Consider the following 144,179-nt stretch of genomic DNA (forward strand, 5'->3'; position numbering starts at 1 on the left):
AAGAGTAGAATCCTCATGAGAAACAAGATTTTGCTTCTTCTAGCTGAGTTCAATATTTATTTTCAACTTTTTGGTTGTACTCTATAGGTTGGCTGTACTCTCAAGATACCTTTAGTATTAGTTAAGTTTTATGAAACCAGTGAGTTGCCTTTGGAGACCAATGGTACAAAGTAGTTTCACACCACCAATACCTCATTTAACAAGCATCTTCAAGTTTTGGACTTCAAAGTTTAGGACTAAACTAACTGCATAAATGCTAATCAAATTGACCAGCTTTCTTCTCACCATTCCCTCCTACCCTTTCTATTGCTCAGGGTGTGGAGTCATCAGCAGCCAATCCCATGCCATGTTCAAAACATTGTGATATTTTGATCAATGTCAAAACCATTTAGCAATATGGTCTCAACCACCAATAAGCTGAAATAAAACAATATTGCAGTACCCCACCTCAGATAATTTTGTCCCTTGAATCATTTTTTATTTTTATTTTTTATACTTCTCAATAGTATAAAGGAATTATCCAAGCCAAAATAATTTTTAAAATAAACATGAAAAATTTATTTATTTATTATTTTTCGAAACTAATTAATTCAACTGGGCAGTTATCTTTTATGAATATCTTTAAATGAGATCCATTTAATTGGACGATGAGTATGACAACTAAACTTATCTATGATTCTATATTGTGTAGAACAAGTGTCTACTTCTATTACCAAACAATACAATGCTTTTGCTTTCATGCAACGTAGTGATAGCTATCCATTTGAAAACCATAGATTTCAGTCCATTATGTTCAAAATATAAAATGGATAAAATAATGATGTATAAAACTTATCTTGTGTTGGGAGGTTCCCCAAAATTCCATATAGAGTCTCTTGGTGGGACGTTCTTTGTAGGAACCCGCACTTTAAAAAAAACTTTCCTTCCCCTTGGTGTTTCCTAGCCTTGGAGCCATGCTTGTGAAGGGACTGCTTCTTCCCTCTCCTTTTCCCAGTCCCCAGTGGAGTCGCCAAAATGTGAGAGTGCCTTTTTCTTTAGCACACAGGCCCAAGGATCCTGGGCCAAATAGTTGTAGTTTGGTGGACTGGGCTTGGTTCACCGCAGCTAAAGGGGCTGTTTAAGAACCAAATGGTGCATAAGGCAAGCTTCCTACAATACACATAAACTAGCAAACGAGAATATTTGTATTGAATAACAATGAAAACAGCAAAAGGAATGCAAAGTAATTAGGAAATACACAAAAAAAATGTTAGGGATCCTCAAACTAATAAGAAATACTTCATTAGTTTTTCTTAATTGTGGATTACAAATGTGCTCGCTAAGACGTGATACAAAGTTTAAATAAGCTCAAAAATTACAGACTTTGATGGCTATCCAAGCCTCTAAGACTTGCAAAGTTTGAATTCTTTTGAATCCAAGTATGTGCTATAGTGGCTGTTTCTAGGATACCGGGAGATATTTCACTGTTTTCCCTTGAATTTGAGAGAGTTTTCTCAAAAATTCTGTTGTGATTTTCTATTACTCCCCTCCTTCTTCAATTTTGGCTGCCTTCCCCTTTTATAGTGTCATTTTAGGGTTCAGGATACCGTTGATTCCCCCCCTTTGGCTCCCTGGGTACCAGAGCCACTGTTATGTCAGCCACTTTAATGGCTGGTTCTTTCCCTGTTTCCGATAGTTTTCATCTTTTAGTGTTGTTTCTCTAAAAGACACTTGCTGACTTTCCATTTCGGGGCGTCCTTGGGCAGCTAACCTTTAATCCCTCTTCTTTCAAGGTTTCTTACTTTTCAGACTCAGCTTTTGGTTGTCTTTCCTTGCTGTCATTTTTCCCAGGTGAGTGGAATCCATTTCTGCTAGGTTGAAGGTTTTCCCAGCTACTTCCCTTTATAGTTCTTCATTCTAGGTTCCCCGAGGAACCAACCTTTTGTTCATGAATTGTCACTCTCCAAGCTCTCTGGTTCTTTGCTGCACAACTGGGTGCTTGAGAAGGACATATTTGTTCTTCTTTTCTTGTATTTTGTGGTACCCCTCTTGAGCTGTCTCAATCCCACGCTGTGCTGCACGTCCCGAGGATCCCGAGCCTCTGGGTATCCCGGCCCAGTTCTTTCACTGGATTTTGCTGGATTTTTTAATGGCCTTTTTGCTGGAAATCTGAACATATATAGGGCCTTAATGTTGATTCTTCTTGCTACTTGAATTGGGTCTTCTTTACTTTTCATGGAATGGGCTTTCTTGTGAAATTTTGGACCTCAACAACACTTATTCTCTAGTAACAATTATCCTCACCCATCAAATACCCATCCTTTTGTTGTCCATGATACTTTCCATTTGAGGCTTGAAGAAAAGAAAGAATATGAATATGACTACTCCAACTTATTGAGGATTTAGCAGGCTATGGTGGGAGTAAGAGAAGGGCAAAAACAGAATGGAATGAAGGAATGATGGAGGAAGAGATGAGAAATATTTATTTGGGTTCTTTGTTCAAGTTTGATGCGGGTATTTGTGGTAAATTGTACTTTAAAAAATGCATTTTGCAACACTTCAGAATGGTGTTTTCAAATTCGCTGGAGATACTTTCAATTTGAAATTGCAAAATTTAGAACACACATAGCCAAACGAGTTGAAACTGGTGTTTTGAGTCCAAAATGTGCGTTTTTATTAAAAAAAACACGGGGCCAAACGGACCCGAATTAAGAAAATAACATCAATATCATATAAAATTTGAAACATTGTTAGAAGTGTTACGATAATATACAATTTTAAATGTCAAAAAAGAAGAAGATGATATACAATTTTATAACTTTAATGTTATATAGAATTTATTTTTTTTTTTTTGAAAATATTAGGAAAGCTTAAAATAGATTTAGTAAAGAAATATTAAGTCCAAGGCTCTTATTTAAAAAGAACGTTATATATATATATATATATATATAAGTTTCAACATATATATGGTGTGTCTGCTCTTTATGATAGCTCTAGGAATTGAATCTCAAATTTCTTATTTAATCGTTAAAAACTTTACAATTGAGCTAACTGAAACCATATAATATTTTTTTAGGATAATGTTTGTTACATACAATTTAAAGCCGACTCTTCAACTCATCATTGCCATTTAAAAAAAAGTGTATTAAAGCATGTGTATAACAACTCTTATCCAACTTTTTAAGGAGATATTCCCCCAGATCTGTTGATGATTTGAACAAAGAGGAGCCCCGACATGCCACTAATTAACCGATATCCATATGGCCCCTTTGGGTTTATTCTATCAGGAGTTAACGCCAGCTCCTCATTATTATATACATTATCACTGATTAAGGAATAAGGAATCTCTTATTTTCACTAATTTTCAACCGCAAGTGGTAAAGAGTTGTTGCAGTGACCGGTTATCAGTATCACAGAGCTAGGAGTATAGTATATTTGGCCATGAGCTGGAACAAGAAAATGAGCTATTTGAACTTTTTTTTTTTATGTTTAGTTGTGGAATATAAAAACCAAACAGAACATGGGTTGGTTAGCTTGTTGGTTAACAACCAAAATAGCATGTAACATTAGTTATGGAACATAACAAAAGGTAGAAGTGCATCCATTAACAAATCTCAGTGTCTATTTGCTTATGTTAGGACATATGTGATTCAATATTAGGAACATATGTCACTATTTTATATAATTGGCTAATCCTTTGACAAAACGCACTTTACTTGTAATTTGGTAGATCTAGGATGTGTTTAATGCTTCAAGAAACAAGGTTTCGAGTTCAAGTGTTAAACTCATACAAGTCTGTCCAAGAATCAAGTGTGAAAGTGTTGCTCATTAAAACTCGATAGCTAACTTGATAGCTAGCATCTATCAAGGCTTAGAGAGCTGTCTGAATCCCGTGGCTCGACAGTTGCTCGACAGATAGGTATTTGTCGAGGTTTATGAAACTCAGTTTCTCAAGACTATTTTTCATCTAATCCATGAGTATATGTTTGGGCTTTCTTTTCTCACAACCCTAAACATATATAAGGATTATTTTAAGGACTAAAGAAGGTTACGCACAATTGCACAGGAAAAAATTGCAAAAGTGTGAAGAAGAGTGTAACCAAAAACCTAGTTTGCCCTAGTTCTTCATTCTCTTCAAGAAGTTGCTGTGTTTTGTACACCGTAAGGTTTTGTGACCAAGCAACTTCATGATCTTCATCGAGTGATGATCAAAAGAACTTTGCAGCCAACAACATTCTCTAGTTGGTGATTGAAGTCACGTACTAGGATCCGCACAATTGATTAGTCACGTACTGGGAGCCATGCATTAAAATGAGAGATTGCCACTACAGAACAAGTCCAATTGGGTATTGGGGTAAGGGTTCAACTGTAGGTTGGTATAAGGTACTGGGATTCCGTTACTTGTAACTGCTTATTTTGATAATAATGGATTTTCGGGAGTAGTGATCTTAAAATCACCCAGTGGGGTTTTTGCCGTGTAGGTTTTCTCCATTCGTAAACAAATCACTGTGTCAATTTAATTTCCGCTGCATACTTAGTTCAATTGGTGATTTGTTTGTGTTACCACGTACATTGCATGTTAATTTGATTAATTAATAAACTTGGCTAATTAATCAATTAATTTATCACAAGGGGTCAATACATTTTTGACTTATCAGCTTATTTAATTAATTTTTAACTTTTATGTACAGTTTTTAAGACCTCACTTTTTCTAAAGCATAAGTATATATTTTAGCACATTTTCAATAAAATAATCTAAGTTGATGCCAAACACACTAAATTTTCATGAAAAATATTAAAGATATTATCAATTTTATTACAAAATGTTTATAAATTAATGTGGTAATAAATTATGAATATGATTAGTAGATTTCAACGATCTAATAAGTGTGATATTGTACTACAAATTTTTCTAAATAATATTTACAAACTAATTTGTCATCAGTTATGCACAAACAAGTTATTATGACATTTATTTTTAAAATGTTAAAATTACTAACTAATATAAATTTGATTACAAAAGGTTTATAAATTGATGTGATAATGTGATAATAAATGTAATTGATTAATTTCAACAACAGAATAAATGAATGTTATAATTGTTTTTTTTTATTTTTATTTTTTTATTATTGATGCCACATCCATTTGTAAGTCATATATTATAAAAATTTGTAAGATCCTTATAACAGATTAACTCTCTTGTCATCAAATAAGTGATTTAAGATTCGAATCCCAACTATACCAAAAACCAATTTCAGTCTTGGCCTAATAATAAAGAATAATTATCATAAAATGGATGCTATAGGTTGAACTATTATCCTATTTAAAAAGAAAAAAAAAAAAAAAGAAGATGGATTAAGATATGGTTTATCAAAGTAGGACTTAGATTGAAAGGGAGTTCATTGTAAAAAAATTTGGGCTATTGGATCAGAATATTTTTAACTTTTTACCATCTTTTTTTTATTTTTTATTTTTATATATTTTTAACTTTTCTCCCTCATATTAAAAGTGTTCAATTGCTTGATGCAGCCACCAAATCTTAATCCCTGTAACCACCAGATCTGAATCCCTGTAGATCACTCTTTATTAATTATATGTTGTTGACATCTATTAATCATAGTCATTATTACACCATTTCTCAAAATAAAATTCATTATTACATCAATTTAAAAAGTGTTTATGAACTAAAATTTATAATATTTTTACCATTTCTCTTCTAAAATTTGAATCACGTATATATATATATATTTTTTTTTTTCATTTTGTGTTGTGGTGGCCCAATATTAAGGTGAGTGATTGAGAGTGGATTTTTCACAGCTAATTGGTAATATATTACGTGCTTTTACGGATATAATAAAATCTCATAATATATAATATATTCACAGCAAGTGAGATGTCACCCACCACACCTCAAAACAAAAGAATTGTGTGAAATTTTGTATTTTTCCCTTGGACTATCTCGTATACTATTGTCACCACTTACTTTGCTCCAGGTAATTCAACAAACCCAACTGCACCTGTGGAGTGTGGCCTGTGGGCTGTGGGGAACTAACACCTCATCATATCTCCATCTAAACAACAATAGTATATAAACGTTTGATAATTCATCGGAAAACATCCATTTCTTTCCTCCTTAACACATAACTTTTTATCTTCTCTTCTCCTTGACATCCACGACTTCACAGTACACAGAGTAATACGGAAAAAAAATTTAAAAATTAAAAATGATAGGAAGATCAAGAACTGGCCATTTTGTCTGAAGATAATCTTTTTTTTTTTAATAATTATAACTTTGTAATTGGCATGGAGCCCATACTATTGTTTTCATTATTAGTTTGCTTCTCAACGGTTCTGATGTAGACTGCATATGAGAGGGTTGACTGATCGTTGAGAGATGATAAGATTTAAAAATGAAACATCCTCTGTTATGACTATGGGATCTCTTATTTAAACTAATTTTCAACGGCAAATGGTAGACTTATTGTTGCATCTACCAATCATATCAGTACTTGCGAGCATAATGGGCGTTATTAAAGAACACATTTACGTTTTTTTAAGGATATGAGACACATCTAGGTGGATTATAAATAGTGACTTCTAATTAGTTCAACTAGTAAAGTTTCCGATAGTTGAATAAGAGATATGGGATTCAATCCCCCATTTACACCAAAAAACTTATTAGTATCTTGGTTTGATGAGATATCATCAGAAACAAACACCATAAGTTGAAACTCTAAAAAAAAAGTTGACTATAAATACACAATTAGGAATAGGGACATAGTGGGTTCTAGTTATATAGCTTAACTGGTAAAGTTTCCGATCGTTAAATAAAAAATCTAGGATTCAATCCCTGCTTATACAAAAAATCGATTAATGTCTTGGTCTCATCAAGAGCGGACACCAAATGTTAAAACTTTTAAAAAATAAAGAATAGAGACATAAAATTTCTGAACTTTTTTTAATGGCAACTTATTTGCAGCTAACACATATGGTATATTGTGCATAAATCACAATAAAATCATAATGCATGAAGTACGCACACAATTTTTTATTAAAAAATTTTAATTTGTAATATTACTTACCGTAATACAATTGACATGAATTATTTAAATAAAAGTGATGTTGTTACTTTGAAATTCATTAAAAGTTATAACAAATAGCATGGCACAAACCTCTCATAAATAAATATGTAATATTGTCGCTGCTTGCTCCAAATCAGTAGATTATTTAAAACGTTGAAACTCTCTAAAAAAAAGTGGACTATAAATGCACAATTAGGAATAGGGCCATAAAATTTCCTAACTTTTTTTCCTAGGTGGACTAGAAATACACAATTAGGAATACGGACATAGTGGGTTCCAATTATATAGCTCAACTAGTAAAGTTTCTGATGATTGAATAAGAGATCTAGGATTCAATATCTGCTTATACCAAAAATCGATTGGTGTCCTGGTCTCATCAGGAGTGGACGCCAAAGATTAAAACTCTCTAAAAAATAAGGAATAGAGACATAAAATTTTTTAACTTTTTTTATGACAACATATTTGCAGCTAACACATATGGCATGCTGTGCATAAATCACAATAAAATCATAATGTACGAAGTATGCACGCAATTTTTTATTAAAAAAATTTAATTTTTAATATTACTTACCATAATAAAATTAACACGAATAATTCAAATAAAAGTGATTTTGTTACTTTTAAATTTATTAAAAGTTATAACAAATATCATGACACAAACCTCTCATAAATAAATATGTAATATTGTCGTTGCTTGCTCCAAATCAATAGGTTATTTAAAAGGTAATACATGTGTATTAAAAAAAAAGTCAATATGTAATTATATAAAAAATAATAATAATATACCAAGACTAAGACATTAGTTGGTTTTTTATATAGACGGGAATTAAATCCAAGATTTCTTATTCAAACTATAGAACCTTTACTAGTTGAGTTTTTGACAATTGATTACAAAAACTGACTTTCCTTCGTACTTTTGACACGTGGTAACTTTTTCTTCCTCTGGTTAAATCTCCATTCCATGAATAGCTCAAAGCCACACCCACACGCAGTACTAGTTTGAGTTTCTTAGTTTCATCGTTTTACTCTTTTAAGTTGAGTGTTTAGTCTTTTTTTTTATTATTTAATTTCATTTTCATTTCTCTTTTTTTCACTACTACCCATGCACAAATAAAATATAGTGGTGTTTATTTTACAGACACTATATTGCATACAAAGTACACACTCACTTTTTTGCCCTAAACTCATGACTTGAAGTCTTAATTTTTAACTTTGATATATATATATATATATATATATATATATATATAAACAAGGATAACATGGTGATATAAAAGAACACAACGGCATGCTTTGGGTATGTTCTTCTTTTAACAATATATATTTAAATGAGAAACTGTGTTTAATACAAACTAGTCGCTAATTCGTACGATGCATGAGAAAGTTCTTAGAAGATAGGGTTAACCTGCACGGTGGAGTCATACCATGGTTGCCAGAGTTTGTTCCGAAGGTTGGACTCAAAACTGTCAAAAATGGAATTTTGAGTTTTTCAGGCACTAATATTTTAGAGCATCTTGCTAGCTCATTCATTGAGGCACTATGTCATTTGAGACAACAAAGTAACTATTATGAGAATTTGATGAGAGAATTCTATATTGCATTGAAAGAAAATGAAAGTACATCAAGTATTTATACAAAGTCTAAGAGTAACTAACTTCTTACTAACTCCACAATATACGGATCTAGCCTCTACAACCAATCAGATTAATACACGTGTATATAAATAATAGCTATGAATTAAACTAATCTTAAAGTACAGGTAGTATAGCTGTTTTAAATATAAACATTGTCATTTATACAGTCATAGCTACAATTCTTCCATTGCTCTGTTCTGATACTCTGCCTGAGTCAACAGCTACAATCCAAACTTGCCCAACCTTGAACATGAGTCCTTGATCTTGTCCTTCTGATAACTATGAAACATCATTGGTTTCTTTGTCTTAATGGAATTGTCCATGTTGATGTAAAGATTGACAAAAACACAAAGTCTTAAAAGAAAATATTGACCTCTTTACATAGATATGGAGAGTGCCACCTAATTGAAAAATAAAAAAGTAACGAGGCCTAGAAAATGAAAATTCCTAATAACAATTCAAGTAAATTTTATCTTCTAGGTGTATACTTCTTTGACCCACATGAATTGCACTTATACATAATTCTAAGATAGGGGGAAAATAAAATAATAAAGAAGCATCTTAATGAATCCTTCAACAAAACAAACAGAAAGTTGTTGTAAGGACTGCATAAGAAGAAAATGAATGTGGTGGCGAGAAAGGAGTGCATAAAGGTTCTATAAGAATGTTAAAGAAAAATATGTCAACGTACATGTAATATTTAGAAATGAGTTTAAGGCTTACATATGAAGGTTTGGAATATATGTTCCTTCCATGCCATTGCACACCATAGCTACCTTCTCAGGTAGAACATTTGTCCACTATTTTATAAAGGCCTACTTCAAAAATTGTTACAAAATTAGGTTTAAAATCTTATGATAAACTCCTTAGTCTATAAAGTTAAATATATAATTGCCCCACAAATCATTTGGAGGGAAAAGAATTGCACACACACACACACAAATAGGACAGACATACTTCACATTTGGCTGGCATTTTTCTGAAGCTAATAACTCATAATTAGACTTTGCTCTACAATCTGCGCAATAGTAATCTACATTCTCTAGATCCTTTAAACCATACACAAGTCAATGAGTAAACACATATAAGACAAGAACAGAAATTGACATCACAATTCATAAATCAAGTGTATTAAGCACACCTTGAAAAGCTTGCTGGAAATATTCTCACACTCGGCATGCACCCAAACATTACAACCATCACAACACACTTGATCAACATCTCTGAATTCATCGAATTGTTTTTTAAAAGGAAAAAGAATAGGAAAAATTATAAACCAAATTTAGATTTGCAGGTAATCTCACCCAATTATCGAAAAAGAATATTTTGATATTGAGGCTGAGAAGGAGAATCTAAAAATTAGATGAAGAGAGATAGAGATTGAAATTCTAGTGTGTTCCCAAAATTTTATGCTAAAAATTCTAGAAATTCTACGATAAAAATTCTAGAAATTTTCAATCAATGCAAACAAATAAAGAAAGGAATAAACTGCAAATTTTTTAGTAATATATTGTTGTGGCAAAGTTTTTGAGATATAGTTTGGTACTAATCAGTTGATGAACGAAACGTGTTAGGATATATGTGTTTCACATGTTAAGAACATATGTCATGATTTTATGTAATTGACTTATCCTTTAACAAAACACACTTTACTTGTATTTGGGTAGATTTAGGATGTGTTTAAATACTTTAAGAAACCATGTTTCAAGATCAAGTGTTAAATCAAGCCTGTCCAAGAAAACAAGTTGATAGTGCAAATTCATTAAAGCTCGACAATTGGCTCGACAGCTGCATCTATCGAGCTTAAGAAAGTTGTTCAAAGCCCGGTGTGCTCAACACCTGCTCGACACCTCCTATCTATCGAGGTTTAAGATTTTCAGAATTCAAATCTGATTTTCTTTGGATCCGTGAATATGTCTTTGAGCTTTCTTTTCTCCTAACCCTAGACATATAAAAGGATTGTTTTAAGGGTCGTCAAATAGTTCACAAGTTGCACAAGCTTTGAGCAAACTCTGTTCAAGAAAATTGTGACCGGAGACAAAGTTCTTGCCCTAATTCATCTCTTTCTCTTGAAGAAGTTGCTGTGTATATGCACCGTAGGGTTTTGTGACCAAGCATCTTCTTCATCGTGTGAATGAACTAAAGAACTTTGCAACCAACAATCTTCTTAGTTGGTGATTGAAGTCGCGTATTAGGATCCGCATAATTGGTTAGTCACGTACTTGGAGTCATGCATCAGAAAGGGGAACTGTCACTACAGAACAAGTCCAATTGGGTATTGGGGTAAGGGTTCAACTGTAAGTTGGTAAGGTACTTGGGATTCCTTTACTTGTAACCACTTGTTGTGATAATAGTGGAGTTTCGGGAGTGGTGACCTGAAAATCACCTGGTGGGGTTTTTGCTGTTAAGTTTTCCCCATTCGTAAACAAATCACCGTGTTATTTATTTTCCATTGCATAATTAGTTTATTGGTGATTTGTTTGTGCGACCACGTTTTTGCATGATAAATTGATTAATTAATAACTTGGCTAATTAATTAATTAATTTCTATCACAAGGGGTCATTCAGTTTGTGGCCTATCAAGTGGTATCAGAGCAGGCACACTCTGATTAGGGTTTAATCTTTACTGTGTTGATCCATTGACCCCTGTTTGTCATGGATAGTGGACAGTCATTAATCATACTTCCTTTATTTGATGGCACTAACTATGCATACTGGAAAGTACGCATGAGAGCTTTCTTGTAGTCTTTAGATGAGAAGGTGTGGCAAGTTGTGGAGATAGGCTGGACTAAGCCTCAGAAGTGCCAGCCGACTGGGATGATGCCAAGATTAAGGCGGCAAACTTCAATAGCAGAGCATTGAATACGTTGTTTAGTGCAGTCACCAATTAGGAGTTCAAGAAGATATCCTCAACTGAAACTGCCAAGGAGGCTTGGACCATCCTCTAGACAACCTATGAGGGTACAAAGGTTGTAAAAGATTCAAAACTTTAGAGGCTCACTACAAGCTTTGAAGAGATAAAAATGAAGGAGGATGAGTCTTTCGATGAGTTCTATGCCATGCTAAAGGACATAGTGAACTCAACCTTCAATCTTGGGAAAACCATTCCTGAACCCAAGATTGTAAGGAAGGTGCTCAGATCTCTACCTGAGAGATTTCATGCCAAGATCACGGCAATAGAGGAATCAAAGGATATTGATAAAATTCTTTTGACTGAGCTAGTTGGAAACTTGCAGACCTACGAGCTAGGGTTAACAAGGATTGGCAAGACGAGTAAAGGTAAGAGCATGGCACTGAAGGCCAAGAGCAGTGAGACAAATGAGTTTTTTGATGATGAAGATTCCAAGATGAAGTCCTACATCACCAGGCAGTTCAAGAAGTTTATGAAGAACGCCAATGGAAAGGGTTTCGACAAGGATCGCAAGCAATCCAGTTCTTCTCAGTTTAAAGGCCAAGACAAAGGGAAGAAGAATGCTAAGGAAGGTGGTCAGTACACTGTTCCCACAGGACCTAAGTGCTTTGGCTATCAAGGCTTCGGTTACATGAAAAATGAGTGTCCTACATATCACAAGAGCATTGGGAAGAGCAAAGCACTTGCTGTTACCCTGAGTGACACCGAGCCTGAGGATGATTCTGACAATGAGGATGACGGAATCTTAAATGCCTTCACGGCCACTATTGATCCTACTGATGGGATTATTGAAGATGTGGTTGAAGAGGAGGAATTGGTGGAATCCAAATTTGAGAAGATGGATGATCAAGATGACATCCATACAACCTATGAAAAGCTGTACAAGTTTTCTGAGAAGCATGAGAAACTATATAGGCTAACCACCAAGAAGCTCAGTGATGTGGAACTTGATCGTGAGAAGCTTTCCACAAAGTTTGATGAAGCTAATCAGACTATTGGAGCACTGAGGTTCGAGAAAAATTTCTTGGCTGAGAAGACCAAGAAGTTTGAAGCGGAACTGTTTCAAGTCAGAGCTTAATTGGAGAGGACTTCAAGTGCAAAGCTTGATGATATGCTCAACATTCAGAAATCTACTTCAGATCGAACAGGTTTAGGGTATGGTCTTTCTTCCTTTAATACTGCTTCTACTAGTACTACTGTTTTTGTTCCTCCTGTTAGTAATGTTAAAATTGAGAACAATGAGATTAAAATTGAATTAGCTAGTGAGAACATAGACAAGGGTAAATCTATCTTAGGAGCACCCCCTAAGCTTGAGAAGAAAGATGTTAAAAACCCTAGGGCTAAGAAGGCTAACTCTCAAAAGCCTAAACAAAAGAAGCAGCATCTCTGTCATCACTGTGGAGCTGCCGATCATACTCGACCAAATTGCTACAAGTGGCTTGTCACTCAACAAAGCAACGGCATGATACCATCTGCGAACCAAATACAGCTTCAATCCTCTCTTACTCCCTTTGGAGACCTTCTCAAAGCCCTCATGCTCCTTTCAAACTTGAACGGTTTTTCTTCCTCACCGCCGGTTCAAGGGTTTAATCAAAGGAAAGGTTCTTCCAGGGTGTGGAAGGAAAAGGGCTCCAAGTGATTCTATCACTTTTCTCTCTCTTTTCTTGTTTTTGTGTGTGCATTACTTATGTGTTTTGCTTTCAACTTTTGAGTTAGTCTAGTTTTTATACTTTGGTTGTTTAACATGTTTTTGTTTGGTTATTTTTCAATTTTGCTTTGTTTTGTTTTTCATATAAAATTAAAAAATTAAAAAAATTAAAAAATCAGGAAAAAAATACAAAAACAGTGTGTGTTTTGTATACATTGGTATTTGTGTACCTTGGATGGCCATTGAAATAAAGTCTTCTAAATTTTGTATCATTTTTAGCTTAGATGAGCATCTCTATGCACAACTAAGCAAGTGAGCTTTGTGGCTCTTGTTCGTGATGAGTAAGATTAAGTTGTCTTTCGTACTTAACACTAGTATCACTCTTTTTGACGGGAATGACTAAAAAATCCTAAGAGAAAGGCATTAATAACCATCTCACCACTATTACTCGCCAATCATAATATGACACCTGTATGCTTCGGCATAGCAAAAGTGCAATGTCAATGACATTTGTGTGCTTAGGCATAGCAAAATTGAAATGTCAAATATCATTGGGTATTTCTTTTCTCTCTCTAATATGTCCATGCATGATATGCTTAAAAGAAAAATATGTAAAGAAAAATCAAAAGCAAAAAGATAAAAAATGCTTTAAAAATGATTGCAAGCGCGTATTCTAGGAGATGTGGGAGTGATAGGATGTACCTTGAAGGTGATAGTCCCCATTAAGCAGTTATGATTGTGTATGAGTTAAAGTGATTTTCTCATATCCCAAATCGTCATAACATGTATACACTTATGCAATCTTGCCATGTTTTTCACACACAACATGCAATATTATTTGCTATTCTTGATACATGTGCAGGTACAATGTGATTTGGCCATCGCAAGTTTTTAAATGTGTTAATGTATGCTCACTAAACTGTCTTGACTTGTTTTTGAAATATAAAATTGGTTAGACTTATTTAGTGTGTGTGTGTGTTTCTTTTTGAAGATCCATGTGCTTAAAATTTTTATTGAGAGATGATTTTGAGAGCTTAATATGTTGATTGGATCATTGGTTAAGTTGCTTGTTGGATTGCATTCATGTCTGTGCTTTTCACATCTCGAAAAACTGGTTTTAAATGCTGGCTCGACACCTCCTCGATACCTTGCTATCTGTCGAGCTTCTTCAGCTTTTTCTAATCGCAATCCTGACAGCTGCTCGATACCTGGTGGATCGATCGAGAATGGTTCTGCATCCTCGATAGCTTCTCGACACCTGGTGGATCGATCGAGCTTCTGTTCTTGATTCTGTTGGGTTGTTCCTCGACACCTCCTCGATACCTCAGCTGTCGACTACCTTTTTCTCGACACCTTCCTCGACAGATATCTCGATACCTCTCGATACCTGCATCTGTCGAGATTTACTGCTAGCACTATTTAAGCTCCCTGTGTGATCTGAAACTCATTTCAGTCGATCTCTCTCTCGATACTTCTCTCTTTTCTCTCCCAAACGTTCTCATCTCACTCCAATCTTTGTTCCTCAAGGATTCTTCAAGCTTTTTCAAGAATTTCTTCATTTGGTAAATCCTTTCACATTCATGCATTTCATGTTTTGAAACCTAAGTTTTGGGGTTTTTGAAAAATTTTGGGGTTTTTCAAAATTGATGAGTTATTATTGAAATTTTAGGATGGGTTTTCACTTAAATGAGTTTAAAACCTCATACTTTGCATCACATTAACATTATAATGGTATTGTCATGCATTTAGATGTGTGTTATTTGTTTATGTGCTGATAGGTTTGGATTGGGCTGAGCCCATGATGCAATTTCTTTTGCATGTCACATGTTCATGCATTTCCCATGCATACGTACTCTTTTTCAATATACTTGTTATATTTGAAATTGCTTGGGACTTTTCTGATTGTCTTTCTTTCTCTCCCTCTCTTTCTGTTTACGTTAGTCATGTCTATGGCACCTAAGCATAAATCCACTCCAGCCCAGAACCTTCTTCGTTCCGAAGCTTCTTCATCATCTGATCCTACACTATCTCATATTCGGTTCCATGATGATGATGCCTTCAAGGCATTTTCGGAGAAATTTTCTAGACGAGGCATTCATTCGAAACGCCAAGTTATTCTGTCGGACTTTGCCAACACCGACCTTCCTTCTGTCATTCACAGTAAGGGATGGGAGTCACTATGTGACGTCCCGGTCACCTGTTCTCTCATGCTTATCCAGGAGTTTTACTCCAACATGCACGAGATTGATTGGTTAGTACCTCTTTTCTTCACTTGCGTTCGAGGTACGCGCATTCCTATCACACCGCAACTTGTTGCGGATGTGCTTCGGGTCCCTAGGATAGAGTTTCCTGACTATCCTAGTTGTGAGCGTCTGAGGACTATGTCCAGGGATGAGCTCATGTTTGCTTTCTGTGAGCGCCCTACTGTTTGGGGTGAACGTCTGTTTACACCATGTAGACCTTTTGCTAAAGGTTCTAGATTCGTGAACATAGTGATGACCTTTGTTTTGCATCCACTCTCACTACAACTCCATTACAGAGCCTCGTGCTCAATTTTTGTTATCTCTTCTTGAGCATCTTACTATAGATTTCCCTTCTCATTTCATTCTGTCTATTATAGATATTCATCTAGATTCAGCGTCCCGTGATAAGCTCATCTTTCCTTCTGCTATCACGAGGATCTCACACCATTTTTTCGTTCCTTTTCCCTCTTCTGACCATTTCACCGTTATGTGTGCCATAGATTACACTATCGTTAAACGTAGCGAGGCCTAGCTTTGATCGCAGCAGTCGAATTCAGCAGTTCCTCCCTCCCGTTCAACTCCATCCCATTCTACTCCATCCACATCCGCTCCTCCTTCTTCTTCGGGCGATGTAACTTTAGGAGACATCATGGCGCAGCTGCAACGCATAGATGCTCGCTTAGATACACTCTCTATGAAGTTGTATCAGGTGAACATTCGTGTCGGTCGTATTACACGACAACAAGCGTCCATGGGTGGTTTTGGTCCTGAGGCTACTCCTTCACCACCTTCTCCTGTGGCTTCTGATTCTAAGGATGAGGATGATGATGATGATGGTGATGACGATGATGCTGATGGAGATGCTAGCTCTACCGATGAGATGTCTACTTGACACTCTTATCCTTTGTCACTCATGACAAAAAGGGGGAGTAGTTTTGATATGAGAGTAGTCATTCTTAGGGGGAGAATTAGTATAGGACCATTTTGTTAGGGGGAGTGTTGATGTGTTTTGAGGGATGTAGTGAGGATATTATGTATCTTTTCTTTTCTTTCTTTTTAGATACATTATTCTTGTACATGAGGTCTTGTGACCATTTATAGACATACTTTGTACTTATCTCCTTATTTATGTTGATGTATGTCTTTCTTTCACCTACCCCTTCATGTGTTGTTTCTTTTCTCCCTTAATACACATGTTTCTTATACTTGTATGCAATCTATTATTTCTGTTTCACACAAAGATGTCTTGATGAGTTTTGTTTAAAGTGTTTCAAAAATACAGGTTGTCAAAGTCTACTTGCCATAAACTCTCTTCTTGCAAAGTTTTTCAAGAGTTTGTGTTAGGATAGATTTTATGGTATTCAACAAGTGAATATGAGTTGAGTGATTTATGACTTCTCTCATATGTTCATTTGTTTGTCGTGGTTTTGTCACGGATTGCCAAAGGAGGGGATTGTTAGGACATATGTGTTTCACATGTTAAGAACATATGTCATGATTTTATGTAATTGGTTTATCCTTTGACAAAACGCACTTTACTTGTATTTGAGTAGATTTAGGATGTGTTTAAATACTTCAAGAAACCATGTGTCAAGATCAAGTGTTGAAACCTTCAAGTCTGTCCAAGAAAACAAGTTGATAGTGCAAATTCATTAAAGCTCGACAGCTACATCTATCGAGCTTAAGAAAGCTGTTCAAAGCCCAGTGTGCTCGACACCTGCTCGACACCTCCTATCTGTCGAGGTTTAAGATTTTCAGAATTCAAATCTAATTTTCTTGGGATCTGTGAATATGTCTTTGAGTTTTCTTTTCTCCTAACCCTAGACATATAAAAGGATTGTTTTAAGAGCCGTCAAACAATTCACAAGTTGCACAAACTTTGAGCAAACTCTGTTCAAGCAAATTATGACCGGAGACGAAGTTGTTACCCTAGTTCATCTCTTTCTCTTGAAGAAGTTGCTGTGTATGTGCACCGTAGGGTTTTGTGACCAAGCATCTTCTTGATCTTCATCGTGTGGATGAACTGAAGAATTTTGCAACCAACAATCCTCTTAGTTGGTGATTGAAGTCGCGTACTGGGATCTGCACAATTGGTTAGTCACGTACTTGAAGTCATGCATCAGAAAGGAAAACTGTCACTACAGAATAAGTCCAATTGAATATTGGGGTAAGGGTTCAACTGTAGGTTGGTAAGGTACTTGGGATTCCTTTACTTATAACCGCTTGTTATGATAATAGTGGAGTTTCGGGAGTGGTGACCTGAAAATCACCTAGTGGGGTTTTTGCCGTTAGGTTTTTCCTATTCGTAAACAAATCACCGTGTTATTTATTTTCCACTGCATAATTAGTTTATTGGTGATTTGTTTGTACTACCACGTTTTTGCATGATAAATTGATTAATTAATAACTTGGCTAATTAATTAATTAATTTCTATCACAAGGGGTCATTCAGTTTGTGGCCTATCAAAACGAAATCACTCACTATCTCTAAAAAATTAGAATTTTTCAACCAACATAAACAAACTCACATTGTTCATTTTACAGAACTTGACATACGAAACAAAAAAATTGGTTTACAAAAAGTTATTTAAAAACAATGCAAAAAGTTATTCAAAACAGTGTGCAGTGCAGATTTTTGAGACATTTTATATAACATCTCAAGAGAAGGAAAAACATTTGAGGATGGGATACTTAAGGGTTCTATGGTTGAATTGAGAAGTCTGTTGAATACTTTTATAAGGATGGTACTACCTGGTTTCCAATGAAATGTTGGCTTCTCACTTCAGGAACAGATGGTTGTCTTCAAAGAAGAATCCCATAATTTTCATTTCCTACTTTTGAAGCCCTCAACAAAAGTTAAAGTCATGATTTTATATAAATATTCCATACCATTAGTATTAATCATTCTCAATATATACACCATTAACATAGATACAAATTGCTTCAAAAGCAGTCTTGTTTTAAAAACACCATAAAGCGGAAATATCACTAGCAAATAATCATAATATTTGAAGAGAGCAGAATGAAGCAACTTTCAATATTTTAGCTCGTCAAGCTTTTTTGCATTGTTACCTCTTGAAGCAAGGATAGCAAGGGTGTTATTGGATGAGCGGATAACAAACCAAACAATAGATTAGTAAATTTGTGCACAGAGGCGCTCTATAATCCATGACTTGTTGAATTCTACAATGCCAGCACCACTAATCTTTTTTTCTTTTTTCTTTTTTATATAATCATTAAAGAAGTATTCTTCAAACCATAGAAGTATATAAAACATTGAAACCATCAATTGAAAATTTGAAACTAAAGCGCAAAAAAAAAAAAACAACAACAAACAAACAAACAAACATACAATGCTTTTAGTAAAAAATTGCAATAACAAGATGAAAAAACTACTTGATGAGGGAACATTGTTGTCACCACCATCATCAAATTATGCAATCCCTTCCAACTATCTTCTGGGTTTGTGCATTTATATTACAAATCCTCTAACTTCCTTTTACGTTCTAATGATTGATTGATGTGTGCTTAATCATACCTAACATTTAAAATGGAAATTTGACTTTATGTTGCTACCGTATTAAAATCTACTTACAAACCACTCTAAGACAATTCCTTTCAAATCAAAGATTTCATGAACAATTTGAATTATGATTGAAGATAAAATGACTAAACAATATCAAGATATAATATATACTGATATATACAAATAACAAAGAAACTGAAATTTAGCTCCACAAATAGAACCAAATTTGGTTACCAAATAGAGAAGTAGATGTGTAGGACTAAAGTGGTTGCAAAAGTATTTTAAAAACATAGCCAAGTCAGGGATAGAGACTTTAGAGTAACTTGCTATCATTGTCATTGTTGATATTGTTGATGCTTGGTTAGGTTGTGAGTACGGCTCATGACCCATTGTAGCGTCCAAACTCATTTTAATCACAAATACAAACATAAAAACTATTTAAAAATCAAATAGATGAACTACAATACAATGAAAAGTCAAAATCTCAAACTTTGATGGTAATTTTACCAGCGCAAATTGAATTCTAACTTTGTAATTCAAGAATAATATCAATACAAATTAATTGAATTTCAAATTTATATTCACATCTTTGTACTGTTTATTTATAACTGCCAAAAATGTTAAAAGGTTTTCCTAAATTGCTAAAGTTTGTTAGAGTTAACAAATTTTATATACCTGGTGGAAACCCTTACTTGGTTCTTCATGATCACAGAAAAAGTTCATTATTTACTACCTTCATGAACAAAGAAGATTCAATTAAATGTCATCGATTTGTTATAAGATATGCTCATTTAGTTATGACAAAGCCAATTTTTACAATTAAGAAAATCAAAATACAAAAGCTTCTTTTAGCCAAAAAATTTTATTTATGTATTAATATATTTTTTTGGCTTGTGGAAAATCCAAGCTTCTTTTTAATTGAAATCCTCCACACTAATCTCCAAAAGATTTAAATACAAAATTTGCTGCTCTTGGCTTAATAACTGGAACTTTTAAATTACATTAACACTTATCTTAAAATAAGTAGGTTGCTTAATTAAATAAATTCTATTTAGTTCAAGACACACCAGCAATTTTTATAGTGAGGCTAAACTATCTGCTATACAAAAGCTAATTGGAAATTATGTTTCAAACAAAACATATGTATACACATTTATGTTACCAATATCAACATGTAATACAAAGTTTAAAGAAAATCAAACCAACCCATCAACAAAAAAGTAAATAATTGCTATGTTTTTTCTAGAACAATTAATTAAACAGCCATTTCACTATTTCAGTAAGGATGGAAAGTTTTCTATTAGATTATCCTAAATACTTTTGATACAATTTTATGGTCATTTGGAATATAGTTATTTAAAAAAGAAGAGAGAGATAGAAAGGTTCATTTGGACAATGAACACCTCTCTATCTTGCTGTGATCAAATCAAGCCTGCTTCATTTAGTAAAAGCTGAAATTTCTGATTAGCACATATGTTTCCACAATCCCACCCCATGACAGTTTATAATCCAACAATTCTGATGTGGGGTTGATTTTGATGCCAAAACCCATATCCCCAAGCCATATAAGCAGCTTGCCCTTCCCCCTTTTACTATTTCAATCCTGTAGTAAAATTTGATATATTGAAAGGAACTAAAATTGAGGGAGAACCTATATTAGGTTTCGAGTATTAATAAAAACCAATTCTAAATCAAAAGCCGAACCTAAATCCTATTAAACACCCAAAATTAATACAAAAGATTTTACCTGTAGCCGTTCCAGCAGTCTGATGTGGCTTAGTTGAATTCACTTACCATCGCAAGAGAGAAAGATCTGCGTCTAGCTTTTCCCTTTTTGGGTTCCTGCATATGGGTCTTGCAGTGTTTGTTGGGCTGAGTTTGCATTTGAAGGAGAGACAGAGATTGAGAAATAGGTTTTTGTATTGGGTTTTGTTTAGGGGTTGAAGAATGTAAATTTTATCGGGTTTGTTTTGGGGAGAAATAGTTATTGAGTTAGAAATAGTTACGGTGTTTAGGGTTTTATTTTTTTTAATAGTTTTATTTTTTTAAATAATGCTGATGTGGAAAAATATAGGAGTTTCAAAAGTTTCGGTTATATATATAATACAATTTTTTTTTTTTTTTTGGTAGTAAGTAGAAACTGAAAATTAATTGAGAGAAAAGAAATCCAATAATCTACAAAAATCAAATAAAATATGTTAATTTGATTTATTTATTTAACTTTGTTAAATATGACAGTATTACATAAGTAATGATTAAATTGGTCATTAATTGAATATTTTCCTAATTTATAATTAATATATACCTTTTATATATGTATATTTATAATTTTTTAATATAATTTTATTAAGTGTTTGTAGATCTTACATACACAATACAATACAATTAATACAAGACATGATTCACATTTTGACAACAATTTTGCTTATAATAATGATTATTACACGTACAGTATCCTTGGGGTATTGCACCTAATGCAATATCTATAAATTACTGAAGTTGATAGTCGCAAAAAGTAACTTTCAATCTCAACCATTAATTAAAAACTGTGAGGAAAAAAAGTTAAGAAAAATAAAAATAAAAATAAAAATAAAAATAAAAAGTGAAAAATGAAAAAAAAAAAAAAAATGTTGGTATGGGGGGGGGGGGGGGAATTGCACACGGTGTCTGTCAGTTGTCTGTGTCTGTCACTACAAATTTGCGGTGCACATGCAAGCACAAAAATCTCACTGCACCTTCTATGAAATCACATGCTAGTAGATTACCACTCACTGTCCCATAAGTTGCAAAACATCCATCTTCTTCATCGATCATTAGACACTCATCTTTATCTTATATATCTTATCTTTGACTTCCATGGCTACCTCAAATCCACAAACACACGTAGTCATAGTCTCTACTCTCTAGCCCACAAGTTGGCCACATTGTCTGAAACCTTGAGCTCGGAAATCGCCTCGTCGTGGATCACAACCTCCACGTCACCTTCTTCGTCGTCGCTGAATCTAAAGCCTCAACCGGCGAATCCGAGACCATCCAGTCAGCCAGGGCTCAAAATCTCCTAGACATCATCCAACTACCACCCGTGGACATCTCCAACAAAGTCGAACCCAATTCTCCGATCTTCACAACGCTTACCACCATCATGCGAGAAACCAATCCCCTTCTCGGGTCCACAATCTCAGCCCTGAAGCCTAGGCCGACAGCTCTTTTCGTCGATATTTTCGGAACAGCAGCACTGGATGTCGCTGAGGAATTCCACATGTTGAAGTACGTATTTGTAACCAGGGAAATTGCTCAAGCAGCTATCTCCCTTACTGTTTTGGGTTTGTTAGGTTAAGAAGATATGAATGAAAGTGCCTTTTCCTCTACAAGAAAGGTACATTCCAAGGCGTGAAGTGGGAGAGAAGCTCAAGCAGCTATCTCCCTTATTGTTTTGGGTTTGTTAGGTTAAGAAGATATGAAAGTGTCTTTCCCTCTACAAGAAAGGTACATTTCAAGGCGTGAAGTGGGAGAGAAGTTGGGTTTTAAATAAGACAACCTTTTCATGTGTGTATATATATATATTCATATTGATAATTAATAAGAATGGGAGGAGTAATATTTTTAATATTCATGGCTTCAAGCTATTTTTCGGCAAGACCTCCCCTATGGTATAGTCACAGCAATAAAGTTAATTGAACTTGCATTAGATTCGGCTTTTAGTTATTCATGTAATGTATGTTATATGATAAACGACTACATGATTCAATTGTTGGGGGGGGGGGGGGATCCTAAATCGGGAATTAAATGTAAAACTACCAAGCAATAGCAATATTATGAAAAAAAAAAAAAAAAAAAAAAAATCTAGCAAGCACTACATAAACACATCCACAAAAGAACATCAAATCTTACATGAAAAACCCTCTGGTGTAGAGGGGAAAAACCACAGGACAACTCTGAAAAATATCCACTATGAAATAGAGATTACAACTATTAAATTTATGCTAAACTTGAGTCCACAATAAATTGGATATACAACAAATAAATCTCAAGGAGTAAATACAATCTCACCACAAAGCCAATAGTAAAATCTTCCTCTGAATACTCAAACTCTCCATGGTTGTAGCACTCAAAAACTCCATGAAAACTCCAATTTATCTTCCTTGTGTGTAACTTGAGCAAAGAAAAATGTCTCATTTTTCTTTTTCACTCTCTCACACTCTCATTGTGTTTCTCTCTATCTCTTCGGACTGCATCTCTCAAGCTAAAGCTCTCTCCTTTCCGTGTTTCTTGCTCAAACTCACACAAAAGGCCAAAATGGCTCTCTGTTTGCTTCAGCTCTCCACAAGGCCAAATGACCCTTGCCTTTTGCTTCACCCAATTTTCTTTCTTCCTTCAACGTGTTAGACACACCTGAGTCAAGTCTCACTAAGAGGCATGGCTGACTTGAAGACTTTTGGAAGCAAGCTCATAAATGAGCTTTGACAAGGCATGTGGGCAGGACCCACACGGTGCTTTGCACCCAACATTAATGTCATTCCTAAACTTGAGTCTTAATTTTACAGTATTCCTCAATTAACATGTTGTTTGCAAAAAGGAGAGAACATTTGTGTGTGTGTGTGTTGTATATATAAATTGTATCGTGTATCACATAAGTTAGCGATAATTAAAATTATACTATATTGCTTACATTTCTCTCAAGAGTAGTATTGAGTAAATGTAGCAAGTAATTTCTATAAAAAATAAAAAATAAAAAACTAAACCTGACAGGTTTTTTAAATTTTACTCTTAGATATTGACTTATCAATTTGATTTTTAAACTTTTATTTGAATAATTAATCATCAAGATATTTTGAGCCTGTTTGATAAGAGTACTTAAATATAGTTTTTGTTTTGCAATCCATAAATGGTGGTTCTCAGTTCTCATACTTGAATTTACTGTTTGCCTAATATATTCTAAATACAGTTTTCAAAAAATTATATCTTATTTTCTTGATTTAGAACAGGATTTTGAAATGGCTAAAGGGGTATTTTTAGAATACAAAAAATGTTTTTAATGAAATAGTTGTAAAAAAAACTGAAAATAGTGAACGTCACATATTTGTCTAAACTCTTTTATCTCTTAAATTGAGGAGCTTATCTTTATTATAAAAAGAATTCCCACCCTTCAAATTTGAAACTTATCATTATAAAAAATAAAAAAAAAGGTACATGATGAGCTCTATTTTCTTATCATTTTCTAAGAAAAAAAGTAATCGACATATTCTACATGTTACTTTTTGTAAAAAAAATTTTAAAAATCTCAAAAATAGAAATGGTCTCTCCAAACAATTATTTTTTATTTTTAGTATTTTGAAATTTTTTTTTAAAAATGAGAGGCAAACACTTACAATATAAAAATTATTATCTGAAAACTAGTTTCAAGTTCAATTTTTTTTTTTTTTAAATTATATTGTTTTGAAAACAAAAACAAAAATCCTTCTACCAATCATGCCCATAACTTTTGACATATTATCTGTTAGTATTATTTTGTTGTTGTTAAAGCCTACCAATTTAAATCTTGTGATGTGCGCATGATTGCTACTACATCATCAACAATTTTGAATTTGAAATGTCATTACCAATTTATCAGAATCTGTATCGTGATTATGCTCTATTTGTTTCGAAGTAAAATTTTTTAGTAAAATTTTTTCATTTTACAATATTTGGTTGCGTAATTAAAAATGATGTAGAATTCATTTTTCGATGTTTGTTTACCAGTAAAATCAAGAAAATTCTTAACTCTCTGTTAAGGTCTAAAAAGATCACAGTACCCAAGCCCAAAGTAATAAGTGCAAGGGGGCCACGAAAGAGAAGGAATGGCAGGCCCAAGAGGCTTGAAGCCCAAAAGGAGAATCAAGAAGAAAAAAAAAAAAAAAAAAAAAGGAGGCCCAGAAGCTTATGAGAAAAAAGAAAAAAAAGAAAAGGAAGAGAAGCCCATGTCAGGGGATTGAAGAAGAAAGTTGAGTCGGGATCCTCAGCGACCACCAAAAGGCTCGGATCCTCCTAGGCGTACAAACACAGTCAACAAAAGATTAAGACAGTGGAAAGCGCCTCGGGGAACCAGAATGAAGAAGTATAAAAAAAGGAATGGCAGCGGAAGACTTTCAAACCGGCAGAACGGGATTCCGCCTGTCTGAGAAAAAAGATAAAAAAGAAGAACTGCCAAAAGTGGGATCGAGAAAGGCGTGACCTCAACATGTCCCGAAATAGGTAGTCAGCCATAGACTTTCAAAGAAATCAAAACTAAAGGAAGGAGAGGATGAAAAAACAGGGAAACGGAACCTGCTAAGCGATGGGCACAATACATGCCCTATTGACCAGAGGACAAAACAAGGGAACAAGTGGTTCCCTTGGGACTCCAGAATATCACTATAAAAAAAAGGGAAAGGTTGTGAAGAAGGGCAGAGAATTTAGGGGTGAAAGAACTATTGATAAAATTCTGTAAAGAAGAGAAAACTCAGGGAAAATTAGTAACACTACTTCCCGGTATCCTAGAAAAGCCACTATTGCACATACTTGGATTCAAAAAGAATCAAACTTTGCAAGTCTTGAAGGTTGGAATAACCATTCAAGGCTGTAATTTTTGAGCTTGCTTGAACCTTGTATCACGTCTTAGTGAGCGTACTGTAACCATAATAAAGAAAAATTCAATGAAATACTTTCCACTGGTTTAAGGATCCTTATAACGTTACTTTGTGCTTTTGTTATTTTGTTCTCTGCATTTACTTTGCTATTTTGATTTGTCATTCAATACAAATATCCTTGTTTGTTAGTTTATATGTATTGTAGGAAGCATCCCCTGTGCACTACTTGATTCTTAAACAGCCTGTTAGCTACGGTGAATCAAAGTCTGGTCCACCAAACCATAACTATTCAGCCTGGGATCCTTGGGCCTGAGTGTTACAAAAAAAGGCACTCTCACATTTTGGCGACTCCGCTGGGGACTGGGTAAAGAAGAGGGAAGAAGCAATCCCTTCATAGAGTATGCCTCCAAGACAAAGAAATAGCAAAAGAACTAATGTGCCACCTACGACCTCCGAGCCTGTGGGAGAAAACGGGGTAGCTTCCAAACAAAGAGGCGAGGTACCCCTGGTAAAGCAGGAGGTTGTGTTAGGACAAAGGCACACAGGGCAGGAACCAGACCTCATGGCTCAGATGACAGCAATGTTGAAGGATCTGGAGCAAGAAGTTCGCCTTCTCAAAGAAGGCAGGACACAGGAAATCAGGGACAATGTTCCCCCTGCTGGTAACCAAGACAGAACGCAACCAGAAGGAGGATCAGCAATGGGAGGGAGAGCCAACCCCCAATACTTAACACTGGCAGATGTCAGTACCCTCCTAGAGCAAGAAAGGGAAAAACTCTCGGGGATCCCTAAGTAATTCTCTCAGGATCCCCCGTTCCCTCCAGAACTTCTTGACAAACCATACCCCAAGGGGTATGAACCCCCAAAGTTCCATCCTTTCGATGGAAGAAATGGAGGTGTTGTGGAACATATAAGTAGGTTCATTCACACTATGGGCCCCTATGTAGGAGACAGAAAACTATGTCTAAGGGAATTTGCTAAATCCTTAGTGGATAGAGTATACACTTGGTACACCACACTGAGACTCGAGTCCATCAAAACCTGGGATGAAATGATGGAAAGATTCTGTGCCAAATATTACCCCGATGAGGACAAGATCACTTTCTAGAACCTTCAGATGGTAAGGCAGAGACCGGGAGAGGATCTCGTCCAATTCATTAAAAGATTTGAAGATGTGTCCCTAGATTGCTATGGAGACCACGAAGAGAAGGAGCTTGTGGAAACCTGTATAGCCAACATGCTTTTTGATTACAGGCTCAATCTCGAAAATCTATGTATCACACAGTTTGCTGACCTGTTACAGAGAACCAGAAGGACAACACAAACTATGAGGACAAAAAGGATGCCAGTGTCCCAAGCTATGACAGCATCAGTAGGAAAGAAAAGGAAGAGACCAGACGGGAAGGTGTTCGAGGAACCACCGGTGATCCCATGTACAACTAAGGAGTTAAACCATGTCTTAGACAAATGGATTGGAGATGGAGTTGTTAGGCCATTTACTTTGTCCAGGCCGCCAACTGAAGAAGAAAGGAAGAACCTTTCGTTTTGTAAGATCCATAATTATGTCAAGCATTCCACCAAGGATTGCTGGACCCTTCGTAGACTCTTCCACAAAAAGTTAAGGGAAGGAATCCTGGAACTCACTCAGAAGGAGCCAGAAGTGCAGAGGAACCCCTTGCCTAACCACAAAGGGAAAGGGGTGGTAGTAGTAGTAATCCATGGGAACCCGGCAGAAGCAAGAGAATTCGAAGGATCCTTCCACCCAAGCACAGTCAGGACCCTCTAGAAGAATCCCAAGTTCAAGTCACTATTCAACCAACTAGGATTTGGACCAAAAGCAAGAAGGGTGGCCACAGAGTCTCTCATGAGCATAGCAGCAGATTCGGGAATGGAGTGCTTCACAGCAGAGTCACATGCTAGTCGAGCTTTCCTAGAGACAACCAATGCAATAACCTTCACCGATGAGGACATGGAGATTGAACACCAGGACCATCATAGGCCCCTTTATCTAATGGCCACCATAAATGGTGTCCAAATTAGAAGAGCACTGGTGGACACAGGGGCATCACTCAATCTCATAGCCTTGAGTACCCTGGAAGTTGTGGGCCTAGTTGGCAGAAGGATCCTGAGGACTCCCATGGAGATAACAGGATTTAGGGGGGTTAGTGGAATCAACAGAAGGATACGTACAGCTAACCTTAAGGGTAGGGCCGATAGTAGCCCTAACAAGATTTCATGTGATTAATGCAAAAGTATCTTACCATGTGTTGTTGGGACGCCCATGGCTCCATAAACACCGCCTTATTCCATCTACGTTCCATCAATGCATTAAAGGGAGACTGAATGGGAGGCCTGTGAGAATCCCTGCCAACCGTAACCCTTTTAGCCAGGGAGAAGTAAACTTCACAGAAACAATGTTTTGTGATGAGTTAGAGCCAGATGATGAGAGCCCCGCCCCAGGTACTCCAAGGGCACCTATCCTAGAAGAAGAAGAAGGAGGAAAGGGCACCCGTGACCTGAGAAACCATCTGGAAAGAAAAAGGCAAAAAAGGGAGCTCAGCTCTTCAAGATCCCGAGAATGTGTGGTGGTGCGAGAACCCGAAGGAAGGTTAATCTATCGTTTGTGAAGGTGCGCGGGACCTGAATGCATCATGCAGAAAGGTCCCAGACCACCAAGTTGCATGATGGCCCAAGAAGAAATCCTAGAAGAGCCAGTCAAGGAAGCCCAAATTCAGCCTGAGGAAGAATTAAAGGAAATAAATTTAGGAACCGAGTCGGGATCCTAGAAGCCTATCTTTATTAGCAGTCAGCTGATGGCACAAGAAAGGGAACAATTGGTAGTCTTACTCCAAAAATACAGAGATGTGTTCGCATGGACCTATGATGAAATGTCCGGTTTAGACCCGGGATTGGTAGTTCATTCTCTTAATGTGGACCCAGGAATGAGGCCAACAGTTCAGTCGGCTAGGGTCTTTCACACCAAGGTAGAAGCTCAGATAGTTCAAGAAGTCAAAAAGCTGCTAACAACTGGTTTTATCAAACCCATCCAACACCCAAAATGGCTTTCCAACATTGTACCTGTGAAGAAGAAAAATGGTCAGATCCGTTGCTGTGTGGACTTTCGCAACCTAAACAAGGCGTGCCCAAAAGATGAGTTCCCCCTGCCCAATATCGACCTCTTTGTAGATTCAACTGCAGGAAGCTCAATGTTCTCATTTATGGATGGGTACAGTGGGTACAACCAAATCCATATGGTTGCCAAAGATGCAGAGAAAACGACATTCAAAACTTCAATCAAGAACTTTTACTACACTGTAATGCCCTTTGGTCTCAAAAATGCAAGGGCTATGTACCAACGAACTATGACAGCCATTTTTCATGACATGATACATGAGGAGATGGAAGATTATGTAGATGACATTGTGGTCAAATCAAAGACTAAAACAGGACACTTCCAAGTACTTGAGCAAGTTTTTGAAAGATGCAAGAAGTACAAACTACGCATGTACCCCATGAAATATGCCTTCGGGGTGTCTGCTGGAAAGTTCCTAGAGTTTCTAGTACATCACAAAGGCATAAGTGTAGATCCAACCAAGGTCACAGCCATCGCCACGATGAGAAGACCAACTACTCTGAGGGAGCTCAAGAGCTTCCTAGGAAGGGTCTCCTATATCAGGAGATTTGTGCCTGGATTGGCCTCAATTATGACAGGTTTATCCAAACTATTGAAAAAGGGAATAGAGTTTACCTGGGGAACGGAACAACAGAAGGCTTTCCAAAGAATTCAGTACATTATGAATAATTTTCCCACCCTCCAGGCACCAGTACGTGGGCGACCTCTATTGTTATACTTGGCATCAAATTCCCAGGCAATAGGAGCTTTACTGGCACAGGAAGATGACCAGGGGAATGAGCAACCTGTTTATTATGTAAGCAGGACACTCAAGGACACCGAGACCAGGTACCCCAGAATAGAGAAAGCTTGCCTAGTAATCATCTACGCGTCCCAGAGGTTAAAAAGGTACTTCTCAGCTCACTAAATCCTTTTGGTAACTAAGTCCCACCCCATAAAGGCACTTCTACACCAGCCCCTTCTCACGGGAAGAATAGCACAATGGCTAGTCTTGCTCTCTCAATATGACATAGGCATTAGAACTCCTAAAGCTGTCAAAAGCTAAGCCGTAGTAGATCTGCTGGCTCAGTTCCCAGGAAAGGAGGAAGGTCCACTGAGTGAAGAAATCCCTGGTGAGGTGGCAGTAACAGAGATCCCAGGAAAGAAATGGACCATGAGATTCGACGGGTCAGCTACAACAACTTCAAATGGGATAGGAATCGCACTAAGCTGTGAGAATGGGGACACCATACCCTTGTCTTTCAAGCTTGGTTTCTCATGCTCTAATAACGCAGCTGAATATGAGGCGTACTTAACCGGACTGACTATAACACTCAGTATAGGAGTAAAGCATATGAGAGTGTTGGGAGACTCCAATCTTGTAGTTTCCCAAGTGAAAGGTGACTTTGCGTTACGGGAACAAAGTTTAGAGCCTACAAAACTTGGGCACAAAGGCTGGAGCTGGAATTCCAGACCTTTAGTATAGAGTACACTCAAAGAAGTGAAAACAGGTTTGCTGATGTGCTCCCCACTTTGGGATCCCAAATACCATTCAAAGGAAGAGACACGCTGGTAAAAATAGGAAGGCAGGAACATTCTATTGTAAGGATCCTCCAAGGGATGTACCCCGGAGAGTCCAAACAGTGGGATTGGAGGAGCGAAGTCAAAGAAAAGATGAAGAAAGCAGGACCCGAAGGAAACATCAAAGAACTAAAAGATTACACTCAGATAGAAGGAGAGTTGTATATAAGGTTGCCAGGTGGAATCTTGTCCAAGTGCATCAACGAGAAGGAAGGAAAGCTGAAGCTAGAAGAATTACATACCCAAGCCTGTGGAATTGCAGAAAAGATCAGCCTATATAGAAAAATGCAACGCATAGGGTATTACTGGCTAAATATGAACAAAGAGGCAGCAACTATGCAGGAAAAATGTCAGGAGTGTCGCCTGGCAATAGATAAGAAAGAAAACTATGCTATGTTTGTTGCAGAAGAATGACGAGTTCCCTTCATAGAATATTTGGCTCAAGGGATCCTGCCAACTGACAGGACACTAGCCCACCAGCTCAAGAAACTTGCAAACAAGTATTTCCTGCAAAACAGTATCTTATTCAAAAAGGGATACAGTGGGGATCCCCTGAGGTGCCTGGGGCCAAAAGAAGCTAGAGAAGTGGTCAAGGAAGTTCATTCCGGTGATTGTGGGAGTCACCTGGGAAAAAGAAGGCTTTATAAACAATTATTATTGTTGGGATATTACTAGCCAACGATGAAAAGGGACTCTGAGGAGCTAGTCAAAACTTGCCACGCCTGCCAAGTCCTGGGAGATGCGATTCACACTCACCCAAATGTTTTACAAGATATGACGACACCATGGCCTTTTCACACTTGGGGGCTCGATCTCATAGGGCCTATAAACCCTTCATTCAATGGTTACATATGGATCTCGGCAGCCACCGAGTACTTTACAAAATGGGTAAAGGCCATCCCTTTGAAAAAGGCCACTGGAGCAACCGTAGCAAATTTTATTCGAGATCACATCATTACAAGGTTCGGGATCCCCAGAAGATTGATCAATGACAACGGGACCCCATTCATAAACAAAGACATGAAAGGGTTAACTGAGGCATATCACATCAAACATGGGAGGTCTACACCATAAAACCCACAAGGAAACGGTCAAACTGAGGCCACCAATAGGGTGATGTTGAAGATCCTTAAAAAGATGAAGCATGAATATGGAGGGAAATTGAGTGATCATTTGGCAGATGTACTCTGGGCATGTAGGAGCTCTGTAAAGACAGCCACAGGATTCTCGCCATTCTCCCTAATCTATGGAACGGAAGCTATCAGCCCTATGGAATTAGTTATTCCTACACCAAGGGTGGTCCTTGAAGAAAGCCAAGAAGAAAATGAGGATGCAAACAATGAAAGGAGATTGGCAGATTTGGAAGGGGTAGAAGAAGAAAGAGAACTAGCCAAGAAAAGAAGCCAGAGGTACCAGCAAAGAATGACTAGAGCATATGCACAAACAGTACACCCAAGGACTTTCACTAAAGGGCAATTGGTACTAAGGATGGCAGAACATGTAAGGAGGAACCTACTGAGCCCCTCCAAATTCACCCCAAAATGGGAAGGACCCTACATCATCAGGACAGCCCATGAAAGTAGGTATTACCACCTTACAAAAGAAGATGGGACAGTCCTGACAGAACCCATAAACGGGAAATGGCTGAAACAATACTATGCATAAGGAGGAAGGGATCTCAATACGTCAGGATCCTTTCGCCAACTTCACAACCCGCTAAGTGTTTTTGTTTTTGTTTTATCGTTTTCTTAGCTTTTGTCATGAATTCTTGTCTAAATGATTTTGTTCAGGAACCTATGGAAGATTGACACTCTGTGATCCGTACTATATTAAATGATTTCTCTATGTTCCTTAAATGGTGACCATATTTTAATGAAGTTCCTCTTTTCTTCAATCTTTGAGTTTTAAATATTGCAAAGTCCAGGTTTGGACAGAATTAAGAGAGGATATCTAAGTCAAAAAAAAAAAAAAAAAAAAAGGTATATAATACCCTTTTACACATGACCCAGGATCCACCTCACAAATGATTCCAAATATCCCACAGACAGTTTCAAGTGCATAGGTCTAGGATCACAGGCAAAAGTAAAACACCCAAGATACCTAGCCTAGCACTTGGCAAAAAGGGGGACATGTCAAGTTCATGAACTGGGATCGTATCTAAAAAAAGATATATATACAAAAAAAAAAAAAAAAAAAAAAAGATACCCGTGTACCCAGTTCAGTACCTTACACAACAAAGTAACCACCGGGTACCTGGTCCAGGACCTACAGTGAAGCTTGTAGGAACCATGGTCAGGACTCAGGAAAGAAAAGAGAAAAGCCATGTATCAAAAAAAAAAAAAAAAAAAAGCAATGTATCAAAGAGAAAAGCAAATCCACATGCTATTTGAAAGAAATTAGGAGCAGTCTTGAAACACAAACACAGAGCTAAAAAAAAAAAAAGAGCAGTGTTCAAAAAAAAAAAATAGAAACTTATGCAACCCCAAATTGTTTATACGGATCTAAAAAGGGAGAAGAAAAAACTAAGGAATGAGGCCAGCCAACAAGGAGCCATCTGGAGGAATGACAGGCACAGTTGAAGAAGAAAGAATCCTCTACCTTTTGACCTTCAAATCTTGCAAAGCTTTGTGAGCACGAGCCAAAGTTTCCTCAGCAACAACAATCTCAGCATCTATGCTCTTGGAGGTTTGTCTCTGAAACAGCATGCAGGCCAATATGCGCAAATGATCCAGCAAAAAGGACAAATTGAACTTAGCCTCTAGAAGGTCTTGGACCACCCCTCCCCATTCCAAAAGCTTTTCTTCAAACAAAGAGTCCACAGAAGAATCTCTCAACGAAACCAGCACAGCACATAGCAACTCCATCAAAATATTACCCAGAAAAACACCTCCCCTAAAACCGTTAGTGAAATCCTCATGACTCTTGAGCAAACTTTCTAACAGCGGCAGACCTTCAACAAGCACGGAGAAGCGCAGGAAGCTGCCATAAGAAGACTCAAAAGAGTAGAAGTGGCTGGCAGGAAGGCTGCTGAACTCCATAAGATCAAAACAAGCTAAGAAGGAGAAAAGTCTTGAATCAAGATCTGGGGCAGCCACTCCTGGAACATCTCCCATCACTGTGTCCCCGCCTGCAGAAACTGGAAAACTTGCAGCCTTTTTTTATGTCTGAAGATCAGCAATCTGAACAGATCTCACAACTCCCTCAGGAATAGCAGGCTCAGAATCTCTAATGCCTGTATCAACACTCGGAAGAAAAAAAAAAAAAAGAAAGGAAGAATAGATGTAGTCTTTTTTCTTTTTCTTTTTTAAAAAAAAAAAAAAAGAGAAAAGGGGAGGAGTGAAAAAAAAAAAAAAAAAAAAAAAAAAAAAAAAAAAAAAAAAAAAAAAAAAGAGGAGAGCAAACCAATACCAGCTTCTTGAGGCGGAGCCTCTTCCTCCTGCTCCTCTGATTTCTTCGAAGATTCTGGGAAATGACAAAAAGCAATTTGAAGAAAGGGTGAGGAAACTGTGGCGAAACGGCTAAAGGAAGGAAGAGATGCAGGGGGCTTCGCCATGGAAGAAGAAAAAGCAAAGGGCATGGGGAAAGAAAGGAAGAAAGAGGAAACACAGTGGGAACAATCTACACTCACCTTCTGAGTTTTCTGATTCCAAGGAGGAGGCAACACTAGTAGCAGACCTCACATTGTCTTGACCTAAAAGGAAAAAGGAAAGAAGAAACTCAAAAAAAAAAAAGGGGAACAAAAAAAAAAAAAAAAAAAGAGAAATAGAGATGAAACACTATTTTAAAGGAAAATACGGCTCACCTGTTTGTTTGGATAAAGGTGTGCCTCCCAAAGTCTCTTTACATGACAATGTTTGAGGAAAAACGGTTCTGATGGGACTAGGAGTTTGCTCAAGCTGAGGACTTTGAGATGCAGGGATCTTGGAAGCTTTGGGATCCTGAGTAGTTTGGACACCTTGCATCGGTTGCCCGGTCTCTTCAGCCATACCACCACTAGGGGGCTCCTCCTCCATAATGGAAAATGCAATAGAAAGAGTTGTAACAGTTTCTTCCTCCAAAACTCTACTGGCCATAGGAGGGGACACCTCCACCTAAAAAAAAAAAAAAAGAAGGGGAAAAGAAAACAGTAATAAGTGAAGACAACAGGGTGATACAAACAACACAATACCAGAGCAAACGGAAAGGCATGAATGAGGGAAATCCATACCACATCATCATCAGACGATTGACTTCTGCCCTTCTTGAAGTCTGACTTGCGTTTGGACTGCAAAGGAAACAATCGCTCATTAGCTAAAAAAGAGGAAGTAACTGCAACAATATTAACAAATGAAAAAGAGAGAAGAAGGAAAGAGGTCTTGCCCTTCTCTCTCTCTCTACAGATTCTTTGGAGGTCTTTTGCTTACTACAAGTACGCCCAGAGGGTCCTAAGGGGGGTTGGGATACAAAATTAAAGGATCCTAAAGGACCATGGACTAAAGAAGTCACAGGAACCTGGGAAAAAGAAGACTCTACCTTGGTCTTCTTCCGAGTCCTTGAAGCCAAAGGTTGCCCGACTTCCTTGTCTTCCTAGGATACCAAATGTGTCTGGGATTTCCCAATCTTTCTCCTTTTCGCCTCAGGACCAGCCTTCACGCCTTCTGTACTTTCCTCAATATCAACTGTTTTCGTCTTTTCTGGCCTAACATCCTTGCCTTTACCTGCAGGTGTAGCAACACTTATTGTCTCCACTGCACCTTTCTTAATAGGTACCTCGGAGGAAGTACCAATAATAAGACCACAACCCAACCAAGTTCCCGGAAAATCTTGTGCATATGTCACCTAACCTCCCCTGGAGGCATGTCATTCTACAAACCCAGTCTTGCTACTTACGACAGCGGAAACAATCCCATCAGTGAGCAGGGATAAGCATCTATTGGATGTTGGAGTAGAGGAAATACTAAGACTAAGGGTTTCCTTAACTGTACCAAAGCCAACATAATTAACAAAAGACTACTATATTCTTCTCCAGTAGCCAGTATAGTCGTTAGAAGCAAAAACTCCTCTCTGGGAGTTAAGCACTGCAAACTGGGGGCTCCTCCGTGACCAATAGGAGAAGGCCTGCAGCCTCAAGAAAGAATCCAGAGAAGGAAGGGACGGCACTATATCCTTAAAAATTAGGGGAATGTCCTGGTTAAAACCAAACTGCCGGAGCTCCCGGTGTGCTGAATAATGGGTGTATCTTGGGCCACTCAAAGAAGGCACAGGAAGCCAAGAGGGGCTAATGCAAGCAAGATAAGCCAAACTGCCCTCATCACCATGACGCAGATCAAAAGTATTACCTGTAGAAGTTAAAAAGGAAGACAACACAGAGTCACAGGCAAAGCCAGGACCAAACTCACGAGGAGATCTCCAACGTAAATTTCCTGCTTGATCAAATAACTCAACAAGGTTGAGGCCACCACCTTTCAAACTAATCCAACGAAAGATAATGGGGAAAGTATCAGTCAAATTACCACAAAGACCCTTCACTAAATCAGGGGATCCTTGGAATTTATCCTTCACAAACTTCAAATTCCTACACTTAGCCAAAGTGGCTGAAGAACGGTCCCACATGAAAATCTGAAGAATAGCACAATGAAGGGACGAAGTAATCACATAACAAGAATCACCCTTGACCTCATCTCCATGAAGCTGATCCAATTGAGAATAAACATGGCCCAGGAACAAAGGGGCTAAAGGGTATTGAGTACCTCGAGCCAACTTAATCGCTAACGAAAAGAAGGAAGACTTAACCCCATACCCAGGGAACTCACTGAACAAAAATTTGCTAAGCCAGAATGCTAGGAAACCAGCCCACCGAACTTCTTTATTCTTCTCACGGGAAAGGGTCATCACCTATCTCCCCATTCTGCCCGGCTTACCGCTGGGAAAGGCAGTGCGACCGCCAAAATGGCTAAACATCTTATCTTCCACCACAAGATCCTCTTCAGAAAGGCTAATATCAAAATGACTCTCATCACCAAATACCGGGTGAAAGAAGTTATTAACCACATCCTCCAGGGTAATTGTCAACTCACCAACAGAAAAGAAAAAAGTATGAAGAGAAGGGCACCAACGGCGTGCCAGATGCCTGAGCCCTTTGGCGTCTCTGAAACCCTCAAGATTTCTGGAAATTACCACCACTTTTAGGATACCAGCGCGCTCTAGGCGACCCACAAACTCCCCATCGGATAGTTCCTTATCTACCCAGATGGGCCAACCTTGGATTTTCCACGAAACAAAATCAAAAAAGATAGGCACCGCCTCTCGAAGCCCTTGTCTAATCTGAAGGTCGAAAATCTCTCTAGGGTCTAGAACCTGGGCGGAACCAGCAAAACCCGCCTGACTAGAAAACGTCTAAGCATGAGGGGATGGAGGAGCCTCGCCATGAGACACCTGAGGAAAAAATAGACTAGGAGAGTACCAGGGGTCCCGTAAAGGAAAGGCCGGACGTTCAGTGACTTCGTGAGATTCACTCAGAGCAAAACCAGAAGAACCTTCACCCTCAGAAAGGCTTGGGGTGCGCTCTCTTCTTTTTCGGGAAGAAGAAGAAGCCATTGGAACAATGAGAATCATAGTTTTTAGAACCGGACCGGACCGGGAGGTCGGACCGTGAAAACCGAGAACCGGGATGAAAACCAGTTTTTTAAGCCTAAAGAACCGGATTTTTTGTTAATTCCGTGAACCGCTAAAACCGGGGTTGGACTGCATGAACCGGTGAGAACCGTGCTGTCCAACCCCTAGCAATTTTTTTTTTTTTTTTACAATTTTATTCTACTTAATTAAATTATCTATCTCTTACAAGGAATAAAAAAAAATTATAATTAAAATCCTTCAAAGATATTCAAATTTACTTCAAAAATTAATCATAAATTTTAATGTTTCATGGTTATTATTTTATTTTATTAACTTTCTTATTTAATTATTAAATATATGCTTGAAAATCATTAAATTTCCCTCACATATATAGATATATTGTCAATTTTGCTAGTTTTATAAATTTAATATCTATATTTAGGCTTTAATTAATTATTAAGTTAATTATGACATCATCACAGTTCGACCTCGGTTCGACCTCAAAAATCTTGAACCTCTCCCTTTTACAGTTCAATGAACGGTCCGGGTCTGAAAACCTTGATGAGAATAATGAGAAGAAAAGGGGATTGGAAGAACGAAAAAGGGAAGACGGGAATAACAGACTGTCTGATAAGAGAGAAAAGAGACCCAAGAATGAAAGACTCAGGGAAGTAAAGTGATAATGTGAAACAGCCGCAATAAAAGCGCAAAGAGCAATTGGAGAAGACAGTGTATGGAAAGACGTGCCAGTTGCCAAAAAAATTAATTTTGAAGAAGAGATTAATTAGCAGTTATTAATGGAAGTTACAGGGAACGAAAAGGGTGGGTAAAGGAAATTTTACTCCAAATGCTCAACTACCACGTCCTGTGCAAAAAGGAAATTGTAAAATGAGGGAACACAACACACAGCAAAGACTAAGATGACCAAAAAGCAGCAGGAAAGGCCCGGATCCTAAGTAAGAAAGAAGGGAACCCAGGGGTAATTAAAAGAAGATCCTACAGAATCTAAGAAACCCTGAATTAGTCACACGTGGGCTTCAAGCAACCCACGAGCTCGGGGGGCTAAATGTTGAGGTCTAAAAAGATCACAGTACCCAAGCCCAAAGAAATAAGCCAAGCCTAAAGAAATAAGTGCAAGGGGGCCACGAAAGAGAAGGAATGGCAGGCCCAAGAGGCTTGAAGCCCAAAAGAAGCATCAAGAAGAAAAAAAAAAAAAAAAAAAAAAAAAAAAAAAAGGAGGCCCAGAAGCTTATGAGAAAAAAGAAAAAAAAGAAAAGGAAGAGAAGCCCATGTCAGGGGATTGAAGAAGAAAGCTGAGTCGGGATTCTCAGCGACCACCAAAAGGCTCGGATCCTCCTAGGCGTACAAACACAGTCGACAAAAGATTAAGACAGTTTGAAAGAAAAGGACAAAAAAGAAACACAAGAATCAGAGGAGAAGCCACAAGCGCCAAACGACCCGGCAAGAAAAGAAGAAAGAATCAGCGACCTCTCATGGCGCAAGTGGGAAGAGCCTTGGGGAACCAGAATGAAGAAGTATAAAAAAAGGAATAGCAGCGGAAGACTTTCAAACCGGCAGAACGAGATTCTGCCCGTCTGAGAAAAAAGATAAAGAAGAAGAACTGCCAAAAGTGGGATCGAGAAAGGCGTGACCTCAACATGTCCCGAAATAGGTAGTCAGCCATAGACTTTCAAAGAAATCAAAACTAAAGGAAGGAGTGGATGAAAAAACAGGGAAACGGAACCTGCTGAGCAATGGGCACAATACATGCCCTGTTGACCAGAGGACAAAACAGGGGAACTAGTGGTTCCCCTGGGACTCCAGAATATCACTATAAAAAGGGGGGGGGGGGGGAAAGGTTGTGAAGAAGGGCAGAGAATTTAGGGGTGAAAGAACTATTGATAAAATTCTGTAAAGAAGAGAAAACTCAGGGAAAATTAGTAACACTACTTCCCGGTATCCTAGAAAAGCCACTATTGCACATACTCGGATTCAAAAAGAATCAAACTTTGCAAGTCTTGAAGGTTGGAATAATCATTCAAGACTGTCATTTTTAAGCTTGCTTGAACCTTGTATCACATCTTAGTGAGTGTACTGTAACCATAATAAAGAAAAATTCAATGAAATACTTTCCACTGATTTAAGGATCCTTATAACGTTACTTTGTGCTTTTGTTATTTTGTTCTCTGCATTTACTTTGCCGTTTTGATTTGTCTTTCAATATAAATATCCTTGTTTGTCAGTTTATATGTATTGTAGGAAGCATCCCCTGTGCACTACTTGATTCTTAAACAGCCTGTTAGCTGCGGTGAATCAAAGCCCGGTCCAATAAACCACAACTATTCGGCCCGGGATCCTTGGGCCTAAGTATTACAAAAAATCTCACACTCTCAAATCCCACAAATGCAAGCACAATTGCACATACAAACCACCACCAATGACCACCCAAATTCCATATTTGAAAGAAAAAAAATAGCTACCAAAGCCAGCCAAAAACCTAGATCCACAAATCCGCTCTAACCGCCATAAACACCAACCTCATCCCAACCACGATCAGCCAATATCCTAGGTTGCATGGACATTGACACGGGTACGGGTACGATAAGAGTATAGGTACGAGGGTACAGCAATTTTTAAAAAATTAGAGTATGACACGTCTAGGGTGTGGCTATTAATTAATGTTAGGTTCTAAGAAATTAGGAACTAATGTAACAGAACTTCATTGTGTAATGTTGGCAAACCATGATCAAAACATTTAGTCTAGATTTAGACTGCTCAAAGTGTGTTCTGTGTAAAGTTGGAATCGAGTGTATTGCAAGATTTATTGTGTAAATCTGCAAAGCTCGATTGATCGAAAATTAGACTTGATCGATCGAAACTCGTGCAGATTGTTTTTCTGCAGAATTTTCCAACTCAAGCCCAAGCCCGTATGACGTGTAGGGTTTAATGTTTTTCCTTAAGTATAAAAGGAAAAACCCTATCCACGTTTTATTGTTGTTGTTTATGCTATGTGTATGAATCTCTTATGGGATATAGAGGTGTTTGCCTTCATACATACTTAGGGTTATCAAGATCGAGATTGATGTCGAGAGCTTGGTGATTATTTCAGTTGCTGCACAAAGAGCTTAAAGAGAAACACAAGTGGGAGTACTTGTGATTGCTGTGAATTCAAGAAAGAAGTAGTCCGTAGACTCGGAGCTGTGACGTGATCGTAGTAGTAAGTTTTCTACTCAAGAGAGCAATAGGATGTTAGCGGTCTAAGTCATTATTGTAAAACTTCAATTCTTTCATAGTGGATTTGTTTTTCCTTGAGGATAGCTAGGTTAAATCCTTCCGAGGTTTTTTATCGGTTTGGTTTTCTTGGATTATCATATCGTTGTGTTCTTTATTTTCCACACTGTTTTAATGACATGATTTATCTGTGTTGACCTAGATCTGCATAATTTACCTAAGTTAATCACTTAGCTAAATAAGTAAGTTAATCTTGTTTGTGTTTAAGGGGGTCTAAAAACGTACAAGTGGTATCAGAACAGGTTAGCTCTAGCATTTAGATCCTTTGATCTAAGAGTTGATCCTTGACCCCTGTTGTCATGGAACACGATCACTCTCTTATGATCTCACCTCACTTTGATGGGAACAACTATGCCTACTGGAAAATAAGGATGAGAGCATTCTTGAAATCTATTGATGAAAGAGTCTGGAATTTCGTTGAATATGGATGGGAGAAGCCCACTACTCCAGTTAGTGAGTAGTAAACTTCTCAAAAAGAAGCAGCCGCTTTTAATAACAAAGCCATGAATGCTATTTTTAATGCTGTTTCTATGGAGGAATTTAAGAGAATCTCTAATGTTGAGATTGCTCATACTGCATGGAATATTCTCCAAACTGTGCATGAAGGCACAAAGGCAGTTAAGATTAACAAACTACAGCAGTTAACTACTAGATTTGAAAGTATTAGAATTTCTGATGATGAATGTTTTGATGAATTCTATGCTAAATTGAATGATATTGTTCACTCTGCTTATAATTTGGGTGAAATCTATGATCAATCTAAAATTGTTAGGAAGATACTTAGATCCTTGACTGAGAACTTTAGACCCAAAGTGACTGCCATAACTGAAAGCAATGATGTGAACTCCATCCCTGTTGATAAACTTGTAAGATCTCTTCAGTCCTATGAGTTGGACCTACCTAAAACAAACAAATCCAAATCAATGGCTCTTAAGTCTGTTGATGATGTTGATGGAAATAAATTTGATGATGAGCTCTCTGCTATAGAGATTGCATATCTTACCAAGAACTTTAGAAACTTTCTTAAGAACAATAACAGAAAGACAAGTGGTAAAAACAATGCTGAACTTAGAAATTTTAGGAGGAATGAATCCACTAAGGTGAACAATAATGAAAAACCTAAAGAGAAAGTAGGTCAAACCTCTAATAATCCTATGGGTCAACAATATTTTGGTTATCAAGGGTATGGTCATATGAAATCAGAATGTCCTACATTCTTAAGATCAAAGGGTAAAGCTATGGATGTAACCCTTAGTGATTATGAAATTTCTAATCATGAGTTTGGTAGTGATAAGGATGGAAACTTCATTACTTTCACAGCTACTGCTGTAGTTGATGAAAATGTTGTGGTTAATGAGAACCCTTCTAATGGGGAACTCTTTGAGAGTGTTGATTTGCAAGAAGCCTATAATAAACTTTACAAGATTACAAAGGATGCTATGAATGTTGATTTAGGCTTACAGAAAATTGCTTCTCTTGAACTTGATAAAAAAAATTTGCTCTTGAAATTGTTTGATGCTAATGAATTTCTTGATAAGGTGAAGACTAAGAACATGTTATTGCTTGATAAAGTAAAAAATTTGGAACTTGAATTATCTGTTGCTAGAGAACAAACAAATAGGACTACTAGTTCCAAACTTGAACACATACTAAGTATTTAGAAGTCTCCCTTAGATAAAACCGGTCTAGGTTTTGAAGATAGCATCACTGTTTCTAAGAATCATTCCACAAACTTTGTCTCTTCTTCTGAGCCTCCCGTGAGTAAGATTGTCAAACCAGCAAAAGTTACACCTCCTAGGAAGATTAGGGTTGATCTCAAAGAGTCTAAACTTAAGACTCCTAACCCTCCTAAGGACAAGTTGCATGATAGACCTGCATAGGTTTGTCATTTTTGTGGAAAGTCTGGGCACATTCATCCAAACTGTTTCAAGTTGCAAGCTGCTAAGCGAGCAAATAAGCCAAAAGTACCTATGCCTCAAGCACAAAATCCGATGGTACTTATTGGTGAATTGGTGAAGGCTTTAAACTTTTATTCCAATCCTAGAGTTGCTCAGCACTTTAATATGAATAATAACTCCAATGCAAGAATTGCATCTAAAAAGTTTTGGATGCAAAAGACTCGATTTAATTGAGTCTTTCTGACATGGTCCTTGTGCTTCATTTCTCTATTCTTTGTGACCATTTCTCTTTGTTGTTTTTCTTTCTTGGTTTTCTTCTAGGATTTGCATTGTATAACATTCATGCATTTCATGCTAGGTTATTTTTGTTATTCTTTTTCAAAAATTTAAAAAAAAAAATTAAAAAGGAAAAATGTGTTTTGCATTATTTTTCTTAGATTTGAAATCAAGGTTGGTCACGTTATCTTGGGAATTCTAGCCTTTTGCCCTCAATTTTTAAAAAATTTAGCAATATACCCCTATTTCGAAACTATATAGGGATATGCTCCTGTTTCGATACTCGATTACCTTAAAATCGAGTTTCAATGAAATACTCGATTCGTAGAAAATCGAGTTATGCCCAATAAATAAAAATAAAAATAAATATAAAAAAAGCAAGGAACTCGATTTTAGGGAAGTCGAGTTCCAAAACGCTGCTATAGGGTTTTAAAACGTCACTATAGGACTTAAAAATGCCACTATAGGGCTCCCAGAATCATGGGGCGATCACACTTTATAAAAAAAAAAATTGTAGGAAAGCGCCGCTATAGGACTTTGAAACGTCACTATAGGGTTTAAAAACGCCACTATAGGGCTCTCTGAATATGGGGCAATCACACTTATATAAAAAATTTGCATGAAAACGCCGCTATAGGGCTTTAAAACATCACTATAGGGCTTAAAAATGCCACTATAGGGCTTCCTGAATATGGGGTGATCACACTTATAAAAAAAAAATTTGCATGGAACTCGATTTCCTGACAGTCGAGTTCCATGCAATTTTTTTTTTTTTTTTTTTTAAGTCTGATCGGGCAGAACTCGATTTTCTACGAATCGAATATTTAATTAAACTCGATTTTAGGGTAATCGAGTATCGAAACAGGGGCACGCCCCTATATAGTTTGCAAACAGGGGCATATTACCATTTTTAAAAAAAATTAAGGGTAAAATGCCAGAATCTCCCATTATCTTTACATAACATGTTTATGTACTTTGTTTAGCTTGGATGAGTTTATTTTATTACACTTTACTAGTTTGAGCTTTATAGTGCATGTTGTGTGGGAGTTATTTATAGTTTTTGATCACATGATCTTGATCTTAAAGTCACATGCTTTTGATTGTAAAGACTAAAAAATCCTAAGAGAAAGGCATAAATAACCATTTCACCACTATTTACTAGCCAATCATGAACACCTTAGTGCATATCATAAGATTTTGTGCTCGAGAAAGTGTAGCACATACACAAAAAAAACATAAGGTGTAGCCTCAGCTTATAATAAAATTCAAATTTAAATAAAATTGGTGTGTACATTATGAGGCAAATCAAGAAACTTACATGATTGCAAGCTTTTACTCTAGGAGATATGAGAGTTATATGATGTAACTCTTTAGGTGATAGTTACTTTCAAACTTATGTGATGAATTTTGTAGAAATTGTGATTACTATTTACTTATCACCTCACATGTATCTTAAGCTTTTGCTAGTTACACACACTATACAAGTTACTCTTTGCTAAACTTGGTACATTATATTGTGTGTGATCTTGTTGTGGCCATCCAAGATTAAAAGTCCCTTGATTTTAATGCCAAATATGTTTAATGTTTGAGATTTAGGGACGAATTGATTGAAAATCTTGTTTTTGGAAGATCTGTGTTAAATTCAAGAGTTTTTGAAAAAAATTTCATCTCATACTTATGCGTTTTATTCATAAAACATTGTGCTTTGAGGAGTTTCTGCATTAAAATGCTCTGTTTTTCAAATTTTTGATTTTTCCAGATTTTCGATTGATCGAATTTGTTGCTCGACCGATTGAAATTGCGATTAAAAAATTTGGTTTGAATCTGCCTAGCTCGATCGATGCTTGATTGATGTAGGATCAATCGAATGTAATTTTCATTTGATTGAATCTATTTTTCGATCAATCAAAAATCGTTCAGAGAGTTTTTTAAAACATGAGATTTTCACGTGTTCTTCACTATTTCAAAAGTTTCAAAAAGCTATTCTCTCTCTCTCTCTCTTCGACCGATCTAGATTCAAAGACAAACTTTTGTCGTTTTCCCTCAATCTTTCACAAAAGTTTTTGTCGTCTAGCACCAGTAAGACTATTTTGCCCTTTCTTTTTTGGTTTAATCTCTTTTTTCATGCATTTAAGGGAAACTTTCGAACCTATAGAAATTTGGAATTTTTGGTGTTTTCGTTGATTTCTTTCAAAATTGATCAATGGGTTTTTGTTGTTGGATGATATTAACATGTTCTTCATGGTTTAATTTGATCAATTTGATGAATTGGGAAAATTGAAATTTCTATGGCTTGAAACTACCCGAATTTGGGATTTTGTTCAATTAAGCATAAATTGATGAAATTGGCTTGTGTTATTGATTCATTTTGTCATTATAAACTGTTATCTAACTTGTGTAATGATAAATTGATCAATTTGTTGGGATTTTTGAAAGTGGGTTTTCAAAATTTGGGGTTTTTGTTATAAACTCTATGTTCAAGCCAATTTTGTATCTTTAAAGTCTAATTGAGCTGTTTTCAGTGCATTAGAGCATGTATCATATGTTAATAATGTTCATGCATCATATAGATTGTTTTTCTTGTGCTCTAACTATATCTGATGCAGTCTGTCCTTGGTTTTTTCTTTTTTTTCTCTTGTCTGTTTTCTGTCTATCCTTTCCAATCCTTAGCATCATGGTTAGAAAGACTAAAGCCCATAGGAAGACTAGAGCCCATAGGACATCCACCTCCTCTTCTACACCATATTTTGATAGTGAGAGGTTTCTCAGTGAGAAAAACCAAGAGACCTATGAGAAGTTGAACATTCTTAGATCTGTGTGGGCTGAGAGAAAAGTTGTTTTAGATGAGCTTAACCCGGAAATTAGGAGAAATTTTGAGTGTAGGGGCTGGTTGCCTTTGATGGATATTGACCATCCTCCTCCGGCTACCTTGATCAAAGAGTTCTAATCGAATCTCTCTGTCCACTCCAATGATTCCAACACTCAGTTTGAGAAGAGTTGGATACGGGATGAAGAGTATACCATTACTCCTACGGTAGTGACCTCTACTCTTAGGGTGCCTAAGGTACAGCATCCTGTATATCCGTATGATAAGTTTCCTCCACTCGATGACATTATGTCATATCTGACTAGTACTTCCAATCAGTGGGGTACTGATCCTCGGATCACTTCTCATGAGTTGACTGAGATTCATTATTTGTTTTTCCGGATTTCTTGCCATTCTATCTAGCCCATCTCTCACTTGTACACCATTCCTATTGAGAAATGTGCATTTTTGTATGCCCTTGTCACAAATGCTCTTATTAGTTTTCCTCATCTTTTCATTCAATTCTTGGTTGAGGTTCATAGGAGTAGTTCTTCTGCTCATGCTCTTTTCTTCCCAATTTTTATTCATCGGATTTTATTGCATTTAGGTTTAAAGGAGTTTCCTGCGTCTGAGCCTGTACACATTATAGCTCCTATAGGTGCCACCTTCCTTAGATAGAGAGCTACTCATATGAGAGCTAGCTCTAAACACCCTAGAGTTGAGTCTTCTTCGGGTGTTGCACCTCCTCCTCCTCCTTCTTCAAGTGATCCAACTGCTGATGAGTATGTTGATTCGAAAACTATTGCTGCTCCTCCGCCTTCTACTTTGGATGATTCGAGCATTCGTCGTATGTTAGATACTGTCATGACCGTTAAGGCGGCTCATGGTCAGCTCTTGGTGGACACACTCACGAAGCTTCAGGCATTGCGTGCAAAGTTGGTGAGCTTTAGACGGTCACCTCAACCACCACCTTTTGATGATGAGTCTTGATTGCCCTTTGGCAATTCGTCACAAAAAGAGGAAGTACATATGGATGGAGACAGGGGAAGTTTTTTTTTTTTTTTTTTTTTTTTTTGGGAGCTTTGGAGCTTTAGATTGTATCTAGGTGCTTCACATTGTACTTATTTTTTGGCTAATGATGTATTTATTTTGATGTCTTTATTTTTTATGAGTTGTGTATGATAGGGGGAGACATTATGTTCTTATTTCTATTTCTTGTTTCACATTGTGCTACATTGATTATTGATTTATATTTATGAGGTTATTCATGATATATATCTTTTATTTTATGTTATGTGAAATCAACAATTTATTTTGTTTTACTTGTATTTTCCACATGCATTTATGTGTTTGTTAAGTGTTACAGGAATATACATGTTGGTTCAGTCGTGCTACTATCTACACTTGAAACTAATAGATAGAAGTTAGGTTGAATTATTTTTGGTTGGGTTGTTTTTGTAACTTTGAGCATTTTGTTTTGGTATGTGTTTCGTCACAGATTGCCAAAGGGGGAGTTTGATAGGTTCTAAGGTATTAGGAACTAATGTAATAGAACTTCAATGTATAATATTGACAAACCATGATCAAAACATTTAGTCTAGATTTAGGCTACTCAAAGTGTGTTTTTGTGTAAAGTTGGAATCGAGTGTACTGTAGAATTTGTTGTGTAAATTTGCAAAGCTCGATCGATTGAAGCATGTGCAGATTGTTTTTCTACAGAATTTTCCAACTCAAGCTCAAGCTCGTATGACGTGTAGAGTTTAATTTTTTGCCTTAAGTATAAAAGGAAAAACCCTAGCCACGTTTTACTGTTGTTGTTTATGCTGTGTGTATGAATCTCTTGTGAGATCTAGAAGTGTTTGCCTTCATACATACTTAGGGTTATCAAGATCGAGATTGATATCGAGAGCTTGGTGATCGTTTCAGTTGCTGCACAAAGAGCTTAAAGAGAAACACAAGTGGGAGTACTTGTGGTTACTGTGAATCCAAGAAAGAAGTAGTCCATGGACTCAGAGCTGTCACGTGGTCATGGTAGTAAGTTTTCTACTCGAGGTAGCAATAAGATGTTGGTGGTCTAAGTCGCTATTGTAAAACTTCAATTCTTTCATAATGGATTTGTTTTACCTTGAGGATAGCTAGGTTAAATCCTCCCCAGGTTTTTTACCAGTTTGGTTTTCCTGAGTTATCATAACGTTGTATTCTTTATTTTCCGCACTATTTCAATGATATGATTTATCTGTGTTGACCTAGATCTGCATAATTTACCTAAGTTAATCACTTGGCTAAATAACTAAGTTAATCTTGTTTGTGTTTAAGGGATCTAAAAACGTACAATTAATTTTATATTTAGATATAATTTTATATATTTTTGACGATTTATATTCATTTTAGAATTTAAATTAAATAAGAAGAGCAAAGAAGAACAATAAAACCAAAGAAGAGTCATGGACATTAAAATTAATATAATAAATAATATACATATTTTTAGTTTAAAGTTTTAAAAATAATATAAACATTGAAATAATAATAATAATTGAACAATGCTGAAATAACAAGAGTTGCAAGATTAAAACGAATATCGATAAATTTACAACGATCAAGATTTGTAGTGTACAAATATAGTGTACAAAGAGGTGTTCAACAATCCCCAAAGATATAAAATTCTCATTAGAGCACAATTGTTATGTTACAAAATAATAATTTTTTATTTAGGTTTTATCATTTTATATTTGATAATTATTATACCAATACAATTTATTCATTTTGTTATTATAATAATTATTTATTTCGTTATTGTTTATCAAATAAAATATATATTACATAAGTTTATGATAAAAACGTGCAACACATCCGCCTTTAACTAGTATATCTATAAGATTAATTATTCAAATTAAATTTTAATTACTAAATTGACTTTAAAAGAAAATCAATCATATACAACTCTTTCTTTCTTTCTTTTTCCACTTTTTTGAAGAACAAACATACAAATAGGGAGACTAAATTGGGTTTTAATAAAAGGCACACCACAAACACCCACTAAAAAACCATGTTAACTTTTAAGTAAGGATGAAGTAAGTTATTATCATGGTTTAAAAACCGGACCAGACAAGCCAATCTAATCAATTTAACTGGGAATTGGATATCAGTTCGGTCTGGTAAAAATGCCCAAAACCAGTCAAAAACTAGCCAAAACCGGTAAAAATTGTGAACTAGAGCCAAATTTGATTTTACTCCGGTAGGATTTTTAAAACCATGGTTATTATACACACAACACACACTTTTTAAGCAACATAGACAATTACTCACCCTTAATAGTTTTTAATACGGTATTTACTGGGGCCTCATACAGCCTACTTCACTTTCTGGCCGTCGCTGCAAGTTCATCTCTCGCGTTGCTTTGCTAGATGAGACAACGCATTGAAAGAAGAACCACCTTCAGTCAAAGCCTTTCCCCCACTGTTTTTTAGTTCCTTAACTCTAGCCCTCATTGCCTTCCCATCTTGACCTTCCATTACTTTCCTTACCATCATTTCAATCTCCTCCCTTCCGATTATTCCTTTAGTTGGTGCAATTTTGGGACGCACAGCCACTCCTAACTCCTCAGCTAGCATCGTTGCATTCATTTTCTGCTCTGCATATAGAGGCCATGCTATCATTGGCACACCATTTAGAATACTCTCCAGCGATGAGTTCCACCCACAGTGTGATAAGAAACCCCCTATTGAAATATGGCCCAGAATTTCCGATTGTGGCGCCCACTGCGTGACCACTCGTCCCAAATTTTGGGTCCGTTCCAAAAAGCCATCAGGCAAGTAATCTAAAGCGTTACTGCCTTTGTCTTTGCTGGGTGGGCGTAGCACCCAAATAAATCTCTGTTGGCTAAGCTCTAGACCCCAAGCAAGCTCGGTGATTTGCTGGGCTGAGAGAACCCCAGCACTCCCAAACGATATGTAAACTACCGACTCAACCGGTTGGTCATCCAGCCAGTCCAACAACTCGCTCTTCGAACCTGACGGTTTAACCGGTCTAATCAAAGGTCCGACCGCGTAAACCGGCACTGAGCCGTAACCTTCTTGTTCTCTCATTGCTTTAAGCGTTGTGGTGTCCAAATCTTCCCACGAGTTCACCAAAACCCCATCACTCTGACGCATCTCTAACCCAACTTGTAAGAACACACGGTATTCCAGCTTGGTCCGGTCCAACAACGGATCAACCACATCATCGGGTCGAACCGACATGCAACCAGGCAACCTGAGTTGTTCCTTTCGAACAACGTATTCTCCATCTACTTCCTTGTCAAGGACAGGAGCATATAACATTAACGCAAGTGGCCATGCAGAGGAAACAAAAACGTACTTTAACATGTGAAATTCATCAGCCACATCCAGTACCGGTGTTCCGAAAATGTCGACGAAGAGGGCGGTCGGGCTAAGCTTCATGGCTGAGATGGAGGACCTGAGAGTGGGACAGATTTCGCGCATGATGGCCGTCAACCTTGTGAATTTCCGAGCATTGGGTTCGACTTTGCTGGAGATGTCCACGGGAGGTAATTCGATGAGGTTTAGGAGTTTCCGAGTCCTGGCTGATTCGACGAGCTCGGATTCGCCGGCTGAGGAATGAGATTCAACTACCACAAAGAAGGTGACGTGGAGGTTGTGATCGACAACGAGGTGATTGCCTAGCTCAAGGTCGCGGACAAGGTGGCCAACGCCGGGGCTAGATACTATTACTGCATGTGTTTGTGGCATTGGATTTTCCATGGATTAATGGAAGACAACAAGAAGATGAAAAAGCTACTAGTCTTAAGGATAAAGGAAATGGATCTTTTGCAATCAATTATTTATAGCCAACATAACTTGTAGATGTGCTCTATCGCCCTTTTCTCTTTTACTTGTTGACCGGTGGATTTAGCATATGTCTTTGTCATTTGCCGTAGGTGAATCCTGGTAATTCAACAAACCCAACTGCACCTGGGCAGTGGGGCACTAAAACCTCGTCATATCTCCATCTAAAACAACAATAGTACATAAACGTTTGATAATTTATCGGAAAACATCCATTTCTTTCCTCCTTTACGCATTGACTTCCATGACTTTACAGTACACACAGTAATACGGAAAAAATATTTTAAAAACCATATTGGCATGGAGCCCATACTATTGTTTTCATTATTAGCTCGCTTCTCGACGGTTCTGATGTAGATTGCATATGAGAGGGTTGACTGATCGTTGAGAGACGATAAGTTTTAAAAATGAAACATCCTCTGTTATGACTATGGGATCTCTTATTTAAACTAATTTTCGACGGCAAATGGCAGACTTATTGTTGCATCTACCAATCAGGCCAGTACTTGCGAGCATGTATGGGCGTTATTAAAGAACACATTTGCAATTTTTTTTTTGTATAAGAGAACACATCTAGGTGGACTATAAATAATGGTTTTCAGTTAGCTCAACTGATAAAGTCTCTGATAAAGCCTCTGATAATTGAATAAAAGATTTGATGTTCAATTCCTGTCTACACTAAAAAACTGATTGGTGTCTTGGTTTAATAATAAAATCTCTGATAGTTGAATAAGAGGTCTAGATTTCAATTTCCGCTTATACCAAAAACCGATTGATGTCTTAATCTCATCAAGGGTGGACACCAATTGTTAAAACTCTCTAAAAAAAATAAGAAATGGGAACATAAAATTTCTGAACTTTTTTCATGACAACATATCTTCAACTAACACATATGGCATGTTGTGCATAAATCACAACAAAATCATAATGCATGGAGTACGCACACAATTTTTTATTTTAAAAATTTTTAATTTGTAATATTACTTACCTTAATAAAATTGACATGAATAATTCAAATAAAAGTGATGTTGTTACTTTGACATTTATTAAAAGTTATAACAAATATCATGACACAAACCTCTCATAAATAAATATGTAATATTGTTGCTGCTTGCACCAAATCAATATATTATTTAGGGTAAATTCCAATAAACTATTTTGAGATTTGGGCTAATACTAACAAAGTTCAGAACTTTTCAAAAGTGACCAAGTTGGTCCTTGGACACAATTTGGTCCCTAAACGGCATTTAGGCCCGTTACCCATTCTCAACTTAACCTATCTTTTCTCCTCTATTCTCTCTCGAACCCTATCTTTTCTCTCTCTAGCCGCTCTCTCTCTATCTCTCTCTCTCTCTCTCTCTCTCTCTCTCTCTCTCTCTCTCTCTCCTCTTTTCTGTCTCAAACGCTCTTTCTTCTCTATTCTCTCCTCCTCACCCACAATGGCAAAACTACCATATTGTGCTCACTCTCCAAATCAATGCTATGAAAATAGTGGGCTAGGAATTTTCGAGCTCCTCCCCACCACCGCTGCTGTTCCTCGTTGAAGGCTACAATCGAGTGCTCCTAACACAAGCTTTGGTGTCCTCAGCTATGGAAGAGAGAGTTTGCATTTGTGTTTTTGTTTGGGTTTGGGTTTAGGTTTGAGTTTAGGTTTGTGTGCCAAACGTCAAGGGTATGTTTGGCAGAGACCCACGACCTCTGCAATCACCACATGCAATGAATCACATTGGAAATACCACCATTGGCCACCAATCTTTCTCCTCCTCCTTTGTTGGTTCGGGTCTTGGTTGGTTTAGGGATTTATTTTTCTTTGCGTGACAAAGGATTTGGTGATTTTTTATTTTTTATTTGGGTTTGAAAGGTGGGGTTTGGGTATGGTTATTTGTAGATTTGTGGGTATTTTTTGTTTTGGTTTTTGTCTCAAAATTGTTCTAATATGGTGTTTTTTTTGGCGTATGAATGGTTATGGATATGTACATATGCTTTGTGATTAGAGATTTCTGGGGGTTTTACGTTTTATATGGCTTAGTGTATATGTTTGTATAATCATTTTGAATAAAGAAGAGAGATTCTAAGTGAGGAGAGGGAGAAGAAAGGCTAAGAATGAGTAATAGGCCTAAATGCTGTTTAGGGATCAAATTGTGTCCATAGGACCAATTTGGTCATTTTTTGAAAAGTTTTGGACTTTGTTGGTATTAGCCCAAGCCTCAAGGTAGTTTATTAAAATTTACCCTATTATTTAAAAGGTAATACATGCATATTTTAAAATATAAAAAAAAAGTCAATACGTGATCGTATTAAAAAAATAATAATATACCAAGACTAAGGCACCAGTCGGTTTTTTATGTAGATGAGAATTGAATCTAAAATTTTTTATTCAACCATCAAAATTTTGATCAGTTGAGTTTTTGACAATTGATTACAAAAACTGCCTTTACTTCGTCCTTTGACATTAGTAACTTTTTCTTCTTGTTGTTAAATCTCCATTCCATGGATATATAGCTCAAAGCCACACCCACACGCAGTTCTAGTTTGAGTTTCTTTAGTTTCATCATTTTACTCTTTTATAATTTCTTTTAAGTTGAGTGTTTAGTCATTTTTTTAATTTATTTTAATTTTCATTTCTCTGTTTGTCACTACCACCAATGCACTAATAAAATATAGTGTTGTTTATTTCACACACACTAATTGCATACAAAGTATATACTCACTTTTTTGCCCTGAACTCATGACTTGAAGTCTTAATTTTTAAATTTTATATATATATATATATATATATTTGTAAACAAGGATAACACGGTGATATAAAAGAATACAATGGCATGCTTTGGGTATGTTCTTCTTTTTACAATATATATTTAAATGAGAAACTGTATTTAATACAAATAATACAATTTTTTTTTTTTGGTTGTTGTAAGTAGAAACTGAAAATTAATTGAGAGAAAGAAAATCCAATAATCTACAAAAATCAAATAAAATATGTTAATTTGATTTATTTATTTAGCTTTGTTAATTATTACAGTATTACATAAGTAATAATTAAATTGATCATTAATTGAATATATTCCTAATTTATAATTAAAATATACATTTTATATATGTATATTTATAATTTTGTTAAATAATTTTGTAGTTGCACGATTTTCCTGGCCCAAATTCTATTGATCAGGCCTTGGCCCAAAGCGCAACCCACAATAAATATTTGTAGAGGATGGGTCAAAGAACTTAGCCTCAGTGAGCCTATTCGGTCTGATACATGGACAATATTGTTGCAGAAAATAAAAACACAAGAATGGATCTCTCCCGTATGATTCTATTTCTTCAGTTCCTAATACAGTTTCTCCGTCCCCTTCTTTGAGGGACTCCACTACATTATATAGTTCTCCTCCTCTCATCTCAACCTTACACTTGTTGATCATCTAAGCATTTACTTGAGCACCTGTCCCATCAGCCGCCCTCATCACTCCCTTTGTGAGTTGCAGAGGCCAAGGTGGTACTGTTCAGGGGTCTTTTCCTCATTAATGCAGCCAAGAGAGTGGTTGGGGCGCAATTAATGTGGTGGTAGCTTTCCGTGAGATATTTTGGATTTTATTCATTTTATATGTTGGGAGGATGAACTGAATTGGCTGAGGAGAGTTCCTCGTCTGGGCTTCGTGATGTCCGAGGAGGAGTTACTCCTCGGACAGGTTTCCTTGCCGTTATTGGGATTGAGTAATGCTTCATATGTGGCTTCTCTTCGGACAGGACGCTCCTCGGTCGGGCCTGAATTTGGAATAGCCCATTATTTTTGGGCCGGGCCCCACAATAACCCCTCAAAACTCCGGTTTTTATTTCCTTCCGAGGAGAAAAGCGGGGTTTTGATGTTAGTGAGAGGATGGAAATAAGGAGAGCTTGGGGCGCGCGTGCAGACCGTTACTTTTGACGCGCTACAATTTACGAGGCGCGGCCATTAACTTCTGGAGGCGTTATGTTCCCTTCATCCAACGATGTAGCGTGGATCGAACGGCCATCTTTTTTTTCTCGTATTTTTAGGCAGGAGTGATCTTTTCTCTCTCCTCCCGGCTATATAAGACGTTAGAGGGGTTCAATTCCTTCTTTTTATCTACATTTCATAAACCTCAAAGGACTCCAGAGAACTCCATCGAATCCCAAAGATATTCGAACACTTGCGTCCGTTACGCCACCGTAGCCGTTTTTTGTGAAGCGTTTCGTCCAAGAGAGATTTCCAGGCGTTCCATTGAGCGTTTTGTGAAGGTACCGGTACATTTCGTTCATCTCGCCATTTCAATTCCCTCCTCGGACTCTACTTTTCTTCTCAGTCTTTACTTTCGTTTCCCCAGTTCAATTCAGATGGGTAGATTTGAGAAATTAGTAAAAACTCCAGCCGCTATGGAGGCCTTTAGGGCTAAATATCACATTCCCCCGGGGGTTGGGCTGCAGTACTGTCCTCTTGAAGGAGTATTGACAGATAGAGGTGAGGGAGAAGTCGTTATCCCCATGATTGCTTTCATAGAGGGAGGGTTGACACTTCCCATGCGTAGGATTATAAGGGAGTACCTGTTCAACCATAGGTTGACGCCGTATCAGTGTGCCCCGAATATGTTCAAGATACTAGGCTGTGTAGATGTCTTAGACGAGCGGATGAATCTAGGCCTTACTTGGCACGATGTGGCTTATCTGTACGAATGTCACCGCCTCGGGGATGATGGGTATTATCTTAAATCCCGGAACGAGGACGTTAGGTTGATCTCTTGTCTCCCAATATCCAAAAAGACCGTGAAGAATGACTTCCTTATTGCTTCTGGGGAGTGGTTCGACGGTATTCATTGTCCAACTCGGGCAGGAAACCCAAGTGCGGCGTTTTTAGGATCGGTCCTTTTTGGGAAAGGATTTAGTATTGAGGGGTTGTTTTTCTTGCTTTCTTTGTAATTGGAAAATTTCGTGAACTAACCCCATTTTTCTTGGTTGTTTGCAGATAAAGTTCACGTCGCTCCTCGGCTAAACTTTGTGAACGTGCCAGCGTTGAACTACCTTCTTAGGTCGGAGATTTACGTTTCCGAGGACGGACAGTTGCGTGCGGCCCATCTGGTTCTGGGCTATCAACCTCTGAGCAGCTCTTTCCAGGCTATCGGTCACGCTATAAGGGCTGGCAGTCCAAGGTTGGCTAGGATTGACGTGTCCAAGGACGGGTTCCTAGCTGAACACGATCTGCCACCAGTCGTGTTGCCCGGTGTTAGAAATCCCTACTTAGCCGAGCAGCTACCTCCGCCAAACGAGCCTGGTGTTGCCGTTCAGGTTGAAGAGGAAGCTGAATCATCTCGTCTTTCCCTTGAGGAAGAGATAGACGAGTTTTATTTTGAGGAGGAAGTTCAGCAGACCCCCTTGGTGGAACTTTCTGATCCTGAAGGAGAGCGGGACCGACATTCTGCAGTTGGCGTTCCTTCCATCGTTATCTGCTCAGACGATACTTCGGACGAAGAGACGGAGCCCATGGCAGGAAAGGGAAAATCTCTAAAGGAGCTGATGGCCTCCCGAGGGAAAGGTCAGTCATCGAAGGGTCAGTCATCGAAGGGACCACCTCCATCACAAGTCAAAACCCTTCCTCTTGTGGTCCCTCAGGGCACTTCGGAACTTGGCCTTAAGGTTAATCTGGACCTAAAGAAGAAGAGGCCGGTTGACACCCCTGAGGAGGGTGATGTGGTTGCCCAGCCGACCAAACAGCAAAAAACCACTCGTGCTCCAAGGAGCAGGAGGGGTAGCTCCTCGGAGAGACGGGACGAGGAGAACATTGCTGAGGTGCGCGCTACTCCGCGTACATGGAGCCCCAAGTTGGAGCTGGATGGGGTTGCCATCCCCTACAATGCTTCGGTTCGAGAGTACAACCGAGGCCGGGCAGGGTACGTGGCTGACGCCTTAGAGCAGCCCCTACTCCTTCCTCGGGACATGGAGGCTTATAGGCAGTTTTCTCAACCCGAGATCTTCCTATCCCTTAAAAGGGATCTCGCGATGGTAAGTAATCTTTTTACTGTTTCATTAATTTATTTGACATTGTTAGATTAAAGCAATCTTGTTTCGTTTGTAGATTACTCAGCAGGTATTTGTGGCTGAGGAATTTTGCCGCGCTAACAGTAGTCGGGCTGAGGTCGAGAGCCAGGCTCGAACGGAGATGGAGAAAACCTTGGGGTCCCTCAAGCACGATCACCTTAAACTCACGGACGAGTTCAAGGAGTCGGAGAACCGGCGCAAAAGTGCAGAGGCTGGTTTGAAGAGTGCTGAGACCCAGGCGGAGGACCAGCGCAAAGAGCTGTACTCGACACAGATTAACCTCGCCACCGAGAGGCAGGCAGTGCAGGATCTCAAGACTGCCCTACAAAAAGTCGAGGATGAGCTGAGGTGGGTCAAAGAGGAGGCCCAGCTGATCCGAGAGGCTACAGAGGTTGAGAAGAGTGCTGCTCGCCAGCTCGGGGCCGAAGAGACGGAGGCCAGGCTATCCGAGGAGATCCCCGAGGTGTGCAGGGATTACTGCAGTATTTCATGGGCTCATGCTCTCGATGCTGCAGGAGTTCCTGCGGATTCGGCACTAAGACTGCCCGAGAACATCTTCTATCCTCAGGAGATCCGAGAGAATCCTGATGGCGCCCAAGTGGCTTCAGAGCAGGACCTGGCGGTGCCTGATGCCGTCCTCGTGCTTGATATGGCGAGGGATCCCGCCGCAGACTCTACCATCGAGGTTCCTCCTCCTCAGCCTGAGCAGAAAGAAGATCCTCCTGCTAAGGCTTAGCCTTTTAGGCTTTTGATCTTTGTACTCTTTCCCCCTTTTTTTTTTCTTTTTTTTTTTTTTTTTTGAATGAGAGTCATCCTATTTTTCCATTCTTTTGTAAGGACCTCTCTTTCTAATGTACTCGGAATATTAATATAAAATGTTCGTTTTACTTACTATGGATGTATGTCAGTAGCGCTCTTCTTTAAACATTTGCAACGATGTAGATACAGGTAAACGGTAAAAATAAAATGGGTTTTTGGCGCTGCGCATTTGAGGGTCGCGATGGAGCCCGACTGCGCGCACGCCTTAAAATGATTTCCTTTAAGTAATAATCCCCCAATCTATCATAAGTAATAATTTCCCCTAAGACTGTGGTCCGAGGAGCCATGCAGGACTTAAGTTCTGTTTAAAACTATGAATAGTTGCCGTAAGTATTAATTTCCCCTAAGTCTGTGGTCCGTGGAGCCATGCAGGACTAAGTTCTGTTTAAAACTTATAAAAATTGTCATGAGTAATAATTTCCCCCAAGTCTGTGGTCCGAGGAGCCATGCAGGACTTGGGTTCTGTTTAAAACTATGAATAGTCGCCGTAAGTATTAATTTCCCCTAAGTCTGTGGTCCGTGGAGCCATGCAGGACTAGGTTCTGTTTAAAACTTATAAAAATTGTCATGAGTAATAATTTCCCCCAAGTCTGTGGTCCGAGGAGCCATGCAGGATTTAGGTTCTGTTTAAAACTATGAATAGTCGCCGTAAGTATTAATTTCCCCTAAGTCTGTAGTCCGTGGAGCCATGCAGGACTAGGTTCTGTTTAAAACTTATAAAAATTGTCATGAGTAATAATTTCCCCCAAGTCTGTGATCCGAGGAGCCATGCAGGATTTGGGTTCTGTTTAAAACTATGAATAGTCGCCGTAAGTATTAATTTCCCCTAAGTCTGTGGTCCGTGGAACCATACAGGACTAGGTTCTGTTTAAAACTTATAAAAATTGTCATGAGTAATAATTTCCCCCAAGTCTGTGGTCCGAGGAGCCATGCAGGACTTGGGTTCTGTTTAAAACTATGAATAGTTGTCAGCAGACCAGCAAGCAGCGGATAGTCATGAAAGAAAACGTATGCTAAGCCATTCTCATTAATAACAATATCTTCTGAGGTTATTTACATTCCATGGTTGAGGTACAGCTTTTTCGTCCAAATCTTCTAGGTAATAGGCGCCTATTCCGGCCACGGATGTGACACGGTACGGTCCCTCCCAATCGGGCCCCAACTTGCCCCAAGAGGGGTTCTTTGCGCTGTCCAGAATCTTCCTCATCACGAGCTCGCCTGGACCCAGAGGCCGCAGTTTGACGTTAGCATCATACCCTTGTCTCAGCTTTTGGTGATAATAGGCCATATGAATCATTGCTTTTTCTCTTCTTTCCTCGGCTAGGTCCAGACTCCTTTCCAATAACTCGTCGTTACCGTTTGGGGTAAACGATCTAGACCTTAGTGTAGGAAAGTTGTTCTCGATTGGGAGCACGACCTCAGCCCCATAAGTCATCGAGAAGGGGGTCTCACCGGTCGATCGTCGCGGCGTCGTCCGATAAGTCCATAAGACGTGGGGGAGTTCTTCTACCCATCTCCCCTTTGCCTCGTCCAGTCTTTTCTTCAGTCCGTTCACTATGACCTTGTTCACGGCTTCGACCTGCCCATTTCCTTGAGGGTAGGCGGGGGTGGAGTATCGGTTAATGATTCCAAACTCGCGGCAATACTCCCTAAAGTTCTTACTGTCGAACTGCAGACCATTGTCGGAAATGAGTGTACGCGGAGTCCCGAAGCGGGTGATGATGTTCTTCCAGATGAATTTTTGGGCGTCCACGTCCCTAATGTTGGCCAAGGGTTCAGCTTCCACCCATTTAGAGAAGTAATCAGTTCCGACTATTATGTATCGCTTGTTCCCCGCAGCTTTGGGGAAGGGTCCAACTATATCAAGGCCCCATTGTGCGAACGGCCATGGGCTAGAGAGGGGGTTGAGAACCCCTCCGGGTTGGTGAATATTCGGGGCGAATCTTTGGCACTGGTCGCACTTCTTAGCGTATTCTTGGGCCTCTCTTTGCATGTTCGGCCACCAATACCCTTGGGTAAGTGCCCTGTGTACCAACGACCTTCCTCCGATATGACTTCCACAAATCCCCTCGTGTAACTCTCCAAGTAGAGATTCGGATTCTTCTGGATGCACGCAGAGTAGGTACGGCCCAGAGTAAGAGCGCCGATATAGTTTGTAGTCCTCTGATAGCCAGAACCGAGGAGCATTCCTACGTATCTTCTCGGCTTCCAATTTTTCCTCTGGCAGGATGTCGTTTTGAAGGAAGTTCTTTATGGGGTCCATCCAGCTGTGACTCTTTCTGATCTGATGGACTCTGGCTGAGCTTCTGCTGATGGGACTTGCCTGGGCTAGATCTTCAACCAGGATCATCCGCGGTAGATTATATGCCGAGGACGTGGCGAGAGTGGCCAGCGAGTCTGCATGGGTGTTTACACTCCTGGAAATGTGCGTCAGATTGAAGGATTCAAAATTCGTCTGCAGCCGCTTGACTTGTCCCAGATACTCTTGCATCCTAGTATCTCGAGCTTCCAGCTCACCCATCACTTGTCCGACTACCAGTCTGGAGTCCGAGAATGCTTCTATTATTCTTCCGCCCAATCTTTGAACCATCGTCATCCCTTGGAGTAAGGCTTTGTATTCGGCTTCATTGTTTGTAGCCGAGAATCCGAGCCTCAGTGATTTTTCAATGGCAGCACCGTCCGGGGATATTAAAACTATCCCAACTCCTGACCCTCTCTGGTTAGCTGCGTCATCCACGTAGACCTTCCAATGCATGGTCCTCCCTGTTGAAATCGCACCAACCGATTTTCCATCCATGTCTTTCTCTTCAGTTATTGTTTCTACAGAGGGCTCAGCAAACTCTGCCACCAAGTCTGCGAGGACCTGTCCTTTGATGGAGGATCTGGGCATATATTTAATATCAAAGGCCCCCAAAAGCGCACTCCACATGGCGATCCTTCCGGTGTAGTCAGCGCTTCGCAGCACTGCTCGAAGGGGAAGCTGAGTTAAAACGATGACCGTATGCGCCTGAAAGTAGTGAGGAAGCTTTCGGGTTGCATGCACTATCGCCAGAATTGCCTTTTCCAAAGGTAGGTACCGCACCTCGGCCTCATGTAACGATTTCCTCACATAGTAAACCAGTCGCTGCACCCCATTATCATCCCGTATCAATACCAAGCTTACAGCATGGGGAGCTACAGCGACATATGCAAACAGCACCTCATCTGCCTCAGGGCTAGACATGATAGGTGGTCGGGACAGGTAGTCCTTAAGCTGTTGGAAAGCCTGAGCGCAATCCTCCGACCATTCGAACCCTTTCCATTTGTTTATCAGGAGGTAAAAAGGCCGACATCGATCCGCCGATCGCGATATAAACCGGTTTAATGCCGCAATCATGCCAATGAGCTTCTGCACTTCCTTCGGATTCCGAGGAGCCTGTAGGCTGTTAATGGCTTTGATTTGGTCGGGACTTACTTCTATTCCCCTGTGGGTGACCATGTACCCTAGGAATTTCCCAGACCCGACCCCAAATGAACATTTGGAAGCGTTCAGCCGCAGCCAGTGCTCCCTTAAGATAGCAAAGATTATTCCGAGGTCTTTCACGTGCTCGGACACCCTTTTACTCTTCACAACCATATCGTCTATATAAACCTCAATGATCTTGCCCAATTGTGGCTCGAACATCCGAGTCATCATCCTTTGGTAAGTTGAGCCTGCGTTCTTCAGCCCAAACGGCATCACCTTATAATGATAGTTTCCGATGGGCGTCATGAAAGCCGTTTTCTCTTGGTCATCTAGCGCAAGGGGTATCTGATGATAGCCCTGGAAGGCGTCCAGGAAGCTCATTCGAGGGTGTCCTACTGTTGCGTCCACCAGTCGGTCGATTCGGGGTAGGGGGAATGGGTCCTTCGGGCACGCCTTGTTCAGGTCCGTGAAGTCCACGCAAACCCTCCACTTCCCTGTCTTCTTTCTTACCACCACCGTGTTCGCCAACCATTCAGGATAAAAGACCTCTTTAATAGCCCCTGCCCTTTTTAATTTCGCCACTTCGTCTCTTACGGCCCTGGCATGTTCCTTCGAAGGGCGTCGGGATGGCTGTTTCTTCGGAGCGGAAGAAGGGTTGACGTTCAAGTGGTGACAAATAAGGCTAGGATCAACTCCTGGGGCGTCGTAGGCGTCCCATACGAACACGTCGACATTTTCTCTGAGAAATCTGACCAGCTCCTCCTTTTCCTGAGAAGGTAATTCAAAGCCGACCTGAAAGAACTTTTCCGGGTTGTTGTTGGCAGCGATCTTATCTAAACTTTCACACCCTATCTCCTCGGCCAGCCCATCGCCTTACCTTGCCGAGGGGGTTGGTTGCTATAAGTTCTCTGGGGCCGAGGACTCGATTGGGGGCCGATGTAAAATGGCGACCACCATACACTTTCTGGCCACGGCCTGATCTCCTCGGATCTCTTCTACTTGTCCTCTGGATGGGTATTTCACTTTTTGATGAAGTGTGGAGGTTACGGCCTCCAGGGCGTGGATCCATGGCCTGGCGACTATCGCGGTGTAGGGTGAGTAAGAGTCGACGACGATAAAATTCACCTCCACCACCTCCGACCCCGTCTGTATGGGTAGTCGGATCTGCCCTTTTGGCGTAACAATTTTTCCTTCGAAGCTGAGAAGGGGGGAGTCATAAGCTGCCAAATCTTCTGGCTTCAAGTTCAGCCCCTTGTATAGGTCAGGGTACATTATCTCTATTGCACTTCCCGAATCCACCAACACCCTTTTCACGTCGAAGCCCCCAATCCTCAGCGTGACCACCAAGGCATCATCGTGAGGTTGAATAGTTCCTCTCTTATCCTCATCCGAGAATCCCAGTATCAAAGAGCTTCCCTTTTTTGACCTTTTGGGTTCCCTTTGCCTGCCCTCGGAGGGGAGCCGATCAACAGCCAATACTCTGGGGATGGGCGGCCCCGTTCTTCCTGGTGCAGCGAGGATGACATGTATCGTCCCAGTGGGGGGTCTTAAGGACACGTCCTTTCGAGGCTCTTGTGTTGCTTGGCCGGGGTGGCCACTCGATGGGTGCAGCAGGTGACGTAACTTTCCTTATCGGACCAACTGATCTAGGTGATTCCATAGATTCCTGCAGTCCTCAGTAGTATGCCCATGGTCCTGATGATAGTGGCAGTACAGGTTCTGGTTACGTTTGGAAGGGTCTCCAGCCATCTTTCCCGGCCATCTGAAATAGGGCTCACCCCTTACTTTCTCCAGTACCTGTTATACTAGCTCTCTGAATACGGCATTCACTGTTTGCGGGTTGCTCTGCCCAGCCTGTCGCGAAAAATCTCTCCTCGGCTGACCAAGGTTGGGTCGTTCTGACCTGAAATCATTTGCTTTGGGGGGGATAACCTTCTCCTTTCCCCTCCCTTGCAGCTGATCTTCCTCCACCCTTTTGTATTTGTCGATCCTATCCCTCAACTGATCAACGTTGGCAACTGGTTTACCAGTGAGGGACTTCCTTAAGCCATGGTTGGTGGGGAGCCCGCTTTTGAATGTGCTGATAGCGACAGCATCATGGTTGTCATCCAGGTCGTTATACACTTCCCAGTATCTATCCGAATATGCTTTCAAAGTCTCTCCCTCGTACATGGATAAGGACAATAGCGAACCGAGGGACCTGGGGACTCTGGTGTTGGTGATAAAGCGAGAGCAGAAATCCTGAGTGAGCTGCTTGTATAAGCTTACGGAATTTGTCTTCAGGCCGTTGAACCACCTCATCGCCATTGATCCCAAGCTGGACGGGAAGATTTTACACATAAGGGCTTCATTTTGCGAGTAGATCGCTATCTTTTGGTTAAATTGACTCACATGCTCTACCGGGTCTGTTCGACCGTTATAGATGGCGAATGCCGGTTGGTTGAACCGTCGAGGCAGCTTAGCCCCTTCAATTCTATACGTGAAGGGGGACCTTGAAACCTGGTCCAACGCCTTCTTCATGGCATCGTTTCCCGAACCCTTGCTGGATGTGCTCTTATATTTCCGCACAGGGCGTGGTTCCTTTTCGTAGGAAAAGGTCTCACTTGGGGGGGTCCTTGATCTCCGTCGGTAACTCACATCCTCCGCATTAGAGGACTCGTCTGAGTCTGAAGGAGATCGCTTTCGCTGTACCCGTCATAGCTTCCTCTTCAGATCGTCTATCTCTCGCTGCATGGCCTGGTGACCATTTCGCCTCTGGGACACGTGACTACCTATTTGAGTGTGACTCTGACTTGTCCGAATAGTATGCACACTTCCCTCACGATTTCCCCTGTGGCCTGGGTTGACGGGGTTATTTTGCCTCTGGAACTCGGCGGGTTGTGTCTGTTGGGAGTTAGCCTGGTGAGGATTCTCCTGGTGCGGACCTAGTTCTGCCATGCTCGACCGTTGTGCTAGCTGATGCCCTAGTTCTTCCCACAGACGGCGCCAATTGTAGTTGCACGATTTTCCTGGCCCAAATTCTATTGATCAGGCCTTGACCCAAAGCGCAACCCTCAATAAATATTTGTAGAGGATGGGTCAAAGAACTTAGCCTCAGTGAGCCTATTCGGTCTGATACATGGACAATATTATTGCAGAAAATAAAAACACAAGAATGGATCTCTCCCGTATGATTCTATTTCTTCAGTTCCTAATACAGTTTCTCCGTCCCCTTCTTTGAGGGACTCCACTACATTATATAGTTCTCCTCCTCTCATCTCAACCTTACACTTGTTGATCATCTAAGCATCTACTTGAGCACCTGTCCCATCAGCCGCCCTCATCACTCCTTTTGTGAGTTGCAGAGGCTAAGGTGGTACTGTTAAGGGGTCTTTTCCTCATTAATGCGGCCAAGAGGGTGGTTGGGGCGCAATTAATGTGGTGGTAGCTTTCCGTGAGATATTTTGGATTTTATTCATTTTATATGTTGGGAGGATGAACTGAATTGGCTGAGGAGAGTTCCTCGTCTGGGTTTCGTGATGTCCGAGGAGGAGTTACTCCTCGAACAGGTTTCCTTGCCGTTATTGGGATTGAGTAATGCTTCATATGTGGCTTCTCTTCGGACAGGACGCTCCTCGGTCGGGCCTGAATTTGGAATAGCTCATTATTTTTGGGCCGGGCCCCACAAATTTTATTAAGTGTTTGTGGTTTTTTTTTTTTTTTTAGAAGTGTTTGTAGATCATACATACATAATACAATACAATACAATACAAGACATGATTCACATTTTGACAACAACTATGCTTATAATAATGATTATTACACGTACGGTATTCTTGGGGAATTGCACTTGATGCAATACTTAAATGAATGGCTGAAATTGATAATTTCAAAAAATAACTTTCAATCTCAATCATTTATTAAAAAATGTTAGGAAAAAAGTTAAAGAAAAGTAAAAATTAAAATTAAAAAAAGTGAAAAGCGAAAAAAATGTTAGGAAAGAAGGGTGGCTGCAGGTCTTAGTTGTCAGTGTGTGTCACTACAAATTTGTGGGTCACATGCAAGCACAAATATCTCACTGCACCTTCTCAAAAATCACATACTAGTAGATTACCATTCACCGTCCCATAAGTTGCAAAACATCCATCTCCTTCATCGATCATTAGACACTCGTGACTCATCTTTATCTTATCTTTGACTTCCATGGTTACCTCAAATCCACAAACACACGTAGTCATAGTCTCTAGCCCACAAGTTGGCCACATTGTCTGTAACCTTGAGCTCGGAAATCGCCTCGTTGTGGATCACAACCTCCACGTCACCTTCTTTGTCGTCGCTGAATCTAAAGCCTCAACCGGCGAATCCGAGACCATCCAATCAGAATCTCCTAGACATCATCCAACTACCACCCGTGCAGGGCCAGCCCTAGGCGTAGGCCATTTAGGCCGTGGCCTAAGGCCCTTAACATGGAAAGGCCCCCAAGTACGGGGACAGTAAGTTTTTTTTTTTTTTTTTTTTTTTGGTTAATTAAAGAAAAAATATGAGTTAGGTGTACATTTTTTTTCCAAGGTCTAAAATATTAGAGTTATGATAGTATATTATAAGTTTTATTACATAAGTCTTATAATTAAATCGATGTCACTAATCATATAAAGTAATTCAATACTCATTTATTCTTTTGTTGAAGCGTCATCTCATTGTCACATCAGTTTGTAAGTTTTTATAATAAAATTTATAGTAAGTTTAATATTTTCTCCAATAAAAAAAATATGGATTAATAGAAATGCAACCTAATCTCCATTAAGTGAATAAAAAAATGCTAAAACTAATACAAATTTTACGACAAAAAATTTATAAATTAATGTGACAATAATATAATCAATGTCACGTAAACAGTATAATAAATGAATGTATGAATAACTTTTTTTAAATTGGTGATATGCTAGTTTAAGTGATTTCTTTTTTTTTTAATTGGAGTAGTAAATATCATTAGCTCACTTTGGGTAAATTAGTTATATTAATAGTATGAATTAATAATAGATTTGAAATTAAAAAATATATAATGAAAAAATTAAATATTATTTAAGTGATATTTAGATGTAAAAAGCCCCTTTTAAGCCTCAAACTATCTTGGGCCGGCCCTACACCTGTGGACATCTCCAGCAAAGTCGAACCCAATTCTCCGATCTTCACAACGCTTACCACCATCATGCGAGAAAGCAATCCCCAATTCTCAGGTCCGCAATCTCAGCCCTGAAGCCTAGGCCGACAGCTCTTTTCGTTGATATTTTCGGAACAGCAGCACTGGATGTCGCTGAGGAATTCCACATGTTAAAGTACGTATTTGTAACCACCACACTGCCGCTTGCATTAGCAGTATATATTAACATCCTCGACAAGGAAGTTGAAGGAGAATACGTTGATCAAAAAGAACCGCTAAGGTTGCCGGGTTGTATGCCAGTTCGACCCGATGATGTGGTTGACCTGTTGATGAACCGAACAAAGCATGAATACCATGTGTTCTTACAAGTTGGCTTAGAGATTAGTCGGAGTGATGGGCTTATGGTGAACATGTGGGAAGATTTGGACACTAAAACGCTTAAAGCAATGTGAGAATAGAGGAATGTTACGGCTCACTACCAGTTTACGCAGTCGGGCCGTTGTTGTGAAAGCAAGTACTAACTCCTCTCAGAATTTCTCTCCACAGAACTCCTTTCAAGGTTTTAAGCATGAAAGACCATCATGCCAAATCTGTGGGAAGTCCGGACATCAAGCTTTGGACTGCTATCACAGGATGGATTTTGCTTATCAAGGCAAAAATCCTCCACTAAAACCTGCTGCTGTGACCAGTGCTTCTAATGCAGCTATCACCAACAATCTCTCAGTTCAATCTCAGTACAAGGGGCCAGAACAAGTTACTGTTGGGAATGGACAATCCTTACCGATTAACCACATAGGTAATGCTACCTTACACACAAAATATCATGACTTTTCTCTCAAAAATGTCCTTCATGTCCCTACAAGAATCATTTTTCAGCTGGTACTTCTTTTCTGTCAAGTTTTCATGTAAATAAGTCAAACAAATGGTTGCCGTGGCACCATAGGTTAGGACATCCAAGTGATGCTATTCTAAATACAGCTTTGTCTTCTGTTGGTCAAATCTGTATTTCAGATGCCAATAAAACTTTTTCTCATTGTAAACATTGCTTGAGTGGTAAAATGCATCAATTTTCTTTTCCTGTTTCTGAATTTCAAGCCTCAAAACCTCTTGAATTGGTGCATTCAGATGTTTAGGGTCTTGCTCCTGTTACATCTTCCAATGACTTTCAATATTACCTCTTTTTTGTTGATGAATACTCAAAATTTACTTGGCTTTATCTTCTTAAACACAAATTTGATGTTCTTGATATTTTCAAGTTCTTTAAAGCCACTATGGAAAATCAATTAAACTCCAAAATTAAAATCTTGAGAACTAATAATGGTGGTGAATTTACATCCAATGCATTTAAGTATTTCTGCTCAACACATGACATTGTACATCAATTTTCATGTCCTCACACTCCTCAGCAGAATGGAGTAGTTGAGAGAAAGCATAGACATATAGTTGAGTGTGCACTCACTATGCTCTCTCACTCTCAGATACCTCCATCCTATTGGTCTTATGTTGTTTCCACGGTTGTCCATATTATCAATAGACTTCCAACACCCAATCTTAAAAATTCTACTCCTTGGGAAGTCTTGTTTAAGTCTAAACCTGATCTTACACACTTAAGAACCTTTGGTTGCATCTGCTTTCCCTTATTGAGGCCTTACAATGCACATAAACTCTTACCACGCACTACTTCTTGTATCTTTCTTGGTTATCCTGCTCATACCAAAGGGTATATCTGTCAAGATCCTCTCACTTCTCAGGTCTATATTTCAAGACATGTTCACTTTAATGAGAGTGAATTTCTTTATCCACAACCTTTGTCCACTGGTCCATTTGTTGATCCCAGTCTGAATCCTACTCAACCACCTCATATTTCCATACCTCTAGTGACAACTCAGTGTCCTTTATCTACCTCACAATCTGATGTGCCCTTACATGCTTCATCACACCCTTTACCTGATCAGTCTTCCTCTTGTCAGCTTACTCCTCATCCTATACCTACACCTTTATCTGATCAACCACCATCATCTCAGTCTACACCTACTCCTACTCCTTTATCTGCTCAGTCACCATGATCTCAGTCTACACCTACTCCTACTTCTTTATCTGCTCAGTCACCATCATCTCAGTCTGCACCTACTCCTGCTCCTTTTCCCCTACTCTACATCATCCCAATCTCCTACCATTCCCACAGCAGCTCCACCACAAGCCCTTCTTACTGTGAACAACCATCCCATGATTACTAGATCAAAGGATGGCATTTTTTTAACCCAAGGCTCTTGCTGCTATGACTAATTCAATTCCCTTAGCTCTCCCTGTTGCACCACATGCCTCTAATGCTTCTACAGTGCAGTATACCAAATCCACCAAGGTCAGCTCTATTCCTAAGCCTGACTACACCCTTACAGAACCTCCTTCCTATAAAATTGTAGCACAGTATCCTCAATAGTGCTCAACAATTGATGATGAATTTTCAGCTCTTCAGAGACAATGTACTTGGGTTTTGGTACCTCCTTCTCCAACTCAAAATTTAGTTGGTTGCAAGTGGGTATTTAAGCTTAAGCACAATAGTGATAGGTCCATTAATAGATACAAAGCCAAATTGGTGGCCAAAGGATTTCATCAATACTATGGAGTTGATTTTGAGGAAACCTTTAGTCTTGTTATTAAACCTCCTACTGTCAGAATAGTCTTCTCCTTGGCAATTCAGTTCAATTGACCTCTCAAACAACTTGATGTGATGTAAGTAATGCTTTTCTTCATGGCTATCTCAGAAAGGAGGTCTACATGGTTTAGCCACCTGGTTATGTGGATCCAGCACATCCTAATCATGTTTGCAAACTTCTGAAATCTCTCTATGGCCTCAAACAAACTCCTAGAGCTTGGTTTGAGAGGTTTTCCACTCAACTGCTCCATATTGGCTTTCAAGCTTCACTTGCTGATTCTTCTTTATTTATTCTCAGACAAGGGCATCATGTGGTATATCTTCTTGTTTATGTTGATGATATAGTCATGACTGGTAATGATCCTCAATTCTTGTCTACTTTGATTGCTTAACTCAACATTGCTTTTGAGCTTAAGGACTTGGGTCCTCTTTCTTACTTTCTTGGCATTCAAATCACCAGGACCTCAAAAGGCTTGTTTTTATCTTAGGCTAAGTATGCTCAGGATTTATTGCTCAAGGTCAATATGTTGTCTTCCAAATCAGCTTGCACTCCTTGTGCTCCTAATTCTAGGTTGATACCTACTGAGGGTTCTCTCTTATCTAATCCTCATGATTACAGAAGCTTAGTAGGTTCACTTCATTATTTGACCTTCATGAGGCCTGACCTTAGCTTTGCTATCCAGCAAGTATGTCGGTTTATGTCTGCTCCTACTGATGTTCATTTAGTTGCTACTAAAAGGATTCTAAGATATGTTAATGGGTCTTTGCATCAAGGAATATTTCTTCAACCTGGGTCTTTGTCTATTTCTGCCTTCTCTGATTCAGATTGGGCTGGAGATCCCTTTGACAGACGCTCAATTGCTGGTTACATAGTCTACTTGGGTTCTAACCCTATTACTTCGTGTGCCAAGAAGCAAGACACTGTGTCCAGGTCCTCCACTGAGGTTGAGTACAGGGCATTAGCTACTACAGCTACTGAACTCTCTTGGCTTCGCCAGGTGTTGAAGGACCTAGGTATCTTTCTTCCCTTCTCACCCAAGCTTTGGTGTGATAATGTTTCTACCCTTGCTATTGCCTCTAATCCCGTTTTTCATGCTTGTACCAAGCATGTGGAGGTAGATTATCACTTTGTTTGTGAGAGAGTTCTTCGCAAAGATCTTCAAGTCAAGTACATTTCAACTGGTGATCAGCTTGTTGATGTGTTTACTAAAAGCTTGTCCACCTCTCGTTTTATTTTTCTCAGGTCCAAAATCATGGTGTCTCTTGACCCCATGTTTTGAGGGGGATGTGAAAGCAAGTACTAACAACCAACAACAATAAAATTTGAAAATAGAGGAGGAACAAGCTAACGGCTAGTTAATAGCTATTTTACTAGGATACGATATCGTTTTAATTGGACAAAACGGTGTCACTTAACTTTAACGAGAAACGAGGTTGTTTTGGTTCAAGTCTCCCTCATTAATCATCGTTCTAGAAAAGCTCTGCTTCTATCAAAGACTGGTTCTTCAGCTATGGCCTCTCAATGAGTAATTGAGCCATAACTGTCTTCCAGCAGTCACTCCTAGTTTCACGGAGCATAATTTGGAATATGGTTGTCAGTCTGTTATAACAGTCTTTGCCTCTAGAAGTTTCTTAGTGTAGTGTAATTATGCTATATAAAGAGATGTGGATTAATGCCTTTCAGTTGTTTAGGCCGGTTGAACAGTCGGGCTTGAAGAGCAAGTTGTTGGATTGGCTGGATGAGCAACCAGTTGAGTCAATAATTTATGTTTCGTTTGGGGTTACTGGGAAGCTCTCAGCCCAGCAAATCACTGAGCTTGCTTGGGGTCTAGAGCTTAGCCAACAGAGATTTGTGTTGGTGCTACGCTCAAACAACAAGGACAAAGGTATTAACTTGTTGGATTACTTGCCTGATGGGTTCTTAAAACGGACACACAAGTTGGGACTGGTGGTCACAGCGGACTAGGTCCCACAATCGGCAATTTTGGGCCATGGATCAATGGGGGGGTTCTTATCACACTTTGGGTGGAACTCAGTTGTGGAGAGTATAATTAGCAGCGTGCTAATGACAGCATGGCCTCTATATGCGGAGCATAAAATGAATGTTGCGTTGCTAGCTGAGTTAAGAGTGGCTGTGTGTCCCAAAATTGCACCAACTAAAGGAGTTGTAGGACGGGAGGAGATTGAGATGATGATAAGGAAAGTAATGGAAGATCACGAAGAAGGGAAGGCAATGAGGGCTAGAATTAAGGAACTTAAAAACAGTGGGGAAAAGGCTTGGGCTAAGGGTGGTTTTTCTTTCAATGCGTTGTCTCAAATAGCAAAGCAATGCAAGATGAACTTGCAGCACTAGGAAGGGAAGTAGGTTGTATTAAGAATTTATTAAATAATGGGTAATTGTCCTAGGTTTGTTTAAAAAAAATAGTTTTTTATTCTCACGTTGTCTAAAGGAAGGAAGATGGATCATAGGATCTGGTATAAATATCCCTCTTGATCACTCAGCCTGGTTCCCTTGTCAACCACATCTACTAAATCAGCATAACCTGAGTGCTGGTACTGTGGCAAACCTAATTGATCACACAAACAACTCATGGAATTCTGGCCTTGTCAAAACTCTGTACCCCCATCCCCTTAGTGAAGAAATTTTGAACCTTCCTATCTCTAAAACAGGAACTGGGATAGACAAATTAGTTTGGAAACATTCTGCTTCAGGTGATTACCAAGTTAAAAAAGCTTATAACCTTCTCTCAAAAGGGACTGCATAACTTGATTCAAACCTATCGTAGTTGATATGGAAAGTTAAAGTTTCTCTCAAAATTTGCAACTTTATGTGGAGGCTTCTCCTTGATAGTCTTCCCACTCTTCTCACCTTGAAGAACAGGGGTATTGTTTTTCAAAACTCATGTCCTCTTTGCCATAAGGAAGATGAATCTCCCTCTCAACTGTTTCTATTTTGCCATAAGGAGAGGTTTTATGCCGAGGGTTTCGGTTTCCTCTTCGATAACACATCATTGTGTTGTCCTTGTGTTTGCATCTCTCTTCCCTTAATCTTTGCCATTTAATTTCTACTGTGGATATGATTTTATTTGGTTTAGATTGTTTATCAATTTTGTTATATGCTTATGTTCATATTCCGCACATTAATTGTTTGATAATAAGCTTGAATTGATTATTTGGAAATTGAGGGTCTAAACGTTCATAGTGTTTTATACACTTATTGAACATTCATAAACCATCAAGAAAATATATTAAAAGGCAACCTTTATAAAGAATAGTCCCTTTTGACTCATCTCTATTTAGTATTAATAGTATTATTACAAACTCATATAATGTGTCCTCGCCTGTAATTCCAATTCACATGAAAATTGCTCTAGGTATTATAAGTTCTATTGCAATTTTGTTACAAACCGATTTGGAAGCTGAATTATGATGCCATGCATAATTGGTCGGCAAGTCCACATCAATTCACAATAGAAATGTACTTAATGTCTAGTAGTATAAATCGTTGTGAATTAAGTTTAATACATAATTAACCATTATTCCTCACTAAAAGAACCACAATATGCTCAAGAATTAATGAACATAGAAATTAGCATTGATCAAAACCAAATGTCAAGAAAGCATGCAATACCAGATTATCATTAGCTTGCATCCACAATCAAGATATCATTATTAAAGTAAGTGATCATGCAAATCATAACATAACCATTCAACAAAAATTTAATTGCTACTTATATTCTTTAAAGCAACATGTATATAACCAAATTGAAATCCTTCTTCTAGTATAGAGCAATGCAAACTGCATGGTGATTAACTCTTCCCACTCTACCTAATTCTTGATAATTAGACATTCTAATGTGCATGACAAACCACTAAACTTTTATGATAGAGGTTTATAGTTCATCAAAAATAATAATAATAGAGGTTTATAGTTACATATCTTTTAAGTAAATCAAACACAAAAAATAACTTTGTTGTAAGCATATAGTACTGCTATCAAATGTTGAAACACCAATGTAACACACACACACACAAAGATAAATAAAGAATTTGAATAATGTTCAATATTCACCTAGTGTGAGTAGCAACACTTAGAGCTTTGGTGTGATTCCTAATTGACCAAGTCATCTATTAAATCTAATGCTTTTCTAACATAAATCATGAATGCAAATTTTTAAGTCAATTACCAATCTGTTGATACTATTTTTGCTAAAAGAACTCAAGTTTCATTATAATACATTATGAATTATTGTCTACCAAGAATTTAGGAACATATCTATTTTGCAATGAATTGTCTAGGTCTTCATTTCCTTTGCCTTTGCCCTCAACATCACCCGCCACATCTTTCTACATAAAAGAGAGAACCAATTGTGGTAGAATATAGATGCAAAAATAAAAAGTACAATGAAAAAAAATATTAAAGTATTAACCGTACGTATGAGGATTCTGTAAAAGTGTAAATAATTGATACATAATATGATAGAGTTGAAATATTAAATAAAGCCGAAAAGTTAATATGCAAAAGAAATGAAGTTATTGTAATCAGTAGATAGATACCCAAAGTACCAATCCATTAAAACTACAAACTTTGAAACACAAATTGAAAGGGATTTCAATAAAGGGAAAAATAGACCTAACCATACCCATTCTTCTTGGACTTTGGGTTGCCTCAAAGGCTTGGCCTTTCCACATACAAACCTAGAAATAAATAAAGAAACATTAACAAAGAGTGCAGTCGAGATCTCATAGGGAATCTATACTTGAAATAAATCAATGATAAATGATATTAAAATCGAATCAACAGAGAGTCAAAGGAACCTACTGAATAATGGCTCTGGCAGTGCGACGGCATAAGAAATAAAGTTTCACAAAAGAGGGTAGAAATAGACCTTTGCAAGAGTTCTGCTATATGTATGGAATGCCTTGTTCTTGTCCACTGTAGACAAATAGAAAAATAAAATAATACAATTTTACATTCCAAATAACAATCATAATTATAATAAGAAAAGGGTAATACAAATCAAATAGTTGGCGTGCAATACTCAATCCAATTTGGAGTATTCATTAAATTAGAAAGTTAACATTGACACCCAAACCAGTAGATACGAAAATTTGAAGGAAGAAAAAAAAAAAAAAAAAAGACACCAAAATCAAAAGGAACTAAAAAACAAATGATAAATAAAATAAATAAATAAATAAAATTTAGAGAATGAATTGAAATAAGAAGAAGAAGAAGAAAAGAACATCACATAGGATGACAACCAAACCACGTTTAAGCAAAGAAAATTCCTTGTTTCTCGGCAATACCTTCAATGGCTATCAACCCTAAGCTAAATGGGTTTCAAACGTCTTTGATCATGCCTTTTATTTCTTCGTCATTCAAGCTTAATCAAAACCAATAACCCAAATACCTAAATTAATAAAAATCAACCCAAAATCTTGAAAAATCATCAAGCAAATCTAGATGATCATCAAAAAGAGTTGCAACCTGAAAATTGTAAAACAAAAACCACTAAGAATATTAAAATCCAGCCCACTAAGACTATTGAAAGTTACATGAATAAGAAAACTAAAAAAAAAAGAGCCATAACACACTAACCTCATCGTAGGCCTTAATTATTATGCCCTCGTGCTCCTTCTGGCACACATTCATAATGTCTTGGAATGCTTTATAAACATGTTCATCATTTTGAAAGCGTTTCTATACCCAAAACAAAAAAATCAACATTAAACTGCAAGGAACCAACATTTGTAGTTGAAATTCAACAAAGCAAAACAATATCTTCACCTTTATCTTGTTCACAAAGCTGATAGCTTCTTAAAATTCAACCTTATTTTGTGGAGGACCTAGAAATTCAACTGTTGACTCACTCTTTAAGGTATATTTGTCATCATAAGAAGCCAAATTTGCATTCACTCCAAAATCTTCACGTGTCCTTCCCCTCCTTGAGATAGGTTTTAAGGCGTCAGTCTTTTTTAGTTTCCGCGTGGTAACACCAAGACCACTACCTCCTTCTCCACCCTCTGGGACTTGGGATTGCCCGTAGCTTCAAATCCACAAACACATATACCAAGAGCACAATTCAAACTCAAACAATAGTACAGAAATATTACATAACCCATATCTCTTTTCCCTCACAAAGCCCCATATAAATTCAGCAAATACCATCATACAAAAACTCACCAAGCAAACACATTAGAGAGGTTAAACCAAAAATTTTGAAAAACCAAAAAGGTATAGAGAAAGAAACTTACGAGTCTTCAAGAGAAGAACCAAAGGGTCTCTTGAATTGCGAAGAGTTATCATAAACGTTGTCTCCTAATCTCCTCATCTTTGGACTAATCCACCACAAAAATCACAACTCACCAATGAAAAGAAGAATGAAAAAGACCTATAATGAGACACAATTTCAAGCCTAATTTATTTTAATTAGTTTTGGATAAACATTAATGATATGAATATGTTGTGGTGATTGAAATAAAATAGTTTTAAATTTGGATGAGTTAGAGGAGTTTGGATTACGATGAATTATATGATTAGTTTTGCTGATAGAATCCACAGTGCCTTACGACTCTCTCCCTCTCCCTGTCTCTTGTGAAATCAGTGATGGACTCCATATTTATCTTAATTGATTGAATGCTTGATTTATTATTTCTTGATTTTAAAAATGGATCTCTCTTGTGATTTGTTTTGTCAACAAATACAATTGATGATTTGATTTTATACCTAGGAAGCGAAAAAGAGCATACCTTAGATTTTTAAAATACTGATTTTAATGAGAATATTTTCCATGATAGCAAGATTGATTTCTAGAATATTTTACTATCTTCTTTCTTAGATTAATTATTTTCTTAGTGTAGACACTCAATTTTGCACTCATAATTTAATCTTGGAAGATGACTAAAGTGACCATTCATATACCCAAAATTTAAAGTTGCATTACATGAATTAATTCATTCATTGCATATCATAAAAATGATCTTGGGGTTCTAACAATCACGACGGTATGTCTGATTCCCAAATTAGACCGTCGGATTGAAAGATATCACATGATCAAGTTTTCACGGTCTGCATGCATTTTTTTTTAGTGGAACCGACCACGCATGATTAATTCAAATTAATTATGATTGGTTAGACAATTAAAATTAATTAAATAATTTTGTGATTGGTTGTTGGTTAGTGTCAAAAATAGGCCTGCTTGCATGGGAACAAAATGGATAATCAGATAACAAAAAAATTGTGGATAATCAAGAATTTTTGGAATATTTTATTTACAAGATAATTATCACTTTAAAGACCTGAATATGAAAGAAAAGGGATTAATTTTTAGAATACATATTAAAAACGCATCTAGGTGCAATTCTCAACTCAAAAATCCTTGAAAAATGAGTCCAAATTGGACCAAAACTCAAAGGCAGGCTCGGCACCCAAGAAGGCCATTCGACACTCTTGGAGTGCCGATTGGCCCAAATTTTTAGCCTGGCTCGGGGAATTACTAATTAAGATAAAGCCTATCTTTTTCGACTTTTTAGAGATAAGGATGCGTTTCAATTCGTATCTGATCTCATTTAGCATCCTAACCTCTATAAATAGGGGAAACAAATCAGAAATAGGGGCTCTTCTCTTCTGACTATTCTACTCCCCTTACATTAAAGAGGTTCTTAAGGCTTTTGCTTTAGGAACTTCTCTTTTGTAAGTAAAGTATTTTAGACTTCAAAGAGGTGAACAAACTTCTTTGATTTCTAAAATACTCTTTCATTATAAAAGCACGCTCATGCAAGAGGAATTCTATTCTTCTTCTTTCTTTTCTTTTTCTATTAATTAGTTTGTTTTTGTTTGATGCATAAATATGTTTAGTATGTTTTATTATATCTTTTTCTTAATATATAATTGCCATGCTTAGATATCTTAGATGGTTGTTTATTTCAATTCTTTCTTTTTGACTTCAAAATCTGTAATGATTAACAAAAAATTTTATGAAGATTCAAAATAGATCTGTATTTTCAAATCTAATTTTTTTTTTTTCTAAACTCAAAATTGATCTGTATTTTCAGATCTTGTTTTTTCTCTAAACCCAAAACTGATCTATATTTTCATTAAACACATATCTGCTTTTTTCTAAACTCAAAACTAATTTGTATTTTCATTAAATACAGATCTGATTTTTTTTAACTCAAAATTTATCTATATTTTTTAAAACTCAAAATTGATCTGATTTTTTTTTTTTTTTTAAGTTTTCTTTGTTATAAAATTGCAGATTTTGAAATTCAAAAGAAGGGATTGAAAGTTAGGTTTTTTTTTTTTTTTTTTTTAAATGTGATGCATGCATAATAATCTCATTTTTTACAAACAAATCTTATTTTTCTTGATAAAATCATTTTTTTTTTACTTTACACAAAACAGATCTGATTCTTTTCAAAATCTCATTTTTTTACAAACAACAGATCTGATTTTTCTTGATAAAATCTTTTTTTTTTTACTTTATACAATACAAATCTGATTCTTTTCAAAATCTCATTTTTTTTACAAACAACAGATCTGATTTTTCTTGATAAAATCTTTTTTTTTTTTTACTTTACACAAAACAAGTCTGATTCTTTTCAAAATCTCTTTTTTTTTTCTTTTTTTTTTTACCAACAACAGATCTGATTTTTCTTGATTTTTTTTTTTTAACTTTACACAAGAATAGATCTGATTCTTTTTAACAAAATCTTATTATTTTAACCCTTCACAAAAACAGATCTGATTTTTTTTTTTTTTTTTACAAACCAAATCTTTTTTTTTTAATTATCAAAGCAAATCTGAAATTTCTTTTTAAAAGAGGACATCATTCATAAGGCAAATTTATTTAAATTAATTTTTGTCAAGTGTCTATCATATGTGTTCAACATATCATTCAACATCATGTAAAAATGGTATATTGGTCATTAGAGTCTAGAAGACCAGACTCTGTCTAGGCGGAATAAGTGCCTAACACACTCCCATTCCATAACCTAGCCTCCGAGCTTAGGTTTTTTTGATATATAGACTAGTGTTTTGTCTTTTAATTTTGGTAGATTGTAACTAGGACCAAAACTTTGTATTTTTTTGCATAGATTGTAACTAGGACCTAAAGCCTTGTAAGGTTAATTTACCAAAGTTGTACTTTTCTTTATTCAATCAATGACAATGAAGTATTTTGAACATGTAATTTGTATTTATTTTTTCTTATTTTTTTATATAAAAAATAAGTAATGACTCCACATCACTTACCCAAAAAGAGAGGTGCCCTTAAAAGTACCCAAATATCTTTTTTGAGAGCACCCCAACTTTTCTGGCACACTTATTTTTATTTAATTTCAAAGTAATCAATTTCTATTGACTTAGTTAAATTAGGATTTATGTTAGTTAAGATTTGATTAATTTTCCTACATTTATACAAGTCTCTATGGGTTTATCCATGTTCTTGCCAAAATATCTTTTGTACTATTTGTGCACTTGCAAGTACTTTAAAATTTCATAACAAAAGTCATTATCAATTTTATTAATAAAATATTTCTAAATTGATGTAGCAATGAATATGATTAGGGGACTTCAACAATCTAATAAGAGTGGTACTAAAAATACTACAATTTTTACTAAATAATTAATACGAACTGATGTGTCATCTATCATGCACAAAAAATAATTCTATCATTTATTCTAAAAATGCTATTAGTTAATAAGTATAAATTTTCACAGATATTGGCAGGCACCCTCACCCTTTTTCATTAGTCATCTTGATCCACCAAAGAGTCTTGAACTAGCTTCCTTTTATTACAGGAGTTTTACCATTTAATATGGTAATGACTAATGAATGTGATTGATGATTTTCAAAAATATACTAAATGAATAGTAATTTTTTATTATGATTATGATTGATGATGCCACATTAATTTGTAAGTCATATATAGTAAAATTTGTTGTATCCTTAGGAAGGATTAAGATCTAATTCATGCAATTTGAATTTAGATTGAAAGTTAAAAATTTCTTTGTTAATCTCAGGTATTGGATTAGATTCTTTTTGTAACCTTTTAAGTTGAGCAAGATTTAGGTATAATATTTAGGTGTTGTTCATTAGGTTCCCCTTTTAAGATTCTATCATGTGGATTTTTTCTCATGGGATGGAAGTGTATTATTTAGTTAAGTAGCCATATGGCTGAATCTTAGGAAGAGAACTTAAGAAACAGCACCTAAAGTATTGTACCTAAGTTTTGTCTTTTTAAGTTTATACCATTCTAGCTTTTCACATTTTTAACTTTTATCCCTCATATTAAAAGTACAATTGCTCGATGCAATCACTGAATCCAAATTCCCCTAACATCACTCTTCATTTATTATATGTTGCTGACATCTATCAATCATATTCATTAGTATTATATTAATTTAAAAAATATTTATGTAGTAAAATTTATAATATTTTAACATTTTTTTTCTAATAAATAAACAAAATTTTGGATCACATAACATTGTTTTTTCTTTTGTGTTGTGGTGGTCCAATAGCGAGGTGAGTGGTTGGAGAGTGGATTATTCACAACTATTTAGGAATAATATATAGTTATATACTCTCTCTCTCTCTCTCTCTCTCTATATATATATATATATATATATATTCTTTACCTAGCAAAATCACACAATATTTTAAAAGTAAGGAAGATGATGTCAAATATAATAAAATAAAATAAAATTTGTAGTATGACCTACCAAAACTCAAAACTGGCATGAAAATGGCGTGAGCTCTTGCTTTTTCTCTAAACTTTCTCGCATACTATTGTCACCAGTCTAATCTTGTCCCAGGTAGTTGCTATTAGCAACGAACCCAGCTGCGTAGGGCCTACTACCCCTCATCCCCATCTAAAACAGTGATATGAACAGTTCATTGGAAAATCAGTTATATGAACTGTTCATTAGAAAATATCTCAATTTCTTTCCTCCTTAATTGACACGTATCTTTTCATCTTCCTCTTCTCCTTGACTTTCATGACTATACATCACACAAAAAAATTATTTATTTATTTATTTATTTATTTTTAAATAATATGTATATATATATACGTACTAAATAATGAAGATCCAGAACTGTCCATTTTGTCTTAACCGGAGCCTTATTTAAAAATGAAACATCTTCTATGGATCTCTTTATTTGAACTAATTTTCAATTTCTCAACGGCAGATGGCAGACTTATGGTTATAACTACCAGTCAGATCAGTACTAGCAAGCAAGGGCGTAAGAACACATTTACACTTTGATCCGTTTGAATTGAACTTATTTTTGCTGAAACTAAAAATTGAAAACTGAAAACACTGTAGTAAAATAATTTTTAAATGTTTAAATAGTATTGCGGGACACGTGAACAATACATAAACAGTGTGTGAACAGTACATGAACAGTGTTTTTTCCCTGTACAGTAAAATCATGTGATATTACTATTCATACGCAAGGAAGAAAAAAAAAAAAAAAAGTCTAAAACCGCAAAACGTAAACGCCACATTCAGTTGAATCCAAACGGGTACTTTAGCGTGGACTATAAATACTTAAATACACAATTAGGAATAGGTATAAAAATTCCCAAACTTTTTTCATGACACATTTAGGAATAGCATATATATCATGTGCTTGTGCATAATAAAATGGTAAGAAACAATTATTCACAACAAATTTCATAATTTTTCTTTTTTTTGGTGAAAATGATGAACAAAAGATGGGGTTAATGAATTTCAAATATGTCCATCACTCACATTCGACAAACTCAATATTTAGGAAATTTGTTATGAAAAAAAGTTAAATTTATAATATTACTTGTAAAAAAATTGATGAGGAGCTATTCCAAATATCGTTACCCAAACCTGTCATAAATAATTTGTGCAAATCAGTATATTAAAAAGGTAACGTGATAATCTTGAACTTTGAATAATTGATTACAAAAACTGCCTTTCCTTCGTCTTTTGACACGTATTTTTCATCTTTGTTAAACTTTTATTCCATGGATGGCTCAAAGCTAGACCCACAGGTAGTACTAGTTTGAGTTTCTTGGTTTCATCTTTTTACTCTTATAAATTCTTTTTTTTTTTTTTTTTTATACAAGATAGAATTTCTACTCTAGCCTAATCTAAGTGTATACGTATGTGAAATTCCCTTCTGGAAACTTGAACCCCGACCCATCCCCCCCAGACTCTACAAGTATTTATACTTGTGAAGTGACCATTACACCAAAAGTGTGTGGCACTCTTATAAATTCTTTTAAGTTTAGGGATTACTGTTCTTTTTAATTTCTTTTAATTTTCCTTTTGTTCCACTACCACCAAAGAACTAATAATCAAGATATATATAAAATAAAATAACACAATGATTCATATGGCATGCTCTGAGCATGTTCTTCTTTTACAATTTTAGTTATTTGTTATTTTTAAATGAAAAACCGTATCTAGTACAAATAGTTTTACATGTTTATATGGTGCTATTTCACTACCACTGTACCATAATACCTGTAATTCAAATTTAAGATTTGGAAAATTGATATTTTACATGGTAAAATATAAATTTACATTGTAAAGACAAAAAGTAAAAAATACTATACACATTTGCAAAAAGTGTTCAATATTTAGTATTTATCACTTTTTACAAATATGTGTAACATCTATCTCTTATATATGTTTACAATATAAATTTACATTACAAATACAATACTATAACAAAAACATATAAAGTTTATTAAGATTTTATTCACCTACCATCACTGAACTAATAAATATATATATATATATATATATATAAATAATTATTAGCTTTTGCAAATGAGTATATAATACTTCTTTAAGTTCTTCTTTCTTCTCTCTACTTGTGTATTAAAAACATTTAATATTCATTAAAAATATATATATATATATATATATATTTATTTATATATTCACCTAACAGCACTAACCTAATAAATAAATATAAATAAATAATTAATTAATTAATTAATTAATGGCTTTTGCAAACGGTTTCAAATGGCCCTTTAAAAAAGAAAAGCTGCTCATTTCCCAAAAAAAATTGGCGGTCTTATTTCTTGACTTCTACACTCATTACACGTTCGTTTGGATTGAACTTATTGTTACTGAAATTGAAAACTGAAAACTGAAAATACTGTAACAAAATAATTTTTAAATGTATAAATAGTATCGTGGGATTTATTTTTAATATCTTTTAATATATAAACAGTACCACTATAGTGATAAACAGTGACAAAACAATATATAAACAGTAAAATCTATCTCTAAACAGTAAAATCTGTCTCTCGTGAAAGCAAAAAAATAAAAAAAAATAAAAAATAAATGGAAAAACGTGGACGCGGATTCAGCGTTTGCTGAATCCAAACCCACGCGTAATCATCCATTCCAACTTCGTTTATGCCTCTTTCTATATGAAAATTTTTAGATATTTTTGAAGCAATAAATAATGTTTTTTCTTCTCAGATGTACTCTATTGTAAATTTTTCAATAAATAAACCCTTTTTTTTTTTATGAATTTTCAATAAATAAACCTGAGAGAAAGGAACACGGCTGTAAGTATTTTTTTTTTATGAATTTTCAATAAATAAACCTGAGAGAAAGTACCCTCTTTCCCACGTATATTTGTGGAGGGCACAACCCCCTAGGCCCTAACCTCTATAAAATATCTAACATACCCATCTCACTGTACCATTAACTATCCATCTCCTTCATCGATCGATACTCAGACACGCACCTTTTTCATCTTCTCTTCTCGTTCACTTCCAAGATGACCTCAAAGCCACAAACACACGTAGTAATTGTCTCCAGCCCTGGCGTTGGCCACCTTGTCTGTGATCTTGAGCTCGGAAATCGCCTCGTCGCCGATCACAACGTCCATGTCACCTTCTTCGTCGTCGTTGAATCCAACTCCTCAGCCGGCGAATCCGATCTTATCCAATCAGCCAGAACTCAAAAACTCCTAGACATCATCGAACTACCACCTGTGGACATCTCAGACAAAGTCGAACCCAATTCTCCGATCTTCACAAGGCTAACAACCATCATGCGCGAAACAAATCCAATTCTCAGGTCAGCAATCTCATCCCTGAATCCTAGCCCAACAGCTCTCTTCGTTGATATTTTCGGAACACCAGCACTTGATGTTGCTGACGAATTTCACATGTTAAAGTACGTATTTGTTACCTCTGCATTGCCACTTGCGTTAATATTATATGTTCCTGTCCTTGACAAGGAAGTAGAAGGTGAATACGTTGTTCAAAAAGAACCGCTGAGGTTGCCGGGTTGTATGCCGGTTCGACCAGCTGATGTGGTTGACCCGTTGCTGAACCGGACCAAGCTTGAATACCGTGTGTTCTTACAAGTTGGGTTGGAGATGCGTCAGAGTGATGGGGTTTTGGTGAACACTTGGGAAGATTTGGACACCACAACGCTTAAAGCGATGAGAGAACAAGAAGGTTACGGATCATTAGCGGTTTACGCAGTCGGACCGTTGGTTAGACCGGTTAAACCGTCTGGTTTAAAGTGCAAGTTGCTGGATTGGCTAGATGAGCAACCGGTTGAGTCTGTAATTTATATTTCTTTTGGTAGTGCTGGGGTTCTCTCAGCCCAGCAAATCACTGAGCTTGCTTGGGGTCTAGAGCTTAGCCGAAAGAGTTTTATTTGGGTGCTACGTCCGCCTATCAAGGACAAAGGTGGTAATGCCTTGGATTACTTGCCTGATGGGTTTTTGGAACGGACCCACAATTTGGGACTAGTGGTCACCCAATGGGCTCCACAATCGGAAATTTTGGGCCATAAATCAATAGGTGGGTTCTTATCTCATTGTGGGTGGAACTCATCGCTGGAGAGCATACTAAATGGTGTGCCAATGATAGCATGGCCTTTATATGCAGAGCAGAAAATGAATGCTACGATGCTAGCTGAGGAGTTAGGAGTGGCTGTGCGTCCCAAAATCGCACCAACTAAAGGAATTGTAGGAAGGGAGGAGATTGAGATGATGGTAAGGAAAGTAATGGGGGATCAAGAAGGAATGGCAATGAGGGCTAGAGTTAAGGAACTTAAAGACAGTGGGGAAAAGGCTTGCGCTGAGGGTGGCTCTTCTTTCAATGCATTGACTCAACTGGTAAAGCAATGTGAGATGAACTTGCAGCGTCAGAAAGTGAAGTAGGCTGTATAAGCCACCAGTACGTAATTACAATATTAAGGGTGGTTTGGTAATATGGGTCTAGTAATGTTATTTGTATTTTTAAAAAATACGTGTGGATAAAAAAATGTGTAAAAATACGTGTAATATTATTTAAAAATTGAAAACATATTTTTAGAAACATGTTTTCAATTTTTAAATACATGTAAACGCCCCCAAAGTATCTTAAGTAATGCATAAGAAATTGTGGATTATAACATTTTTTCACTCTTTCTATTATCATTTATATTTATTTTTTTTGTTACCGATTGCTTGCTGCAGTTACTCAAGAATACATTTGTGAGGAATATGTAAACTATATGTATATATGGTTATATTATATGCTTGTGGTGACTTTTTTAAATTAAATTGTGTGAGTTTGTAGACAATGAGGTCATAAAATAGATATTCATTTATTTTAATTCATTCGTTATTTAAATAGTCCATTTCAAAGTTAAGAGTTTTATTATAAATACAAGATTAGTCAATTTAAATTAGGGAATGATTTTATTGCATAATAGGTTATGTGACAATAAAAAAAAAGTTATATATATGTCCAAAGTTCCACTTAATCATGACCTTTTGACACATATATTTTTTTTTTTTTATGTCACATCACTCATGTAACAATTGTTGTACTGCATATTAGAATGCAGCAAAATATTTCCCTCTTTAAAATTTTGTAAATTCATAATTGGGATCCGTTTAAAGAGGCCAATATACTCTTAACAATACTCTTAGCATTGATTTATGATAGAGTATATATAGGATTTTGCTTACAACAAATGGGGCCAGATATTTGAGTTCTCTCCAGAAGAGAGATCAGATCATGTCAGTGGGCAGTATTTCAACATTTAACCGTGGAGGGAGCTAATAGGTGGGAATAATTACTATGGCGGTGACAACTAGATTTTCAGCGACATTGTCTAAAGAAAGACTCAGCAAAGTGTTAATGACATCCGACATTCCTCCCCGGTAGGAATCATAGAATCATGAGTCCATGATAACAGTTAGATGGGCCATTATCACTAACTTTCTTGTTTTATTAAAGTTAACTAGACTCGTTGACAAACAGCTTTGGTTTCCACTTTGCAAAAAAAAAAAAAAACGCTTCAGTTATTTATGACAACATATGTGTCGTGTCGTGTGTGTAAATTGTATATTTTATTCCGGCCACTACCTAGTAGGCTAGTACCTACAGTGTAGCCGGCCTAGTGCCCCCCCTAACGGGCCATCTTGGAGATCTACCGTTTGGATCAGATTCACCCACTACCTACAATATAGTGGGCCGAACTTTGGAAGTAAGGTTTGACTGATCGTTAAGAAGTGATATATGGTTTAAAATTGTGACAAAAAATAAGCAGAGATCGGCTTAAGTAACAGTGTAAGTGTGTAACACAATGTAACTAACATCACCTATTAAATTTTCCTAAAAAAAAAAAAAACAAAAATTATCTATTAAATTGACACTTTCAAGTATAAAAGTGCTCTTTTTTTTTTAAGGAAAAATTGCTCCTTGTTTAACCATAAATGAATGCCCCTTAAGAGCATCCATATTGGTGAAACATAAATTTAGCAATAGAGAAATGATATGTCTACAACATTTTTACAATATTTTCACAACAAATCTTAAGTGGTAGGTTGTTACTGGTTGTTATTATTAGGGCAAAAAAGTAATCTTAGTGTTAGTTTCAAATTTGAACCAATAACAACTAACCACCTATGATTTGTTGTAAAAATGTTGTAGACGTAACATCTCTCTTAGCAATATGACTCTACAAAAAGTTACTTTATCTATCTTATCTTTTCACTTTACAAAACACTCAATATCAGTGGTTTTATTTTAGCTTTCAACACAATAAAATAATATAAACAATATAATAAAATAATATATCAACTACAATAAAATAATATATTCACTAAAAAGTAGTGTGAACACATGAATAAAATAATTAATTCAATAATTTTTTTTTTTTTATAGAAAGTTTCAACTTATGACATTCACTCCTAATGATGATTAGGGAGAATCAAGATTGAATAGCAAGTGCCAGTCCCACAAATTTTTAAAAAATTAAAAAACCCTCCCATGCCTTTGTACATGTTAGTAGAAGTACGCCACTAAAAAGCAAGCAATGCTAATAAACAAAATATTTTCCGCAACAAATTCCACAACTTTTGAGATGTTATTTATTTTCATTTTGGTTTATCATTGACATTATTTTATTGTCTACATTTACAAATTGTCAACTCAATGATTGTGAAAAGAAAAAAAAAATGGTGACTCTAGACTAATTGTTAAAGGAAACCTTAGAGCATCTACTAATCTTTCTCTTCATTCTCTTCACAATTTCAAATTTTGAATTTTTGTTATAATCCAAAATTTTAACTACTTAGAAGAATTAAAGAAGAAAATTGAATTTTACTTAGTTTTTTAACAGCATTCCTGACAATTGTAGGCATATTGCTATATTCTTAACACTTTGTATTGATTTATTTTTTCAATTTCTTTGAAGAAATCATCAAATTAAATGATTAAACTGTACGCATTCAAGTTAATCTCCCAATTTGATTATCATTAATTAACTATTCACATTGAGGGCATTTGAGTAAATGAAACTAAGTATATAAAAAAAAAAAAAAAATTAAAGTTTACATTTGTATTAGATTGTGTGTGACAAATGACAATTACATTAGCATATAATTGCTTATTTATTTGTTACTAATATTGAATTGCTATTTTTTAGAATAATTTTACTTTCAATCTTTTCTCTTTTAATCTTGTCTTCCCTAAATTGAAATCCTGGCTCCACCACTGATGATAGCTCTTTATCATCAGATCAAAACATCAATTAATTTTTAGTGTAGACGGGGATTGAACCCCAGATCTCTCATTCAACCATCAAAAACTTTATCAGTTGAGGTAACTGGAACCCACTAATATATTCAATATAAAACAGAGTGAACACAATTTAATATATATATATAATTTTTTTTACCTATGAGTTACAGTGCACAACCAAAAACTTTTGGTTTTGCACTGTAGCTGTGGCTATGGAGTCAAATTATTTGACTTTAGCTCTTCCTTGTAGTTATAAATTTGTATTTGGTATGCTAAAAATAGCAATATACCTTTTTATCACCACCCATACTAATACTCTTATTCTCCCGCAGGTATCTCTTTCCTACTCTAATTTTTAACAGCAAATGGCAAAGACTTACCGTTGCAACCACCATTCGATCTGTACAACTAGTGTACTGTGTACCAGGCAGCTACAACATTAGACCACTTCTTGACATTAGTGTGTACGGATTGAGATCACCTATGCAATTAACCCACTTTTCTCTCACAATCTTTTTTTACTTTTTTTTAAAAATTTATTTAATTTAATGGTTGAGATTGGAAAATTGTGTATTTTTTCAATTTTTAATACTTCAAATCTCAACTATTGATTACAATTGCATCAGGTGCATGCACCTAATCTCACTGTAATGTGTTCAATATATATCACGACATTGAGACAAAAGGTGTAATATAATATCATCCCTATACATATATCAAAAGTTATTCAAACTTGTTTAGATTTAGTTTGCTCCAACAACAATTAAAGAGATTGTTTATATGTAGTTTTAGTTACATGACTTTTTTAATGAATCAAGTGACTTAATACAAACAAATAGTCTTATAATTCGCAATCCAATTGCAAAATAAATTGATAATAGGACCTACTATTTATGTTAGAGGAGGGATACATTTTTATTGCATTCCCAAAGTATTTTATAATTTTTTGTAAATGGAATGAGTATTAACACATTGTACTTTTGGAATAATGAATATTTACTTCTTAAATAAAATAACTATTTTTTTTAGAGATAATTTCAACTTATGGTATTCGTTCTTAATAATTGGTTTTGATCATTATATTAAGATATTGATTAGTGTTTTGGTGTAGATGGGGATCAAATCTCAAATCTATTATTCAATAATAAGCAATTTTACCAATTGAATTAACTGGAACCTAGAAATAAAATAACTAATGTATGTTCATGACTATCTTTTGGTTTCAATAATCAACATGCGTGGGTACACACCTGCCAATCTGTTTATTAATCAAAAAACATGTATGGATATCCATTACTATATTTTTGTTATTTTATTTTATTTTAGTCACTAACATTTGATAGTGCATTTTAATTATTAGTTTATTTGCTTAAATATGAAATAAAAAATGACTTAAAGTAAATAGGGCAGTTTATCTTATTAAAGTTAACTGATTTGCATAAAACCACATTTTATCCAAACTAGTTGATATCTTATGCAACGTGCGTGTACGCTGTTAGTTTAATTTTAGTAAGAAATTATTTATATGGCTCATGTAGAACACTCATTATGTGTGTAATATTTTAAGAATTAATTTTGATATATTAAACTTTATCGAAAATGAAACATAAAATAAACACTTCGATGTTGACCGAAGAGCTTGGTGTGGCTATTCGATGGAAGGGATTTGTGGGGAGAGAGGAGCTAGAGTCTAGAGAAGCTGGTTAGGAAGATCATGGGGGAAAAAGAAGGAATGGAAACGAGGGCTAGAATCAAGGAGCTCGAGTATACAATGTTAAAAGCCTATAAATGCTTTGAGCAAAGGTGGCTCCTCGTATAATTCATTGTCTCAAGTGGCCAAAGACTGTGAGCTCAACCTGCAAGTCCTAAAATAAGGTTGAAGGAGCTTTGGATGCATGCATCTTTTAATACCCAAGAAAGTCTATAACGGTGTAGATATTGTCAGCTTTGAGGCTCATACCCCTCACGGTTTTATTCTCCCCCAAAGCACACAACAGTGGTGAAAAATGCTTCTACACATTAAAGGAATGTCACTCCTTATAGGCACATCCCCATGTGCTTCCCTAGGTGATGTGGGATTTCATAAAATGCAAGACCTCCCTTTTAGGTCACTACATTATGCATTAATTGTTTTAACATATTATGTCCCTAAGAGCATTTGCATCCGTTTGTCTAAAATTTTCCGTCTATTTTAGTACAAGAACTTCTTCTTTTTTTTTCTATTTTACACAATCACTTTTCAAAAACATTTATATCAGATTATCTATTATACATTCTGTTTATTTAAATAATTATTTTTATTATTATTTTCATTTTCATTTACTCTCTCTCTCTCTCTCTCTCTCTCTCTCTCTCTCTCTCTCAAATATCAAAAGATTCAAAACAATACTCTCTTGCCTCACTTCTCTGCCTCTCATCCCTCTCTCTCAAAAGAATACTCTCTCACTTCTCACCTCTTCGCCTCTGCTACTTTGTTGTTGCTTCTTCTTTTAGGTTTGACGATTCATATGGATTTGTATATGGGTTTGATGAGTTTGAGATCTAGATTTGATGAATTTGATGATTTGTATTGATTTGATGAATTTGCAGAGCATTTTGCTGGGATTGAAGAGAAGATAGAGAAGGAAGAGAGAGAGAGTCTAATGGGAGAAGTGAAAGAAAAAAAAAATTTAAATACAAAGCTACAGTTGTCGTATATATTTACACAGATATTGACTTACTGTAGCAAAAATGTAAATATTTAATGTTATAAATAAACTGACGTGGGTAGTTTTTGAGTAAAAATGTGTAAATTTGACATCTTTTTTCTATTATACACCTACTGATGTGAATGCTTTAATATTATCGATGTTCGAACAATGTTTGTCAACAAAAATCGAAAAAGAAGCTTATGCATATATCATAATGTTTCATTCTAAATACCATAATATGGAAGATTAGTTTTGTTTTGGGTTTCTTTTTTTTGTTTGGGGGGGGGGGGGGATTTGAAAACCAACAAGGGCAGAAATTATCTATTGGTTGTCGGGAAGTGAGTCCACATGCTAATATCTAGCCATCAATTCGGGAAATTATAGAATACTTTAGAAATATTATAATGTGTATTCTCTCATCTCATGTAAATAATGGGTTCCATCTCGAATATAATTAGTGAAATACTATACATGAGAGGAAGCAATACATATTTATTATGCTCTCAAAATATTCTATTTGTGGGTGGAACTCAATACTAAACAATAATGTCAACGATGTGCCTATCTTAGACACTATATTCAAAGCAAACTATGAATGATACAGTGATTATAGAGGAGCTTTAGGTGGTAGTTGGAAAACTTGAGAGACACCCAATTTCACAATATGCTTAAGTGACTATCAACTTGTGAGTGGTGTACCATAATTTCACTTTTCACCAAGTTCCAATGGTCCTTTGTGTAAGTGATGTAATCTAATCATAAATTGACACTTAAACATATTATGAAAGTGATTGTGGATTTGGAGGTGTCTATAGGCGAACTAGAGCAAACTTTGCCCTTGTGAGAAGATAGAGAAAATGGTGAGGAAGATAATGGATGACATAGGAGGGAAAACCATTTCCAAAAGATCATATAAAGAAATTATTATGGAGTGTGACAAAATATAGAGAACAACCCGTTATATTATAGAGTGTCAATATATATATATATATATAGAGAGAGAGAGAGAGAGAGAGAGAGAGAGAGAGAGAGAGAGGGTTAAGATGAAGTTACACCTGATGTAATTTTTCTCAATGTTATATCACTTAGTAACTTTTTATTAAATTAATATTGGAATACATGTTTTCTATTTTTTTATTTTTAATTGTGTTCACCAATTTTTTTGTATTAATCATATGTTATTTACTTTTCGATCTTCAACATACTAGTAAGGATTGGCCACATGTACATATAATATACAATAATGCATCATAAACAAAAATACTTTCTCCATCCTACCTTCTTGGAATTGGGCCAATTGGAATACCAAAAAACAAATGGTAAATATAAACTTTTAAATTAAAACTTCTAAAAAATCATTAACATATTGATTCAAGCAGAAAAAAAAATATAATGGTCCAAAGACATGGAACAAATTATTGAAATCAACTTGTACATCACAAGCTTAAGCACCAGTCTCTTTTCCATAGCCTTAAATGCTTATAGGTTCTGTGGCTTTCTTCAGCCATGCCGACTCAGATTCATTCAAGTAGGGGGCAAGGATATCCCTACACTTCGAATGGTAGCTATTTAGCCAATCTATCTCTTCAGGAATTAAAAGGCTCAAGTCAATCAGCTTTCTCTGATACGGTGCCTGGAAATAGAATGAATCATCAAATACTAGAAAGCCTAGCTAACTATACTTATCGTTGCAATGCAAATGTCACATTAAACTGTTCCAACTTCAGAGAAGATCCTCTTAATCTAACCCAAGATAAAAATTCAAGGTGATATAGAAAGGATTACAATGGTCAAAATCTGTGAGCTCGTGTATGAAATGAAAGATAAACAGTTAATACTTCGAAACCAATCAAACACTAGACGAATACTTGACTACACAGGAGTACAAAGCTTGAGAGAAATTCTACTTGCTCAAAACCTTAGGATCCTATATGGCTTGTGCAAATACCATAACTCTAAACTTTTCTAGGACAAATTTGAAATCTAGCCTTAGCTTCTTGACTTTTACAGATAAATGTAGGAGTAACACCCAGGGAGAATCATATTATCATAATCTATACTCCTGCAACAGCAGTCCTTTCACATTGAGAGCTATAAAATGAAAGGGAGTAAAGACAATTTGAAAGAAAAAGGCATATTAAATACTATAATCCCTCCATCCCATATTGTTGGCCCATATTTAGAAAATCTAACTTTTTAAAGGAACATAATTTAATGTATTCTCTTTTATAGTTAAAACGGTACAAGTTTCCAAAACTTTCCTTAATTTAAACTCTAGTAAAAGAAAGATATTGACTTTTTAAATAAAGTAGAGGGTAAGTTAGGAAATTTATTTATTGACTTTTCAAAGAGGACTACATTTTGAAACATCCCAAAATAAAATAGAGTACTAATAATTTGGGACGGAAAGAGTATATTACTATTTACAGGGAAAACAACAAAAACTCGGCATAGGACTGGGTCAGGTCAATAGAACATCAACATTTGGAATGAGTTACACAACAATGGGTGTTAGACACAAACAAACTTTAGCTCAACTGGCATTCAGAGCAACCCATACATAAGTAAAAAATTAATAATAAGAATAAAATAGAAAATGCGTTTTAGAGAGCATGATAATTGATAAGAGTGTGGCTGGGAGTTAAAACCAACAAAGTCTAATTGTTGACATGTCTGAGTTAGCCAAGTCAATTTGTGCATGCTTCTTCATCAGTTGCAATTCAAAACAATATGACATGTATATCTACTTTAGAAGAGAGACTGAAATTAACAAATGAAAAGGTTAACAACAAACACATGAAATTTGGGCAATTTTAAATATGTATCACATTTTTTGTCGTTGGTATCACAAACTTACCCATGTTATGTGCTCAAATGATAAGTAACCCTTGTCGCCAAAGTTGAATTTTGTACCAGCATCCTTGATTATGAGCACATTCTCCAGCCTAATACCAAAATTCCCATCCTCATAGTAACCAGGTTCTGAAAATTGCAAATCCAATGTACAGTTATAAGTTGCAATAGTCTAGTATAAAAGCATTTCTATTCTCAAGAAAAACTAAAAGAACTGAGTTGGAGGAAAAAAATCCAGAACCAGCATAAAGTCATGAGATACCAAATTTCTTGTTTAGTTTTTAGTTTTAGTTTTAGTTTTTTTTTTTTTTTTTTTTTTTGGGTAGGTAAATAGTGGGGGAGGGAGGAGGTGGGGTTTGAACCACAGACACTGGAAACAGTGGATGCCGGCACCACCAGGATATCAATCGAAACCCTATAACTGCAAGTCTTGGGAGCATTTTTTTTCTAATGCACCAGTGTTGATTATCATCCCAAAGTCCTTGGACCAAACATGCCCCAGCTGTGCAGATTGCCCAGCAAGAAAAAGAACCCAATAAACTACAAAAAAATAAAATTATACAGCAAAATTGAGGTGCTTGAACATTTTAGTACTAGTTGCTAAAAAGGATAAAAGCAGTATGCCCTCGTGTTTACCATAAAAAATCTTTCTAAGCAATAAGCATGGACTTCTATGTATACCACTCTACCCAGATTCAAGAATCAACAAAACAAAAAGGGCAGTCCACAAGGCTGTCCCCAGAAATGTAATACTTTCTTGTTTCTAGTTTTTTTTTTTTTTTTTTTTTTTTTGGTTAAGTAATAAAAATTTTATTCAAACACTAAAAAAGAGAGTCACCCAAGTATACACGACATATACAGCTGGGGAAAAATGTGTTTGGTAAAAATAATAATTTACATATTAGATGACAATAAAACTAACCATCTGTTACGGTCATGGATTCTTGTAGTGGAACATTCCGTGCCTGTGGTCTAAAACTAATTAAATGGGGTCCTGCACAATAAAGTGGAAAAGAACCAGTATTTTAATTTTAAAAACAAACTAGGTAGGGAATAGCAAACAGCCAGTGTTGTCATTCATCACTTGCCTTCATGAACATTTAGGTAAGAACCAATTCCATGACCAGTACCATGTCGATAATCAAGACCATACTTCCACAAAGGAACTCGAGCAAGAATGTCTAGGGCATTACCTGAAAAGCCAAGCAGATGTAGGCATTTCCATTACTTTCAAAATGGGCAGATCTACAATAACACACTTAAAAGAGATGCTCATTCAAATATGAAAATAAATAAATATATTGGGGTTGGAGGGGGGTTGGAACTTGCAATACCATTCGTTCCATTAGGAAAGTGAGCATTTCCTAGAGCAATATGACCCTTGAGGACCTGCAATGAAATGCAACAAATTAAGCAACTTCTTAAGAATCAAACATATGGATCATCTTACATATACAAACACACGCATGCATGATTACAAAGGAGAAAGCAGGGTGCAAAAGCATTTTAACCACCTATATAAAATAAAGAATATGAAATTTGAAGAAATGAAGAAAAAATAGAGAGAAATCTCTCTCTCTCTAAATTGGACACGTGGCACAAAATTAGACAACAATCATAAACTAGTTTGGATTTTGATTGTGCATCAACTTTAATATAATCTAAATGATAAAATTGAACAAATATAATCTAATATGAAAAAATTGAACACGACACAAAATTAGAAGACAACTAGAAACTAATTTGGATTCTGATTTTGCTTTAAATTTGATATAAATATATTTATAATTTTATATATCCAAGCATTTCAATTTTTTGAGTGGTTCCCATATCCCATTGCACCTGTTTCTAGGCCAAACAAAAGGACGTCATAAAGCACAATTTATTAACTTGCTCCACCAGAATCAAATGTCCAACCAGGGACAAGATTTTGGCAGACCCAAGCATATTAAGACAGAATAAGTGCAGTCAACTTTCAAATAAAAATGACCAAAGTCAACATAAATTCAAAACAAAGTATCTTCACAGAGAGCAATGGAAGACACTTACTGCAGTATAGCATGCTTTCTCATGTTCTGAAGGTTTTCCAAAATGTACTGTTCTTGTTATATCAGTCGTTCCATCTACATACTTCAAAGATGAAATCAACATTATCAATAAAGAGATAGAAGCATCAAGATTATTTCAGTACGCTAAAATGCAAAATAGGTAATTTATTGGATTAAGCTATGGCTAATATTCAAACTATTTATGATAGTTTTGATTTTAACAAGTAAACCATGTACAATAGTAGACAAACCTGTGCTCCCGAATCGAAAAGATAGATTCTGTCTGGATCAAGCTCAGCACATGTTTCTGCCTGCGGTGCATAGTGGATAATTGCCGCATTGGGACCAACTGATGAAATAGTAGGAAAACTTAAGCCTCTGAAATGCTGAAAACATAACACAAAAAACATCACTATCACTTGAATGATTGAACCACACAGACAGAAAGACAAATGAAACAGCATTACATGGTTCATATTCCAGCAACCAAATCAGGGTCTTTCTTCCCTACCTCCTATCCTTATATTTCTTAAGTATTCTTCACTAAATTTATAAAGAACAATTCATGCTTAAAATCATGCTTTCAAAATATTATGAAATGAGGAAAATCTTCTCCATTTTCAAATCATGGGATTTTTTTTTTAGAATCAGTCATTTTGTTAACAAAGAATAGAAGATAAATCATGGGATTTAATAAGAAAATAACTCCTGACATTGGATATCTCTAATGTCTGCTTGAGGCATTGGCAGCCCAACTAAGATGCGGTATCATAATATTTCAAGGACACTAGAAGAAAAGCCTAACTCTAACTTCCCTGGGTGAAGAAATAAGCCATGCAAGATTCAGTAACAACAGAATCAGCCCCCCTGGTGAGGCTGGTGGAGTGATGGGAAGGATGGGCTTTATGAACCAAACAAATACTGAGAGGAATGAGCATAGATTTGCTGCTGCTTCTACAAAGCACGTCAGAAACATAGATTTTCTTTTGAAAGCTATAGTTTATTGGATGATAACCTTTTTCATGACAGCCTTAAGGGACTGTGATTCACACTAAAAGGAGGAAACAAGAAAGAGAGAGAGAGGGGGGGGGGGGGGAGCTTCTATCAACAAGAAAATAATACAACAACATGAACCATTTCTTTAAGAGAATAGTCCAGATCACACAGAAGAGGTTTGGCTGCTTCAGAAAAGGATATAATCCAAAATTTAATTCCATATGACATGTTTTAATGGACACTTCAATTGCCTAATTAATACAAAAATAAAATCTCCATGAAGTTGATATTACCTCTTTTGAAGCTCGAAAACCCTCCAGCTTATCACTTGCAGTCACTTCTGTTAGCTTCATGGTTTCCCTGTCATAGTTCATTGCAAGAACAATCCAAAATATGGGTAAGCAACATGTAAACCCGTCACTGCAGATATATTCACAGCATTCTTTGCTCCAACCAAAAATGAACCAATACCACATAGCACATAATTTCAAACTAAACTATCTGTTATGACAAATAAAAAGTGATCAACGGGATCAAAAGCACATGCTCCACTTGTGAAGACTAAGCAGTAGTCAATTCATGTCAAAGGGGCCATAATTTTTTCTTCTATTATTAGGTACATTATTTGTATGTGCCAAGACCTCTGAACATATATGGGGACAACCTTGGTACATATGTTCATTGTTTCTTAGCATAATGTAAGATTATGACAATGGAACCTATTGCCATGAGTATACAAAAGGTCATTTTACCATGCATTATCGTCCAAAAACTTACTGTTACCAGGTGAAGTTTTTGTTCATGTAACAGTATCAGCAATTATACTGTGTGAAACACAAATGCAATATTGGTACCAACAAGTTATGGTGCATCATGTTCTACTGAAATAACATATCGGGCTATATCTGGTCCATAATACATCTCACTTCAACTACTGACTTAATCCATGACAAGAACTACCAAAGTCAATGAGAAAAACAAACTCACGAATGCTTTTTCTTGTTTGCTCCTACATCCGCCAAAAAGTAACCAGAAGCACCATATATCTCCCGCATCTGCAAACACAAAGCAAGATTAGGCATCATTTTCAGGCCTTAGTAGTTGTTGCATATGTTGGAAAACAAATTGCATGAAAAACCTATGAGAGAGAGAGAGAAACCTTAGACAAGAAGAGAGAGTATGTGTATATTGTCCAGAGAGAATACAAAGTTCAGAGATCATAGGTTTCACGATATACCTGATGATCTAACCAGACAAGGTATTGCACAACAGCTGCACCATCACGAACATGAGCCCTTTTTAATCCTTCCAACTCAACTGGGTTCTAAAATATTATAACAATTAGCCAATAAGTAAATAAAAAAAATTTGCTAAAGATATTATTAAGAAGGTACAAATATAATAATGTTTATAAAAATATTTCCAAGAACACTAAACAATAAAATAATTTGATTGCTCAGCTACCTCTAAAGATGATTATGACTTTTAATCTTGTAAACAAGCCAATAATCCTTTTATTTATCGATTAGAAAGTGAAAAAATTGGCATATTCCCAGGTCTAGCTCTCTCTCCCTCAACGCACCCCACCCATAAATGACCTTTTTTTCTATCTTTTTATTTCAAAAGAAAAAAAAAAGGAATAATTTCTACAATCTCAGCTAATTTGTCATTGGAAACCTTCAGCCATTACCACTAGAACAAACCATATACCATCTTCATTGGATAAGAATTGCATATACTACCTTAATAGCTTTTGCAAGGGCCAAAGGTGACGGCCGCAGAAGAACCTTATCAGCATCCAGTTTTGAATACAAAGCATAGCAACATGAAGTAGGATCAGCCCATATAAGTTCAAGCTCATTTTTCATTTCCTTTGTATCATTTCCTGTTACTTCAGCTTGAGTTCCTTTAACGGCAGACAAAGTGTTGAGTTGATTAGATGCAAGCAAAGCCACATCTGAGCTCACTGCACCATACTCCCTAACTTCAATTCCATTCTCCTCCATATAAGAGAGCACCTGTATACAACACAATTGTCAGAAAAAGTCTATCAATTTAATTAGGTCAACACTTTGTAATTGAATTTTGGAACAAAAATACAATTGGAAATGAATGACTGTGCTTTCAACAGCCATTATCAGATGCAATATTAGTTAAACTTGATATCAGTTACAGGAGAATAATTAACTGCCAGTATCATAAGTTTGCTCCATTGTTTACCTCTCTAGAGGACAGTGCAAGAAGATATCAAAAATTGAATTTTATAACTGACCTCAGAAGACACCTTCCTCTTGTCCACATATAAGAGAGCTAAGTTGGATGTTACTATAGCAAATGCATGAACAACTGGACAGTAGGACACATCACTCCCACGAATGTTATACAGCCAAGCAACCTGCACAATTGCAACTATACTTATGTTTTTCATGAAAGAGTCAAAGATGAAGCATCTAAATGCAGGTCAGAGGCCCAAATTTTATGAAATTCTCAACAAGAAGAAAATAACAGCAGAAAAAAATATAAAGCTTAGAAAGACTCACCTCATCAAGTGCTGTGATGATTATACCACGAGCTTTCTCTTGCTTAAGGTTTTCTCTCAAATCATTCAACTTGTCTTTAATAGAACGACCAGAAAACTCCAATGGATGTATGATAACAGGATTAATTTCTGGTGGTGGCTGATTTTTCCAGACTTCATCCACCAAATTTTTAGAAGTTTGAACCAGCTTCTGCTGTTTTTTGGCAAAAGCATGCTCCCATCTTTTTGCAGTGTCTATTGACACACACCAAGGATCAACACCAATGGCCGCTTCCTTAGGCAGATTCTAAAAGAAAGGAAGCATAAAATCCACTTAATATATAACACAAAGCATACATCAACATAAGAACAACGAAATCTATAGAATGTGTAACACCATCAAAACAATTATCCAATAAAGCTAATAATTAATTAAATGGAATCATTCTATAGCAAATTGTAAAATGAAGTGCAGAACAAAGCCAACAGAAATGAAAAGACATTCTTAATAAATATTGGAATCACATGCTAATTGAAGTTGGCTCAATATATAAGACAAAGAACAAGATTCACGAAGCCAATTCCCAGGGGAAAAAAATCAATAAAATATATGATAGTAACAATGATAAAAAAATCAAATGAAATGTCAGATTAAATTGTAACAGTCTGAATCCAAAAGTTCCAGTAGAAAGACAAGGTGGAGTGATCCACTCCAAGAAGGTGACTTAACTTGCATAAATATAGAATAATAAAGCTCTCTCCGGAAAATTTACATTGTTCATAACCTTAACCTTCAAGACCAATTCATTGGAAATTTTAAAAACGTAGTTACTCACATCTGCCATCCAGACATCTACAGCCGGGTCCTCTCCAATACGCATGAGATTCCATTGATCACTAAGTTCCTTTGCAGCCTGCAAAAAGTATCGTCCATCGGTCCACAGCAGTGCTTTCTTCATTGTTATAAGTGCCAAACCTGAACGAAAAGCCAAATATAAAAGGGTAGCGAATTTTAGGCATAAAGTGCATCTAATCACATATTAGCAATTCATAACAAATGTAAAGATGCAAACCTTGTAAGTGAAAGCAAATGATTGGACTAAACTCTCAACATTTTAACAGAGTGAAGATATTCTAATAACATTTCCAAAATTCAAAATTCAAACAAGAAAACACTTATAATTGAATAAGATTGTTTCTTAAAATTAAAACTGACCAGCACTTCCGGTGAAGCCAGAAACAAATTCACGCCTTTTGTCCCGTGCCGATACATACTCGCTCTGCAATAAGAACCAAATTAAACATTAAATAATAGTAATATTATTATTAATCAGTAACATGGAAATACTGTTTATGTTAAATTGTGTGCTGCTATAAAAAAAATAAAAAAATAATGCCAAATTCAAGATTTAAAATTAAAAGAAATAACATAAACGATGAAAGATTCAAATTCTGAAGTGCTAAATGGATCGGAATCATGATTGTTATATAAAATAAATTAATTAATTAATTTCTATATTCCATCAAATTCTAAATTTCCAAATTAGAAGATGCGAAGTGTTTGATTGCGAAAAATTGAAAAAGAAAGAGGGAAAGAGAAACCTGATGATAATCTTCGGACGGAACAACCAAAGCATCGAGGGGTGGGGAGTGAGAAGCCATTAGAGACCTCAAAGCGCTCAGAGTGTCTGCCATTTCTCTCTCTCTCTCTCTCTCTCTCTATTTACTGTGTTGTTTGTGATTGTGATTGTGACCAATTTGGAGTTTCGGATTACAGAGCGAACGTTGTTTTTATATTGCGATAGAAGAAGAAACTATTAACGTATCTAATTCTAATCTGGATTCGTTGATTAAAAAAAAAGCGAAGCGGATGCTTTTTTTTTTTTTCTTTTTTTTTTTTTGATAAATGCGGATGCTCTTCTATTATCTGGCTCTGCTATCTTTTTGGAAATTCCTTTATTTGCTTGCGTTCACCTTTTTTTTATAGGAAATTCGTCGCCTTCAGTTTTACTATTATGGTACAATTGTTCTTCTTAAAAAAAAAGTTTTACTATTATTGTTAGGCTTTGTTTAGGGGAGGGAATTGAATGAAAAAGAATAAAAAAAATAATTTTAAAATATTCTTCCACTCTTTTTGTTTAGGAATTTTAATGGAGGGAATGGAAAATTCATTATCTTATTTAGGAGTTTAAGTAGAAGGGAATGGAATGAGTAGGAGGCAACACTTATTCCTCTTTATTCCCTTAAAACTTCAAATTTTCATTCCCCTCGAAATTGGGAAGAATGTGAGGGAATTGAATTAGATTTAATGATTTTTTTACTAAAACTCTCAAAATACCCATGTATATTCAATTATTTATTTCAAAATAAGGGTCTAATAGTAATATTGTTATAAAATAAATTCATTACATTCCCTCCATGTTACTCCCAAACAAGATTACTTACATTCTATTCATTTTCATTCCTTCATTTTAAAACATCCAATTAAGGTTACTTAATTCCATTACATTCCATTCTTTCTCATTCCTTTCTTTTACTTAAATACATTTCATTTCATTCTGTTCCTTTCCATTCCCTTATGATCATTCCATTCTATTTCATTTTCTTCTCTTATGAACTTCCAAACATAGCCTTAATGTTATTATATTTCTCAAAATTCCTTATTTGTGCTTTCCTTTCCGTTAAATTTTATTACCAGATTCTCCTCACCATAACGTGTATGTGCATACTCGTGTACTATTGTACTATACTATGTGTTATCATTTTCATATCAGTTGCTTTATACTTTCTTTTTTTTTTTTTTTTTTTTGAGAATGTGTTGCTTTATACTTAAAAATTAAAAATTAAAATAAAAAAATCTTGTAACTCGGCTAAAACCTACCTGCTAGTATTTTTAATGTAATTGTCAAATAACTATCTATTTTTAAGTTGTTAGACTTAACAAAATTTGACCAAATCTCTAAAATGTACACGTATACTAACTCAAAATAAATTCACATATCTTTAAATTCGAAGATACACACTAATATATTTATGATTCAATACCATTATACGATATGCAAAAGAGGTATAATGTTCAATAAATTTATCATTTTCTAAATTTTAACATGTTCAATGTTCATTGTGAACACCATAATTTCGGGGTTTATTTTGGGGTCTTGGAAGGGAGGTATATAATAATTGCTTCGAGTTCAACTAATTTATCATTTCTAAAACACTTAACTGGTTCGTTTGATTGAGAGGCTAATTGTAGCAATGGCTTGTTGATCAGCTACCTTCAAGGGTCTAAAAATGTCAATCTATTACTTACTCTTATGCACCTACGTCCCTGTTGGAGTCGTCAGCGCTGAGAGACCCCCAAAATCACCAGGAGATATATACTTAGGTCACACGGAAAAGGCATGGACTATTTAAATTTCTAAGCATGACCACTGAAAACCATGATAAGTTCCACAAATATTTCTTGATTTGCTAGTGAATGTCATATTGCCATCCCAACTTCACCGTGTTACCTGCTTCTATCATGCTTCAATTTCTCAACAAATTGACCTTTTTTCATTCATAGCTCACAAAAGATAAAGGAGACAAGATACCTTAATCAAAACTGGATTTTGTGACCACCAGGCCTTGTAGCCTAGTGGTACCTGGTTCCGACTATAACCGTTAACTCGGGGGTTCTATCCTCCACAATTACCCAGCCAAAAAAAAATGGATTTAGTGAATTGTAAAAAGTGAAACTTTATTAAATAAGCTCCTCATTTCAATTACATTTCACCAAAAAAAAAAAAAAAAAAAAAAAAAAAAAAGGTAAACGTGACCACACATTGACAATTTGGCATTATTATTTGATGAATCGAATGGAAGAATTTCAAACCATGTACAGCTTTTTTAAGAGTAACACTGACAGAAAGAAGAAAGGAGGGAGCGAGAGAGAACAAATAGAAGAAAAAACTGACTGCAATAAGCAGAAGTCCAAAGACCAATCACAAATTGAACGGATATGATTTGATATAAACTTGAATTAATGTATACACAAGAACTGTAGTATGTGATCATCATCCTTCGCTGAGCCTCTTGACTACCGAAGCCATATACTTGCCCTGATGCTCTGCAAGCGCCAGCTCTGTTTCAGTTGGTTGTCTTGAGCCATCACCAGCAAAAACTCCAGCACCATATGGAGAACCCCCCCGAATGGAGTCCATCTTGAACATACCAGCTCCAAAGGTGTACCCAATAGGAACAAATAGCATTCCATGGTGTGCTAACTGAGTGATTGCTGTCCAACTGCAGCCAATAGCAGAATGAAAACTATTTAAATATATCCTTTCAAATGATTGAAACTAATATAACCTTTTGTGCCACTCGTTCCAAAGAAATACCAATTCTTTTTTTCTTTGGTAGGGGGGCACTCCTATACATAATCCAATCAAACTATTTCTGCTAGTCTATAACAATCATCAAAACTGAGGAGAGCATATTCAATAAAAATTTAAGCTAGAATTCCAATGCACAGATGTATTTTATCAACACAGAGAAACAATCTTTCATTTTCTAATTACAGAAATACTCTAGAGGAGCAAAAACCAAAATCAAAATCGAACCATAAGGGAAAGAACACCACCTTAAATCCTCAAGATTTGGTGGTCTGAATCTAAATGACACTGATAGAGCTGCAGCTAAGTGTCCAAATAAGAGAAAGCAAAGCTAAAGGGAACTTTGATTTGTATCTAACTTTGATATTTGGAACTACCTGTAATTAGCATCACTTTCCATTCACTGCTGAAACAATTGTAACACCATCTTCCAACAGTTCAACCAAAAAATTAGGATAAGAAGAAAAAGTAAATACTCCCAAAAATTTCAAGGTTCTGAAGTTTCTGTTTTTCAAATTCAAAATCTCATATAAAATTTAGTCTTTTACTCATTTCAAGGCATATGATGAATGCCATAATCCATACTAAAATCCTTTTTTCTTTTTTGGTATAGGTATAATCCATACTAAAATCATATTAATAGATGGCAAAAACCATTACTTATTTGCTTTGACAGTAGGAGTCCACTGTCCAGGGCTGTTTAACCCTCCAACCAAACCCATGCCAAGCCAACTGGCAATGGCAATTTTTGACAATGTTGGCAGCAGTGGCTGGAAGGGCTGTTTGAAATAACCAAAGAATCAACACAGTCCTTGGTGAAGGTTTTGAAGACCAATGAATAGCACACTGTCTCCCCCTCAGCCACCTCCCATCATTTTCCCACATTTGGCCAACCCCTTATCATCCACCTCTCTACCCATTCATATCGGCCACCAAAAAAACCCACTACCTAAGCTTGCCACCAATTTGTCAAGAAAACCACTAGCAACCAAATCCCATTTTTTTGCAGTGGCATTATGTAAAAAGCCCCCCTCCCCCCTCTTTTATTTTTTATTTTTTTTGCTCATCAGCAACATTGATTAGCCACACTGATGGAAAACCACCGATCAAAGCTTCAACATCTAGAGTGTGTAGCAGCAGTTTGGTTTCTTGCAAAACTGACCAAGTTGTGTAGCATCACAGTGGCCTTCTTCGTATGGACTACTGCTTTGGGTAAAATTTTGACGATTGACAATTTAAGGAAGAAAAGGGTATGGATTACATATAGGTGTTATATGTACAGATGTAATGGCAAATCTGTTGATCACCTATTGCTACGTTGTCCTATTGCTTCAGACTTGTGGTCCATGGTTTTGGGTTTGTTTGGTGTTTATTGGGTGATGCCAAAATCTGTTGTTGAACTTTTAGCTTGCTGGCAAGGTCGGTTTGGTTGTCATTGGAATGGTCATGTTTGGATGGTTATCCCCCATTGCTTGATGTGGTGCATTTGGAAGGAAATGAACAGTAAGAGTTTTGAAGATACCGAGAGATCTATGCTTGACCTCAAGTTATTCTTTTTCAGAACATTATTGGACTGGCTATCAACAATGAAGAATCTTTCTTTATTTTCTGTTGTTGATTTATTAGATTTATGCAATTTTTGTAACTGATTGTCAACCCCAATATACTTCCTGTATACTTGGGTGTCCCTTTTTGATTTATATAAATTTTAATTACCCATCAAAAATAAATAAAAAATTGATCGCAGCAACTGATGAACACCCCTAAGCAGAATCAAACAACAACATTCTTCTATATAGAGTGTAATAACCCGTTTGAGGAAAGAAAGAGAAAAAAAAATTATTAATACATAGTTTTCATCACATACGTCAGGTATGTGCAAATGTATGATATAGTCGTGCGGAATACATATATATCATGTGCAGTTGTGGCTATATATCATGTTTGCAGCACACTAGCATTTCTACAGTCGGACAAAAACAGTGGAATTAGTGCCATAGAACAAAAGGCATCCTTAAAGATGCATGGTAGGCCCTTTATTATTAAATGTTGTATGGTATCCTCCACAGATTTCAAACCAAGCTTTGCCAAAACTTATATGTCGTTAGGGCAACAGAAGTATAGCCAAGGTGAACTCAAAAAACTAAGCACAAGAATAAAACCAGCTGATGTTTCTCTATTGAAGAATAGCCAATGTTAGTGACCCTAACTGTACACAAAATAATCATGTAACTTCCCCTTTGTTCAATATATCTCTTTCTCAACGACAACCACAGTGCCTTTAAAGAACAACTATTAAGGTAGGCCTCAAGATTTTAACATAATAAGACACATCCATTTTCTGAGTGCTATCAATCATGCTCCCATGTCTCTTTACCATACATATATCATAATTCCACTAAATGAAGCAAATCATGCTAACTACATAGTCACACTTCTGATGGAACAAGCACTTCATACTTTCCTGTGTCTATAAGTTACCCGAAACCTTTCTGAAGAGTTTCTGGGAGCAATAACCCTTAATATGTTAATCCACATTGACAGCATTTCAATTCTCATTTTCAAGAAAACAAAAGGATAACCCAAAATTTATCACATATAACTTCACGTTTCCCGAGCATATCAACAAAGCTAATTCTAAGCCAATTTTCCTCATTCTCCTCCCCTATAATATCATCTACCAAATCCCATACTTGAAACTTTTTTTTTTTTTTTAAATTGGTAAATCACATTCTTGAAACTATGAGATAGACACATTCTCTTTTTTTTTTCCCCGGTAGAAAGTAGTTATTGATACTAGAAACGCTAAGATCACACTAGATAGCAGTCATTAATACTTGCACAAGATCACACTACAAAGTAATCATTAATTAATACTAGAAGCACTAAGATCACATTAACAACACATTACACAAAGATTTCATCCAATCCCATTATGAGTTATACAATAATGATCATGGTCTCCAATTCTTAACGGGTTGTTTGGGTGGAAAGAAAAAAAACTTTCAAAGAATATTATTTTCAATCCCTTTGGAAATTGGAAGTTTGATAGGAAATTTAATCCTACTTTTTTAGTTCCCACAAAATTGGAAGGAATTGAAAGAAAGAAATTACGTTTTAAATTTTTTTTTTATCGAAATCCCCATAAATATTACATTTAGCTCCTTTCGATTCCAAGAGAGACATAAATATTTCATTACTTTCCATTCTCTTCTATTCTAAAGTCTAAACTCCGCATAAATTTAGTTCTCTTTGAATGACATACACCACAGAGGCAATTCTTCAAACAGATAAAAGGCACAAATACATAATGATCATTCAAAATTTTGATGAAGCAAAAAAAGCTTACGCAGTGGTTTCTTGACCGCCTCCTTGGGTGCCGGTACTGATGAAGAACCCGGCTGGCTTGCCCGCAAGCTTCTGCTCATTCCAGAGCTGCCCAGTCGTGTCGAAAAACGCCTTCATTTGCGCCGCCATACACCCGTACCTCGTCGGAAACCCGAACAAAATCCCATCCGCCGTAGTAAGCTCCGCCGCCGTGATCTCAGGGATCCCCTCCGCCTTCGGCGGCGCCTTCATCTGGTCCAACACCTCACCTGACAGCGTCTCCGGCACCCTGTACAGCACCCCCTCCAACCCATCAACTCCGTCCACGCCCTTCTTCATCCTCCTAGCCAGCCCCTCCACGTGACCGTACATCGAGTAAAACACGATGAAGATTTTCAGCTTCGCAGCTGGAGGTGGCGCGGCGGTTCCTGCGGCGGTTTCCGCGGCGGCGTTTGGCTCCGCGGTGGCGCCGTCTTCCTCGATCTTGATTGGCGCGTCCCTAGCGACGCGCTGATCATCGAGCGTGGAAGGGACTTTCTTCTTGCTCGGAACACAGCCACCTCCTTTCCCCATCAAAAAGTTATGGAAATTCTGTAATGAGTTCAGACACAGTTCAGACAACAAATAAAAGATCAAAATCCAATTATGGAGTTGGAAAAATGGTTTCCTTAATTCTCTGTGAATTTTTAGGATTTGTTGAGGTTTTAAGATGTGAGATTTTTTTGTTGAAACTCTGGAATAATCTAATTTTGGGAAATTTCCAAGTAGGACTGGTTCTGCGGCACCGTGAAATATCTGAGAGGGGACAATCTAACGACTACAAATAAACGACGTCGTTTAAGGCTTTCCGTTTGGATTTTATTTTATTTTTCTTATGTACTCTACTGACTGTACGAGTAAAATGGCGTAGTGGGAATAGTCTGAAAATAGAGAATTGTCTCGTATTAGAAAAGCCGATTGACAAATTTAACGGGGAAATGATAAGGACAATAAAGAAAAGGTAAGGTGGGCTGGCAGTTTTAGTTTTTGTAACAGATTTGGGCTTATACTTGAATTTTGTTTCTCGCGATTGATGGAAGAGATGAGCTGTTTCCAGCTTTCAGGTCTTCCTTCATTCGCTAGTGAATAACTGTCAACTATAAGGGCTCATCTCCTTATGGATTGACTATGAGGTGCAATACTTAGGACATGCGATTGTAATGGATTGCTGAGATTGAGAGTTAAAAAAATAAATAATTTTTCATATCAATCATTAAATAAAAATTATTAATAAAAAAAAGGTAAACAAGTTAAAGTTAAGAAAGTAAAAAGATTTGAGAGATGAAAGTGGGCAATTGCATTAGTTGCAATTTATTGCACCTTATCTCAATCTCTTTTTTTAAGGACCCAAACCTACAAATTGCACCCTAGAAAAATAATAATTACATGAAAGAGAAATGTTACATCTACAATATTTTCACAACAAATTTTAGAAGGTGAATTGTTATTAGTTCTTGTGGGGCCAAAGAAAGTGTAGCCCCGGTCCAGGCCCAGTTTATTCTAAGGACCACAGCCCAAGCCGAGGAGGGCCATTGCCGAGGACGACCTCCTCCTCGGCACTTCATTAAACGCCCAAAGAAGGGAACAAGCCGAGTGTAGCGGGCAGGGCCAGGGAAAAAGCAGCCAACACAGCAATACGGAATTGAGCGTCTGACAACCCCATGCCCATGCCCATGCCCATACGCCTTTCCAGCAACTCCCAACCACTCCAGGTATGGGTCGACTGGACAGGCCTGCACCCCAAAAGCAAAAATCAACACGTGGACACAAAAAAGGGGAATGGGACACCAGTATAAAAGGCGAAACAAACAAAGATAAAAGGGGGCTGGCCACCAAGGAGTTGGGGCTGGCCACCAAGGAGTTGGGGCTAGGAAAGCCAAGCCCGCCCATGTGGTGTTCCTCGTAGGAACTACGACTAAAACCATTCACTCATGCCCAGGTCATACCTTTTGAGCCCACTCTCTACAAATGATGTTATGGGAGGCCTTTTTAAAATACAAGTCCGATTTTATCTTGGAGTTGTTATAAATTGACCCCCTACAATTGGCGCCGTCTGTGGGGAGGTTTGTGTCCTGGCATAAGTGATGGTGTGCGATAGTACCCTTGTCATTTTCTACCAACCAGTTACAGCGTGCTAGCGTAGAGCTTCGTTGGGGACTATGATTCTTGACTACACTTTAAAGCGTCAGCCACGCAGATGGGCCAAGGGGCTCGGCCGAGGATTTAAAAAAAACTACAAGTTTTGGACAGAACCAAGGCCTTGTATGGTCCTCGGACTCAAGCCTCTGGGGAAACCAACTACTTAAAAAGAAGAAGTACAAGTTTTGGACAGAACCAAGGCCTTGTATGGTCCTCGGACTCAAGCTTCTGGGGAAGCCAACTACTTAAAAAGAAGAAGTACAAGTTTTGGACAGAACCAAGGCCTTGTATGGTCCTCAGACTCAAGCTTCTGGGGTAACTAACTACTTAAAAAGAAGAAGTACAAGTTTTGGACAGAACCAAGGCCTTGTATGGTCCTCGGACTCAAGCCTCTGGGGAAACTAACTACTTAAAAAGAAGAAATACAAGTTTTGGACAGAAAGAAGAAATACAAGTTTTGGACAGAAAGAAGAAATACAAGTTTTGGACAGAACCAAGGCCTTGTATGGTCCTCGGACTGAAGCCTCTGGGGAAACCAACTACTTAAAAAGAAAAAGTACAAGTTTTGGACAGAACCAAGGCCTTGTATGGTTCTCGGACTCAAGCCTCTAGGGAAACCAACTACTTAAAAAGAAGAAGTACAAATTTTGAACAGAACCAAGGCCTTGTATGGTCCTCGGACTCAAGCCTCTAGGGAAACCAACTACTTAAAAAGAAGAAGTACAAGTTTTGGACAGAACCAAGGCCTTGTATGGTCCTCGGACTCAAGCCTCTGGGGAAACCAACTACTTAAAAAGAGAAACTACAAGTTTTGGACAGAACCAAGGCCTTGTATGGTCCTCGGACTCAAGCCTCTGGGGAAACCAACTACTTAAAAAGAAGAAGTACAAGTTTTGGACAGAACCAAGGCCTTGTATGGTCCTCGGACTCAAGCCTCTGGGGAAACCAACTACTTAAAAAGAAAAACTACAAGTTTTGGACAGAACCAAGGCCTTGTATGGTCCTCGGACTCAAGCCTCTGGGGAAACCAACTACTTGGAAGAAAAATTACAAGTTTTGGACAGAGCAAGGCCTTGTATGGTCTTCAGACTCAAGCCTCTAGGGAAACCAACTACTTAAGAGTAAAAACACAAGTTTTGGACAGAACCAAGGCCTTGTATGGTCCTCGGACTCAAGCCTCTGGGGAAACCAACTACTTAAAAAGAAAAACTACAAGTTTTGGACAAAACCAAGGCCTTGTATGGTCCTCGGACTCAAGCCTCTGGGGAAACCAACTACTTGGAAGAAAAATTACAAGTTTTGGACAGAACCAAGGTCTTGTATAGTCTTCGGACTCAAGCCTCTGGGGAAACCAACTACTTAAGAGCAAAAGTACAAGTTTTGGACAAAACCAAGGCCTTGTATGGTCCTCAGACTCAAGCCTCTGGGGAAACCAGCTACTTAAAAAGAAGAAGTACAAGTTTTGGACAGAACCAAGGCCTTGTATGGTCCTCGGACTCAAGCCTCTGGGGAAACCAACTACTTAAAAAGAAAAACTACAAGTTTTGGACAGAACCAAGGCCTTGTATGATCCTCGGACTCAAGCCTCTGGGGAAACCAACTACTTGGAAGAAAAATTACAAGTTTTGGACAGAACCAAGGTCTTGTATGGTTTTCGGACTCAAGCCTCTGGGGAAACCAACTACTTAAGAGCAAAAACACAAGTTTTGGATAGAACCAAGGCCTTGTATGGTCCTCGTACTCAAGCCTCTGGGGAAACCAACTACTTAAAAAGAAAAACTACAAGTTTTGGACAGAACCAAGGCCTTGTATGGTCCTCGGACTCAAGCCTCTGGGGAAACCAACTACTTGGAAGAAAAATTACAAGTTTTGGACAGAACCAAGGCCTTGTATGGTCTTCGGACTCAAGCTTCTGGGGAAACCAACTACTTAAGAGCAAAAACACAAGTTTTGGACAGAACCAAGGCCTTGTATGGTCCTCGGACTCAAGCCTCTGGGGAAACCAACTACTTAAAAAGAAGAAGTACAAGTTTTGGACAGAACCAAGGCCTTGTATGGTCCTCGGACTCAAGCCTCTAGGGAAACCAACTACTTAAAAAGAAAAAGTATAAGTTTTGGACAGAACCAAGGCCTTGTATGGTCCTCGGACTCAAGCCTCTGGGGAAACCAACTACTTAAAAAGAAGAATTACAAGTTTTGGACAGAACCAAGGCCTTGTATGGTCCTCGGACTCAAGCCTATTGGGAAACCCAGTACTTAAAAGAAAAACTACGTTACATGGGCCTTAGGATCTAGCAGAGGAGAATTCCCCCATTAACGGTTGGGTTAATCCCTACACTGAATGGATTGCCCAGTCTACCCTCGGACCCTCAGTGCCGAAGGGATTGATGCAATTTAGGGCAGTATGCTACCAAAAAAACACAATTGAGGTCCCTCACTGCTCGGCTACCCTCTCGGATGAGTTATTTGGAGTTTATCGTTCTCGGACCTTGGTCTGGCACGCATCGCGCAGCACTCAGCCGCTATCTCGGTTAGTTCCAAGAGTTTAATTTATTGCGAATTACCATTGTTATACTTGATAATGTCCGTAAGTTTGAATTATTATGAGTTTATGTTAAGGCATTCTTCTGCTCCGAGTATCATAGAGGCAAGCTTATATTTAATATTCATGCATAAAGTAGTTGTTGCAGAAAAGAAAAATATATAGAAGGAAATAAACTCATCTTTTATTAAGACAAAGGAATAGTACAGTGTACAATGAAAAGCTGAAATAAGCTTACAGTAAAGCTAACTACGTAAGTAAAAAGAAAAATACAAGAGAGTAAAGATAAAGCCGAAGGAGAAACACAGAGGAGAGGTTGGCTGCTGCGCCGAGATGTCGAGTAAGGGAACCACTCCTCAATACTTTTACATGCCCATAACTCAGGCAGCAAAAGAACCCAACGAGGGGCCTGCACCTTCGAAGAAAAGGTGCAGAGAGCACCTGGCTTTGGGCCAGCGCCGCTGAAGAAAAGGTGCAGGGAACCCAACTTGGGGCCTGCACCGTTGAAGAAAAGGTGTAGGGAGCCGGAAGTTGGGGAACCCCCGCGAAAACTTGCCTGCGACAAGGCAGACGGCGTTGATGGCGGAAATTCCTTCTTCTGACATGCCAAAAATCTGGCATGACCAGAACCTGCTTCGGATTTTGACTAAAAGAAAGAGGAAGACCATCTTCCCCCTCTCAAAGCGGAGGACTGGCTTGAATCTGTGCCATCCTTGTCCGTACCGTATCATCTTGAGGACTCGGTGCCTCTGAAGCGGGTAAAGATCCTTCATCCCTACCCTTGCCTCAAGCATATTAACCTGAGGCTAAATGACACCGAAATGGAGACTGAGTAGGGTGGATGGATTATGTTTCTGAGGGAAGCAGAAGGGTTTGTACACAAGAAGAGTGACCCCCTATCCTATTTATACACAGAGCAGACCGGTGGCATTTAACTTGTGCAGATTTCCAAGGAACGCTACAGACAAAGCAGACTGGGCTCAAGTTCCAACCCCATCCTCAGCCGTAGGATCTGAAGATCCTCGTGAAGGCGCGCTTCGAATACCGAAATATCACAGGACTCCGCGCGAATGAAAAATAAAGGCGCTTCCCTTGCTTTGACGCGACTCCCGAGTAACGAAAAAATGCAAATATTTATGGAGTGCAGGATCAGAACGGGCTATGACGTAGGCCCAACATTATCAAAACCCTCCTTCCCCAACTAAAAGTCGGGCAGCAGGCTTTTGAGGGGCTATTGTGGGGCCAAAGAAAGTGTAGCCCCGGCCCAGGCCCAGTTTATTCTAAGGACCACAACCCAAGCTGAGGAGGGCCATTGCCGAGGACGACCTCCTCCTCGGCACTTCATTAAACGCCCAAAGAAAGGAACAAGCCGAGTGTAGCAGGCAGGGCCAGGGAAAAAGCAGCCAACACAGCAATACATAATTGAGCGTCTAACAAACCCATGCCCATGCCCATATGCCTTTCCAGCAACTCCCAACCACTCCAGGTATGGGTCGACTGGACAGGCCTGCACCCCAAAAGCAGAAATCAACACGTGGACACAAAAAAGGGGAATAGGACACCAGTATAAAAGGCGAAACAAACAAAGATAAAAGGGGGCTGGCCACCAAGGAGTTGGGGCTAGGAAAGCCAAGCCCGCCCATGTGGTGTTCCTCGTAGGAACTACAACTAAAACCATTCACTCATGCCCAGGTCATACCTTTTGAGCCCACTCTCTACAAATGATGTTGTGGGAGGCCTTTTTAAAATACGAGTCCGATTTTATCTTGGAGTTGTTATAAATCGACCCCCTACAGTTCTAATTTGAACCCTTCACTAAAATTAATTTTTTTGGCTACAAATAATAACCAATAACAATATGACACTTAGAATTTGTTGTGAAAATGTTGTAAACATATCAACAATTTGAACCCTATATGTCTCACAAAAATACTAATGTGGCATTTGGTACGAAGAAATCCACAATTCCACATTACTCCTAGCATCCAGATTCTTAGGAATGTGATTCCATACAATCTAAATGCCTAGGAAAGCAACTATTCCTATGTTTGATTTCATTGGGAATCTCTTAAGATTCCTATGAATGTGAAATGATAATGTTTAGTTTATTCCCAAAAATCTTAAATGAACTATTTATTTTTCTCATTTTATCTTTAGATTTGAATATGAACTACCAAGTCCTTAAAAAAAAAAAAATCTTCCTCTAAATAAATAATGACAAGAAAAATATAAACTATTAATAATTTGTTGAGCAACACATACAACAATAAAAGTGAATACTTGGCAATAGTGGAGGGTCCTCTTCAAACTTTTTTTTTTTTCCACACGTGAAATCTAAATAGAATTTTGTTAAAAAATATATCAAAATTGTTTATCCTGTTTATTTTATTTTGGCGGGAAAAGATAAAAATAAGGGAAAAAAATATTGATGATTTGTTTTATATCTTATCGTAATTGCTTAGATGATAAGGAAAAATGGTTAAAATTGTCAATTTATAAAAAATATAATTTCCTTTAAGTTTGGGAATCTGAATACCCACTTATTTTAAAGGGAATCCACGTTTTTACTAATAGGGGTTTAAAGGGGGAATCCAAATTCCCCTGGCATCAGATACCCATGTTTGGTTGCAAATCATGCCAGAAGTACTAACCAATAAGTGGGGGAATACCCACTTATTTTAAAGGGAATCCACGTTTTTACTAATAGGGGTTTAAAGGGGGAATCCAGATTCCTCTGGCATCAGATTCTCATGTTTGGTTGCAAATCATGCCAGAGGTACTAACCAATTGAGTTATCTATCTATACTATTTATAACATGATTCTCTCTTTTGACTAGATTTTTATGTGATTAAGAAATACTCCTAGACCTTACGTTTAACATAAACAAAACTTGCGACAACTAGGTAAATATATATCTCCAACTTCACTTAAAATGCCTACAAAATAAGACACTCTCCTACTAATCCATGTCTTCAAAACAAACTTATCCATTACTTTAGGTTTTTTTTTTTTTTTTTTTGAGGGAACATTACTTTAGGTTAAGTAATGTGTTTGAGTTTGGTGAGAAAATGTAATTAAGTGTGTGTGTTTAATAGTTAGTTTGTTTATCAAAAAAAAAAACTTATCCAAAAAATTTTCCAAAAAAAAAAAAAAAAAAAAAGAGCCTCATCACACACACTATATATATATATATATATATATATTTTTTTTTTTTAACCCTAGATTGCAAATTGTAAAATTGATATATATTTTTATTAACTTCTTCAAAGTCATAAATATATATATACTATTTATAAGAGAATTCCCCTTTTTGGATTGGACTTTTATGTGATTTAGAAAGATCTTTAGACCCTACGTTTAATAGGGACAAAACTTAAAGACAACCAGATAAAAATATATTTTCAACTCTATGTAAAATACCTATAAAATAGGACATTCTTCTACTAATTCATATCTTCAAAACAAACTTATCCAAAAATTAATATTAAAAAAAAAAAAAAAAAACTGCTTAGTCCACTTTGACATTTCCCTTAAGAATACATTCAATTTTTTTTTTTTTTTTTTACTTTATCAAGACTCATCGGTTTCTTTTACAGTATTTAATTTTTCTGTTTTTTTTTTGAATTTTTGTTTTTCTTAATTCCTAATCTCACGTACACTAGACGAAAAAAAATAAATAAATAAACCTCGTTGCATACGCAGAGCACGAGTAATGTGGCTAATTGTACTATAGGTGTATGTTGTTTTCAATTTGATTAGAATAAATAAATATTCCAATTTCACCATTTTGGGATTACCATTACTGTACAATATATATTCATAGAGTATATATTATTCATGAACTCAAAATAATTTCATATAACTCATTATTATATGAAAAACATGCTCATATCATATAATTTCCAAAAAAATTATTCAAAGCTCATAGTATCAACATTAACACTTTGTTTCTTTTGACGAAAAGCCTTATGTGAAGATAGTATTTCATATTTTACTGTATTTAGTAGTGTCAAGAAAGGGGGGAAAAGTCAAAGAAAAACCATCTCTTGACTTTCCTTATTTAGTTTGACATAAGATAGAGTTGATTCTTACTAAAATTTTATGGAAAACAATTTTATCTCATGTCAAGCTAAATAAAAAAAGTTAAAATATAGTTTTTCAACTTATTTTATGGTTGCTATCAAATATAGGAAATTAGATAGTTTTCTAAAAAATGTTTTGTTTTTCATAAAATGTTAATGTTGAAATAAACAAAACGAAAGATTTAGGGGCAGAGCTAAAAATTTTGGTTAGGGGGAGCTGAGGTTAAACTATCTCGTAGTGAGTCACAATTTAAGAAAAACTCAAAATGCTACATATATGTTTTTGTGCATTGGTTTAATCAATGTAATTTTTATTAGCACTTAAAAAAACTAAATGACCAATTAAGTATCTTAAGTTCATTTTCCCTTCTAAGTTTCTCTTAGTCCTTTTAACAACCATAAGTTCAACCATTCAAGAAATTAAATATAAATATAACAATTACATCTCCAAGAAAATATAAAAACTTTAGAATTAAAAATAACAAAATCCTTATAAGCCAATATGAAATTATATATATATAAAAAAAAAAAAAAGATGACTTTGGTATTTTGAATAAATCTTATCAATTGGTTTAATAAATAAATTAAAAAAAAAAAAAAAAAAAAAAGAAGGAGAAGAATACTCTAGTACTTCTCAAGATCTTAAAGTCATTTTTGCTAGTTTCAAATAAGCTCAGCACTCTTTTTTGAGACAAAATTATAAATTTTATGCAAAGAAAAGAAAGAATACAAAGCCAAAAGAATGGCCACATCAAAATAGAGCAGAAAAAAAAAAAAAAAGTAGGAAAAATAGTTACAGGTATATTTAGTAACAGAGAGCAACATTTACTAGCAAGTAGCAACAGATGTGGACAACAATCTCAACTTACAACATAGAGTAATATAATAACAATAAAGAGCAATATCATCTCACACCAGATCAGAAAAATATATTAAAACTTGGGAATTAAAAAAGTAGAACTTCTAATCAAACCAATGGTCTGACAATGACCCCCCCAGTCACCAACATAGCTCCACCCATGCGAAAGATAAAACATACCTAGATAAATGTTTTATTCTTTCATTTATTCATTACATACTTAAAAAAAGTAAGAAAAATGATTTGAAACGGTTGAGTAATATATATATTTTTGAAAACAAACAGTTGAGTAAATTTATATCAACTGTAAAAGGGCAAAATAGTTGGTGTAGATTGAAACAAACCAGTATTTAAGCTGGTATGTTTTAGGATGGTGAGTAGGATTTGTGGCCAATGGATCCAAAACAATTTATCTAAAATGAAAATGAATATGCATATATCTCATATTATAGGATTCTCATTTTTACTTTAGAAAATGAAAAATGCGAAATGCATCTCCCATAAACCAAAAAAGTTGTCAAACACCACAAAAATTGCAAAATGAATCTCTGTTTAGACTAGAGGTGGTCATGTTTGACGTGTTATGAAAATACCACTTGGATTTGTACGGGTTAGGATTCAATCTAAACGAGATCGTGTAGAAACAATTGACTATTTTTGTACACAAATAAAAAATGTGTCAATTGTGAGTTGACATGCCTGAATCATAGTTAAGCCGAATTTACTCAATTAACTCTCTTTGATAAAAACTCATTTAACCTTGAAACCTTATGCATATAAGTGAGTACATTTTAAAATATGCAATTATATTCATTTTATAATTTCCACATAAGCTAAATATAGTCATTACTATATTTTGTTAGCTCTTAAAAAAGCCTTATAAGAATATTACTTAGTAGAAAATGTAAATTTTAATGTTTGTGTATGTTTTTTTTAAGAAAATATATGTATTATTTTCCTTCTTATTAATTTAATTTTTGTTATTGTGTTGCGATATATTTATTTCATGTGTGCATTTTTTAAATAATATATGAACAATTAACTTCTAGAACATAATATACTTTTTGAAGGATCTCGATTGAACAGAAAGAAGAGACATGTTTGAAAAGGAATTTCCTATCTAGATAACTTGGATGGTGTCCGCAGGAATGCACCTAAAAAGTGGAAAGGAAAAGGGTAGTTATTTGAATTATTAATAATAAGTTTTAAAAAAAAATCTAAATATATCAGTATTATTATTTCGTATTATTTTGTTTTTGTTTCTTGTTTTATGAAAATTAAATTTTTTTTTTTGGGTTTTTGGATTACCATAGTTTGGCATTTGTTGTAGTATTATTTGGTTTTCATTTGTTATGTCTACTTTATAACTTTGGTATTTGTGTTATGTTTTACAGTCAGTTTTATAAATTATGGTTTTGATCATTATATTTTTATTCTTGGTGAGAGTATTTAAAAATAAAAAATAAATAAGAGTTCAACTTTTCCTCTTAAATTATATTCTCAAAGTTTAGTTTTCCCTGAGTTATCAGTTATGTTAATTATAATTATGGTTTAAGTTTTTTAATTATAGTGTTAGAAAGATTCTTTAATTATCTTACTCAATTTAGATTCAAAATAATAATCTCTTTCAAATGATAGGGTTATTTATTTATTATTATTTTTAAATGAGTTGTCTAGTTGTATTAAAATAAAATAAATAATTTTAAACTAAAAGTTCAATATGTTATAAAATTATTATATTTAAAAAAGAAATAATTCTTATTGAAAGTGGTGTCACATTTAATATAAAGCTAACAAAATTTCCGATTGTTGCAATGAAAGAAAATACTTGCACTGAAATTAAGAAAATAATTTAGCACATGATACAAAATTAAACTTCAATTTTGGAATCTAATTGAATATCCTCTTAGTTTTGGGTTTCAATAAATAAATATATATATAATATCTAAATATATTTTTTTCAATATACTTATGAAATATAAATAGCAAAGTGAGTTAAATATAAATTTTGTAAAATGGTATTTTATTATTGCATTTCACAATTTCTCTAAAGTAAAATATATTTTACAAAATTTAAGTGTTATTTATCTATACTACTATTTAAGGGGCTTTCCCTGTTTGGATCGGATTTTTTTTTTTGGTCCAAAATACTCATATTTCCCTAAGTTTAAGTAGAGACAAAATTAAAGGATAACAATTATAATTGTAGTAATCTCAAATTATAATTGATGTAAATTATTAAAGACATATTTTTATTTTATTGTCCTTTAATTCTGTCTGTATTTAAATTTAGGAAAATATAGATATTTGGGACAAAAAAATCTGATCCAAACAGTGATTAAATTTTTAAAATTCACCAAAAAAAAAAGAGATGTTACTCGTCAGGCATTTTATTTTTCTTTTTAAACTTTATTTAAAGCCTAATTTGGAATAAATTTCTTTCTCTTTTAGTTAGTTTTACTACCGGATTCTTTTGCTTTCCACTCAGTGCTTCCTTTACGGTGACACATCTGAAGCTCCCTTATTGCTTTCCGGCACCGGTACGCTCTCTATCTCCCCCTCTCATTTTCTTTCCTACCAAACAGACCAAAATGATAACCTATCTTCTCATTTTCTTTCTCCCATTTTCCATCCTCCCTAAAATACTCGTACCAAACAAACTGTAAATTTCATGGATTTTGATCTTCACATAACTACAATTGGATCAATTTAGAAATTCACTGGGAAAATTTCCCATTCAAATTGATAAATTTTCATGTAGAATTACAATACTAAAACCATAAATCTTGTTGAATTTAATATTGCAAATACCAACTCATCAACACAAAAGTTTATTATTAAGGTTCTTTTTACACTTTGCAGGGTTTTAATGGCGACCACAGCTTGTTTTATCATTGTGAGCAGGAATGACATCCCTATATATGAAGCTGAAGTTGGATCAGCTACTAAAGTATACCATTCTTTATTCTTCTTTGTATTTACATTTTCTTTCTTCCTTTTGTATAAACTGTAAATTCCTTCGCCTTGTGAATGTCTATATTATTATTATTATTATTTTCTTAGGAAGCACTGACACTTCATTTAGGGTGCTATAACCGTGTCACACTGGTTTTGTACTGGGCGGTTTCATGTTATAATTTTTTAGAAATTGCTCGGGTCACTGTGTAGTACCCGTGTCCGTGCTTTTTAGTTATATTCTTTGGTATGGAAATGTCTATAATTTAGAGTTAAAAACTGCGGGATGCATTTGCCTGTGACTTTTATGTTTTCCATTTTATAGTCATGCAAGTTCTACTGAAGTGATCCATATTTTCAAGGCTAACTGTTGCCTAACAAAGAAATGTTTCTATTTGGCTTTGAATTTTTTTTTTTTTTGATATTTCATATGGATGTGGAATCTGAGATTTCTTGTTCTGGTGGAGGAATTTTTTTAGGAAGCACTCATAGGATATTTGGAACCTTGTCCGTTTTCTGTTTGATGATGATATTGTGGAGGGAATGAAATAGCTTCACTTTTGAGAATGTGGAAAGCTCGATGTCTCAGTTGGAATCATTGGTGATTAGAACTTTTTTTTATTGGTCTTGTGCATGAGGTCTTACAAATAGCAATTGCCTTTTAGACTTCAAAGGATCACTTGACTTTTGTGCTTATTTTTTTGTTTTGGTAATTCTTTTAGGCTTGTGCACCAAATAGTCTTTTTTAATAAAATACCATTACTTATTAAAAAAAATAAAAAGAAAAGGAAAAATAATATAATGCTAAAAGCATTGGTGGTGCAGACACCAAAATTAATGCTAATTTGAATTTTGAATTTCCATTGATTTAACTTAATTCTAATTGAGGATTATGTTTTGATTATGGTTTTATTAATTTCCTTATTGATGTACTCCTTAAATCCTATTTAAAATGGCTTTAATAAACATAGAAGACCAATTATTGAGGAATGAAATTTTATATTGGAATTTTCCCATTGCTGGGCGTTGATTCCTAGCAACCTAGGTTCCTACTTGGTGCTAATTCCAAGAAAACCCTAGGTGGTGATTCCTATGGCTATCTTCATTTTTATTCCTGTTCTATCTCCCCTTCCAATCACTTTTTGAACCTGTCTTGCATCAATTGATCAGTATCACGTTCTGTATGATGAAAGCTTGCTTTTTATGTTGACTCATGATTGAGTTTTGTTATCTTATTTGATGCATTGTGTAATCATCATGATTCATTTGATTCGCTTTTGGTTTTTATTTATTATTTAATTTTTTTTAAATTTTTATTGGAGCTTACCATATGAGTTGTACATTATGGCTCATTTAAAGCTATTTGTTGTTGGTGTTGTATTTCTTGGTAATAGAGAGAAGATGCGGCTCAGCTGCATCAGTTCATATTACATGCCGCTTTGGATATTGTTCAAGACCTTGCATGGACTACTAGTGCCATGTGAGTTCTGTTCCTCATGATATAAATATGTCAATGTATTCCAGAGTAACAACTATGCGTTTACTCTATTTTTCTTGTGTTGCACCTATTTTTGTCATCAATGTACCTCCTAACAATCTCCTTCCTTACATTCTTATGCAGGTTTTTGAAAGCAATAGACAGATTTAATGATTTGGTGGTGTCAGTTTATGTTACAGCTGGTCATATCCTCTCTATTTGTGGATGCTTTATAGATGGCATAAAATTTGTGTTTCTATTTTTATCATGAGAGGAAGTTAAATTTAAATTTTTTTTACATCTGATACTGGCATTATGCATTGGTGAGATGGTCACCATTGTTTGGATTCTGTAAACTTTTATGTCTAAAAGTTAGTTATTTAAAATCTAAACAATGACATGGCCCTAGTGGAATAGTTGTATCACACATATGAGCACATTAGATGGGATGGTAATAATGTCCAATGTCTTCATGGCTGTTGTCACTGTGGTATTCTTTTAGCATGCTTCAAAACTGTGACAGTGAAATGTCTTTTATTTATTCTTGTAGTTTTCTGTTGGTATACCAAGTCTCTGTACGAAACGTATGGTTCAGTGGGGGGTGGGTGGTGTACCAAGTCTATTAATGGGCCATATGGGGTTAGCTTATGGAAGTATATTCAGTTGCTTCATTAAATTTGAGGTAGCTGATGGTACTAGAATAAAATTTTGGTTGGATGTTTGGTGTGGTGCACTCAGCTTAAAGGAATCATATCCAGAGTTGTATTTTATTGCAAGGGATGGGGAGGTTCTAGTAGTGGATCATTTGCATCTCCATAATGAATCTGTTCATTGGGAGTTAAATTTCACATGAGCCGTGTAGGATTGGGAATTGGAGTCACTTTCGTCATTCTTGGATGTACTGTATTCTACTGAAGTGAGAGGGCAGGGGGAGGATAAGTTGTGTTGGGATTCGAAGTTAGACCCTATTATTGATCGTTAACTTTACCTTGGAAAAAAAACCATTCGGAAGCCTAGAGTCCCAACGAAAGTAGCATACTTTCTTTCAGTTGCTTCATCGGGGAAGATTTTAACTGCAGATAACTTGAGGAAGCGAAACATTGTATTGGTGAGCTAGTGTTGTATGGGTAAAGGGAATGTGGAGATAGTGTTGATGTTGCAAGAGAATTGTGGAATTTGGTTTTTGCTCTTTGGGGTTTGGTAGGTGAGCTTGGAAGAGTTGTTGATTTACTAGCTTGTTGGCAGGGTTGATTTGGGCGACATCAAAATAGTGCTATGTGGAAGGCTATCCCTCACTGATTATTATGGTGTATAAGGAAGGAAAGAAATGCAAAAAGCTTTGACATGTGAGAGGACCATTCTAGATCTGAAATTGCACTTTTTAAGAACTCTGTTTGAATGGGTGTCAGCACCAGGAAGTTTCTCATTCTCAAACTTATTAGAGTTTATTGATCACTGTACTTTTAACAATTTTTAGTATGATGTACATCTAGTATACTTCCTGTGTACTTGATTCCTTTCTAGTCTTTAATAAAATTATTGCTTATAAAAAAAAGTTTTTTGTTGTATGCCAGTGAGAATTTAATATTTTCTTTAACCAAGCTTACATATGCGATTGATGCTGCTTCATGACTCTCGTAATGATGATGGAATTAAGAGCTTTTTCCAAGAGGTTCATGAGCTTTATATAAAGGTAAATTATAACTTTAAACTTTTCTAGTAAATTATTTTTCTTGCGTACTAGTTCTTTAGCATATAACATGTTCTTTTTGGTAGACTGAATCTCCTTGACAATGATGATCATCAGGCTGAGCAGTTATTCTTGTCCTTTCATATGTTAGGAGTTTATGCTGTTAAGATTCTATGACTTTCATGAGGCTACTTATCAAAAAACCTTTATCCTGAGGCTTTAGGATGTACAGCCAAATGGGATATAGTCACTTCCTGGTGTACATTCTGTATTTACGGAATGTAGAATCAATAGTGAAATTTTGATCAGTAGCCACTTTCTACACGTTCATGAAAGGGCCACATGTAGTAGGAAAATATGTGCTTATTATGGTATTCGTCAATATGGTGCCAGTGTTGGTCCTAATATCAGAGTCATTGGTTTTGTGAAGATTATGAAGCCTAAAATTGCTCAGAACCGAAAAGAACTTCTTAAAACATAAAAATTCGTGGACTCACTTAAGTGAAATTAACAAGTGCATCTTCTACTGAAAAATTGCAAATGTGATGATTTGGTCATTGTCTCTCCAGCAAAGACCTTAACCTGCATTCCTTATCTTTCTTCTTTTCCAACTTGTGCACATAGTATGCTTGCATTTTGTTTCTTTTATCTACTGCTATTGATAATTTCTAATTCTACTCCTTGTTCTGAAGAGGTAAACAGATGGTACCTTGGCTGAATGCTGTTCAAACCATTAGAAAACCTACCAGAAATACCTATGATTATGTTGATTGCTATCATTTTGATGGTCAATTCTCTTCTTTGAAGTATATAGCAGGCACCAAATTAAATAATGTTGGGCCTTATGCATGCTTCATGACTATAGACTGATCAATGCCAATCAGAGTTTTTCTAGGTTTGTTGACTTTTCAATATGTCGTATTGTAAAATGTAATAGATTCTGACATTTCATCATTCTCTTATAGTACTTATGCGATGCAGGGAGTATGGAGATAGTTTTATTTAAGTTTAAAAGTCTAGTAAAATAATTAGATTATTAGTATTTTATTTAATTTCATAGGATTAAGTGTATTTGCCTAATTCAATAATTTGGCTTTGGCCCAGGTGAATTAGAGTTAGGGTTTAGTCTTAGTAGTCTCTATATATATTATTAGTATTTTTATTTGATTTCCTAGAGTCTTAGTAGTCTATATTTTATTTATGAACATTAATAAGTCGTTTCTAAAATCAATTTATAACCACACTTTTTTTTTTTTGATAAGTCAGTAATTCCATTAAGAAGATACTAAGTACAAATCAGCAAAGCATCAGCTTTGATGTACTAAACACAAACACTCAAATAACCCCTCAAACTAAGTTCTAATTGAGAACTACACAATTAGCCAAAGTTATAGCAGAAAGCAAATTGCAACAATGAAAGAACTAATCTATTGGCAACAACTAATGGACCAATGCCAAACTCAGACACTTAGTAGCAGAAGCCCCAATTGGTCCTCAACACTGCAAGAAAAAGAGAGTTGCCTGAATTAGCAATCTTCCCAAGCCTGTTCTTGACATCCCAGCCTATCCTCTTTATCAAACTCTCCTCTGAGATGACATCTCCATTGTAAACCATATTGTTTCTTTGTAACCAGATATGGTAGACCGTAGCTCACCATGAACCTTTACAGAGAATGGCTCTAAAATCTTTTACTTTTAGATTATTTTTCCCCCAAAGAGACAATATCATCCCAATTACTAAGAATACTTGACACTTAACAAAGTCCCATGTTGTGCTTCCAGACTCTACCAGTGAAAGTGCACCCAAAAAACAGTTGATCCCCCCTCTCAACTCCATTCCTGAAAAAGACACAACTACCATCTCCATTCCACCCCCATTGTAGCAATCTCAATCTAGTTGTTAACCTATTTTTAAGAGTAATGAAGCTATGTTTAGGGATGGCTTCAGGAAACCATAATAGTTTCCATCAATCCACTTCTGCACTTCTGCTTCTGATCTGATTCCAGTTAGCAGCACACACAAATTTACCACTAAGTGAAGCAGACCAGTAAGCTTTTTTTTTTTTTTTTTTTTTTTGAGGAACAGCAGACCAGTAAGCTGATCATTCACTTTAATATGAACCAAGCACAGTTGAATTTGAATTGTTACAAGATCTTCTGACCTAGCAGGATCCAATACCATTCTCCATTCCTCAAAACATTATCCACTTTAGCATCAAAAGAGCTTTCTGCATCATAGATTATTCTATGCCCAAATGTTTGACAGAGAATACCGGCAGGGTGCCAGTTATCTTGCTAAAGAAAAATGTGATGCCCATCTCCTACCTTAAACTTTAAAAAGGCTCTAGCTTCATTCCTAATCTTGAGCAAATTCCTCCACCCCCAAGGCCCCAAGTTCTATCCTAAGGACATTTTACAGACCAAAAGCGCTTGGACTTAAGAAGATTATCATAGACCCAAGCCGCCCAAAGTGAACCTGCCTGAGCAAAAAGGGACCAGATATGTTTCATTATTGCTTCCTTATTCCAGTCTTCAATCTTTTTAAGGCCCCCTTCCCTCTTTGGAAAACAAAGTTGATCCCAAGCTACCTTAATGTTGCCCTTGTTTTCTTCTACCCCTTTTCCATAAGAACATTTTGAATCTCTGTTCAATGGCTTTGATAACCTTCTTTGGAAGTATAAAGATGCTGGACCAGTAGCTCTGGATACTATACATCACTGATTGCAGCAACAATAATCTTCCAGAAAAAGATAATTTTCTGCTTGTCCAGGAATTTAATCTACTGGTTTTTCTTTCTATTAGAGGATTACGATCTGGTTAAGTTAATTTGCCCGAAATAAGAGGCATTCCTGAATATTTTATTGGGAGAATACCAGGTCTGAATTGCATAGATGTGAGAATCTGTTGATTCAAAGTTGGAGAAACAGCAGAGCAATAGATTCCGCTCTTGCTTTGATTCACTGAGAGACCAGAAAACCTTTTGAAGTCCTGTAGTGCTTGGAAAATAAGTAGAGAAGGGAGATCAGCAGAAGCAAACAAGAGAAGGTCATCAGCAAAACATAGATGGGTTAATTTCTGCCCTGAACAAGTAGGATGACATTTGAAGATCTGGGATGCTTCCACTTTTGCTTGAACTATCTTGTTGAAGGCTTCCGTAACTAAGACAAACAGATAGGAAGAAAGTGGATTCCCTTGTCTGATCCCTTTTCCTCCACCAAAATAGCCAACCAAATTTCCATTCAAAGCTATAGAGTATTTAGGGGTAGTAATGCAGGTTTTGACCCAACCCAATTAACAAATCTAGGAGGACAACCAACGGAAAGTAAGCACATTAGAATGAAACTCCAGTTAATTTTGTCATGTACTTTCTTCAAATCAACTTTATTGGCACATCTTTCTTTTTCTTTATACCTATGATACCCTTTAACCAGCTCATGAACAAGTAGAATATTTTCTGAAATGGATCTTCCATTCGAGAAGGCTGTCTGATTTGGACTGATAAGATTGCCAAGACATTCCCTCAACCTAATTTCCAAGATTTTTGTGATGCATTTATAAAGAACATTGCAGCAAGCTATAGGTCTGTAATCATTCACTTTAGATAGATTTTCCAGCTTACGTACCAGAGTGATGAGTGTAGAGTTTACCTACCCAAGAAGCCTCCCAGTTTGAAAGATAGATTGAATAGCTTTGACAACCTCCTGACCAATTATAGACCAGGATCTCTTGAAGAGGTATGCAGTGAATCCATCTGGGCCAGGAGCTTTATCATTCCCAAGAGAGGACATAGCATTTCTGACTTCCACTTCTGATACATCCTGCTCCAGTGAGATCTTAGTATTCTTTGATCAAAAAATAAACCATATACATTTCCTATCATTTCAGCCTCATCTATTGAGTTTGGCTGACCAAGAAAATCTTAATAATACTTGAGAATCAGGTCTTTTATATCTGCAGGATTCTCTTTTCTGTTCCCCTCATCATCAAGCAAGCATTTAATAGAATTCCGCTCCTGCCTAGCCTTGATCAAAGAGTGAAAGTATTTATTATTTTGGTCTCCCCAATTGAGCCATTTATTTCAAACTTTTTGTAAGAAAGCTTCTTCTGCTGTAAGAATAGCTGTTAGTTAATTTATACATTCATCTTCCTCCTTAAGACTTGTTGCATCCCCTTGATTATGCAATAGCCTGAATTGAATGGATTCAAGTCTGAATAATAATAATAATAATTTTCTTATCAAAAAAAAAATATATATATTTATGAAATTTTTGCTGGAATTTTTCAATGGCTCAGTGATATTTATAGCAAGCCTCTAGTTAGCGAAGCCTAGGGTTTAGGCTAATCATGGTTTAAACCTAGGGTATGTTATAACTTCTTCCTAAATCCCTACAATATTCATTTTGGAAACCTTGTGCTCCATCATTATATCTGGAATAATGACTGTTAGAATTATATCTGTCAATATTATGCCCAGGACATTTATAGATTAGTTTGTAATAAGCAGCCAGTTGTTTTAGTTCTGTTGAGAGCAGGGATCACCTATATTTCCAATGTCCTTTTACCCAAAGACTATGGAAGAAGATCCTATAGCTCTGTTCAATTAATGGGCCTATCTTTTGGGGGGAGGATGCAATTGGTTGGGGTGCGAAGGACCATGGATTCAAAATGCACTTCTTTAAAGTACAACTTTTTGAGTTGCACTATTTTCTAGGTGCAGCTTTTTCAAACAACCCCATTTTCAAAAGGTGGAAAAATAAGTTGTACCAAATGAGCACTAAAAAGAGAAGTTTCAAAGCCAGTGTGTATAAATTGGCTTTGACAGCCAAGGTTTACCACACCTGGCTTCAAAGGAATGCAAGGATTTACAATGGGCACATCAAGTCTGAAGAAGGCATAATTCTGTCCATTATATGGGATGTAAATGCTAGAATGGGATTCTGCAGAAAGATAAAGAAAACTCAGCTGAATAAAGTCTTGTGTGCTAACTAGGGGATATCTCAGGTGGGTTTCAATGGTTGATTTGTATTTTAGTTTTTTCTATTTGTATCTGGTAGTTTTAAGGGATTTTTTGTTCCTTATGTTGCTGTATTGGTGTGTTTGTTTGTAGCAGCTGGTTTAGCAATGCTGTCATTGTGTTGTTGAACTGCTGTACTTCAGCTCTGTGCTTAATGACTATTGCTCATTCATCTAAAAAAAAGTAGCCATTTGTAGCTGGATGTTAGACTCTGGTTCTTTGGCAGCAAATGAAGATTTGGAAATGATTCCTGTACTGGCTAAGAGAGAGAGAGACCCATTGGAATACATAATGGGTGCTTTCTATTAGAAAAGAACATTTGTGATTGCATCTTGTTTTCAGCAACTTTATCCTATTGCTCTGTTATGAAAGAAATTGTTTATTGGCTAATATGGTGTCTGGGAATTTGCAGATTCTTCTTAATCCCCTATATTTGCCCGGTTCTCGTATTACATCATCACAATTTGATACAAAAGTTCGTGCCCTTGCACGAAAATATCTGTAGAGGTGGTCACACATTCTGATGGACACAAGGTCAAGTGGTTTTGGGAATGAGTCAGCAAGTTTTTTTTTTTTTTTTTTTTTTTTTGAGAAATAAATACAATATGCTGCTAACCCTTGTGCATTAATCATTAGGAATGAATAACTTTATACTTTTTTTTCCATTTAAAAAAAAATGAAATGTTGCACTGCAAATCGATACTTTTTTCTAGTTGGGAACTTGGGACTTGGGATACATTAGTCTGCATCTTTGTATCTAATTATTTGATTTGATTATTAGTAAATTAAGATGGGTTGGGAATTTTGGCATAATTTTCAAGTTACGTTAATCTTATATCCTCTCAATATCTTTTTATGTATATGTTTTTCGACAAATCCATAATCTCCCTAATTAATAATTACTGGTTGTATATGCTTCAACATTACATCTACCGGAGGTTTTTGCTTTTTATATATTAAAATGTAGATTATACTTTATACCCTCTATATTTAGGGTCAGTTTTTTTTTTTTTTTGATACCCTCTATATTTAGGGTCAGTTTTGATTTTGGTCCTAGGGGTTTTTATTGTTGTTATTATTATTTTATTTTATTTTACTCCCAAGTGTTTGACATCATTTTAAATGTAGTTATTCCGACAAATTCTGTTACTTCCATGGCCTAATTTTAGTTTATTCACACTTTAAAACAAAATTTGTTTCTTTTATTTCACTTGTGAGGCTGTGAGTAGGGCTGTCCACCACCCACCTAGACCCAAAGACCCGCCTGATCCAAGCGGTGGTTTGGTTGGCTGCAGGTCTCCGGCACCAAGACCTAATGCTGTCGTTTTGAGTGGTGGTTTGGCTATTTGAGAAATTGACGAACCTGACCCGTTTAAAGACCTGTTATGTCCCCGTTAGAAATCGCAAGTTTAGGCTGAAAATTCGATAAGCCCAACTCTAACTCCGTCGATAGAAGGAAATCTCGACTAGATCTCGACGGATCCAGTGAGATCTCGGCCATATCTCGATAGATTCAAATGAATATTGGCTAGATCTCATTAGATTTGGCCAGATCTAATGAGATCCAGCCAAATTTCGGCTAAAATTGGGCAAACCTGAGATCAACTGATACGCCTCCCAAATCGATATGACTTGATCCAATCGATTTGAAACTCCATTCAGGTTAGTTGCAGGTTAAAATTTTTACCACCCAATGCTGTCGAGTCGAGTTTGGATTAGGCACAAATCCAACTCGACCCAACCCATGAACAGCCCTAATTGTGAGCGTTATTTTAAAAACTGGAATGGTCAAAGCACCAGAATTGGGTATGATTTTTGGTATTTACTTGTTTTTCTCTATTTTTTGAATTGGTTTAGGGTTCAATTCCCAATTGAACTGGCCGGTTTGATTTTTTTTAAAACAGTGCTCATGAGCACAAACCCAAGTTGTTGCAAGAGACCAAGTGCCCTTTTGGTTCGGCTCTTTGGGCCTAAAATGTGTGTTAGTGAATCCAAATATGAAAACGCGTGTCAACTCGCTCTCTTATTTATTTATTTGGAACTCACCCTCTTATGAGTCTTATTTGAATGCCACACAAACGCGGAACTCAACCAACTAAGCAACATAAACTAACTCTCATCGTGGACAAACTCAACACTCAAACACTCGTAACCCCCCTCTAAAAGCTCATATTATCCCAAAAATTAAAAAACAAAAAGAAAAAGAAAGAAAGAAGAGAGATAATAGGTAAACCTCATCTAAAAGCTCTAATTAGATCACATATAACATTGTCATACTTTTGGATTTTTAATTATTATTTTTGTTGCTATTGAGGGTGTCCAAAACTCTTTGAGCATCTGACTATTCTCTTAGGTGTGTATAGTTTCCCTGTTCCACACAAACCATGTAATTATAGGGAAAAAAAATCCCTTGGGATGGCTGCAAGATGCCGGTTAAAAGATAAGTTGGCTTAAATTGGGAAGCATGCATGGACACAATTTACCCTCTCTTTCAATAGGAATCTGAAATAAGTTTCCTCTTGTTTTTCAAATATGGAATCTGAAATAGGTGTCCCCTTTTTTTTTCAAATATGCGGTTGAGCTATCTGGTTTGGTTACTTTGGTAGTAAGTTAGACCTACACTATGATAACATCAACATTGGCAACAACGCAGAGAGAGCAAAATTGATCTTACAACCTCCAGATTGTGTAAGAAACCCAGAGTTGTCATCAAAGTCATTCCAAGATCATATCTCAATTCAATTATCTTTCACCATAAAAGCTATTAGGAATCTCAGAAATCAGGCGGAGCATAAAGGGGCTAAGGTGAACTTTCTAGCCCCTAGCCAAGCATTGAGACATTGGATCATTGAACACGCAATAGCTTTGCAAACTCAAAAAGATCATCTTAGTAAGGATCTTACAGTATGGACCAAACCACCTATTGAGACATTCAAATTGAACGTAGATGCAGCAATTTCAGTAGATTATGCAGCCTTAGCAGTGGCGGCCATAGATGAAAAAGGTGATATATAGAAGGCTTGGACCAAAGAAACTCTAGACAGGGTACCTGCGGTAGCCAAAGCAGAAGCTATTTTCTGGGCAATACAACTTGCAAAGCTGGAACACTATTAGCAGGTTATAGTAGGAGATGCATAATTATGCTTTGATGCCTCGAACAACGAAGGCTCCAAATATTTTTGAAAATTCTACAATTATTGTAATGACTCTAAAGTAATTAGCTTAGATTTTGTTTCTTGTTTTTGCTGTGTGAGAAGGGAAGAAAACATGGTTGCTCATGCCTTAGCCAAGTTTGCTGTCCTCTCGAAATCCCATTTTGCTGTATTAATTAAGATCTTCATCCTCAATGTGAGCCATGGACGGGGGAATTCTTGCTCTTTCTTAATGAAATCGTGTTTTAGCAAAAACCAGTGCCTTTGACCATTTGAATAATAGATCTCAAATGAAATTAATTCCTGAATTGCAAATAAGAAATTTTCAATTTGAAATGGAATTTCTATGTTCTATGTCCTAATTTCTCCATATAGAATGCCAATGAAACCATCTAGGCCTACACCGGCCATTATTCTCTTTATGTACCGTAAGAGTAGAGCACTCCACAAAATCTTGGCTCTTAAGAGGTGTTTAGTTCGTTACGATGTGCTCTTGATGTGATGTACATTACAATAATGTAACATTAAGATTTTAGGTTTTTTTTTTTTTTTTTTTTCCTTAATTTAAAATTACAAAATATATCACATCATCTTAATCTCATTACCTTCCAAAATAATTTAATATTGTATTTTTGTATTGAAATTACATTAATGTAAAATTACAAAAACATATTACGGTATAATATAACATCATAGCAAACCAAACGTCCCCTTAAAGTAATGATGCATTGGGGAAAACCACACTTTATTCATGGGATTATTTTCCTTTTTTTTTGCTCAATATTCATCATAGGATTAAGTAATCCTCATTAAGGGATACATGGTTATCAAAGATGAACTAATAGATGGGGTCTCATGAAATAGACAACTCCCTTCTCAAGCTAACAAATTTCATCCCCCCGCCTATCAAAACCAGCACAACCCCCCCCCCCCCCCTTCTCAACAGGAAAAAAAGAAAAAAGAAAAAGATCCTAGATCTATGTATAGTCTTAAGCAAGCTTAATAGCAGCAATACAAACAAGAGTGCTATTGTATTTAAGCTTGCTCATTGGCAGAAATACAACAAACATTTATAGTGATTTAGTCACATTTAGTGTACACAACTAACATGTGTAGTAATTTAGTTTACATTTAGTGTACACAGCGACATACATGCCATCTGGCTAGTGTGCAGTTGGTGCTTCTTTTACCTCCAATGATATCATCAGCACTTGCAGTAACAAAATCGAGGTTAGAGCAGAAAGGCATCTGACAGAGAATAGATTAACTCTGTGATCCTTGATCTTTAAGTTCTGACGACGTGAAATGAAGCATAAGGTTTCCAAGTAATGGTGGCAAAGCATCTCAACTTTACATTCTGACAAGTAGCGGATGAGTTCAAGCATGATGAACCAAATATATCTTTCACTCCCCATATGCCTCCATAACCTAACCATATTATATGTGAAATTCCAGCTAAATGCATAATAAAATTTTGGGAAAAGGAGGGGGGGGGGGGGGGTTCTATTTGACAGGTAAATAAGTTATGATTCATAATAGGACAAATGATAAAAGAACAGAGAATTTGATGTTTTGATATATAGAGTGCTGAGCTTTTTTTTTTTTTTTTGGTAAGTATGAAATAGTGACAATTGACTAGCATGCTTTAGTAGATTCATACAGTTCAATAATTTTGAGACCTAATATTCAAATCGAGATCATTCTCTGATACCCAGAATTCTTCCCCCTAGCTGTCACTAAAATACATAGTCATCTACATTTATGTGTGTGTGTGTGTGTGCGCGCGTGCATGTCATTAAGAAAAGAAATAATTGGCAACAAGTGTGTACTTGACAAGCATAGGAGAGCATTTATCTCCCCTATTTTTAAATTTTATTTATTTATTTTTATACTAATGCACTTTGATAAAAGGCCATGGAAGGAAAGAAGGGGACTGGGCTTGGAGAGGGTATCTCATGAGACCTTTCATGGCATGTGGGTCCCACACGTGAGAGAGGATTCATAAGACTGTCCATGAGATACTTTTCCCCGAGCTTGGGGTCATATTTTTGCAGAGACACAGCATCATTAACCATACTATATATATATGTTCCCTATTTTTCATTTAAGAGAAGAGTGAGTCAAACTGAACCTAAGCAGTAAACATCTCGTGAAATAGTGACTCAGTATGATACTAAAGCATCGTGGGCAAATTCAACAAAGGGAATTCAGGAGTTGAAGTACCTCAGCGCCTTGATTTCTGCTGTGGAGGGTATCCAGTCATCCCCATTCCAGTGTCCTTTCTTCTCACCTGCTTAAGAAATGGGGCATCAGAAATAGGAACCAACACTTCCACAACAAAACAACTAGTACTCAACGCAATAAACCTGTTGCTGTTGATGGCCCTGGTTAGGAAGACCTCGCTGCATTGGAATGCCACCAGGATTCATTCCACTACCCATCCCTGGCTGAGATGCTAGATTATTATAAGCTTGCATGGCCTGAGGTTGCATCCTTTGCATGCCACCTACTGGCATCTGCCTAGGGCCAGATCTCAATGTCCCTCCATGGGCACCAGGAATGCTTCCAGAAACAGCATTTCCAGATGATACCTAGTCCAATGAATCAGAGAATAAGCACACACACATCATCCAAAGCATAAACATAAGAGACAAAAACACATGCACACGTATACCGGTTGTGAAGGTTGTAGACTAGTCGTCCCTTCAAAATCTGTAGTTCTGTCCACTGGTCGAGTAGGATAGTTCACAACTTTGTCTCCATTTGGGGATACCAGGGCACTGAAATTGATGTCTTCTGTTCGTCAAAATGAAGGAAACAGAGGTCTGCTATGTGCTTCACATTACATCTACTGGAAGTTTTAGTTTTTGTTGGTTTTTTTTAATTTTTTTTAATTTTTAATTTTTTTATAATAATTATTATTATTATTTGAAGCATTGGATAATAAAACTCTCCAATACAGTATTTGGGCAAAGACCAAAAGGAAAAGAATTGAAAAAAAGAAAAAAGAAAAAAGGAAGGACCCTTACTTCCGTCCTGGGAGGGGTTCAATTCGAAAATACCTGAAAAGCAAAACAAAAAGGATGCTTAGAAAGTGGTGTCCAGTAAATAATGACAAGTTATAACTCTGTTACTCTGCCATATAAGAACATAGAAGAGGATAGCTCAAGGTATATAAGCTAAAGTAACAGGAAATGCTATCGATTATATAGCTTTCCTCAAAAAAAAAAGGGTAAATTACTTTTTAAACCTTAAAGTTTTAGGTATGTTTCATTTAAATCTTAAAATTTCAAAATGTTTCATTTAAACCTCAAAGTTTCCAAAAACTTTTCATTTAAACCTTCTAGCATATTTTTTCTATTAACGCCATTAATAAAACTTACCCCCCCACCTCGACCTCTGTTTGTTCAAAACATATTCCCTTCCCTTCATTTGAAACTCTAAGGTTTAAATAAGAAAATATAAAATTATAAGGTTTAAATGAGATGTTTTAAAAATATGAAGTATAAATGAAATTTTTTTGAAAATTTAAGGTTTAAAATAAAACATACCTAAATCTCTAAGGTTTAAAAAGTAATTTACCCAAGAACTTTTAGGCATCTAGTAAAGTTCAGTTGATTCAATGTTCAACAAATATTAGGATTATGCCCCAAATTGACGGTCATAATATTGGGTACAAAGGCCAGCACCAACACCAATCTCTGGTGTCAAACTCTGAAATATACCAGAAGAAAGATGCTATTTTTATTTACAAAAAGGAGGAGGTGGCAGGATACATCTGGTTTTTTTTTGGGTGGGGAGGGGGGGGATAAGGGATGCATCTGAAAGTGGTTGGTATATGATGATAAAATGAAAGCTTTTGAATCAAAATTAGTAAATTTATGAACATATACATCTTTTCAACCCAACATAACTGGATTCACATAAATGTCACCCACCCAACGCCCCCCCCACCCCCCTCTTCCCCCCAAAAAAATCCCATATAGCATGCCTTGACAATATTGACCCAAACTTTAATAGGGGGGGGGATGCATTTTGCAAAGACCAGACTACTTTACCCAAGCAAGAATTCAATTTAATAAAATGTTAAGATATGATTCCAAGGGAAATTGGTTAGATAATTTATATTACATATTAAAAAAAGGATAACAATATTCATGGGCTTTGATGTACTAAAAGATGAGGCCTACAAAAAGATGCAATTGATCAGCTCAGAGAGTGGCAAGTGCAGGTACAAAAACTCAAGATCTCACTTGCAATTAAGAGTCCAATCAAAGATAAGTGCCATAAAAAAACTGCGCGAAATTGCATATACATAATTCTGCAATAAAGGCTTCTAACTCCGGAAAGCAATAAAGATAAGAGAAGGCTTCTGTCATGATATAATATAATATAATCACATCTACTGTGAGGATAAGGAAAAGTAAAACCCATAAGACTATACATTTCTTGAGAGCCAAGTAAATTTACAGACTACATGAGCAGTACTCAAGATCACTGAAGTACCAAAATCTAAAAGCCACCATATAACTAGGGGTTTCCAGAACTTCCCATGTAACACATGCCATGTAAGCAATAAATGAGAAGATGACCAGTCAGGTTAGTGTCTTTCCACCATCAATCCCAAACAAAACGACCTCCCCAAAAGTCAAGAATTAGGTATTAAGGTAAATTTAGGTCTGATATGCTTAATGATTCTTTTCTGGGGTACTATCACTGTAGAAAATTTATTGGGGTTAGAGGGTTTTTTGGGCACCCAAAAAAAAAAAAAAAAAATTCAGGTTGCCTTCAAAATTCAGAAATCACCAAGAAGGGAAGAGTTAGCAAAAAAAGAAAAGAAGCAGCAGAAGAAGAATCTTATTAGGTTGCATTCAGAATTCACATATCACCAAGAGATGAATATAGAACAGATATCATGCTGGATCCAGCTTCAATGAAACAATGAGAGAAATCAATCCCCCCCCCAAAAAAAAAGTTTGGGGTGGGTGATGGGGCCACATTGTAAAAAGTAAATAATTATATATATATATATATATATATATAGAGAGAGAGAGAGAGAGAGAGAGAATGAAGAGAGGAAGTCATACTCGTGCTCCAGAGCTTGCGCAGCAGTTATACGCTTTCGAGGATCATATCTGCATATATAGACACGCAAGAACAGTGTGGCGATTAATAAATATGATTTCTACTTTAAAATAAATCACCTGTAATCAGGACTTGATTACAGCAAGAAATACAGTATAGAGCGAAATTAAAACTTGGAACCGCAACAAATTATAATAGGCTTTTCACTTAAGACAAATTGAGCAACATAATCTTATATGCTGCCCCTTACAACTAAAGTACTTCACAGCAACAAGCTGACTGTCCGATTTAAAATTTAAAGAAAAAAAAAAAAATCTGCTACGAATGGCATGACTGCAATTTATTCCCTGTACTGTATGACCTTGAAGTAGCAGTGCCTTTAGAGGTCATTGAGGCTTCCTCCATCTCATTATGAAACACTGTGGCAAATTTAGGGAAGGATAGAGAAGAGTTCAGCCTATTCGGGTGTTAGATTTCGTTTTGAGATGGAGGCAGAAGGGTGATCCATGCTCACTAGACCCTCGGCTGTAGAGGGTCTAGTGGGGGTTGGTGATGGCAACTATGGCAGATGGAGGTGGGTGTCTGTGTAGTTTTGTTTGCTATGCTTTGCTTTGATTTCTTTCTTTCTTTCTTTTAATGTAATGTTACAAGATTATAAGAATTGATGATTGTTTTATTTGCAGCTGATGCGGCATACTTCGATGTCAGATCGTTGATGTAGCATGTGCCACAGATAATTTTGTATCATGCAATTCCCTCAGTCAACGCTTATAGTGACATTGACAAACTAACTTGAGCTAAAGGACTTGACTGAAATTCAAACTTAAAGGATTTAAATGAAAATATGACCAAATTTCAAGCACCAAAATAGAAGTCATGGTAATAAGTAAATAGATAGCTAGAAGGTGCCACTTACTCGAGCATCTTAGATAGGAGGTCATATGCAGGACCTTTTATAGGGAGATGAACAACAGTATTAAGTCCAGTATTGTCACTGTAAAAGAATAAAAATTAGAAATATTAAAGATAAAAACAGAAAACCTAACAAACAAACAAAAAAACAATTATTCCTTGCAAGGGAGGAAGTGTCTTAAATGTTGCTTGAGATGGTTTGATCATGTATAAAGGAGAGTGCTTGATGCACTAGTGAGAAAGAGTAAGTTGATTCAAGTTAAGGGAATGAAAAAATGTAGAGGAAGACTTAAAATAACATTAGTAGAAGTAGTCAAAAGGATATGTCAACTAAGGAGATAATGGAGTATGACTTTGGACAGAATGAAACGGCAGAAAAGAATACATCACCGACTACTTAATGTGTTAAGGATCTATAGCTGACTCCAAATTTTTGGGATTAAGGCTTGGTTGTTGTTGTTGTTGTAATTAGATACAAAACTGTCACCAACTGCACAGGATTGGATCCATAACTTCAAACTTCACCCCTTCCTTAGAGAGGGGGGAGATGTCATTTGGTTCAAGGACAACTGGCATATGCACATAAGGTCCTTTATTGCCTATTTTATAATACTTCATTAGATAAGATAAGGGGGGGAAAAACTTACTACTTGTGCCCTTGTATATGCTGCACATCTTGTTGCCAATGTGGAAGATTTGCAAGAGTTGGCCACTTTTCTAGAGTGGGATGGCCTTTGCAACAACAATGAACCATAATATAGATTTGCAACATAGAAGGAGAAAAAAGGCCTCAACATGAAAGTAGGCAGAAAAATTACCTAAGACCTTGAATATCTTGTCAAGTTGATCAAGCTGCAGAAGTGGAAAACTATATTATAGGGATCACAAAATGTCTATAAGTAGTACAGTTTAGGAAACTACATCTTAAAAATGGAAAGACAGTCAAGGAAGCAAAACTTTGAAACCATATAAAGCCACAAACAACATTCTACCTGAAAAGGATTTGGTGTGGCCTTGACTTCTGCACCTTGAAAAAGTGGCTTCAAAGTCAAAAGCTCAGCAAATATGCATCCAACAGCCCACATATCTAGTTGCAATTTTAAGGATGTACAGCATTCTTACTTATCAAAAAAAGAAGGATGTACAACATTCTTAATCATTGGTGCACAATTTCAACATTCACTTCATCAATGACGTATTAGCTCTACAGTTCTTCTGTTACTGTTAGAATTTCTTCCTGTCAATCTTAACAACTTGGTGAAGTAAAGATCCCTTCCAGTTCAAGGTAGAGAATAACGTAACATATCCTACTATTCCATGCAATCAACATTGGTGTAAACCATCATTTCTAGACCAAGTATGCAACAGAAGCATAGATTTAACAATGTTGCATGTGCACATATGTGGTCAAAATTCAACAACTATCATTCTAGCAAAACTTAATTTGAGACAAAGATCACAAAACAATGTTGCATGAAGCAGTAACACCAAAGCAAATCTATTGGCAACTTTGTCTGTGCGTTCAAATGCATGGAGTTATTATATGCAGAATTTGGTGTCAAGGATACCAACAGCACTTGTATAGTGCTTTGCCCCAAGGAGCAACTCAGGTGCACGATACCAAATAGTTACCACGACCTACAAGTAATAATGGAAACCAATGTATCTTATTAGCACAGGTTGATAATTTTTTAAGCAAGCAGCTTAAAGGAACTTTGAGGATGGGGGTCAAGCCTTTCATATCCAGGTTTCCAAGATATCACATCACTAGTGAAATGATTACACAGGTTTAAACAAGGCAGCTCAAGAACCCAGTATATGACAAAGACATCAAAATTCAAGTATTGAGCATATCACCAAATGACATACTGAGATAAAAGTAGGCAAGTAGATATCATTTATGCATTGGCCAGAATCATAGAACAAATTTTGATATCCATAAGATCAATACACGGGCATAACTTTACTTTAGTTTTCACCATAAGTGCACATATTATAGACTGCTACAAATATTATCAGAAAGCATGCACTTTGAAAGGGTTACAAACTTAGAAATACTCTTTTCAAGAAGAAACTGATTTTTTTTTAAAAAAAAAGGATAGCACCTTAGTTGGAAACACTGAGATTTTAAATATCTAATAAAGTACTCCTATTGATTCTCACTTTCCTGGAACTCTGATCCATCCTCACTTTCTTCGGCAAATGCTAATTTTTAAAAATTAAAAATTTTGTATGTGTAAATGTGTTTATCTGCTGAAGAAACAACTACATTTTGCGGATCAGAATTTTTGCAAATGCAGTAAGACCCAAAGTAGTCAAAAGCAAAAGGCGACCTTAAGGCAGAGGCATGAGGCAATAAAAAGGTGCTAGCCCGATAAAAGTGAGGTGGAAAATTTTAAATAATTTTATTATAAATAGAACTTAGATCATATGTACCTAATGTATTGAAATATTATAATCAACTGTTTTTGAAATGTGTTGCATGAAGAAATTAGGTCTATGAATTGATTTCAAAATAAGCTTAACATGGTTTAGGCTCTGTTAATTATTCTAACAATAGGTTTTACAACAAGCTTCTACAAATTTTTTTTTTTTTAAAATAAAAATAAAAACAATTAAAAAAAAAAATTTGAGGCTCTCGCCTTAGCGTCTTTTTCATGACTTAAGGCGGTCCTCTTGCTTGCCTAGGATCTAAAGGCACATTGCCTTGGAGCCTTAGTAGCGCCTTGCCTCGCCTCACCCGGGCGCGTAGGCAATTGCCCGGCTCACCTTTGACTATAAATGTAAGACCAAAGACAAGTGATACTATCTCCCTCTTCCTGCCCCTTGATCATCAATCAAGTAGAGCAATTGGCAAGAAGCTGAGAAACAGTGGCAGAGCAAAATTGAAAAAGTGATACGAGGAAATTTGAGTTTCTAGGAAGCTGAAATTCCTATGAGCACCAATTGGATCCAGCATTTTTGGCTTGAGAACAAAGCACAAGCAGAAAATAACTTACAAACAAAGTTCTCAAATGAAAATCATAATATGATGGTTGCACCAAGAAGGCTCACTAGCCTCATACATGAGGAAGTTCAGTGTAACAATATGGCATTTGATTAGCAGGTGGCAATTTCTCATACAAAGTTCCAAGTTAAATTTCCACAATTCAAAATTCGAAAGCTCCATGCAATTTGGATTTAGAGAGAGAGAGAGAGAGAGGATGTGCCTATTAGGGAATATGATAGATGTAGCTTTTTCCTATGAATTTTTGTTAATCCAAGTTAACTAATACCCCCCAAAGGTGGCTTTTTATAATGTATTAGGCTGCAAGGGCCAAGTTCTTGATGGTGACCATCATAGAAAATAGATATGGCTCATGCTAACAAGATATAGCATGAAGGCTAAGCCAAGTTTGTTTTACCTTGTCTTTGCAACGTTTTATGGCTCAACAAATTTGTTCAGATTTAGTTTGGATACACTAAAAACCATTCTTGATCCTCTATGTGTTGAAAGATCAATTCATGAATAGTAAGTACAGAGCCATCCAGAGAGGCTCCTCAACATTTCTATGGATTCAAGAGGAAATTTCTTGAGTAAGGGCAGCCCAAATTCTTGAGGCTCCTCATCATTCCCCCACCCCCCAACCCCTTTTTCTCAAAAAATGCTTTTCCGATTGGGCATAAAAATTTCATTCCTCTGAACCCCGTATTTTCATGGACTGAGGAAAACACGCATCACTTATCTAATACTGAGCTTTCTGATTTCATAGCCTCATAAGTTTTCTACATGTCTACTTAGTGCATATCCAAGGTTTGCCTAAATAAATACGAGAACATTACATGAAACTACAAACAAGGTAGCGCCCAATAACGCAAAAGATGCCTCCTACCCCATTATCAGATAATGACTTCAGGGGAGCTTGGTATATTCTTGCAAGTCCAAAATCAGCAATTTTTACAACTCCTTGCTCGTCTCCTTCACCCATAACCTGTTCATGGAAGATCTAAGTAAATTCAGCAGCAAATGTATACAAGCATAATTGTGTATGAAAATAGTGACTTTAGGCATTAAAGGTATTCATATATAACTGGGGGATAAAGAGGTGAAAACATTACCAAGATATTTGAAGGCTTTAGATCTCGATGTATGATCCAATTACTGCAAAAGAATTCCAACATCATATGTCCATTGACAATGATGAAGTCACAAAGGAAATAAACATCGGCTTTGCAGAAATAACCCTTACCTGTGAAGATAGTTTAGTCCATTGAGCAGTTGCCATAGAAACGATTTAACTGTGTATTGACCGATGGATTGGTTAACCTTGTCCCTATGATGTCTAATAATTTCCTGTCATGCAGCGATCACAAATAGTACCATTATATAGATAAAGCTAACAATAACATGATATTTATGGTTGCATTGTATACTGCTTTTTTGCCTAAAGATCCTCAGACTAGCATATGTTATGACTAAAATTTATCATCTAGGAAATGTAACTAGCTCAGGAAAACAACAAGAATCAAGTAATCCTATAAAAAGAAATTGTTTGCCAAAACAAAGTTGCATCAGATTCAGGAGTGCAAATATCAATATAAATATATAATGTCACTAAATGTCGATAATATCAGGATAAATTTCTCTAAATTCCCTAGGAACCACGGACACCGAAACAGGTAAGGTTACAGGTTACAAGTACAACAAAGAAACGAGCAATTTTTGAAAAATTATAACATGAAACGGGCTGGTATGGCACGGGTACAGCACCCTAAATGAAGTGTAGGGTGCTTCCTAGAATAAAACACCCAGAGAAAAAGGTCTTGAATCACAGCTTATCACAGCAATTTGTTACGGCAAATGGAATTCCCCAAAAATTAAACAACACTAAAATTCAAAATCCCTAATGATTGAAATTCTATGAACTTTCAATGAAAAAGCAAAAATTGGGGGGCTCGCATACATAGAGGTCGTGTTCTGCGTAGTCGAAAGCGAGATAGAGTGACATGTCGACGTGATTGATATGAACATTCACAAGCTTCACCACGTTCTCATGTGAAATTTCTCGTAGCAACTACACCATCACAAATTCAAAAAATTTCAAAAAAAAAAAAAAAAAAAAAAGTTTCAAAATTTATAAAATCTTCATTCTCAGAATCACAAATTTCAAAAAGAGTAGTGTTTTTTACCATGATTTCGCGGATGGCGGTGGGAGAGACGCCATCGCCGTCTTTGGATTGCTTGAATTTCTTGATGGCGATGGACTTTCCACGATTGGTCGAGGACTTGATCCTGGCCAAGAATACGAGACCATAGGTGCCCTCTCCGATCTTACCCAACAGATCGTATTGTTGAAGCCACTCCGGCTTCTTATTGTTGGTATTAGTGTTGTTACCGTTGTTGCTGTTTGTATCTCCCATTTTTGGACCAACGAGAAGTGTGAGCTTTGCTTTGCTTTGGCCTCCTTCGTGGGCTATCTTACCTTTCCTTCTCTCTCTCTCTCTCTCTCTTGTCCAAACCTATCTACTTCATTTTACATTAGTCTCAACTCACATCACAAGTCACCATTTTTAAAGTTTAATCGCTGTTTTTAATTTTACATGAATAATTATGAGTTTAAAATAATTAAATCTCGATTTTAAACTTTACTTATCAAAAGTTAAAAAGTAAATTAAGAGTTAAAATCACAATTTTAAAATTAGTAGTCTTTGTTTGGGAATTGAATTTTAGATATTTCGAATTTTATTTTATTTTATTTAATGAATTAGATATTTTTATTAGAAATATTAAAAATTATCAATTTGTAATTATATAAAAAAAATTATGTATAAAGAAATTATAATATCTTCAGAATTATATTAAAGAAACAATTTTTTACCCAAAAAGTCTTGTCTTTTTTTCTTTTTAAGATGGCTTTCCATCAATGGTTGGACTTGTTGAGGCGGCCAAGTGTGATTTGCAAACTGTACTACATCACTTTCTCATCAATTCAGGTGAGAGGCGGCCAAGTTTTACAAATTATTTATCTTCTATAATAGTAGCAAAATAATTCAAGCATTCATTTTTGAGAAAATACTATTTCGCACAGGTTGTTGCACAAATGTGTTTATATTGCAACAATCAGGTGCGAAATAAACACTGCCTTCTGATCAATTCAGGTGAGAGTGTGAGACAACCACTAAATTGCTTGTATAGAAAAGTCTTACAAATTGTTTATTTTCTGTGATAGTGAAAGAGTAATGTTACCATCACAAACTATTTTATGACTAACCTCTTATTGGTTTTCATCTAGACTCATTATTAATATCACTTTTTTATTTACCAATAATCATTCACTACACCAACAATTTATAAATTTTTTTGTAAAATAATTTGTATCTCTAGTATTATCCGATAGTAAAATAATGCCAGCATATATTCTTTTTTTTTTTTAAGTGATTATACACTGTTGTTGCACACAAAATGTGTGTATACTGTTGTGTACAATAATTAGGTGTGAAATAAATACGATTATCAAAAAAAAGGTGTGAAATAAATACTGCCGGTCATTTTTTATAGCAAGCAAAGGGCATTTAGTAGTATTCTTGTCTATTTCTCTTTTCAAAAAGTCTAGAAGGTAGTATTTCTAATTAAATTTGTAGTAGAATGATGTTTGCCATTTTTCTTTTACACTTTGTAGACGGTATCACATGTATCATTCCATAAAGCACGCCTCTTATAAACATGTGGTGTGCCCGTATTATAGAGCAAGCCTCTCACAAACATGTAGAAGCCTCTCACAAACGTGTGGTGTGCTCCATAGGACAGGCGTGTCATATAATTTTTCAAAATGTTGGCATAGTCTGTAGACTTCAACAGGACGACCGGAGCTTCAAAGTACTCAAACGATAATAATTGAAACATGCACTTTGGTCGACCGTTGCGGTGTGCTGGCACTGGCAGCGTGGAACCAAAACAGCCATATAATCAATCACTGGCTCCTCTCTCTCTATTGATAGCTCTTCTTGGGTTAGAGATAAAACCCATGATTATAGACAAATTATTCCCTCTAATAGCATAGATTTCGTTAATTACTTCAGCTACGCACTTCTTATTCTCCAATCCTATTCGTATGCTCTCTCTGTTTTGTTTATACACGTTGATTGCCGAGAAAAATGTTCCAAGTTATCCATAATCAAGCTCATGAAATGTAATATGTGTCTTCTTTCCTTTAATGCAATTTAAGTTGGTGAATTTAGTAATAGCCATTCTTCAAATTCATATACATTTACTTCTAAATTTCTAATAATGGAAGCACCCCGTGGGTTTTGAACTTATGACATCACCTTCCACCTTGTTCTTACAAATAAAGAAAGTGTCATTTGAGTTAGAGCTGAGTAACTTTCTTTACATTTATATAATAATGCATTCTTAAATTACTTTGTCATAATTGTTGGATGACCCTCTTGTGCTCAATTTGAAGTTGATTATGCTTTACTTTGCATCAAATTTTGTGTGTAGCATTTTCTTACACTGTAGAAATGATGAAGAAATATCTTTAACTCAGTGGTTGTCATAAGAAGGGAGTGTTGTGAGAGAGTGCCACATTCGGTTTGGGCCTCTCCACCTAACCTTAAGCTTTTGGGTTGGATGTTCTAACATTAGTAACAAAAATTTTGCTTACAGAAGCCAAAGGCGTGTATAAATACTAGGCTGTGGATTTGGAGGCTTGTATGCTGCTTTAAGACTAGAATCACTTGTTTGTGAGGCCTGATGACAATAAACCTCAGCCTCAGGTAAGTTGTGATTAAAAGCAAACAATTAATTTAATCGCTTGGTCTGGTTTGCCTTAGCTAGTGGCAGAGGAGCCTGGGGTAATTGCAAAAACAAACGATAAATAAATTCACGGCAGCTTAATACTTTCAAGAGGAAATTCCATGTGCAGAATAGCTTGCAGATGTGATTATCGTAGAGATAGCAACTTCTCTTTACAGTTCTTCACCCTCTTTTTTAACCCACTGAATAAGAACATGATTGGTGCTTCATGCCCATGTAGATAGGCTTAAATCCAAGGGAATAACTCCTTTACTCACTTCAGTACATCTCTTGCATGTTTGTTTGAGGTCAAATCACCACAGCCACCATAAATGAACAAAACCCTGCAAATTAGTTCTTAATCATTCCCCAGTTCACCCCATATATAAACCCCCCAAATTGGACCTTAATGTTAAATATTAGCATTGATAGAGAGCATTGCCTACATCTACGGAGGAAATCTTACTATATAAGAGTGTAGTACAAATCTTGTGTTATAATGACCATAACATGAGTATACATAATAGGTTAAACCCTAGATTAATGACTTTTACTACAAGTAGGAAACTTGGGCTTGTACACATAGAAGGATTGGGCTTAGGCCTATGTTATTGGACTAATATATCTCTAACCCTAAGGATTTCATATACTATATAATAAAAGTTGAGCTTAGAAATTGGCGTTATGCCAAGTGACTTCACCAAATTGCATAATTTTTTTTTTTAGATTAAAAAAAAAAAAAAGACATAAATCTATTTGTTCTTATCTTCTTCAAGTTGATAAAAAATTTAATTTGATTAAAATCCAAATTCTTCATCTAATCATTTTCTTATTATAATTTATAAGTTGATAAATAAAATCAATTTTATTACAATCCAAAATCTTCAACTAATCCTTATTTTTTGTATTTAAATTATATTACTACACGTAAAAATAAAAAATAAAAAAAAAAAAAAAACACGACTTTTAGTGTTTAAATAAAACACTAATTCTATTTACATGCCACTTTTTTTAAGATTTAGACTACAGCTTTACACTTCTACAAATTAGAATAACATTAGATTTTTTGTTTATATCAACTTCTTCAATGTGAAGTGTATATATATCAAATAATTCATAATGAATACCTATCATACAGTTCTTTTTCTACCTATAATCTTGTAGGTATATATTTGTTTACTCTAATTTCTTTTCCATTAAATTGAATAGGTTTTATGTAGTTTTTGTCTTTTGTTTAACCTAATGCTTAAGTTTTATCCAATTTATATGATTATGGTTTGAGAATGAATCACATTAAATATGCTTAGACATGATTTTTTAAATTATTTTGTGTTTTATGATATGGGTTCCAATGGTGATATATTGCTTTCATCCTATCAATTTGATTTAGAGAACAATCTTCTTTTTAGCTTATTATTAAGTAAGTCTTGATATAATTTGATGATAAATTGTTCATAACAATTTGAATTTTTTTTTCCCCTT

At 36.4% G+C, this 144,179-nt stretch overlaps 6 protein-coding genes and 1 pseudogene across 6 annotated transcripts; 3 read left to right on the forward strand and 4 right to left on the reverse strand.

Annotated features, from left to right (window-relative positions):
* Positions 1 to 16,146: 16,146 nt before the first annotated feature.
* Positions 16,147 to 70,488, forward strand: LOC115950357 (annotated as a pseudogene).
* On the reverse strand, positions 48,387 to 50,118 carry LOC115993950 (anthocyanidin 3-O-glucosyltransferase 5-like). Its single transcript, XM_031117951.1, has one exon. It carries the CDS (start codon positions 49,944 to 49,946, stop codon positions 48,567 to 48,569), a length of 1,380 nt encoding a protein of 459 aa, XP_030973811.1. The 5' UTR covers positions 49,947 to 50,118; the 3' UTR covers positions 48,387 to 48,566.
* Positions 70,489 to 81,699: 11,211 nt separating the features above from the next.
* On the forward strand, positions 81,700 to 83,552 carry LOC115993936 (anthocyanidin 3-O-glucosyltransferase 5-like). The gene has a single exon (XM_031117939.1). It carries the CDS (start codon positions 81,917 to 81,919, stop codon positions 83,315 to 83,317), a length of 1,401 nt encoding a protein of 466 aa, XP_030973799.1. The 5' UTR covers positions 81,700 to 81,916; the 3' UTR covers positions 83,318 to 83,552.
* A 6,612-nt stretch (positions 83,553 to 90,164) lies between these two features.
* LOC115994872 (aminopeptidase P1) lies at positions 90,165 to 99,204 on the reverse strand. The gene is made up of 16 exons (XM_031119181.1): positions 98,879 to 99,204; positions 98,493 to 98,556; positions 98,113 to 98,252; positions 97,299 to 97,583; positions 97,031 to 97,153; positions 96,501 to 96,776; positions 95,996 to 96,082; positions 95,746 to 95,813; positions 95,052 to 95,118; positions 94,014 to 94,148; positions 93,764 to 93,844; positions 93,049 to 93,103; positions 92,803 to 92,907; positions 92,637 to 92,708; positions 91,719 to 91,843; positions 90,165 to 90,494 (listed from the first exon to the last, which is right to left on the reverse strand). The coding sequence occupies exons 1-16, from the start codon at positions 98,969 to 98,971 to the stop codon at positions 90,333 to 90,335; spliced, it is 1,938 nt and encodes a 645-aa protein (XP_030975041.1). The 5' UTR covers positions 98,972 to 99,204; the 3' UTR covers positions 90,165 to 90,332.
* Positions 99,205 to 101,098: 1,894 nt separating this feature from the next.
* Positions 101,099 to 106,103, reverse strand: LOC115995254 (probable NAD(P)H dehydrogenase (quinone) FQR1-like 2). Its single transcript, XM_031119757.1, has 2 exons — positions 104,999 to 106,103; positions 101,099 to 101,560 (listed from the first exon to the last, which is right to left on the reverse strand). The coding sequence occupies exons 1-2, from the start codon at positions 105,547 to 105,549 to the stop codon at positions 101,332 to 101,334; spliced, it is 780 nt and encodes a 259-aa protein (XP_030975617.1). The 5' UTR covers positions 105,550 to 106,103; the 3' UTR covers positions 101,099 to 101,331.
* A 10,973-nt stretch (positions 106,104 to 117,076) lies between these two features.
* Positions 117,077 to 126,571, forward strand: LOC115950949 (trafficking protein particle complex subunit 2-like). Its single transcript, XM_031068232.1, has 6 exons — positions 117,077 to 117,178; positions 117,501 to 117,588; positions 118,988 to 119,073; positions 119,215 to 119,276; positions 120,678 to 120,763; positions 126,187 to 126,571. The coding sequence occupies exons 2-6, from the start codon at positions 117,508 to 117,510 to the stop codon at positions 126,277 to 126,279; spliced, it is 408 nt and encodes a 135-aa protein (XP_030924092.1). The 5' UTR covers positions 117,077 to 117,178; positions 117,501 to 117,507; the 3' UTR covers positions 126,280 to 126,571.
* Positions 126,572 to 129,624: 3,053 nt separating this feature from the next.
* LOC115994499 (cyclin-dependent kinase E-1) lies at positions 129,625 to 140,452 on the reverse strand. The gene is made up of 16 exons (XM_031118671.1): positions 140,093 to 140,452; positions 139,867 to 139,977; positions 139,153 to 139,256; positions 139,022 to 139,064; positions 138,796 to 138,894; positions 136,492 to 136,561; positions 135,916 to 136,010; positions 135,742 to 135,775; positions 135,571 to 135,655; positions 134,928 to 135,005; positions 134,014 to 134,061; positions 131,956 to 131,988; positions 131,601 to 131,706; positions 131,293 to 131,517; positions 131,150 to 131,216; positions 129,625 to 130,354 (listed from the first exon to the last, which is right to left on the reverse strand). Exons 1-15 carry the CDS (start codon positions 140,321 to 140,323, stop codon positions 131,151 to 131,153), a joined length of 1,428 nt encoding a protein of 475 aa, XP_030974531.1. The 5' UTR covers positions 140,324 to 140,452; the 3' UTR covers positions 129,625 to 130,354; position 131,150.
* Positions 140,453 to 144,179: the final 3,727 nt, after the last annotated feature.

This window comes from Quercus lobata, chromosome 6, assembly GCF_001633185.2.
Source record: "Quercus lobata isolate SW786 chromosome 6, ValleyOak3.0 Primary Assembly, whole genome shotgun sequence".
In the NCBI taxonomy this organism is placed as follows: domain Eukaryota; kingdom Viridiplantae; phylum Streptophyta; class Magnoliopsida; order Fagales; family Fagaceae; genus Quercus; species Quercus lobata.

Coding starts and splice junctions, on each gene's coding strand:
- LOC115995254 (XM_031119757.1), bottom strand. CDS start 105,549: ATGGGGAAAGGAGGTGGCTGTGTTCCGAGCAAGAAGAAAGTCCCTTCC. Junction 101,561..104,998: donor GGCGGTCAAGAAACCACTGC/GTAAGCTTTTTT, acceptor TATTGGCTGCAG/TTGGACAGCAATCACTCAGT.
- LOC115993936 (XM_031117939.1), top strand. CDS start 81,917: ATGACCTCAAAGCCACAAACACACGTAGTAATTGTCTCCAGCCCTGGC.
- LOC115993950 (XM_031117951.1), bottom strand. CDS start 49,946: ATGGAAAATCCAATGCCACAAACACATGCAGTAATAGTATCTAGCCCC.
- LOC115994872 (XM_031119181.1), bottom strand. CDS start 98,971: ATGGCAGACACTCTGAGCGCTTTGAGGTCTCTAATGGCTTCTCACTCC. Junction 98,253..98,492: donor TGGCTTCACCGGAAGTGCTG/GTCAGTTTTAAT, acceptor CTTTTCGTTCAG/GTTTGGCACTTATAACAATG. Junction 97,154..97,298: donor TCATCACAGCACTTGATGAG/GTGAGTCTTTCT, acceptor GCAATTGTGCAG/GTTGCTTGGCTGTATAACAT.
- LOC115994499 (XM_031118671.1), bottom strand. CDS start 140,323: ATGGGAGATACAAACAGCAACAACGGTAACAACACTAATACCAACAAT. Junction 135,776..135,915: donor CCACACCAAATCCTTTTCAG/GTAGAATGTTGT, acceptor CCACTTCTGCAG/CTTGATCAACTTGACAAGAT. Junction 131,707..131,955: donor GAACCCCTCCCAGGACGGAA/GTAAGGGTCCTT, acceptor CATCAATTTCAG/TGCCCTGGTATCCCCAAATG.
- LOC115950949 (XM_031068232.1), top strand. CDS start 117,508: ATGGCGACCACAGCTTGTTTTATCATTGTGAGCAGGAATGACATCCCT. Junction 117,589..118,987: donor AAGTTGGATCAGCTACTAAA/GTATACCATTCT, acceptor TCTTGGTAATAG/AGAGAAGATGCGGCTCAGCT. Junction 119,277..120,677: donor AGTTTATGTTACAGCTGGTC/ATATCCTCTCTA, acceptor AACCAAGCTTAC/ATATGCGATTGATGCTGCTT.